This window comes from Ipomoea nil, unplaced genomic scaffold, assembly GCF_001879475.1.
Source record: "Ipomoea nil cultivar Tokyo-kokei standard unplaced genomic scaffold, Asagao_1.1 scaffold1043, whole genome shotgun sequence".
Lineage (NCBI taxonomy): Eukaryota > Viridiplantae > Streptophyta > Magnoliopsida > Solanales > Convolvulaceae > Ipomoea > Ipomoea nil.
The window spans coordinates 6586361-6729134 of record NW_017617471.1 but is presented as its reverse complement, the minus strand read 5'-3'; the positions used below and the strand labels follow the sequence as shown (position 1 = coordinate 6729134).

Below are 142774 nucleotides of genomic sequence, written 5' to 3'. Positions count from 1 at the left end.
TCAAATTGAGTATAAAATCAATATTGAGAGTATCCAAATAGAGAATTTCAAAAATTTATGAAAGAATTGGACAAACGAAAATAATTAGGACCAAATTGAGATTAGCTCAAACTTTGTTCAGTGTTCACATGAAAAAATTAAACACTCCAAATTACATGCATACTACTATGTATTGTAGCAATAACAAACAAAATTCAACGTGGGATTAATTTAATTTCATTTATTTTATCTTCCACCCAAAATCGACTTAACTACTTACTCAGAACTACTCAATTTTTTATAAAAATAATCGTGTTTTAAAAATTTAATATCAAAATTATAATTGGCCGACATACAATAAAGACTAGGCTAGTCAATGGGAGAGTTAATTTGATATATCGGCATAAATGGACCAATAACGAAGACTAGCCTAGTCAATGGTATATCAATAGTTTAGAATGTCTAATATTATGATTTACTATAGTTAGTGGACTAAATTGGGTACACAATTGTTTTAATATAATTAGAGAATATGAGGTTTCAATAATGCTCTTGATTTTAATACTATTGAGATAGAATATCTAACAATGCAAATGACTGAATTAGATATTCAAGCAATAGTTAGTCATTTAAATATGTCTTTTTAAAGCCAAGGATAAAATAAACCAAGACGAATTTGAGATTATCTCAAACTTTGCTGATTGGGAAAAATTAAATACTCATAAAATGCATATTGTTTTTTGTTATAGCAATAACAAACATAATTCTACTTGGAATTCAGCTAATTTCAATTATTCTTTCTATATCAATTTGACTAATTACTCTGATCTAAACCACACAATTTTCTAAAAAATAATCTTTCTTAAATTTAATATGAAATTATAATTAAACCTACTAACAAAGACTAGACTAGTCAATGGTAAAATCTACTCTCTCTCTCTCTCTCTCTCTATATATATATATATATATATATATATATATATATATATATATATATATATATATATATATATATATATATATATATTAAGGATCAAATGAGGACACTCTTCTACATGAGTAATGTGGATTAATCTTGGTCGTTTATTTGGATTGATATGTGGCTATGATATGTTTTTTAAAAGAAAAAAAATTAAATTGCACAGTTGGTAAGATTATAACGAAAATAAAAATTATGTTAATGTAATGATGTGATTTGATAACTTGTATATTTTGATTTTTTTTTTTTGATAACGTATATTTTGATTTATTCATTGTACAATAATAAAACATTTTCAAAGTTACCCCTTTAACTTTTTATTTTTCTATTTATGTATAACTTTCGGTACCAGAATAATTCATTAACTATTGTTATTATTAACTTACTCATTGCAAAATATTTTTTATTTTAATTTAATAATAATAATAATAATAATAATAATAATAATAATAATAAACAACGATGATGATGGACAGTTTCTTTACAACAACGACGACGATGATGGACAATTTTTTTATATTATTATTATAATAAAAATTCAATTAGTGTACACAAAATGAAATTTGTGTCAATTTTTTAATTTAAATTTTGTTGTTCTTTTTTCAACTATTTTTTTTTTGGTAAGAATTAAAATTCGTTTCAATTTTTTAAGAGTTAATACCCAAAATCGTCCTCGACTATAGTGATTTTTCTCAATTAGGTCACCAAGGTCCTCGACTAACTTTGTGGTAAGAATTAAAATATAATACTATTTTACTTAATTTGATTTGTTTTTTTTCAACTACACACTTACTTTGACAAATTATGTTGTGGAACCGTGTCCACCTTGCAACTTGCAAGGTGGACAAGTTCCAAAAGTATCAGAATTGTAAATACAGAGTTCAAAAATTATGAACATAAAGTTCTATAATTATGAACATAGAGTTATGTAATTGTGAATATAAAATTCAATAATTGTGAATATGAAATTTAAAAATTATAAACATAGAGTTTTATAATTGTGAATATAGAGTTCAATTATTGTGAATATTAAGTTCAAAAATTTATGAACATAGAGTTCATTAATTATTAACATAGAACCGTGTCCACCTTTCACGGCATAAGAATTGACTTACTTATATTCAAGTGTTAATGACTTTCTTTTTAATTTGTTCGATATAATGACAACAATTATAATTTTTATTTTAAATTATATTTTATAAATATAATACTATTACGATTACAATTTTCCATGAATCATTATTAATCAAGTAGTAACAAATCATAAATAAATGACACCTCTTAATTAAATGCATAAAAGGTTAAAAGTCTCTTTTAAGACTCAAATATGTAAGGGGAACTCATCATTTTGGTCCTTAAATTATTTCTCAATTATCAATGTAGTTTATAGTTTTCAATTTCAATCAATTTGATAATTGAATTGTTTAAAATTTCGTCAATTAAATCTTTTCAGAGATCAAATTGACGAAATGTTAAAAATGTTAAAATCACAATTTTGGTCCCTAGAATGCTTTCACTGAATAACTGACGAAATTTTAAACAAATCAATGATCAAATTGATTGAAATTGAAAACTAGGAACTATATTGACAGTTGAGAAATAATTAAGGGACCATAATGGTGATTAACTCAATATGTAACTTGGATCTTTTTTTTTTAAATCTAAAATATAACATCATTTATTATTATTATTATTAAAAAAAAAAACCAACAAACCATTTCATTAATGAGCTTGTTGCAAAGCAATTACATTAGAAAGGAAAGCGGGAGGGTCGACAACCCACTCCCTGCAATCAGCTGAGAGCACGGCCTCTTGAGCATGTATATGAGTTGTCGTGTTTGTGGATCGCTTAGCAAATACAAAGCTAATAAGAGTGAACTATTATCTAGTTTCCTAATATCCTCTAGAACTAATTAATCAAACGAGGAGCCATAGTTACAGCCTGTAAGTCCCGTCTTGTATAATGAGAAGAGCGATGGACTCCACAATAACTGAGTCGGCACCCGATGTCTTTAACCACTTGAGGGCATCTCTGATGCCTATTGCTTCCGCAATCTTTAATATGGATAGTAAAGTCCACGTCATTTCTCCTCCCCGGCAACAACGAAAGCCCCTCAGCATCTCTCGAAACATAACTTCATTCATAAACATTCAGATTCAATACAGACTTCAGAAATAAAGACGGAATGACATGGCACTCCAAAAACATCTAACTTAGATATATATTTAAAATTTGAGTTTGTGAATCCCGTGACACGTTTTATTTCTCATTGAGCTAAAGGGATGATAAATAAACCATATAGAATCAATGAAGTGACAGAGATATTTTAGTTATGGGGTAGTATGGTAGCTAGCTTGGTACTATAAAAAGGACTTTCAAGTCTTCCAATGGGAACACCTACTACTTTATCATGATATGGCCATTATTGAGGCTTCAAAAACATGACTTCTAAGTGCTCACAATTAAGACCTTCCTCACATACTCACATGTACTTTGAAACTATAGGATCCACCTTCCCATCATCATATCATCAGTCACATGATTCATATTGCTCAAATGCCCCAAAAACAAATTCTTGGACCGACCTTAAATAATTGTATTTCATCAACCCCAATGTGCATATAATGGCTGTACAACGAACCCCACTTTTTTCCTAAGGTTTAGGTACACATTCCATTCACAATATTATTCACCTTTCCAAACCCATGTAATATATACTATCCATGAAATTGTATCTTAGAGTAGTGTGGGTCTGAACTGTATTGGGATTGGGTTGAACTGTATCCCAACTAGCTAGCTAGTGAGCTGGCCAATAGTTAAAGCACAGTCTCCAAGTGAAATGCACGGAATCTTTGATTTGATAAAAGCCAAAATATGTACATTGTACCTTATTTCCAGGCTCCAGCTAAGAGTTTGGGAGAGTTCCCTTTCTTCACAATGTAGGCATGGGTACCTATAAGAAAAAAGAACATTCTTTTAAAGCCCCGTGCTCGGCCACAGGCTGCCAAGGCAAAGCCCCGTGCTCGGCCACAAGCACCAAGGCCGAGCCTCGCGCTCGGCCTAGGCCTAGTCCTTGGCCCCCGGGCTGCCAAGGTCGAGCCTCGTGCTCGACCACGGCCAGGGCCTCGGCCTAGGTCAAGTAACCCAAACTTGGTCAAGTTTGTTATAACTAATTCCCTCATTTTCATGGGGGCGATTAAGAGACTTATTAGTATAAATAGGTGTATAATTATCATGTTAAGATATCATTTATTCTCTTGTAATATCAATTACACAATTCCTAAAACAACTTTCTTGTCCTTTTTCAATATCATTCTTGTCTTTTATCGACTTATTGAGTTATTGTATCATTTAATTATCGGGTTTGTTAATTTGGGCCACCCGGATTAATTAAATTCATCATTATTAACTGTTGGTATAAAGTAATCGATCTCACTATAAATCAATTACAAGAAATTATATATGTCATTTTGACGAAAAAATTGAGATTGTATGTATCATTACTTGTATAACTTATCTCCAAACTCTCTCCCCATGAAAGAAGGAAGCTGTGGCATTCATGGCCAGATCAGAGTGCAAGTCACGGCTACATTTTTTATTTTTAATTTTATTCTTTTGAAAAATGGCAATTTTTGTCATTGAATTATAGAGAACACAACTTTTATCACTCAATTATTTTAAAGTAATTTCTTTTGATTCTTGAATTTTGTTAAGATTGGGTTTGAAAAGTCACATTATTGTAGACAATTGGGAGACAAAAAAAATTACTTTGCAGAAAATTGAGGAACCAAAAAAAAGTACTTTATAAACAAAAAATGATGACAATATAGTTAAAGACTTTAACTATATTTAAAGATCGAAAATTACTATGTCTCATAATTCAAAAATAGAAAGTCTTTTTTTAGTCTACATATAAAACTTTTTTCCTTAGTTTAAAACTTAATAGATATTTTGATAATAATTGGTGGGGTTATGCATGTGGCCCTTATCACTAAAAATAAAAACGTACTCTTTCTGGTTATATACTAGTATACACAACTAAGAATTCCTTAGATATTTGGAGTGTACAATATGATGGTACAACGGAATAGGAAAATACTAGCTATTTAGATAAAAGAATTTCCATAAATTATTTTACTAAGTGAAATAGCGTGTAACATACGTCATAATTAATTTTTATTTATTTATTATTCATAAATTAGTTAATCTTATTATATTATTAATTAATGGTATAAAATTACGTTAAACAATAAATTTTTTGTGATAAGTCATTATCAAGTAAACTATTACACTTATAAAATAAGAAAAAAGTGGCAAAACTTTATACATTAGTATGGTGAAATAGTGGACCGTGGACCGCAAAAGAGCATATAAAAGTCCCCAATATACAACAACAAAAATTTTACAGCTATTAGTCTATTACCCAGACTCAGTGTATAGTAATGGTTCATCGTATGATATGATGTCATGACAGAGTGTAACAGTGTAAGCGGAATTTGACTGGTGGATTAATTGCACGAGTCGAAAATCAAGGGCAAAGTTTTGTGAATTTAGAATTAGTCCAGCAAAACTAGAATAACCTATATATATATATATATATATATATATATATATATATATATATATATATATATATATATATATATTACAGCAACCCACTCCCCAAGCAAGGACGGAGCTAGGAATTCGGTTGAGCTGAGGGGGCGAAGAAGTGGGGACGGATTCAGAAATTTTTTTCAATAAAAGTGAAACATTAAAACAAAAGAGATAATTTTAAAAAAATAAATAAATTACCTAAGAAATATAGTTGTAAATATTGTTGGATATGAGCGAAAAATAAAACATATCCAAACTTTATAAAAATAGGAGTCAAAAAACTGTAAAACTATATTGACGCCAAAATTAAAGATTTAAACCCTTGACGTTTACTATTACCAAGCATGTACTCTACCAACTAATCTAACTCATTTTTTTGACATTTAATAATTTTTGTATACTAATACTAAAACTTGTACTATATATACATATATACATACAAAGATTATATATGGGTGAGTTGAGGGGCCACGGCCTCCTTTGGCTCCGTCCATGTCCCCAAGTAAATGTGTTACTTATGTTTCTAGGAAATTAAATTGAACTTCACCATGCCGTCTATGCTACTTACTCTTATTTTACCTTTTTAAGTATGATATATTGATAATTGATTTATAGTTATTTTATAAAACAATCATTGTCTTAAATTTTCCTTTTATTTTTTTTTTCACCCACTCAATCAATGGCACTGTTTAGTAACATTAGTTAATTTATCATTTAATTTTGATTTATTTGATCACTATTAGTTGTTTGACTTGGTTAAACCACCAATATGGCCATGTTTAGTAAAATAATTAGTCTATCAGCTAATTTTGACTTATTTGATCACTATTAGCTGTTTAACTTAGTTAAACAATCAATATGAGTGTTTGATTAAAATTCAAAAAGTTGCTCAAAGTAATTTTTTCAATCAGCTTTTTGTGAAAGTTATTTTGTATGTAATCAGCTAACAACTAACAACTAATTTACCAAACACTTTTCTACCATCAGCTAATGTCATAAACTAGTTAAACCTACTAACCCACTCAGTTAACCGTCATTTACCAAACACTCAAAAATGTTTGATTAATTAGTTTTTTGTAACACCTTATTGCTCCAAAACACTAAAATTAAAAAAAAAAAAAATTACTCAAATAACTTTTTTGATTAGCTTTTTGAGAAAGTCATTTTGCATGTAATCAGCTATCAGTTAACAGCTAATTTACCAAACATCTTTCTACAATCAACTAGTCATATTCACTAACTCAATTAACTAACAACTATTTACCAAATATCCCCACAATGTTTTCGGTCATTGCACTTTAGTATCAGCGTTGTAAATTTTTCTAGTATATAGTTATATATACATAGACACATACTTCTGATGAAAGAACAATTAATATTTTCTTAAAAATATGCAGAATGGCCCTTAATGTAGAGAACAGCAAAATGGGGGAATAAATAAAATAAATAAAATTGCAAAAAAGACGAATCTAAATGCAGAGGCGGAGCCACCACCATCCATTACTGAAAATGACAACTTCTAATATCTTTAATCATAAAGAGCAATAATTGGATCCCTCAAGCTTCAACCACCATGGGAAAAAGTACAAAATTTTATTTTATTTTATTAAAACCCCAATTTAAAAGGGAAAGTAAATCAACATAGACCCTTGTTTAGTCTCGTCTTTCCCATTCATCACCTATATTTTATTGTATTTATTTTATATTTAGTATGTCCAAGATCATTACGTAATTGACTGAAAATATTGTATATGTATTTATTTAATGCTTTGTTTGGGTAATCTTAATATTATAATGCCAATTGCCAAGACAAGTAGGCCTGAAAGCAACATTATATTTCTAACTCTTTCACTTGATATCTTCTTATTTACACCCCCTGCTTATGTATACTTTGAATTATGAAATTAAATTAATATGGTTAGATACCTGACACACGCGGTTGAATTAGTCATATTTTGTAAAATACATATAATAATGCAACATGGAAAAAAAGTGAAAAGTTAAACTATGGGTTTAATAGTTTATAAAAGAGTCAATTGCACTTTTGGTTCTCCAATTATAGGAGTATGTTAGATATAGAGCAAATTATACCATAGACGATGCTCTATGTTGTATTGCGGACTCTGATCCAAAATCATCTTTATATTTTATGTCTGTAGTTGATGCAGTTAACAGTTTATGTACATGTAAATAAATTGAAGGCACATAACCTGTTAACTATTACAAACACATAACATGGTAACTACAGACACATAATATATTAACTGTAGACACATAAATATGTTACAATATTATGTGTCTGTAGTTAACATGTTATATGTATTCAATTTATTTACAAGTACATAAACAGTTAACTGCATGTACATAATATGTCAACTACAAACACAAAATTTTTAAATCAGGATCCACAGTGCAAGATGGACCCTGATTCATGGTATATAAGTATATAACAATTGTTGGATGTTGGATTTAGTTCTCCATTTGTATGGGTGTCTAATTTTGGAGTTTATTTTTATCTCCCAATTATTGGTGTAGTGTTGTAGTGGTGTCTCTTCCCCTCCATAAAAAATGAATTATTTCAATCTCATCAAAATCTAATTCTCCGGGATTAAATTTGTAAATACACTTTATTCTTTCGTAAATTATGACATCATAATTTTAGTACGTGTTTGAATTGTGAAATTAAAATATAAATATAATGCTTAAATTACACGGGGATAGATCACCGTCCATTTGGAAGAAGAAGGAAACGTGTGTTAAGTATTAACGCGTATCCCATTATTTTACAATGCAACATATTAACGATTGAATCCAGAAAAAGATTAATTTATTATTACGATTAGAAAAAGAAACTAATTTTTTTATTGTATTTGTATAAATATGGAGTAGCAATATACATTATTGACCCTCTAATTTTTATGATATAGAAGTTTTCTCCATTTCTAACGGAAACGATTAAAATCTTTTCTCAAATAATGCATACTACTGAACCATTGAACTAAACATGTGCGGCCAACGACCAATAAAATCTACAACCATTCCATTGTGTTTGTGTGAATTGTGAAGCAGTCAATATAGATACAAAATTATAAATTGTTGTTCTAGACAATTAGGCTCCGTTTGATTTGCGAAAAACATTTGAGGGGAAATGAAATTGAAATTTCATGGAAAAAGAAATTACCGAGAAAATTAATTACATTGTTTGGTTGGCGGAAAATAAATTACTGAAAATATTGATTCCATTGTTTGGTTGATTTTGAAATTGTAAGTAATGAGTATAAAGACAATTATATCTCTACATAATAATAACAACAATAATAATAATGGTAATTAATAAAAGTTGGTGAGGACATAATTGTCCTATTTGTTTTTCATGAAAAACAAAATATCAAGGGGGGACTATGGAAAATGGTTTCCATGAACCAAACAAAGGAAAATCTAGTTTTTCTCAAATTCAAGAAATTGAAAACACTTTCTTTGAAAAATATTTTCCATGAACCAAACATGCCCTTAAAGTTTTTCATAATTGGTCGGGGACGAAACTCGCCACCTTATAAAAAATGAGACTAAAATCACCATTTTATAAAATATATAAAAAAAAAAATAGAGGGCAAAAAAGATTCATATCAATAATAAAAAAAGATTAAGTTATTATTTCATATAAATATAGGAAAATGTTATTTAAAAAAAAAAAAATATTCGTAGAAAAAAAAAAAATTCTTTATGTATCATTTTCACGTTTCACTATTAGATTTTTTTTCCAAATATTTTGTTACTAGTTGTGTTGGGCCACCCCACCTGCTCAGTTGAATTAAATTATGAAATTAAGATGGTTAAATATGTGGTTTAATAGTTTTTTTTTTCTTTTTTTTGAATATTACTTACTCTTATAATGTAGTATTTGTTCATAGTTACTTTCTCAACCTACTGAATCACAAAGAGTCAATATCGCCTTCACTGAGACTCAAATCAATAACCTTACATTTGAGAGAGTCACTTCATACCACTAGATCACAATGTCAGGTTGCCAAATGACTAAATTAACGAATTTGATCCACATCAAATTTTACTTTAAGCCTCATTAAATAAAAGTTCTACTATTTTGAAATTCCGACACGGTGCAGTGATAACTCGATCGACATTGTAAAAGCTCTTATAATTTTAATACGTGTTTGAAGTTGAAATTAAAATATTTAATTTAGTTATAGGTAAGTCACCGTCCACATTACTAAACAACACATGCATTATTTGAAAATGCTTAAGGTCACGGCCAAAATTTCAATGCAACAAAGAATGATTCAACCCATACCTATATCGTACCTTTGAATAGACTAACTTGACTTATTTTTCACATGGTGGCCAATAAGTTATTTAAATTAATAAAATGTCACAACCAATTTAAAACTTTATATTAAAGAGATGTCAATTATTTTTACCATTAATAACTTCTGATCTCTCTTCTCCTGAAAAAAATTGTACAGATGATCTTAGTGCACTAGACGACATCTCGATTTTATTTAATTTACTTTAATTTTTTAGTTTTTGTCTTCATTATCTATTTTACACATTAAAAAAATATACAAGTAAATGTATTATTATTTTTGTTTCTTTCTAGAAAAATAAAATAATTATTTTCTTACTTATAAACACATTCCTCCATTCCCACTCTTCGAGAACAAAAAGTCTTGAATTAATCCATTAATTCTCAAGGAATTCTCTGGCCGTGAATACACACATCAAACAGCGTGGAGCTTTGACTTAGTTGTATCGTACTATTTAATTTTTATTTTTTAAAATTTATTATTAAATATGTTTGGTCGGTCATAGACCTTGACACCAACTTCAACCTCACGTCAAATGTTTTCACAAGAATTTCACCTAACAATGATCCTATTTGATAAAATAATTATTCAGTCAGTCAATTTTAACTTATTTGATTATTATTAGCTGTTTGACTTGGTTAAAACTAATATGATTGTTTAATTAATACGGAGTAAATTTTTTGTAACAACTTATTGTTCTAAAACACTAAAATTCAAAAAGTTGCTTAAAATAGATTTTTTCAATGAATTTTTTTGAGAAAGTCATTTTGTATGTAATCAGTTATTATTTAACTGTTAATTTACTAAACATCTTTCTACAATCAACTAATTATATCAACTAATCAAACTCACTAACCCACTCGATCAGCTAACAGCTATTTACCAAAATCCAATATTATGAATAATCTATATTTATATTTTATTTTAAAAAAATATGATTACCATTTCAACATTAGGTATTGTAACTAGGATATGATTGGCTGGTGCAAACAACCATACGCACACACCATTATTAAAATTTTAATAATAATAATAATAATTGGTTAAACGAATAAATTTTAGACTTTCCATAGCAAAAATGAATTGCATTTATTGCTACATCTGTAAACTTCTAGTGGAACGACACGTAGTCCGATAAGATTGGGGTTTGATAAAAAAAAAAATTATATTTTTTTTAACGTGGGATTTGTGTTTACTGAATTAATTAATGTAAATGTTAGAATAATAATATATGATGTCCCTTAGCTTGTGGTATCATGTGGTGTAGTTGTGTACTGTTCAAAGTTGTACTTCATACACGGCAAGTACTATGGGAGTAGGTGCCACTAGAAATTACCCAAGCAACACGCAGCATGGTGCCATAAAAAAATATATATAAATTTTCAATTGAAAAAAAGTGAAAAATTAAATTAATTAGTTAAATATATGTTGGTGATTGGATTAATGATTCAATACAACTATTCAAAATATTATATTCTAGTTTTTTTTTTATACATATCCACACTGCTAAATTGTTAATTTGTTACTATTCTTAAGATGATTATATACCGAACTTATTTTTCATTTTAGGGTACTTGTCAATTTTATCTTATAGTGACCTCTCAAGTCTCAATTGACCCACCTCTCAATTGACCCATATATGTTATCCAATAAAAAAAAATTTACTTATTGAGCCATGTCTCATCCTAATCCCAATTAGCTAGTATCATTTAATCCAAACCTATTCATCTTTAACAATATATATTGATCTTTTTAATAATAAATTTGCAGTGGGTATCATAGGTGACTATAAATGATACCAAAAGAGTAACACAATAATCACAATAATAAAGCCTGGAAAGTTAGGAAGATTATATAATCATTCACAACTAGGACGTACTGCCTACATATATAGAAAACAGTCAAAACATGTATGACATAGCTTATAATTTTTTTAATTAATTAATATATACTTAATTATTTATTCTGGAAGGGCCAATATTAGTGGAAACAGATAAAATAACAAGTGGAGTTGGTTCCAGATTTTAGGATCTAATCATGGTTTATGAGTTGCCCATGCACCCATGATGCAGTTTTGGAAGGATGTGACCAATAATGCACTTCCAAACATTTCTTTAATTCCAAAATCTCATTAAAAAAGTTGGATTAATTTGATGATTTTTTGCCATGACAGTGTTAGCTGACAACAGGACTATAGTATTATATTGTATATGTCCATATCTGTTAGAATCTTGTAATTGAATATAACATTAGTTTAACTATAGATTTCCCTATCCTTAGTTAGCTAAGATGTTGCTTGCACGCATTTAGCTCAATGATTTAGTATGTAGGCAGTATTTGGGAGAAGAAATCAATGTTCAAACTTCGACAGTGGTAGTGTGAGGATTATGCCCAAAGTGGACAGATCTCTTATGCGCACCGGTATTTGATCATGTCTGCTGAGTCATTGATTTACTATGATTTACATCCTCCCAAGTATTCTGTCGGGCTGGGAGTGGGGATTCAACCTTTTGAGAGAAGTTAGCTATGATGTTGCTGGCTTGCTACAATTTTCATGTTATTCAAAATGTAATTGTATGTCCATTTTCTTTAATTTGTTTCATATCTGATACTGCTAATTCTACGTAAGCAATATAAATAACACAAGACCAAGTAAAGCAAGTAATTCTTTATTGATCAAGGCAGAGTTCCTAAGTACAATCTACTTGGTTGCACTGAGTACCGACTGACTGCGGTCGGGAGTCTCTAGTTACAACCTATCAATCGTCCAAAAATCCCCTACACTGTAGCTACTGTGGGTACTTATAGCCGCTGTGCCGGAGACAAGATCCCAGCCGCTCGGCATGTCTTCCACGTAGCCACCACGTGCCATCCTCCTGGGTGCCCTGCCTGTCGATGTGGAGAGCCGCCACGTGTCTTTAATCAGCTCCCTCGCCGAAGGACTACCGCTCGGGTTGACACCATCGCTCGGGTAACTCCCGGTCGGAACCCGACCGGGTTCTTCTCACGGAGCCCGACCTGTTACCTGCAAAGATAGAGAGAAAAGGACAAAAGTGCACTTGGTCGTGGTGAAGCTATGTCGGTCGGGATATTCCCTACCAAGAGCCCCCCAGCCCGGGCCTTTTTGATCAATCGGAAAAAAATGGGACGGGGTGAAGAAGCCCAACCGTCAGCCACCAAACCGACCTGCCAGCTGTCATTCCCTCCTACGCCACGTGTCGGCCTCTGCCGGCCTCGGCGATCCCATCCGTCGCCTCGGATTCAGCGCGGGTCGTGTCAGGCAAGTTGGCCCTTTTCCCGCCTAAATTCCCTCCTATAAATAGGCCCTTGAGGCCCTCATTTGAACTTTCCTCACTCTTTCGCATCAGTCGGTACCCTCAGAGAGTCCCGAGCAGAGCAGCTTAGCAAGGCAGTCGAGCAAGCAAACTTCAACTTTCAAGCTTCAAACTTCAATCTTCCTTCAATCGGTAAACTCTCAACCCTCCTCTTTGCTTTAAGCTCTCATTTATAGGTAGAACTGCTAGGTCAACTAACTGTCCCGGACGCCTCAAGTCCCTACTAACTCCGACCGACCTTTAGGTAGATCGATATGACGGACTCAGACAGTCAAAACGCCTCGATTGCTGATTACGACGAGGAGGTCGAGCACATCAGCGACGAGGAAGTGGACATTATGTCCTACACCCCGGACGCTAGTCCCCGAGCGACGTCAGCCCCCGAGCAAGCCGCCGAGCGAGACAACGCATCAAGCTCCTCCGGATCGTCAAGCTCAAGCTCGAGCGGATCGGGGAGTACCAGCGAGGAAGAAGAGGAGAGAGCCACGTCAAGCGGGCGGGGTTCTCCAACCGAGGGCGTTAGGGAAACGCCTACTCGGGTGGTTGGGGACCACACGGAAGCTGCTCCCCGAGGGGGTGATCGAGAAAATACCCCCGAGCAGACCGAAGAGGACCCGGCCGGGCCGGCTACACCAGCTGTCGAGCTCGAATTCCTGAATAGCGAGAGTGTCGAGCAAGAGATGAGCCTGCTGACCAAAGGCAAAGCGGCTCGGATTGCTGGAACACTCCGGGGTCGGGCAGAATTCGACACGAGCCGGCAGCTGGGGAACGTGATCGACAGGCATCGGGGCAAGTGGATCGGGATGCATTACGACTCCCTGATGGCTCCGATCGCCATTCCCTTCACCCCCCTCCTGAACGCCTTCCTGGCCTATTACCGCGTCGTCCCGGCCCAGATCTGCCCGAACGCTCACCGGATCTTGGCCTGCTTCCCACAGATATGCGCTCGGCACGGGGCCGAGTGCACGATGGAGTTGTTTAACTTCATCTACCAGATCAAGGTTCTCCCGGGCCGCTACGGGGGTGGGTTCCTGATGCTGCAATCCCGGGCCGACATGTGTGCGATCAAGGGGCTGCCCGGGAACAACAAGGGGTGGAAAAACAGGATTTTCTCCCTTAAGTACGAGCCCTGGGTCTTCCCGGTCGATCGCGCTTGGAGCAGCCATTTCAGAAAGCAAGTGGTGCCGGCCGCGACTCAGGCGCTCAAGGACACGGTCACTCGGATCTCGAGTGAAATACACGAGTACTCCATCTTCTGGACGGCCGAGAGTCTCACAGCCGCCAAGCTCCCGCCCCCCACGTACGAACTAAGCGAGAAGTACCTGCCCGTACCGATGGGCGTGACGGTCGCCAAGCCTTCGAAACGAAAGAAGAAAGGTTTAGCTCGAGCTGCTCTTCCCGACCTAGCTATATTCCTTGACCAAACTAACTCCGCTCTTGTTTTGCAGCTATGGCCGAGTTCGGTGACGAAGACACCGCCCTTCCCCCACCCGTCAAGATCTCGCTCGGCGGGAAGAAGAAGGCCAAGACCAAGGCGGCCGGGGAGAAGGAGATCCCATCTGCCCGACCTCTGAGCGCCTCGACCGTGACGACGGGCGAGGGCTTCATCGTGGAGCAGCCGGACGTCCTGGTCACTCGGGTGGAGGTCGCCCGGGGAAAGGAAAAGGTCGCCGACCAGGGCGCGACCGAGGCGGGCAGCCTGAAGCGCCGCCGCGAGCAGCACAGCCCGACCCCTTCGGCCGGGCGGGAGAGGGATCCCACATCCGTGCTGGCACGGATCGGCAATGCCGCGCCAGCCCGAGCGGATCTGGGAAAGATGACCCCGACCCAGGTGGCTGAACGGATTGGCCACGATCTGGCCGAGGTGAGTCCCAACTTTTAATCTTTCTTTGCCCAAATATCGTTGATCGGGCTAATCTCGACTATCTTCTTTGTATTGCAGATCTCCCGGGCGACCCAACTTCTTCAGGGTCAAGCTTTGCTGGCCGAGGAGGCCGATCACCACAAGAAGACGGCTGCTCGTCGTCTAAAGGAGATCAAGGAACTCCAGGCTGAGCTGGAGAAAACGCAGAAGGCCCTGAAGAAGGGTGACGAGGAGCGGGTGCTGGCCGAGAAGGTCGCCAGCCGGGCGATTGGGGAGGCCCGGGAGCTGAAGGCTCAGCTCGAGAACCCGAGCGAGCTGGTGCGGGCGGCCTTCAAGGACAAGGAGGTGGGCACGGCCTTCCTAACAGCAGCCCGAGGAGACGAGGTCGGGAACGAGTTGATCGTCTCGTTCGGGAAGTGGGCCTTTACGGCCGGGAAGCAGAAAATGCTTGAACGCATCCGCAAGCGGTTGGAGGAGGCCCTCGACGCTGATGATCTCCAACTGGTCTTGTCGGCCTTACCCTCGGACGTGGCAGATCCCGGTCCCTCCCCCTTTACCCCGACCCCGAAAGCCAAGGTACCCGAGTCTGGGGCTTCGTCGGCGGCTGCCCCGAGCGGGAAAGAGGCGACCGCCGGCGCTCAGGAGGCGAAGAAGTAGATTTAGGCTTCTTTCCTTCTTTTTGTAAGAGACCTTAGTCGGGAGCCCGGTCCCGATTTGTACCGGGCACCTTTTTGGTCGTTAATGAAATTTATTTTTTGGTTCCATCTTGCGTCGCTCGTTCTTTCTTTTCGCACTTTTGTCTTTAACCGCGCAAGCGTTGACCCTTAACTCTCGACCTCGCGGCCTTGCGGCCCGACCTCGCACATACTGACCTCAATCACTCGACCACTTGGCCTTTAGGCCCGGTCTCGCGATACTCGATCCACTCAACGCCCGACCTTACGACCTTGTGGCCCGATCGTGCGTTCGATATTTCGACTTCAAAACTGGCCAGCCGATCAGGTTTACCCGATCTCCAGGCCTTTGCCGAAAAAATTTTCAAGCCTCTACGGTCGGAATGTAACCGAGCGACGGGCCTTCTATACTTCCTTATCCCAGCCCCCACACTATTGCGCGCACAGGGCACGAGTGGGTGCGATAGTGGACAGAAGTTGGATGGATCGGGGAATAATGCTGAGAGCTCCTGGCTTCCCCGATCGGTGGCGTGACTCGAGTGTCCGCCTATGTGTCCGCCCGATCGATTGAACGTTGAACTGATCTGCTGATGACAAGGTTGAAAGAAAATAACCGATCGTGTCGCCGCATACAAACGGTCGAGCAATCATTGATCGTATATACATTAAACTTTCCCGCTCGCAGGCGGTTGAATTAATTTTACAACCATAAAATTTACATAGAAATGACGACCGGGACTAACTCGCAGGTCCAGCCCCCACTTCGTCTAAAAATACAAAAAATAGGCTAATGCCTAAAAAGAACGAGGTGCTCGGAATTCCAAGTCCCCTCTATTAACTGACCCGTCGTTGTCTCTAGTCGGTATGTCCCCGGCCGGATGACAGCGTTGATGATGTACGGCCCTTCCCAATTCTGAGCTAGCTTTCCCCCTTCTAAAGGTTGACTGGCCTCCCTTCGTCGTAAGACGTAATCTCCGACTTGAAAATAACGAGGGTTGACCCGGACGTCCTTCGAGCTCTTGATGCGCTTCTGGTACTCGGCCATACGCCGAGCGGCTAGCTCCCTTTTTTCTTCGACCGCATCGAGGTCCACAGCCATGGCATGTTCATTGTCCTCCGCGTTGTAGGTTCTCTCTCGATCGGTCGGGATCCAAGCCTCGATCGGGAGCCGGGCTTCAGCTCCGTAAACCAGGGCGAAAGGGGTCTCCGAAGTAGCTTCCCTCGGGGTCGTCCGATAAGTCCATAAGACATATGGCAACTCATCGGCCCAACTACGACCGGCCGAGTGTAACTTCTTTTTCAGCCCTTCCAAAATCGTCCGGTTAGCATTTTCCACTTGCCCATTTCCCTGCGGGTAAGCGACAGACGACCGGACATGAGTCGTCCCGATCGTGGCCAAGAAATTCTGAAAATATTGGCTCACAAATTGGCGACCGTTATCGCTGATGAGATGTACGGGCACGCCAAAACGGGAAACGACATTTCTCCAAAGGAATCGAGCGCATTGCTGAGAGATGATCGTGGCTAAAGGCCCGGCCTCTATCCACTTGGAGAAGTAATCTATTGCAACGATCACAAATTTTCTCCGACCGGAAAGCTGAGGGAAAGGGCCTAAGATGTCCACCCCCCACCTAGCGAAAGGAATTGCGGTCGTGACTGGCTGGTAGAACGTTGCCGGGCGTCCAGGCATCCGGGCGTACAGTTGGCACGTCTCACATTCCCGAGCTAACTTTTCACAGTCTAGCTGGAGGGACGGCCAATAGTACCCGATCACCATGATACGACGAGCCAGGGATCTACCTCCCTGATGTGAGGAGCAGATTCCCGAGTGAAGCTCCTTCATCACTAAATCCGCCTCAAACGCGGTCAGGCATCGCATGAGAGGACCTCCATACGATCGTCGATATAGACGACCGTTCGAGACCTGGAACCTCGGGGCTCTCAGCTTGGCCTTTCGAGCACGCTGCGGGTCGTCTGGGAGGCGACCGTGCTCGAGGTATTCCTTCAGATCGGTGATCCAGCTATCTTCCACCGGTTGGATTGGGTTGACCGGCAGGCGATGGATACTGTGCTTGGGGATCACCAAGATCCGAGCTATCTTCGACATGTGTTCCGGGGCGTCTTGAGCCAATTTAGACAAGATATCCGCATCGGCGTTATCCAATCGGGGTATGTGTCGGACGGTGTACCCCCGGAACTGTGCAAGCTTCTCCATGGCGAGGTCTCGGTATAATTGTAGACGTTCTCCGTTAACCTCATAATCTCCGAGAACTTGCCCGACCACGAGCGCAGAATCTGTTTGGGCTCGGATGTATTCAGCCCCCAAGTCCCGAGCGCATTGCAAGCCATTTACGAATGCCTCATACTCGGCTTCGTTGTTGGTCGGGTGGAACTGGTACATGAGAGCAAAATAGACTTTGAATCCTTCTGGGCTCGTGACTACTACTCCTCCTCCTGCTCCTTTTTTGCTACTTGACCCGTCTGTAGCTAGCGACCACCACTCGGCCTCGGGATCCTCAACCTCGGGGGGTCGGGTATCCCGGGCGGTGCACTCGACCAAGAAATCTGCCAGAGCCTGACCTTTGATTGCTGGTCTCGGTCGGTATTCGATCGCGTACTGGGTCAGCATTAACGCCCACTTAACTAGGCGTCCTGATGATGAAGCGGTTCGGAGGACTGGTCCGATCGGCTGATCGGTCAAAACGCGGATTGCTCGACCCTGGAAGTAGGGAGCCAACTTCTTCGCGGCGGTATAGAGGGCGTAGACGACCTTCTCTAACCGGGAGTACCGAAGCTCGGGACCATGTAGCGCGTGGCTTACATAGTACACCGGTCGCTGGACTCCTTCCGGATCAGTTCGGCACAATACTGCACTTACTGCACGATCGGAGACGGCGAGGTACACGTCTAGCTCTTCTCCGAGCTCGGGCTTTGAGAGCACAATAGGTGACATGAGGTACTCCTTCAGCTCATCGAAAGCTGCTCGGCACTCTTCGTCCCAGACGAACCCATTAACTTTTCGCAATACCTTGAAGAAAGGTAAAGCGCGCTCGGCTAACTTGGAGAGGAACCGGCTGAGGGCTGCCAACCGACCGGTCAATTGCTGGACCTCCCGAACGGTGGAGGGGGGTTGCATGTCTAGAATCGCTTTTACTTTGGCCGGGTTGGGCTCAATTCCTCTCTTGGTCATCATGTAGCCAAGGAACTTGCCGGTCTGAACCGCGAATGTGCACTTGGTCGGGTTCAGCCGCAACTGGTACTTCCTCATGATCTGGAAGCACTCCCGGAGGTCTCGAGTGTGGTCGGATCGGTCCCGACTCTTGACCAGCATATCATCAATATAAGCCTCCATCGTTCGGCCTAATAGATCGGCGAAGAGCATATTGACCATCCTCTGATAGGTCGCTCCTGCATTCCGGAGGCCGAACGGCATCACTCGGTAACAATACAGCCCGTCCGGGGTCACGAAGGCTGTCTTGCTTTCGTCTTCATGGTGCATCATAATCTGGTGATACCCCTTAAAGGCATCCATGAAGCTCATCAACTCGGCCCCGGCCGTCTCGTCGACCATTTGATGAATGCTTGGTAGCGGGTACGGGTCGAGCGGACAGGCCTTGTTAAGGTCCGTGAAGTCTATGCACATCCTCCAAGCTGGGGGCTTTGGAACTAGAACAATGTTTGCCACCCACTCGGGATAAATAACCGGGCGGATGTGCTCGATCGCCGCCATTTTCTTGACCTCCTTTCTGACAAACTCGCGGCGATCGGAAGATAGGTGTCGTGTCTTCTGCACGACCGGCCTCGCTGCGGGATCGACGGCTAGCTTATGGCAAATGACCGATCGATCGATCCCGGGCATGTCTTCAGGTCCCCACGCAAAAATATCAGCATACTCCCTGAGTATGCTCAGAACCTCCGCTCGGAGCTCGGGGGTGAGGGCTCGGCCAATCTTAATCTTCCTATCCGGGCGGTCCTCGGACAGGGGAACTTCTTCTATCTCCTCGGAAGGTTCGGGTTGTTCCTTCCGTTCTTTAGCCTCCTCCTTGGCTATAGTGTTCACTCGGGAAGACGGACCGGAATCGCGTCTGTTGACCGCTCGGGTGTAGCACTTCCGGGCGGACTGGACATCGCCACGGACTACACCGACCCCATTTGGGGTGGGGAATTTCATGCAGAGATGGGGCATGGAAATTATCCCACCGATCTTCATGATGGCGGGTCGGCCTAGGATGATGTTGTGGACGCAACGGAGGTTGACCACAACGAACTCAAGCTCTGTCTTGATCGACTTCGGGGGGTGCCGACCTCGACCGGGAGAGTGATTTTGCCTTCGGGGTAAATGAGGGCCCCGGTAAATCCCGACAGTGGTACACCGACCGGAGTCAGCTCCTTCCTGTCAAGGCCAAGCTTCTCGAACACGTCCAAGTATAGGACATTCACACTGCTACCCGTGTCCACCATAACCCTCTGGACGTCCGTTCCCTTGACGTCGATTGTGACCACGAGCGCTTCCATGCCGTGGTCACTGCTACTAGGTTGGTCCTCTAAGGTGAAGGTTATGGGCTCCATTTTTTGTCTTTTCCCAGTCTCTCGGGAATCCACAATCGCAACCGGGCAATTCGCCCTCGGCTGGGAAGCGTCTTCTAGGCCACCAAATATGACATGGATGGTGGGCTTGCCGGCCGGACGGCTACCGGACGGAGGGTCAGGGTCCCGTCGGTCATCGTGACGATCGTCCCTTCGATCGTCTCTTCGGTCCTGACCCGACCGATCGGAGCGGTGATGAGATCGCCTGTGATAACTCTGATCGGTACTCCTCTTGCTTTCTTCTCTCTTCCCCACGCACTTGTCCAATTTTCCCAAATTGAGCAAATCTTCCAACAATTGGCGCAGGTGGGTACACTCCTCGGTATCATGCCCGGCGCATCGGTGGTAAGCACAGTGCTTACTCTTATCAGGGCCGTCTCGATCGGGATGGGGGAGTTTGATGAGGTTGCAAGATTGAGCATACTGCATGGCCTCCGCTGCAGATCGGTTTAAGGCCGTAAACTCACCAGGCCTGGTGCGGGATCGGGGACGATCGTCTCCCGATCGATGTTCCGCCCGGCCGGCCGATTTACGGGACGAAGAACCGACCTCTTGCGAACGTTTCACGGCATTCGCCTCACCAGCATTGGCGTAATCCGTGACCCTTCGGAGGGCCTCCTCATACGTGGTCGGGGGGTGGAGGATAAAATCCTGGTACAGATACCCCGCCCGAAGGGAGATATGGAGCATGTGGGTGGCGGTCGCATCATCCATGGGTTCGACCTCTCCGACCGCCGCTTTCCACTTGATAAGGAAGTCGGTCAAGCTTTCCCCTTCCAACTGCTTGGCCTTCTCGAGGTACATGTAAGACTTCCTCACCACTTTGGAAGTAATGAACTTCCGTACAAACTTGATCGCCAGGGTCTCAAATTTGTCGATCGACCCCGGGGGCAAGGTGCGGAACCACTCTGCTGCCCGACCGGTGAGGGTTGAGTAGAAGGCCCTGCACATCACGGCGTCTGAAACGCCCTTCAGCATCATATTGCTGAAAAAATCATTCACGTGAGCCTCAGGATCTGTCCGACCGTCGTAACTCTTTTCTCCCGAGACCTTTAAGTCGAGCGGGTAAGGCTGAGCCATTACCGCGGCCGTGAAAGGCGTCTGGTGGAGGGTCGATCGGTCGGCCGGGGGTGCTGCAGGATATGCATTCCTTAGCTGCGCAACTTCCGCCTGGAGGTTGTAGAGCAACCCTCGGGTTTCGTTGAGCTCGGCGTTCTGGGCGGCTTGGGCTGTATCTCGAGCGCGTCGCCGTCGATGTGATCTCGACCCGCTGTACCCGGATGAGGCCTCGTGGCTAGCTTCCTGCATTTGTAGATCCTCTTGCCTGGGATTCGGGTCCTGGGGTCCCAGACGCTGGCGCATCTCTGGCCGGAGACGATCGAAAGCTACCGCCCGGGCAACCTCCTCAGGGTCCTCCGCTCGAACGGCCTGAACTGGTGCCTCCATCGCATCAGCACCCCCCGACCCCAACCGCGAATGAGCCGAGCGTCGAGCCCGGGAAGTGGACTGACGCTGCGGTTCTACTTGTGCGGTCGGCTGTACTGGAGGGGCGGCGGCTGGAGCTGTATAGGCAGGCGTATATGGTGGATAGCCAACCGGGGAAGGGTAGCACATCGGTTGGCCTGGCCAAAACTCGTATGGTGGAGGTGGGACCGGATACGGGTACTGGGCGGGATACATCATCGGCTGCTGTTGGTACGGCAGACCGGGTGGTGGGTATCCCGGTTGTATGTAATTTACCGGCTGTTGGGCGGCCGGGTATGTATTTGACGGATGCGGTGGTGAGAGATTGAGGTTGAGGTCCATCGTCTGACCCTGCAGTTGGGTAGCATAGTGGTCGGAGGAGCTCGCCGCATCCGCCTGGTCGTCGGCGAAGTTGTTGTGTGCCCACGGATACATGTTGGAAAAGAGACCGGGTGCTCGTCAAGACGTTGGCTCGTTGCACGGGTCCCCACAGACGGCGCCAAAATGATACTGCTAATTCTACGTAAGCAATATAAATAACACAAGACCAAGTAAAGCAAGTAATTCTTTATTGATCAAGGCAGAGTTCCTAAGTACAATCTACTTGGTTGCACTGAGTACCGACTGACTGCGGTCGGGAGTCTCTAGTTACAACCTATCGATCGTCCAAAAATCCCCTACACTGTAGCTACTGTGGGTACTTATAGCCGCTGTGCCGGAGACAAGATCCCAGCCGCTCGGCATGTCTTCCACGTAGCCACCACGTGCCATCCTCCTGGGTGCCCTGCCTGTCGATGTGGAGAGCCGCCACGTGTCTTTAATCAGCTCCCTCGCCGAAGGACTACCGCTCGGGGTTGACACCATCGCTCGGGCAACTCCCGGTCGGAACCCGACCGGGTTCTTCTCACGGAGCCCGACCTGTTACCTGCAAAGATAGAGAGAAAAGGACAAAAGTGCACTTGGTCGTGGTGAAGCTATGTCGGTCGAGATATTCCCTACCAATATCTATTGTATATGTCTGTTTATTGGACTTTTTATTTTGAGCCAGTTAATTATGGGACCTAAGCTGATTTATTTTATTGTGGTCTTTTATAAGTTAGGGTCATAAGGCTGAATTCATCCATTACGCATTTTTAGGTAGCTATTGTGCATTGTTTTTAGTAAATATAATCAAAGCTTTAAATTAAAAGAATCATATTGATCATAAGGTATTGTATATGAAGAAAGCTAGGATATTATTAATGTTAACACATTCTTATATTTAGTTGAGTTGTCATTAAATGTATAAAATAAAATACGATTATGTCATGTACTTTGAACCATCTTATTTTAACAATCTTTGTATGATTGATGTTAGTGTTTGTTAATTCAAAATATAGTTTTTAATTAATTAATTATACATGCCAATGATCTTTAAAATACTAGTTAAGATCAGATTAACAAAAAATTACTGCAAATTTTATCGATCAGTCAATTAAGACTACATACATGAAACTAATCATATTCATATCAAGTAGGATCTTAAGGATGACAAAGTTTAAGTTACACTACCTCCAAATATTTTAATTACACTCCAATCTTTAGTTCTTATTTGTTTCAAGGCATTGTTAAAAGTGCTTAATTATACGTTGGCTCTAAATTTTTTTAAAAAAATAAGAAAGTCATAGTTATTCTCGCTGTTTATCGTGCTTGGTTGAATTTTTTCACTTTAACATTCAGAGCACTGGGCAAAAATCACATTGCGTTAGCATCCGCAGGGACCATCGCAATGCTTTGTTTAATTAAATAGTCAGATTATAGTTACCTCAAATTTTCCTAAACAATTCTCACAAATTTCATTTGATATTCAACTAAAGTAAATCAAAATTGTGATGATTATTTAACTTAAATAATTATGAAGCTAAGTGGATATAGAAGAAGATTGTACTGAATTCATCAACATGCATGTAAGGAATCATATCATATCACATATTGTAATCACAAGTCTTAGATGTAATTTGATAAATCCAAACGTTTGATTGGTGGAATAAAGAGAATGATGTTTGGATAAGATCCTCCCCCTCACATAATTATTGTATCCTACAGGCTACGTACAGCTAGCTATATAATTGAACCACCAATTATTGCACAAAGTTCCACCTCAAAACATAATTTTTCTGCAGTACTATGTATATTATTACGATTGTACTTTTTTTTTTTTTTTTAGAGAGAGAGAAAGGAGATGATATATTAAAGATCAATCAAAGACGAGATACACGTGGGTGGTGTAGAAAACCACAAATCAAGGGCAGACATAGAATCAGAAGCTCGCGTTAGACATAAAATTACGATTGTACTTTATATTTGATAAAATTGTGATCGAGTTGTATGTGAGACCGCTGTATCACTGATTCTTATTTGTGAAGTTGGTTGGGTACGGATTAAAATGTAATATTTAAACTGAAAAATGTAATATTAATTTAAAATAAATTGTTTGATCGAATTGTCATTTTTTTTGAATGCGTTTGAATTGTCATTTAATTATAAAGAAAAATGTAATACTTTTAATTATTTGAGGAAAATTGTAATACTTTTAAATCAAAATGTAATGTTTAGGGATTGAATAGTTACTTATGAGATAAAATGTAATACTAATTATGGATAAATTGATTGATTGTTACTCATAAATCATAATTAAGAAAAAAGTAATATTTTTAAATCAAAATGCAATATTATGAGCAGAAAAGTTACTTATGAGAAAAATCGCAATACATATGTGAAAAAGTGTAATATATATGAAAAACTCTTTAAAACACTAAAAAAATTCAAACCCCTTTAAACCCCTATTATACCGTTAAAATTCTTAAACCCCTCAAAATCCCACCTGTCTCAATAATGAGAATCCGTAAGACGATCTCATATGAAATTTTTCTTAAATAAATTTATATATACTTTTTTATTACACCGGTGTTGGGCGGCAACTTAAAAGACTGAGTCTATCATCTTATCATCAAAACATGGCATTGACTACATCACAAATATATGAAATCAAAATTACATATTTACTATTAGCTATAACTTTTGGTTTAGTGGTAAGCGTTTGATCTTGACAACTGGTACCAATTCAAAGCCATCGAAAGCATGTGTATGTGCAATTGAAGCTGGCAAATACGTGCTGACAGAAGTGAACTGAGTTTTACTTACTATATACTGTCAGATAGTGATTATGATTGTAGGTGTTGAAGAAGGATATAAACTTGGGTTCGATTCCTATTAAGAGAAAACATAAATTTAGTTTCATTGTGAACGTGGACCTGTCACGTTAAGATTTAGACACATCAAACGATTAACCTTTTTCGTCAAATTTTGGGATATGACGTTAACCTAGGTAGAGCTAGTAGTTAAGTGGTCTCACGGCATGTGGTATAGACAGCTGCATGCTCACCTGCGCAACAAAACATAAACTACGCTTCTTCAAAGGCGTGTTCGTACTGTCCATTCCATGTAGGTAGATGTGTGAACATCCAATATGTTATGATTTTTTTTGTTTTGTTTTGTGTTTTTGGCTTCACATGATAATTGGTAAAAGATCCAATGTAATTTCGAATTCTTAATAGATATAATTTTAAAAAATTTTAATTTCAATTTTAATAGTTTAACCGTTCGCATATATATATATATATATATATATATATATATATATATATATATATATATATATATATATATATATGATGTGTAACCCATGTAATCTTGGACATCTAATAATTAAAAATAATAGTTGCAACTTACTATGGTTTTTATTTGGGCTATAAAGTGCAACACTTTATGCTTTATGGTATTCTACACTTCTCCCTCACTTGTTAGGCCAATTTGTAAGCTTTTTTCCATTATTTATTCAAGAATGTAAAAAGTGCTTCCAACATTGACATTTATAAACATAGTACACATGATGATAGATAGAGACAGTGTAACGCAATAGGGTAGATAAATAAATGGCCAAATGACATTATTTTATTATATAAAAAATTGTTGGGATTATTGTTTTAATTGCAATTATTCAATATTTAGGAGTTCTTATAAGTTATAATTATAATTGGAATTTACGTTATTTATTGTTCATCTAGTAATTGAATATATTCATTGGGTTGTGTTATTAGTTTTTTTTTTTTTTTTTGGAATGACGAGAAAATCTATAATCACTATTAAGAGGTGTGTATTGGGTAAATAGCTATAACTAATCGGTTTGAACCAAGATGACCGGTAAGCTACTCTCACTAGGAGTCAAACTTGGAACATAGTAGTTAGTTAGTTACCAAGTCAACAATTTAGTCAACTTAGTTGGGATTGTACCCTAGTTTCATTCTTTTTAGTTCTAGATATAGTCGTTTAATTATAAGGTAAACATATTTAATCCATTACTAATTATCTCCTCAGTTGTAGATATGGTTATTTCACTTAATTACAATGCAAATAAATCTCGATTTAAATTAGAGGGAAAAAAATTGTGTTGCTCTAGGGTAAACATGTTTCTTTTAACCTTATAATTAAGGAACCACATTTCAACATTTAAATAAAATAATTATAAGACAAAAAAGTGTTTCTTCAAGATATAGACACTCAACTAAATCATGTAATTCAAAGTTATAGTACACATACTGACATACTTTTATTTTTTTTACTCCATTTTATACTCTTCACACACTTTAATACATTTCAATTTAAAAGAAAAAAAGTCACAATTTTTATTCATTTTTTCTTCTTTCTATAATAAAATAGAGTTAATTGTCAAGAATTTATTCCCATCTTTCTCATAATTCATGTGTGGTCATAGTTAACCCATTATTTGGCCACCAAGGAAATGGCAAATTAAGAACAGAAGTGTGAAGTATTGGGATTGCTACTTTTTGTCAGCACCACACCTTCAAAAAAAAAATTAAAATAATAATAATAATAATAATTATTATTATTATTATTATTATTATTATTATTATTATAATAATAATGTGCCTGCCAGGAGGCCTGATTAGATGATCCAATTGCTTTAATAGGAAGGAAAGGCTGTATCATCTCCATTGAATGCAATTTATTTGATAATAAAAATAACCAAAAAAAAAAAAAAAAAAAACCCCTTCAATGATTGGGAATGAATTATTTGTACTTGTTGGGTACTGTATCATCCCCAGCCCTTTGCTTTCTTAGTTATGGAGGCCATTTCAGATTTTTTTTTTTTTTTTAATCCAAGTTTTCTAATTCAATTTGACTATATTTTAGACAACATGAACTTGATTCTTAAGTCTATGAAGAGGTAAATTGAATCAATCTAGCATAAAGACTGAACACCAATCTAAACATACACTTAATTATGCAGCACTTCTGTCCTTGTCAGTATAAATAAATTTTAAGTGAGGTTTCTCATCCAATAGACTCAATACCTAGGGCAATGCGATTTTTATTTGTTTTCATGGTTGGTTGTTGTCTGATCTTGCTCAAACCCAATAGTGATTGGCCCAATATCAAATCAAGATAAGGTAATGGAATTGAAGCATTTGTTATTTTTGGATACCAAAACTTTAAGATAAGCAAAAGTTAACCCAATCTTTAAAAAAAAAAAACACAAACCTAAAAAAGAACATACATTGAACTTATAAATTGCACATCTGAACAAAATAATTGACTCTTCCAACTCATATAATTTATTCCACTTCATTTATTTATTTTTAAAACAAGCAAGAAAGAAAAATCATAGAAGTAATCGTCTAATATCCACACAAACTTCTCTAGGTCTAGGTCAAGAAACATGCACTCATGAAGTCATCGAGAATGATATGTTGAACACTCAACCGTGACCGATAAAAACCTTCAAACCAAGATCGCATTGCAGGGACGCTTTAACAAGCGTAGCTGGTCTCCAACCCTATTTTGCTATCTTATCTTTGAATTGAAATATTTAACAGATAATATGATAAGTGATCGAAGTCCTATTGATCTTTTTTTTTGAAGACATCGAAGTCCTATATCATTTACTTTCACTACACTACAAGAGCATAGCTAGCCCCACCAGTATCACTACCACCACAACCACAAAAATTACAAGAAAAATGGAATCGAAGAAAGATTCAAACCCAAAACTTACAAACTATCACTAGGTTACAGCCATACATATCTATGGCCTCATCCATCAGCCATCATCCATGAAGACCTCCTATCATATCTACTTATAATCCATCCGTGCAATGCTTTCAGCTGAAGGTACAATATATCACTTTACCACGTGCACTGATAGTAACACCAAACAACACATTTCAACTTTTTTTGGAACCACCAAATTAAATGTTATTGTGATAAATATATTTTAATAATTAATGTGAGGTTATAGATTTTGGAGGGTTTGCATGAATCTAATAATATCTGTACAAAATTACAAGTGAAACAATTAATTGTGACAAATATATATTGATAACTCTCCCCCAACCAACAGACCCATCTAATCTTTAATGCATATATGCAAGCTCAGCAGTCTAATCCAGTTCCAGTTTCTCAGCTTTTACTGGCCACTAGATTAGAACATACGTGTTGTGGCATTAGCTGCACCAGGTTTTAAGGTTGTGGTGCTGAAATTTGGGCTTCCAAATGATATTCTTGGGTGAAGGTTGGTGAATGGGCAACTCTATCACCAGGTACTTATTATTGTATGGTCTATATAGTTGTGTAGATTATATTATCAAATAATGTATATTCAGTGCATAAATAATGTACTTTTAGTATATTAAAAATGTATTTTGTATTCAAGAAAAATACATTATTTTGTATAATGTACATTCATTACACAAATAATATACTTTTAGTATATTAAAAATGTACTTTTGTTATGGTCCACACAGCACTATGCGGACAATAGTTCACACAATAATTTGTCATCACTAGGGGGTTGTTGGGCGGAGGTATGAAAGGGACAAATATAACACCATATATGCCTCTTAGAAGTGTAGCAATTTTAGATAATAAAGTTATGCATTATTCAATTTGCTACTAAGTATAACTTTTGGCGTAGTAGTAAATGGTGATACTGATACGGATAAATCTCCCTCAACAATACAAAACATTCATATCCAATGATTTTTTTTTACAAGTGGTTTGTTCTTTATTGACTTTAGTGGTTTGTTCTTTTTTCTTTCTTAATTTTTTCCTCATAAGTGGTCTATACACTTTTCTTTTACTTGTCGACCAATCAAATCAGGATTGGTTGATAAGAGCATCCACACCAGTGAATTTTTCTTTATTTTTTGTGGAACCCACGATGACTTAGATATAGAGAAGGAGGTGAGAGAAGCTATTTTTAACTTCTACAAGGAAATAGTTTTTTGTAGATATTAAGGAGAGAAAAAAAAAATGAAAGTACCTATTGTGCGCGTTTCTCGCATAACAAACGCCCACGCGCCCGTTGGTGCGTTAAGGGGCCATATTCTTTTCTTTCTTTTTTTTTTTTAAACCTGCAGATTTTTTTTTTTTTTCTTCTATCCTCTCTCCCATATGTGTATCATAAAAAAAGCATGTAAAATTTTAACTAGTGTGGATGCTCTAAAGATGTACTTTAATATGGGTGAGCATAAGGTCTGCTAGTTTCCTAGTTTTTAAGTGTATAGGGTTGATCATTTAAAGATGGTTGTAATTGATCTTAATTAATTGTATAAAAATATCACACATGTAAGGAAATTGCCACTCCTTAACCACCGCATTGAATGTGCACCCAAGTAAAATCAACCTAGATTGTTTTTGATCGATTTTAATCAAAAAAGTCAATATGTAACTCTCAGACAATTAGGTTAATTGTCTGACAAATTTGGTTATGGTTGCCCTCTAACATGTACTATTGCTTCTAACACAAGAATAAGATCTGCCTTTTGGTTTGATCAAATTATTGGAAATGGATTAAGGTGGATGTGTGAAGAAGCACATTCCTACCAAAAGGTTACATGAAGTCTGATCTGTTGAGGAAAATTGGTGGTTACTGATTGGGCCTTACCTTTTAGAAAACAAATCAGCGTTAGTAGCGTACACAACTCTTCGTGATCTTCTCTTCAATTGAAACTATCCAAATAGAAAAAGACCAATGCCAAGCAACATGAAACTATCCCCAGTCTATTTTGTTCTAAATCCACAGGCCACAGCATTGGCAAGCAATGAAGTTTCATGCTAAGAAACATTTTAGAAATCTAGAACTGGAATAGATGAGATTACAAAGTCTATCATTCTATTTTTTCGAAAAGCTTTTTTTGAATGAAAAATGACATGCTATTTCTTATAACTTGTGTGTCTAAGCTTTAAAGAACCCAACCATTAATTTAGGAATACACAGATGTACAATTATAGTAAACCAAAAGTGTAAACAAAATATAAGAAACAAGTAAATCTTTGAGCCAAAATTAATTTTGAAAGAGAAAATATAATAATGAAACCGTGTGCACTTTTATTTAACAAAAAGGGGGAGAAAATGTTGAACCAACTATCTAATTCATAGAAGAACTGAAGAAGTGACCTTTCAAACAATGGGACAATTGAGACTGAAGTCCAGTAGGCAGTGCAAGAAAGTCAACATAATGTAAATTTCTTCATGATGGACAACTTTTTGCACTGATAATAAGAAGGGTAGCACAAGACTGCGTGGCTAGCCATCCATCCATCTGTTGCATGGTGAGATCACGTGCCAAGTGCCAACCACTGTGGGCAAAAAGGAACCTCAACTTCATTTATACTCTGGCTCTGCCTAAATAAATACATAGTTCTATCCAAATGAACACATTAAAGAGGAAAAATAAACTCTTGTTTAAAAATACTGCCAATGTAAAGATGTTTCTAGAAAATCAAAAATAAAATTTAGTATGAAATGCTAGCCCCCTTAAATTAAAAAAATAAAGTACCTACTTCTATATGTTGGCTAAAGAGTAAAAATAATAGAACAATCTATGAACTGCACATTGAATTTAGTTAAACCAATACTGGAGAGTATTATAAACTATATACAATTACCTAAACTAAATAGTCATAAGATTATGAGATATATATCAAACAAAGCCAACTACAGATCAATGTTCCACTTCAAACTAATGACAAATCCCGTCCAAAGAAAGATTGGACCAAAATTGAGACAGAACCAAGCTAAATATACATAGTTCCTAAATGCAAAGGATTGAAAAGGGGGCAAACAGCTATTAAGCTGGCATGATAATGATAAAGTAAATTCTGAAACATAAATGCTGTGAGGCAAATAGATTTGTTTTTTCATTTTTATTTGTTACGAGTAATAGTATAATACCATGCAAAAACTCCAAACTTGCTTGTCATTGATAGCTGGATTGATAGTTTATATAACTTCAGTGAGTGCAGAGTAGGCAAATATCAAAGATACCTCAATGATCTCACTTACAAGTCACAATAGACTATACAGGAACAACCTCTGGCTGGAGAGGTGACGAGTCATCATCCTTTGTACTCTTATTCTCAGCTGTATCTTTAGCTTCAGTTTCTTTGTCTTCTACAAATCCATCCTTGAACCTATCGTAATTTGTGGGCTCACTACTCTTGAATGGGCGTTCGCCGAGTACCCGAACCAAATCCTCTTGATGCAAGACCTCCTTCTCAAGTAACAATTCAGCAATCTGAGCTACATGCTCCTTGTGCTCCTCTATGAGCTGGACTGTGCATTCATAAGCCTTTGCAATCCATTCTCTAACTTCATTGTCAATGATGGCAGCAGTTTTGTTGCTGTAAGGCTTGCTCATCTCAAATGCATTTTCATTTGGAGGGAAGGAAAGCAGACCAACCTTGTCACTGAAACCATACACTGCCACTTGGGCATATGTCATCTTGGTGACTTTCTCCAAATCATTCTGTGCTCCTGTAGATATCTTCCCCAGCATAACCTAGACCAGAAAGAAACCATGTCAGAACATTGTAGCTAGTGTGAGTCCCTACTTATTAGCAGTTATTTGCTTCAAAAACCACCAAGAGGGTAGCCAACCACTCATAATACATTAGAAAGCATTTCCTAGTGATATCACTTTGCCTAAGCTATATGTGAGAACAAAACAATCAAGACATGTTAAATTGTTAATCATGTTCCTCAGGAAATGAAAACTAGAATATTCAACGGTGTTATTTGTAGTATCAGACACATAAGTCGATGCATCAGAGATGTTTTGTTCATAACTTTTACACCCCATTATTGGATTTATTCCTCTTGTTTATTTGCTTACTTTGGCTACTCCACTATCAAATTCAAACCTATTGAAATGATAAATGTCATGACTCTCCTCCCTCTTTTGGACTTTGGAATAAAAAATATGGATGAAATATAAAATAAAAATAAAAACTGTCTTCCACGCATTGTTGCAGAACTGTGTGTTATTTACATTTATACTTATTTATTTATATTTTTATTTATTAATTTTGATTCCAATTCCAATGTTTAAGGCAAAAATAATTTTAAAAAGTATACCCAACTAAATACCCCATAACTAGCTTCTTTCAGGAGAGAAATTAAATAGATAAGAGAGTTGATTTTACCTGCTCAGATGCTCGACCACCAAGTGTCATGCATGTCATATCAAAGAGTTGTTCTTTTGTCATCAAAAGATTTTCATTAGGAACATATTGAGCAAACCCAAGGGCTGCAGTACCACGTGGAACAATTGTCACTTTGAGCAATGGTTCTGCATGTTCCAAGAACCAACCAGCAACTGCATGGCCAGATTCATGGTAAGCAACTGTTCTCCTTTCCAGCTTGCTTATGACCTATGCAAGAAAATGGGTACCATGATATGCTAATGATCAACAAGCTCTTATTGAGTTAAGTAATGTTGGCAAATGCTTTCTGAGAGCCATTTTAGACATCCATAGAAATGGCATGCCACTTACAATGTAAAGGAGAGAAATTCTAAGTTAAGACAATAAATAGCAGAAGGCCTAATCAAGCAAGACAAAAGTAATCACGTCTCTCATGCTAGATATTTTGCTGTTCCAGCAGCAACAGACCAAAAAATCCAACAATGTAACATTGTTCCTTCTTTGGAAAACCTTACTATCTTAGTTAGCATACAGTGACTTTCCTTTAGCTCACATACTCTGTAGTGTGCAGAAAGCATGTTTTTAAGTTACTATAAAGACAAATAAACAAAAGCAGATTAGGGAAAGTGCTCTTTACGGAAGGAAACACCATTGACCATGGAAAAATGGCATTCTGAGCTTTGGTTATTGATAAGGAACATACAGCAACAAGTAACTTCCAAAGAGTCTAATAGAGATCCCAACATGTAACAAAAAAAGAACCAACAAGTATCCATATAACATTGAGCAAGAGCTTCAAAGAAGAATTTCAGACCCCAGGATGAAATAATAGACACAAGTAGGTTAAGTATAAGAAAACCAAGCTCATCATTCATTGGAAATTTTTTCAAAAGGCCCAAAAAGTCATATCAATGAAAACCCATTAGAAAACAAATATTTTACCCAAGTTCATAAGCCTTGTTGGATAGTAAGAACAATTGCTATCATATTAACTGAAAGAAGCAGCTTGATTTCAGCAATTTCGTAATAGACTTCCCAAGACATCAAATCATAATAATACTAGAAACAGGATAAGAGCTACTAGGTCAGAAAACAACGAAGCAAGTATAGAGGGAACAGGGGCAATCAGATACCTTGTTCTTCTTCTCAAGACCACCAATTACCCTATCTATTGCTGACTCAAAATGGTCCATAGTTATCAGGGTACTCTCATTCCTTGCGGCAATTAAAGCAGCTTCATTGCAAACATTTGCAATGTCTGCCCCAGCAAATCCTGGTGTCAGAGCAGCAAGCCGTTGTGAATAATATGATGCATCTTGGTCAAGTTTCAACTTGTTCAGATATATTCGGAATATTTGCTCACGGCCTTTAATGTCAGGTTTATCTATTGAAATTTGACGATCAAAACGACCTGGCCTCAACAGGGCTCTGTCAAGAATATCAGGCCTATTTGTCCCAGCAAGCACAACCACACCTGATGTGGTCTGAAATCCATCCATCTCCACCAAAAGCTGATTTAATGTGCTCTCACGTTCATCATGCCCACCTGAAAAACCACCACGTCCCCTTGCTCTGCCAATCGCATCAATCTCATCAATGAAAATTATACTAGGTGCACACTGTCTTGCCTCTTGAAATAAGCTCCTAACCCTAGCAGGCCCAACTCCAACAAACATCTCCATAAAATCTGACCCAGAGATGGAGAGAAAAGGCACACCAGATTCTCCTGCCGTGGCTTTAGCTAGAAGTGTCTTTCCAGTACCAGGAGGACCCACAAGAAGAGCACCCTTGGGAATTTTGGCTCCTAATTCTTCATATTTTTTGGGGTTCTTTAGAAAGTGCACAAATTCCATGATTTCTTGCTTTGCCTCATCACATCCAGCCACATCTTTGAAAAAAACCTGGAACGCCAAATAAAATAATGACTTTGCTAAAAACTGATTATCAAAGATATACTGAATCATTATTTAGTTGACTGAAAAACAAACAAACAAAACAAAACAGAAACAAAAAAACAAAAAAAAACAAAAAAACAAAAAAACAAAAACAAAAAAGGTAATTCTGACCTTATTTTTTGAATTTTTGTCCATCTTAGTGAAATGGGCTTTACCAATATTAAATATACCACGGCCACCTTTTCCACCAGGACCTCCAACACTGATCCCACCCTGCATTCTCCGTCCCATAAAGATAAGGGTTGCTAGAAGCAATACTGTAGGACCATACCTCATTATTTCTTGGAACCAATTCAATTCGTTGACATATGTCACAGGAATAAAATTATGAGGATCAATTCCTAATGCCTCTTGTGCTTCCTCAATCTTCTCTTCAAATGATTCAACACTTCCAATATTAAAATAATATCTGTACTGGCTGACATTTCTTCTACCATTGGTATCTGTTGTTGGACCAAGAACAGTATCACTACCACTTTGATTAGTTGTGGGTGCAGATGTCTTCACATAAACTTTTGCCACTGATTTGTTTGAAACAACAATGTGATCGACAAGACCAGGCTCAAGCAGCTTATTTTTGAACTCTTGGAAGCTAATCTAAAATTTACATTATGAAATTTATCAGGGAAAAAAATTTATCAAGTCACCAACTGAATCAAGTATAAATATCTAACAACAAAGCTGTTTATAAAAGAGTTATGAATAATAAATAGAAAAGGCTGACACAACACCTCCTAACCATAGACTATATATTTAGCAGCATACCCATAATGCGACGGGTAGGTAACAGAAATTACCTTTAACTGGATCTTAAGCTCCTAAAATACTAAACTAGAATTTCAAATTTCCTGAGATGTTGCATTTGAACCAAATTAGATGCTCTATTTTAAACAGTCATAATCTACAGTGCTAATGAATATATCAATATATAGAAGTTAGGACCTAAACTAAACCGGCAATTTGTAGTAGAATAGAAATCTTCATTTGGTAAATCCCTCACCTTTCCTTGGAGCATTGATTTCGAACAACTAGCAAATACAGATTCAATGATTTCCACATTCTTGAATTTTATTCCCTCAAAAGGCCTGTGGGGGTGGGGGTGGGGTTGAAGGGGAACAGAAAGGCTGATACTGCTCTCAGTGCTCTGTGGGTTAACACAAAAGTTGAGAGATAAATTTTCAGTAAGAAACTAACCTCATTCTGGGTACGTGGACTCAAAACCATTGAGGATAAAACAAATCCAATGAAGAGCAAAGATGTGATTAAGTTTTGATATTGCTTCAAAAAGTTGTCCTGAGGGCTTCCTTGCTGACCTGAACTTGAATCCTCTGCTAATTGTGAGAGAGAAAAGTGATGGCTTTGTTAAAGCTTGAAACTAAAACTAGAAATAAACTGACCAAATTTTAAAAATTTCTAGCTTACTAAACTTGTAACTGTAATTTTCATTATTTTAACACACGTCAATTTTATATTTAAGTAAACAGGAAAAAAAAAATATTAAGCAGTCATTTCATTAAGCATGATATCCAGGCACATAACATAGAAGACTAAACAGTGGACTTAGTACTTGCAACACCATTGGCACTATCCATAAATGTGCGTATATAGCAGCCACTCAGGCAAGCAAACACAAATTCAAATAGCATACAATAATGGTGCAGAAGGTAAGAGAAGTTATTGATTATGCCAGAACTCCAGAAGCATCACATTCACGATGTGCTTCCTTGTTAGTGTGTAAAACATTTTAAGTTTAGCATGCTCCCAGTTGCAATTTCATATAGAAATAAATTTTTTTATTATTTTTTTTATTTTTAAAAAGGTGGCACTGATCATCGTCTCTCTAATCAAACAAACCATCACAAACTCCATAACCACAAACCTATTGACACTAGTTGAAATTGAGGACAGTAATCAGATGAACTGAAAGATGACCAGGTCAGAAGAACTGAAGAAGTTCCCGAGGATTGGGGAACAAAGTTTGATTTGGTCATTATACTAGTCCACACAAGCATTTGTTCTTGATTATAGCAATATAGCATAAATCAAGAATGAAGATTTTGATCTGGTGAAATTACAAAATTTTCTAGAACACAGTTGCATGTACACTATTTAGTTGTTGTTGCACACTACCTAACTTATGCATGCTTGGGCTCTGTGATTTGCAAATTTAGTTTATAGGATATGCATGCTTGGGTTATAGGTTGTGCACATTTATATCCATATGCAAACTGAGGTTCTTAGACTATGCAAGTTTCCATATGCATGCTATATTAATTGATTTGCACACTTACTCCATATAATTTGCAGTAGAATAGAAATCTTCATTTGGTAAACGCCCCAGAAAAATGAGCGAAAAATTAGGAAGAGAAGAACTATTTGCAGAAGTGGAAAGGAAATCAAATACGATGTACAAAATAACTAAGGAAATTGGCCCCTTACTAAAAAGTAGGAAGAGAAAAAATAACCAATAACACACGAGGAGCCAGAGTCTTAAATGGTGCTCCAGGCTTGACCAATAATTGATGAATAGAAATAGAAATTCATATATGCTCTGCAGTTATAGTGCACACTTATAATACTGAGAAATTGAAAACCAACCAGTGCAGAGGAAGTAAACTCCATACCTCTTCCAGACTCTGATTTTTGGTTGTTTGTTTTTGGAATTTCTTTCTTGTTCTTCGGATAATAGTTTTCATAGTCTAGAAGCATCACACAATCAAAAAAACATAGTTAATGTAAACAAAATAAATTTCTAAACAACATATAAAGCCAGAACATGATCAAATGCTTGTTTCCCTCACTTTTCTTTTTAGGAGCTTGACTGCAAAAAAGCCTACGAAGTCTCGGGTTCGTGAAAATGGAATCAACATCTGATAAATAAGCTCTGTTAATAATCCCCTTTCCAGCTCCAACAGACGTCAAATAGCTTCTCACAAACCCTATTCCGCCTTCAACGCGTGCAATGCACGTACTTTGAGCCGCCAATTCATCCAAAACCTTCGTCCTTACCCCATAACCACCAGAAATTAATCCCTACATACCCCACAATACAAAATCAAACAGAAATTCATTTCTAATTAACAAATACTCATTTAACAAAGGAAGCTAAATTTAAAATGAAAATGAATTATATCATCTGGACTCACTCGATTAACCGTCGAGGGAGATGACTTAGATACGGAGCGTGCGATTCGCGAAAGCATCATTGTTCCAATGAGCCGAACATGAAGATTCCAAACCCTAACAGATGAACTGGTCCTAACAGAATATAATCAAGATGAAACCTAACACAGACACAATCAGACTTGCAGTTATGAATATGGATTAAGATAAAGATATAAGGGGGCGTTTGGTTCAGGTTATATAACATAACCAAGGGAATGTGACATTCCAAAGCTCACATTCCTGTGTTTGGTTCACATTATCTCAGGGAATCTAACATTCCCTAGGAATGTCACATTCCCTCCACATAGGATTTTGAAGGGAATGTGATTCCCTTCCATTTCTAAGGTTATGTAAGATAACCTTGGTTATGTTAGTTTATCACACACACACACATATAATTATTTTTGTAATTATATATTTTTTTATTTTTATTATGCTAGGTTAGCATATAAAATAATTTTGTTTCTCAAGTTCAATATTTTAGTTAATATTTTAAAATCATGTAATTATATATGATACCGTTATCTTATTTACTTATTTTAATTTTAAAATTTATTAAAATATATGAAAATATGTTAAGGATATTGTAGTGTGTGAATAAAAGATAACCCTAAACCAAACATGATTATATTACATACCCCAATTTTAACCAAACACAGGAGTCTAACATTCCCAGTAATCTAACATTCCCAGCAATCTAACATTCCCTAAGGTAATCTGACATTCCGTGAACCAAACGACCCTTAAAAGATACAGACAGCTATAAGGAGATTGATTTTCCGGAAGTAAATATTCAGAGAAGTTGCATGAAAAAAAAATACAACTCAGAAGGGGCGATCCGAATATTTGGACCGACTTGGCAACGTGTCTAATTACGTTTCCGCTCTTATAAAATGGATCAATAGCTCTTATGAGAGTGCATTTGTGGTCAGATTATAGGCCACAACTTCGGACGGAGACCCTGAAAAAGAACTGGGTTAATTTCATATGGGCTTTATTTAGTGGGCCCATATTTCGGATCCAAAATTAGTTGGTTACTTGAAAAAAGTCTACATGAGAGGTTTTCAGTTGTTATACGGAAAATTATGGCAATTTATATCCTGCACCACGGCGCACATCTCAGATGTAAAACGATGTCGTTTCAATTTTATTTTTTTTTAGAATTTCGCTACCTAGTGTTTGGCAGTTAATTTTTCTTAAAAAAAATCTCATGTTTAAAAATGTACATAATGTTATACTAGAATACACATAATTGTATACATGAATGAACATAATTATATAACAAAATACACATACTCCTTTTTAAAAGATAATACACATAATCTAACATAATACATAATAAACATAAACTTTTAACATAATACACATCAACTCTTAACATAATACATAAAAATTTCCTGTTTCGGATGTACATAATTGTATTAAAAAAAATGTACATAATTGTATAAAAAATGTACATAATAAAAAATATACATAATTGTATAAACAAATATACATAATCATGTCAACTTTCAATCGCGCCTCCCAAAACGACGTCGTTTTGGGAGGCGCGGGGCGCACAGTGGTGCAGGGTATAACGATTGGCAAATTATTGCATGGACCATGATCCACACAATTATGTGGACCATGAATATCAGGTACATTTTTAATGTACTAAGAGTACATTATTTTTGTATTGAAGGTACATTATATAAAATAATGTACGCTTAGTATATTAAAAATGTACTTTAAAAAATATACTTTATGTACATAAATAATATACTTTTAGTATATTAAAAATGTACTTTTTATTTATGGTCCACACAATTGTGTGGACCATGGTCCATGCAATAATGATTGGTTGTTATACCATGGACAAGGATCCACCTTGCAATGTGAATTATGATCCTAAACAACGTATAAATTGTGTACTTTTAGTATTGAAATTGTAAGCTTCTATAATATAAATTGTATTTTTAAGTTAAAACACATAACATTTGTGAAGGGAATTTGTGAGTACAATACAGAGTTATCAAATCATAATCTGTTAATATTATGTGATTACAGTATTTGAAAGGAACTTGTGAATACAAAACAAAGTAATCAATGTTAATATTGTGTGTTCGTAGTATACAAATCGTAAATTTTTAAAATATAAATTATGAACATTTAGTATGTAAATTGTGAACATTTGGATCCCGATCCACCTGTGGACCAGATCCATAAAAATAATTTACAGAGGTTTTAAATATGACATGTGAAATTGGAAATCTAATGCAACTTAGTCCTCATAGTCGATAGACTAAATTGGTAAAATCCTAATAGTCAAGGGACCAAATTGGTAATAAACTTCATTTAGTATTAACATTTTGCATATTTAGTATTAAAAGATTGCACTTGTAAAATTGTGAAAGTTCATTGCACTTAGCGTTTCGATTTTAGAGTTTATGATTAAGTTTTTGATTTTATTTGGTTTAGTTGTTCACTTTTTATTGCTTAAGATCTAGCATTTACAGTATAGAATTTAGAATTTAACTTTTTTCCTTTATTTTATAAAATTACCGGATTTGCATATTTTGTTGTTAAAGATTCTGCATAGTAAAGTTGATGATAGTTACAAAAATGCCACAACATTTTTTTTTAAAATATAATCAAATCCGTTGAATTTTTATAGATGTAAGGCTGATATTGATTTTTATTTCTCTCATATAATATTATTCTCACAAAATCTTTAGCCTATATATATTAGTGACCATATAAGAATGAACCACCCTCCTAATGGGTACACGAAAATCAATATGGTGCATTAAAAAAGTAAATCCATTGATGAAATTAGTTGGGAGAATTCAACATTCGCGTGTGCATATGGAGCATGTGTTGTGTGTAATCATATATTTGCACACAACACATGCTTAATATGCATACATGACTAATTATACACACAAAATATGTTCCATATGCACACGCGAATGTTGAATTATCTCAATAGTCTCATCCATAGATTTATTTTTTTAATACACCATATTGGTTCTCATGGGAATGGTGGTTCTTATAGGATCATCACCATATATATATGCATATATGAGGGTTTATGTGAGAACAGTTTTCCATAAAAAAAATTAAAAAAAAAAAAAAAAAACGAAGAACTGATATGATTCATCCATCTAAATAGATCAACGACTGAGGTTTGTTGAAAAATAATAAAAAACTGGTTGGATCAATTTGATAAATATTACAAATTCATTACTAATGCATGATTGCATGAAGCACAGAAGCACACACCAACCTCAGTCCAACATACTCACACAGTCACACACTCTCGTTTCATACTCTATCTTCCACCTCACAAGTGCAATGGGCATAATAATGGGATTTAGGTAAGGAAATTGACAATGGTCAACCTGTCAATGCATAAAATAGGTAGCAAGTTTCTGTTTCTTCATGGGCAGATATAAATCCTTGTCGTCAACTTAGGTCTAAGGTTGCTTACAACATATGACACTACATATTGTCGTTGTTAGTTTTTTTTTTTTTTTTTTTGAAGACTCGTTGTTAGTTAGTATAGTGCGTGTATATTTTTTAATTTTATAATATATCTTTCTTAATTAATTAAAAAATAATAAATTATATATTCACTATTTTAATTTTAAAAATTCTAGATTTTAAGTGAACAAATGTGATCCTCAGTTTTTTTATTAAGTTTTTAATTTTGTCTAACAAAATTGATTATTGAAAGATTACATTTGTCCATTTGAAAGTTAATGAATTATATTTTAAAATGATAACTAATTTTAAGGAAAAAAAATACAAATTTTCCTAAATAAACGGTATATAGAATAACACGTAGGCATGAAGCATTAGCAATTGTTCTACCATGTAGTAGAATCCACTTTGCATTGTAAACCTTGATCTCAAAATTGCGTTTGTAATTCACATATTATCTGCCTTCAGTTAATAATTAAATTATGTACTTGTAAATAAGTCGAAATGTACATAATTATTAACTACAAGCATACAATATGATAATTACATATTATGTGCCTATAGTTAATATTTTATGTGCCTTCTGTTAACTATAGGCATACCACACTATCCACACGACCACACATAATGACCCTGTTTGGTAACATAGTTAGCTTTTCATTCAATTTTGACTTATTTGATCACTATTAGTTGTTTGACTTGGTTAAACAGTCAATCTAATTGTTTCACTATGCTATATATGTTTGGCAAACCTAACTGAAAAGGTAGCTGAAAGCTGAAAAACTACAAGCTATAAGCTAAAAAATGGCGTGAAAACTGAGGATCGAGGCTGTTAATCTAACTGATTATGCTTAAAAGTGTTTGGTAAAATTAATTTTTTTGATAAGCTGGTAAATGTAAAAAGACTAAAAAGGGCATCTTCATAAAATTTAAATAGTTCTAAAATTAAATAAGTTTATTTACATATTAAAATTTAACATTTTGAAATGAAACTATTAGCATAATCATGATCTAGCATCACATAATAAAGTTGCAATAGCGTATCTCATTCATCTCAATAGATGTCTTCACTTAAATTTTCGTTGGAGATATTACTACTTGAGCCATATAAAATAATAAGGATGTCATTTAATTGGGATGTGTAAATGATGTCATTTATTTAAGAGCAAATTACACTTTTGGTCCTGTGACTATTAGGGGTGGGTTAATTTGGGTACGTGACTTTTAAAACTAACAATTTAGTCCTTTAACTATCATTTTTTTAGCAGATTTGGTCCCCCTGGCCAAATTGCCGGTGGAATTTGGCCGGAAAGACATTCGAATTTTTAAATCAAATATTAGTGGGGGTAATTCGATCTTTTTAATTGTAAAAAAAATAGCGTTTTATTTAAAAATTCGAACGTCTTTCCGGCCAAATTCCACCGGCAATTTGGCCTGGAGGACCAAATCTGCTAAAAAAATGATAGTTAAAGGACTAAATTGTTAGTTTTAAAAGTCACGTACTCAAATTAACACACCCCCAATAGTCACAGGACCAAAAGTGTAATTTGCTCTTTATTTAAAATAATAAGGATAAAGATGGAAAAAAAATTAGAAAGATACTAGCTTATTGTCAGAACATTACCAAAAGAGCAGCTACTCATAGCAACTCGATCAGCTTTTTGAAAAAGTCATTTTGCATGTAATTAGATATCGGTTAATTTACCAAACTTCTTTTTACAATCAACTAATGTTATCAACTAGTCGAATTTATTAATTCAATCAACTAATATTTATTTATCCACTACATGATAGTTGGTACATCCCAATATATTAATTGTAAACATATTTAAATGTCATTTTAGATTAGTCTTTAATGCAAGATCAACCATGGTCTATTGTATAATTTGCCCAACATTAGAGTGTTGGATTAGGATGGGAAAGAATTACAAAGTTAAGAAATGTTGAGTAAAAGAAGAATATAATATTGGTTACTTATTTGCAAAGAAATAACAGTTGGAGAGTGGGCCGACAGAGTTACAGAGACCCCATTGGAGTGAGGCACAGGATTATAAACTAAGGCAAACATTTGCGTTTGAAAGCTGCCACGATGCAACGTTGTCGTGTTCTTTGATTTGTTAAACATGGGATGAGATCCAACTGTTTGCCGATTTATAAAGCTGCAAGCCCGCAACGTGTTCGACGAATTGACTAAGTTATTCTTATTTACTCAGCATATGATTATTCACAAACTTACTCCATTTCATTGGCAGCAGCAAATTATACTATGGACCATGGTCTTTGACTCTTTGTATTGTAGATCCTTATTAAAAAAATACTCATGTACTGTAGTTGACACATTTTGTACTTATAATTAATCATTTATGCATTTGTAAACAAATTGAAAACATATCACATGGTAACTATAGTTAGACACATAAACTATTAATTGCAGGTACATAAATATGTACTGTACGTAGATACATAATATGTTAACTGCAGACACATAACCAGCTAACATATGTTATGTGTCTGCAGTTAACATATTTTGTACATTCAGTTAACAACTTATGTGTTGACAGTTATCATGTTTTGTGTCTGTAATTACCATGTTACGTATTTTCTAGCAGGATTCACAATGCAATATGGACCATGGTCCATTATGATATAACAATTGTTCATTATTCTTTCTAATACAATTTACATCTCGTTTGTGACTATTATACAGGAGTGGAGTTACCATGCACACAATAAGGCCATTTTTCCTACTTCTGAGGAGATGTCTTTGTAGGAGACTGCTTTAGGTGATGCTTGGTCAAGTAGAGATAAAGATATTACATTACCTAAAACCAGTTTAGACTTTAGAGCACCAAAGCTTTAATTTATTGTATTTCATATAATAGCACGTGGGGTTGAGTCTCAATGAATGCAATATTGGCTCTTTGTGCTTCAATAGTTTGATAAAGTAGTTATGAACAGATACTGTATTGTAAGAGTCAGTGAAGAGAAAGTAAATTTGTTGTATATGATTACCTATACTAGAACCAACTAACAGCAATTAAGTGAATGTTTAGGAATAGGATAAACCAACATTTTCAGGCGATTACTGACAGTCAATCCTCTTCTCATCAAGAATTAACACTTCAACAATACAACATTGCTGTTCAAGGAAAAATGCAAACCTTAATAACCAATCTTAACGCAAGACTTGAAAAGAAAAACACTTGCTAATCAGGGTTTAATATAATTTAGAGACACAAAAGTACACAGAAATTTCTTACTTTATCAGCACTCTAAAACTCAGCTCGACCAAGAGCTCATCAGCGACAATGAAATCCCCCATGAAAATTTATTTCACTTTAATTTTTCTTGCCCTATTTTCCTAGTATTATTACCTAATCCCATTACTATATAAAGCCCTTCATAGAATACAGCAGTAATATAATCCCACTCTCCTTCCCATTCCCATTCCCAGTTCTCTTTTCTGATTCTAAGCAAAAAAAGATGGCATTTAGCCATCCATGCAGCTCACCATCAATGGTGGCTTTGCTCTTTGTTTTTTTCCTTCTTTCATTGTTTCCTCGGTTCGGGTTCTGTGCGACAAGGCATTATACTTTTAATGTAGGGAAACTCCGAAACAAATAAACTATTTTTTTTTTTTTTTTTTTTTTGTGTTGAGACTTAAATTTGTAATGTGTTTTTCTTTGATTGTCTGTATGTGGTGGTGATAACAGATTGTGCAGAAGAATGTGACGCGTCTGTGCAGCACGAAGAGCATTCTTAGCGTCAATGGGCGCTTCCCGGGGCCTCGCGTGGTGGCAAGAGAAGGCGACAGAGTGGTGGTTAAGGTTGTGAACCTTGTCTCCAACAACATCAGCATTCATTGGTAAGACAAACAAACAATTCAACCTTTTCTTTTTCTAGTGATGACCAGATAAACCTGCCGCCACTACCTCTAGTTTATGTTGCTCATAGTTGATTGGCACAAATCAATAAGGTCAATAGACGTTGAAGTTACCCAGTTTTGGTTGGGGTTGCCCAACAAAAAAAAACAACCTTTGTTTCATAAACTAATGGAGTAATTAAGAAGGACATTAAGCTAGATACATGTTTTGTTTGTTTGGGATGCAGGCATGGGATTCGGCAGCTTCGAAGTGGATGGGCAGATGGACCAGCATACGTAACGCAATGTCCCATACAGACAAACCAAACGTACACGTACAACTTCACCATCACGGGGCAAAGAGGCACACTGTTTTGGCATGCTCACATTTCTTGGCTAAGAGCAACACTTCATGGACCAATAATCATTCTTCCAAGGCGCAATGAATCCTACCCCTTTCAGAAGCCCTATAAAGAAGTCCCCATCATATTTGGTAAAAGTTCATCACCTTTTCTCCTTGCTTCTCTTTTCTTTAACTTTCCCCTAATAATTATACTCTGTAAGCGAAAAAAGTGAGCCACTGTTTTTATTCATTTTTTTTTCTCAAGTATGTTTTACTCTCTGAGAATACATTTTCCCAAACTTTTTGTGACACTGCACAATCCTTATTATAGGGGAGTGGTGGAAGGCAGACCCTGAGGCTGTTATTAGCCAGGCACTTCAAACAGGAGGTGGTCCTAATGTTTCAGATGCATACACCATTAATGGGCTTCCAGGGCCCTTGTATAACTGTTCCTCTAAAGGTATATATTATTATTACTTGTTATCATCACACTAGCTCACAAGCATTATGAATTGAAGAACAGTTTTCCCAGTCCAAATTATAAAGGTCTAAAAAACGTGCAGTGAGACTACTTTTGGCTTTAATCATCATGTTCATTCCCATGCGCCTCTAATGTCAACTGTCACGGCTGAAAATTATGAAATTTCCGACCACCTGAAAGTGATCTTGTCAAAATTCTTGTTCTCACCACTTTTGATATCTCGAAAAACTTTTGTTGTTATCTCCGACCACTTTTTGCTTTTGACTACTTTCAGGTGGTCGGAAATTCCATAATTTCCAGTAGTGTGCACATGGAAAATCACAATTTTGATCCTTAATTGTTTCATGTTATACAATTTACTTATCTGATTGCAGATACATACAAGCTGAAGGTGAAGCCGGGGAAGACATATATGCTCAGACTGATAAATGCCGCCATGAACGACGAACTGTTCTTCAGCATTGCAAACCATACTGTCACCATAGTCGAAGCCGATGCTACTTACATAAAACCATTTGAAACGGACGTTGTGGTCATAACCCCAGGCCAAACCACCAATGTTCTCCTAAAAACCAAGCCTTTTCACCCCAACGCCGCCTTCTTAATGGAAGCCCGCCCTTATTTCACCGGCCAAGGCACCTTTGATAACTCCACAGTCGCCGGAATCCTCCAATACCAAAACCCTCCGACCAATAATAATAATAAGAAGAAATTAATGGTGTTTAAACCCACCCTGCCGCCTTTGACCGCCACCAATTTTGTGGCTAACTTTACCCGCAAGTTTCGGAGTTTGGGCAGTCCCCAGTTTCCGGCGAATGTTCCGCAGGTTGTGAATAAGCGTTTCTTGTTCACCGTGGGGTTAGGCTCGGTTCCCTGCGCTAAGAACGTGACTTGCCAGGGGCCTAACAATAGCAGCAGGTTTGCGGCGTCGGTGAACAACGTGTCCTTTGCTCTTCCGTCCACGGCGCTCCTGCAGGCCTACTACTTCTCCGGCCAATCTAATAATAACGGCGTTTACACCACGGATTTCCCCGTCAACCCGCCCAACCCCTTCAACTACACCGGCGCGGCGCCCAACAACACCGCCGTCAGCAACGCCACTCGCCTGGTGGCTCTGCCGTTCAACGCCAGCGTTGAGGTGGTGTTGCAGGACACCAGCATTCTTGGCGCGGAGAACCACCCCCTCCACCTCCACGGCTTCAATTTCTTCGTGGTTGGTGAAGGGTTTGGGAACTTTGACCCCAATAAACACCCCGCCGGGTTTAATCTGAAAGACCCTGTCGAGAGGAACACCGTTGGAGTTCCCGCCGGTGGCTGGGTTGCCCTTCGTTTCTTTGCAGACAATCCTGGTGAGCATGCACTATATACATTTTATAATATAAGTATTGCATTTTTATTTTGATTAGACTCATTTTATAGATAAAGATTTATAAGATAGTCACTCTTACAAAGTTATGTTTAAATGTGTACTTAAATCCTTTAACTTTATTAATAATTGGCTCCAACACAAACCAAACATGCTAATGAAACTTATTGGTTTTGTTTATTTTCATAGTTATCTTCTTTCTTTTTTTTTTTTAAATAGTTATGATTTTTTACAAGGTAGTATCTGTTCTATATTTTCTTAATTATTTATGTATATAAATTATTTAAAAACATTATAAATTGTATATATACATCGTATTATGTTTACAAATATTAAATACTATACTAAATATTTGAAAAACTTTAAAATGATGGTATTAAATTGTATAACACTTGCCAAGCATTTTATGCTCGGTTGGCACTTCTATGACTCTTCTTATAGTGGGGTACTGTCATTAAATTTTTATTTTTTTTAATATAGTGATTTATAATTCATTTTTGAATATTTATTTTTTATGTACTAACTGCTTATTATTTGATATATTACTTAAAAATAAACTTTTCACGGTATAATTTGTCGGGTCACCTCTATCTAAACTTAATTTTACTCTAATATTTTCATGGTTTATTATATGAAATAGGGGTGTGGTTTATGCACTGTCATTTTGATGTGCATACAAGCTGGGGATTGCGGATGGCTTGGATCGTGCTAGACGGATCGCTACCCACTCAGAAGTTGATGCCACCACCTTCAGATCTTCCCAAGTGCTAACCAAAACCGTCTGATCAGATCACCTCATCCATCCACTTCACAAAAGAATTTTGGAGTGTTTTCTCAAGCAATTTTTCCTATGTTTATTTATTTTCATTCTTTTGTTGTGTCTCATGCAAGGAAAAGAAAACAAGGTTTCTTTCATTGCTCTTCTTCTTCTAAAGGGTTGAATCCCAACTCTAAAACCCCGCCACCCCAGATTGACAGATTGACAGAGCGTTGATTGAGCTCCTTTTCTTGTTTTGCTCCCTCATTGTTTCCCTCAAAAGAAATAGGGCACTCCTTCAATGAAATTCAACCATATGATTGCTTTGAATTATTGGTTAGATCAAATAATTATTATTCCGTCAAAAGTTATAATTAGTAATAAATTAACAAACTCAACTAATGTCACTATATATCTATGACAGAATATTCAACTTGATCTCAAACTTCCACCAAACACTAATAAGTGAAAATATTCATCCACTTTCTAAAAAATAGAACAAAAATTCCAGCAATAGAAAAAAAAACAAAATCATTTGCACGCCCTTCATTAGCCATGGATGAAAAAAAATTATGCGGTTATATTCAATTTGCATTTAACCAGCACAACAATCTAATCTAACCACATTTCACAATTGTTTCAAGTCAGGACAATCATTACTACCAGAATAGTAAATAGATACAAGGATAATTAGAAGAGCTGATAGAATAGCTGACATGAAAGTAATAGCCGATACAATTCCTGCATGTTCTTTGTCTCCACAAGGTATTTCCCACACAACCTCATCAGCTTTAGATTCGCCATTGCGGTAGCTTAATGGAAACAAACATTTCTCCATGGTTTTTCTTTCAAGGCTACACTGCATGAATACATCGGGCGGGCAAAATTCAACCCTTGAAAAGCCGTGTCCTAGTGGCTGGAAGCAAAAACAACAATATCATGGGCTCAGTATCTTAAAAGTCGATCAATGGTTCAGTAGGCAGTATTTGGGAGAACAGTATCTTAGAATTACATTTTCACGTACTTCTGTCTCATTAATTTTGGCTCATTTTCTATTTGGGGTTTTGATACACACCACTCTAGGAGGTAGAACAATGCAAAGAAGGAAAGCATATGGTAATGGAAGGAAATAATTAAGCTACATGATTTATTAGCATGAGATCTAATTAGTCATATACTCATATATATAGATATCCTTGATTACATATGAATCTTTTCAGATGAAGTACCTGATAACGTGCGTGTAGTGGAAGCTCAATTTTAAATTCTACTTCATCTTTGTGCCTTGACAATAATTTAGAGCCCATATCCAAGTGAACCTCAATCAATGATCGATTTGACCGAAATGAAGGCAATTCTAAATTTGTGTCTCCAAATACACCAGCTTCAGTGAATACTGCAGAATAAAAGACAAAATAGTTAAATCCTGAGATTCGACATTTGCTAATAATACAGATTAAAAATAGAATTGTGATTTACCACCACGCTGCACCAAATGTTGCAGCTCAAATAAATCTGCAAAGACTCCAGAAGGTAGTCTTTCAATGATTATAGCCTCACAAAATTCTTGAGATCCAGATTTGGACTCAAGCAAACTCTCCAACCTGATTGATAATGATAGATGACGATGTGAGCCTTCACCAATCAGTTTTTGATGCAAGGATATAATCTTCGTCCCAACTTTGAGTTCTTCCAACAACTCACATGATCCATAAGCAATTTCTTGGGCAATATAATCTTCAAATTTTGAATCTGTCAAGCTATTGTGTTCCTTAAAGTACGAATCTGCAATATATTTTTTATGAGAAGGAGCCACCTGGAATGGAGACAAATAAATATTTCAGTTTGTAGATAATGGAAAACCATTAAAATGAAGGATGCACTGATAGAGTTTGGCACCCAGGTGATCAAGAGGTGATTTAATCTTGACATCAAATTATAAGTGATTTCAAGAATCAAGATTTATTATAATCTGGCCTTTTTTTACATGATTTTGGTAGAAAAATGACATATCTATGTAATTAAACAAAACAAAATAGGATGACTAACCTTGTGGAGACATGAAACTGTGTTGGAAATTAGCACCAATGTGATGTATATAATAAAGCATTGCCTGAGAAGATCTTGAATTCTCATTGCATATCTAAATGAATAAACAAAAATCAGCATAAAATTTTCTAAACTAATCTACTACAATGCTTCATCAAAAGGAAGGGCAAGGAGAATTAGTTTAGTGTTACTATTCAAGATTGAAAATTTCACACAATTTTGAGCAGCTTATATATTTCTTTCTTTCTTTATTTTATTTTATTTTTTAAAAAAAACACATGACCAAGAATAACCATAAGTTCTCATGAATTGCACCTTAATGTTTCAATGAATTTCACATCTTGCATCTTATTCTATCTCCACTCAAACTCAATTTTATGAGAGGAAGGGGGGAATATTAATTGAGACAATAAGATTGGGGAAAACATTATCCATAAGCACCTTTTCATGCTACCAAATTTAAAGAGCAATAATTTAATCTTATGGATCTTGCAAATCAATGGCTACAGGTGATTCTGAGGAAATTCTATGTCCTCAAGTAGATTACTGATTACACCAATGAAAGTAATTCAAAAATCACAGGCACAATGTGTATTTGACAGGTAGGATCCAGAAAATTTGAGGAAAACCCCAAAGCCTGGTTTCCATAGAGTGCATAATATCCATTTAATAAGTCAAAGAAAGATTTATTTTCCAGTAAAATAAGACTATCATGCAAACTCATATTGAATTCAAAATTCTAGTGAAGATAGGATATTGAAATGGCACACTGATACTACAATGGAATGTTGAAGTTGAATGTTTAGTGCCTAAAGTTTGCCACTTGTATTACTGTTCCTAAGAAAGATCATGAATAAATAATTTCTATAGAAAGAGTATAACCTAGCCGCTCGTACTGCCTGCTTGTATTTATAAGCCTAAAATCAAAGGAGTTTGCATAAAAAGCAAAAAGAGGTTTAGGATAAAAATTAAAAAGGAAGAGTCAAGGAGAACATAAAACAGAAGATATTAACTAAGATTAAAATGCAACTCAGTTGTTTCGTCTCGAAGGAGTTTGCTGCCCAAATACAGAGTAATTACAAGCAACATTCTTGTAGAAGTATAAACTGCTCATCCTACCATTGCATTTTTCTCAAGTGTCCAGCAAAGTGTTACTTTGGAAAGGAACACATATAAAGATAAAGAACAAAGGAATGAGTGTGGGAGAGAGTTCTTACACTGAGTTCAACGCGATGATCTGTTTCACTTGCTTTAGTTTGACAGATTTATCTTTCACCGAACTTAAGCCCTAACAAAATTGGGGATTGAATTACAATGCAAATCATCCAAAAGAAATCCACAATGTTAAAATAAGCCAAATCAAACCAGAAGATTCAATACCAACGTCGTCGTCAGAGCGAAAAAACAAAAAATAAAAATAAAAAATCAAACAAATAAAACAAAAATTGAGTTGAATTGTGATAGCAATCACAATTTTGGTTTGGATGTTGGCTATGGTCAGTTTCAAGGCCGGATCTTGGAGGACCAGGGCCTGATATCTGAGGGTATTTGCGACGGGTTTGACGGTAGGTGTTGTGCAGAACAACTCTTCCGGGAACCTTGTCGGAGCGCATAGACAATGCCAAGCAGAGCTGTAAATCTGTAATGGTGACGGCTCTTATTCACTGAGGTGAATTTTAGTCTGAACTTTGCTTGGATAACATGATCAAAAATTGAAAATCAATGGGAAAAAAAAATGAGATGTTATTTTTATAATTTTTTTGTAATTAGGATTATACATTTAAAAATGTTTAATAATGCATTTAGAAATATTTGGCAATACTTAATTTCCATCATGTTCTTTTCTCATGTCATTATGATTATGTATTTAGAAATAGTTAATTCCAGCAATAGTTCGAATAGTCCTCGACTATTGTGCTTTTCCAAATTTAGTTCGTCGTTTAATTTGAACGAAATAAACCCTTAGACTATCAAAATTATTCCGCCATTGGTCCTTCAGTTAATCAAAAGTTGAATAGACGTTAAGGGGTAAAAGAGTCATTCCCTCGGTTTCTTCTGAAACCCCCCATAGATCCACCATTTCCTCCCCGGCTTCTTCCTTTGATCTGCTACTCCGATTCACTTTCGGATCGGCCGCCCTATCGGACCCATTTATATATTGCTTTAATTTATTCTATCCCTTGTCATGGCCACCCAGTCTTAACAAAAAACTCTACTGCCCTTTCTCTAACCCCCGGCCGGCCGGCCACCCCATTTGCAGAGTGCTACAGTGCCGCACCTCAATAACAAATTAACAATCCAAAATTCGAAATTCATACTCACTGCTACAGTGCCCTCACACGGCTTTAGATGGAACAAATTGAAGCCTTCACAATCCAAAATTCTAAATACAGTAGATTTTAGTCGAAGAATTAAGAATGGGAGCCTTCACGATGTAGAATCAGTGAGTAAACTCAATGAAGAAGACATACCCAGATTTGCATTCGCATGGGAGGACTGGAGGAGGAGGCGGCAGGAAGCGGCGGCATATGCTGTTGTCTTCTTCGCAGATTCGCAGGGGAGAACGGCGTCGGCATCGGCTGGAGGCGGCGGCGTCGGCTGTCGTCTTCTTCGCAGATTCGCAGGGGAGGGCGTCGTCGTCGTCTGCTGGAGGCGGCGGCGGCGGCTGTCGTCTTCTTCGAAGATTCGCAGGGGAGGCGGCGGCGGCGTCGCCGACGCTTCGTCGTCGACCGTCAAATTTGGCCGAGTTTGAGGAGCAACAGATCACAGATACACAGATTTAAGAATTTAGATGTTAAAGGGTTCTGTATTCCTAGATTTGAGCTCTGAATTTGGGTCCTCTTGGTTAAAGGGCAGACTCGTCGAACAGGAAGGGGAAGAAAGATTTAATTATGGAAATGAATTTTTTACCCCTTACTTAACATCTATATCTAAAATCTAACATAAAAGATCAATGGTGGAACAATTTTGATACTCAAACGTTTATTTTGTCTAAATTAAAAAATTATGACCAAATTTGAAAAGTTACAATAATAGAAGGACTATTGATGGAATTAACTCTATTTTAAAAATATTTGACAATGCATTTGAAATGCTTTAAGTGCACGGAAGTCACTCTCATCACCTTCCTCCCTGTGTCGTCACAAGAATTTTTAAATGTCTGCACGGGGTTTTAAAATACTCGCATAATTTAGATAATGGGGTAGGTATGGGGAAATTTTGTATACACTCGCGGGTATGGAGGCGGAGGCGGGTGCGGGAGGAGGTATCCCCGCCCCGCACTCGCAATTATATATATTGTTTTTAGTATTCATTTTTTATATAAGTTTATGTATATTTTATAATTAAAAATGTATAATGAATTAAACTTCTTAGTTGTCTGTTAATAAAAATTGAGTATGAACAACAAAAATAACATAATGAGTAAACACTTAATACAAGTTATACTACTAACACAATGTTAGTTCCAATTAAGGATTAACTTCATTGACTCTTATGGGGAAATTTGTTATTAGATTTAGAGTAAAACCCAAAATGGTCCATCAACTATAGCTAAATTCACAAATTGGTCCTCGACTTTCAATTTCAACCAATTAAGTCCTTAACTTTGTAATTTTGACACGATTTGATCCTCCATCTATTTGACCGGTTGTTGACCGTGATCGACGATCTCCAGAAGAACCTTCAGCTCTCGTCGGAGCACGTGGAGGCCTCCAGAATGACGTTGCACTTGTTTGGAAACACGTCGTCTTCTTCGCTCTGGTACGAACTCAACTACATTGAATTCAAAGAGAGGATGAAGAAAGGCGACCGGATTTGGTAGATTGCTTTCGGCAGTGGATTCAAATGTAACAGTGCGGTCTGGAAATGCAACTAGAACCTTAAAAAACCGACGATGGACCATGAAATTACATATATATCCTCAAAAATCACAGTCAACAAACGGTCAAATAGACAGAGGACCATATTGTGTTAAAATTACAAAGTTAAAGACTTAATTGGTTGAAATTAAAAGTCGAGGACTAATTTGTAAATTTAGCTATAGTCGAGGGACCATTTTGAGTATTTACTCTTAGATTTAAGTGTAATATTAATAATTAGAGTTCCGGGTTTGGTATTACCCGCACCCGCAAAATCCTCGCAGGAACGGGTATAGAGTATGAATTTCATTACCTGCGCGGGTGTGGGGAGTGGGTTGGGAATGCGAGTGCGGGAGCGGGAGATATATCTCCCGCACCCACCTCGCCCCATTGCCAATTTTAACTCATCACTATCTTTTTTTCTTCATAAAATCCCATAAATTAAAATCCCAAGGAGGGACATGAGATTTTTTTTTTGAAAGCAGGGACATGAGATTTTAATTCCATGAAAATGGGGGAATTACAATTCCATGGAATTGCAGTTCTTTTAAACCAAACAAGAAAATGTTGTGGCCTTTGGAATTAGGTGGGAATTAAGTGGGAAGGAAATTTAAATTCCCTTCAACCAACCGACATATTTGAGATAAGTTTCTAAATGGCCCATTAAACATAAATACGGCAAAGTATATCGTGCATCAGGGCGCACAATATCCAAAACGATGTCGTTTTGCAATATTTTTTTTTTAAAAATTTCGTTTTCCATTTATGTCGTTAACTTAAAAAAAAAAAAAAAAAAAACTTCTATTTCGTATGTACAGAATTGTATAGTAGAAAACACAAACTTCTAACATAATACACAAAAACTCTTAATAGAATACACAAAAGATTCACAATGCATTATGCGCCCTGGTGCACGATATAACGAGTGCATAAATGTGGACCGTGTACTGCTAAACAGGTTTGAAGCAGGGTGGGATCAATTGTTATATCGTGCATCAGGGCGCACAATGCATTGTGAATCTTTTGTTTCGTATGTACATAATTGTAGAGTAGAATACACATAAACTTCTAACATAATACACATAATGTTAACATAATACATAATAATATAAACTCTAAAACTCTGATCATAATACACATAAACTGACAAATTATGCTGTGAACACGAGCCCACCTTACAATTATGAACCCATAGTATAGAAATTATAATTTTATAATATAGAAATTATGGATATGGAACCGTGGAAACTTGCTCACGGCCTAATTTGCCGGGTGGGATTTGGAACGCAAATTATGCCATGGAATCGTGTTCACCGAGAATGGTGAATACAAGGCAAAACGACGTCGTTTTTAGGCCAAAAAAAAAAAAATTCGCGGATGTGGAGTTAACGGCGCGCGTTTGATCAAATTATGAATTTTCTGTTATGAGATTATGAATTTTATGAAAATTCATAATCTCATAACAGAAAATTCATAATCGCATAACAGAAAATTCATAATCTCACAACTGAAAATTCATAATCTCATAACAGAAAATTAATAATCTTATAACAGAAAATTCATAATCTCATAGTTCCAAAGTGAATGTGTAGGCATGGTTCCAAAGTGAATGTGCAGGCATGGATTCATAATTTATGAATGTCCATGATTTCGGACGGGAATATATAGGCATGGTTCCAAAGTGAATGTGCAGGCATGAATTCATAATTTATGAATGTCCGGAATTATGAATGTAATGAAAATTCATAATCGCATAACAGAAAATTCATAATCGCATAACAGAAAATTCATAATCTCATAACTGAAAATTCATAATCTCATAACAGAAAATTCATAATCTTATAACAGAAAATTCATAATCTCATGGTTCCAAAGTGAATGTGTAGGCATGGTTCCAAAGTGAATGTGCAGGCATGGATTCATAATTTATGAATGTCCGTGATTTCAGACGGGAATGTGTAGGCATGGTTCCAAAGTGAATGTGCAGGCATGAATTCATAATTTATGAATGTCCGAAATCTTTGTTCACCTCAAATTAAAGTGAAACCGCAAAATGTGAAAATAAAAAAAAAAAAGTCACGCAATTAATTAAAAAAAAAATAAAAAAAATAACGGTGTACTAACACCGTTAGAACCGTGTTCACCATTCACCATTCATGGTGAACACGGTTCCATGGCATAACGTCTGGATTTGGAAATGCTTTGCCATGCTAAACAGGCTTGAACTCCTTGAAGTTTTAATACGGGAAATTGGGTTTACAGATTTAGGCCCATCCCAATCTTTTACGAGCTTCTGCAGAGTTCACGCTGTACAGCATGTACGTGTTTCCTCAATTCATCGCCCAGTCGTCCGTCGCCCGAAAACACTGGATTATTCTTAAAGCTCCAGAAACTTCTCGATCCAAAAGCACTTGAGCGCGATCTGTGTCTATATAACTATAATCTTCATTCCTACAATTCTATTTTCTTTTTGCTCCCATTGAATTCTCAAACACTTCATTAGGGTTTTTGATACTACAGCTGAATATAAATGGCGAAAGAGGGACCTAACTGGGAGGGTTTGCTTAAATGGAGTCTCTCCCATGCTGATGGTACTCACTCTTCTCGTAACCTGAGGTAACTATGGTTATTTTGTTGCAATCGTTGTGACGTCATGAAAATTCTGTTTTCGATTGGATATTGATTGTGTGTGCTGCGTGGTTGAAATTTGTCCTGAAAAGATTTGAAGTATATGATATTGTGTTGTGTATGTATGTGAATTTCTACTGCTTATGGTAGTGATTATGCAAAATATTCAATTTCATACTGTATGCTATTGGGAATCTGCAATTTTAACAGCTTAAAATGTAGTAATGAATGCAAAAAGGAAACATTTCATCTTCACAGTATAGTCTATGGAATCTCTACAGCTTAAATGCTACTCTCCCTGTTCCATTGGTGCCTTCTATAGTTCTCTGTGTCTGTTTCGGCGGTTAAGGAATCAGGAGGCTTGAACCAAAACATCTAAAAATTTATTTATTTTTTCTAATATTTAGTTTAGTATTAGTGAATAAAATTTATATATTTTAAAGTTAAAAGTCTTATAAAAAAACAAGAAAGAAGAGTTGTTTTGACAAATAAACAATGAAGAAAATAAGTAAAATGGGTCAGAAGTAGTAATTAATCAACCAGACTATGGCTTTAAAGTTACTTTCTTGTTGGGGAAGATTTTGTAATACTGGGAAGATAATGGGTAATTGATGTTCTTGATTAGTGAGGAGGATCGGAAATGGTTTATGGAGGCTATGCAAGCTCAAACTGTTGATGTCTTGAAGCGAATGAAGGAGATTTCTCTTGTAATGCAAACTCCAGAGCAGGTGCTTGAGTCACAAGGGATTACTCCCCAGGATATTGAAGGTATGGGGCTATTGGAATTCCTGTCTTTGATCTCTAGCGTTTTACTTTCTTTAAATAAAGAGTCTGTTGCATGTTTTATTCTACAAAGTATGTTCAATGGGCTTCATAAATTTTTGCAGATATGTTGGATGAACTGCAAGAGCATGTCGAGTCCATTGACATGGCCAATGGTGAGTTTCAATCAATGTAAAATATATGGTTAGCATTGTTCTGTGTGCTAGATCTGTTTGCAGTTTGCCTTATACCTTTCTCTGACTCTTTTTTTGTAAGATCTTCATTCAATTGGTGGGTTGGTGCCTCTCCTTGGTTACTTGAGGAACTCCCATGCTAATATCAGAGCTAAGGCTGCAGAAGTTGTAAGTACAATTGTTCAGAACAATCCCAGGAGCCAGCAACTGGTGATGGAAGCTAATGGCCTAGAGCCCCTTCTCTCAAATTTTACTTCAGATGCTGATGTTACTGTTCGCACAAAGGCTCTGAGTGCCATCTCATGTAGGTCTCTTCTCTGGTTTTAATTTTATCTTACATGTCAGTATTTCAAATGACTACCTGCAATCTTTATGGAATATGGTTGTTTAAAAGTTTCATTGTTGCGTATAATTTTTACTAAGTTTGATTCTGACATTATTTTTCACATTTCTCTTGCCTTCTGGGTTATCTTGCAGCTCTTATCAGGCACAATAAACCTGGGATTGCTGCATTCCGCCTTGCAAATGGTTATGCAGCATTGAGAGATGCTTTAGGTTCTGAGAGCGCGAGGTTTCAAAGGTACTCTTTTGATACATGGTGAACTGTGGTCTTTTTTCCTGTTTGTTTTCAACTTTGTACAAAAGAAGGAAAATGATAATTAAAGAGTTATGGTGGCTTCTTTGAAAGTTACTTATGTATCATTTTGAAATGCATTCTTTTGTAGGAAAGCCCTGAACTTGTTTCATTACTTGCTGCGTGAGAATCATTCAGATTGCAATGTTGTCACTGAGCTAGGATTCCCCCGCATTCTGATGCATCTTGCCTCCAGTGAGGATGGGGAGGTAAGAGAGGGTGCACTTCAAGGCCTTCTTGAGCTGACACGGGTCAACACAGGACAAACAGATGGTTCTTTAAGAGTGGACGATGAGAAACTCAAACAATTACTACAACAACGAATTGATGGGATCAGCTTGATGTCCCCTGAAGATCTCGGTGCTGCGAGAGAGGAAAGGCAACTGGTGGATTCCCTTTGGAGTGCCTGCTATAATGAGCCATCTTCCCTTCGTGAGAAGGGACTCCTTGTTCTCCCAGGGGAAGATGAACCACCACCAGACGTTGCCAGTAAGCATTTTGAACCGCCTCTTAGGGCTTGGGCAGCAAATAGGAATACAGATACAAAGGCTAGTACTGAAAAGGAGACCCCGCTATTGCTAGGACTGGGTCCCTCCAGTAGATGATGCTTCAGCACAAAGTAGCTCCAATGGATCCATGGTCAGAGATGAAGATACAAATCCTTCCACATGAAGTTCCTAGTTTGTACTATTCGACTATGATGTCTGAGACCATGTAAAATATTGCATCTATTCATGGAATATAACCTTTTCTTGTCTGGCCCAGTTGTATTACCAGCTTTGTTTTATGAAATATTTCAGTGCATTGAATGTTTTGGTCACACAATGTCATAATGTTTCTGTTTAATCCAGTTGCTGCTTTGGCATGGGACTCTTTGGTACTTCTTTCACAGGTCATGATGAAGAAGAATGACATCTGTCTACACATCTAGTAAGAAACTACTCTGTAACTTTTTATCAAAAACCAGTACAACATTATCAGCATGAATGATGTCTGAGAATTACATAAAATGCTCAACACTTTCATGTCTTGCCAGGCTGCCAGCCTTCATGTTGGAGGGCAGAAGATGATCACATATCTAGAAGCCCTGCATTTGTTCAGACTAGAGGAATCATCAAAGGCATAGCTATAAGCTTTGGGGCAAATGGCCTTGAACAGATTTGCGAAAAGCGTGGGCTTGCAGGTTTTGGGGTTCGAGTACTGGCCAGTGCAGCAGTACTTGGCAGACTGCATTGCCAAGCAGGCGCTCTTGCACCCCACCACCTTCCCACCCACCCTCACTTCCAGTGCAGAAGGGCAGCATATGTTGAGATCAACCTCGCAGGACGCCACGCCACACCCTATCCCCCCGCCAACCGGCTTCATCGAAACGGGCAAGTTGAAGCCATCTACTAAGCTGACATCATAGAAATGCAGGGGGGAGGTGGATGTTCCCAGTGTCATCTCCACCACCGTGGCTGGTGGCTCCCCGCCCCTCCCCTGGCAGTGTAACTGGCCCTCGCAGTCCCCTGTGTCGCATGAGCCTTTCCCATTCTCGTCAAAGCAGCAGTTCTGGCGCGCCCATATCCTCCCTGACCACTTCTCAGGTACGTCCAGGACTACTTCCTCCCCACTGCTCAGATGAAAGCCTCCATCTTTCGGAGTCGGCTGCCCTGCTCCCCCAAGAATTCCTGGCCAAATGCTTTCATTGCAGTTGTTAACTACTATGATCTGGTTCCCATCTGCTCCAAAAAAAAAAAAAAAACTAAAATAATTCAGTTTCTTCATTGAATAGCAATGCAAAAGATTATGAACTGAACTGGAATTTACTTGTGTCAACAAGAAGGAAGAATATGCAGAACAAAATGGACAAAAAATAGGACGATATTATCATTTTCTTTTTTCAATTCAATGTGAAGCTATTGTAGATGGAGATGAGATAAACTGAAGAGACTTGACATCCTTTGGTGGTCCTGGGAGGTCTTATATATGGTGTTAAAGCAGAAAGCATTGTGGAGAGAACAATATTCTCTTTTTTGCAGAAGATTTTGTTTATCCATTTCCCCTCTTTTTCTTGGCTTTTGCTTTTGATAAGAAAGGGTATATGTGCATTACTTGCTTCAGGGGATATGTGCCACTACTATTTGATAGATTTATATGTCAAAAGATAAAGCCAGGAAACAAAAGAAATCAGTTTTACTAGCCTATATGCAAAAGAGTATGATATCACTTAGTACTTTTGAGTTTTGAGAGTGGGAGTGATAATACTTCAAGATAGAATTGGAACAGTTTTTGAGACAATATGTAAATTTCTTGGTGATTTGCATTAAAACCCCAATTTGAGAGACTCTTTCATTTCATTTCTATTAAGATCTACAATCCAAAACACTATCAACTTGCTTATTACTCAATGGTGAAAATAATTAAAACAGGGTCCATATTAATTAATTCAAGTTAAAGAAATGGACGAAATAACGCGAACAAAGGAGTGTCTGTTTCTGACTGTTAAAATTGCCTCCAATTATGTTGCCCACAAGACTAGACCTCGAGTCAGCCTGGTTGTCATGGACTTGCTCCCGTGGATCCCACTTCTTAAACTTGTATTTTATCACTCTATTATATCGATTCATTGAATATAAAATATTTTATATGAGATATGTAAATACAATTCTTTTTTTTTTTTAATAATAATTTTTAAAAAAGAAGGAAAACAAAAGCAGAATAAATAAAAGTATATTTGGACCAAAAAAATAAAAGTATATACAAATAATGTACGAGGCGTGATGCTGCTATGCTGGCTTATGAATCATTGTTTAATATTATATAAGCAATCTTTATTATTATTATGCAAAGCAAAAGTATTTTGGATTGGGGGCTTTAGGGCAATTTCCTCCTCAGCTAGCCATGAATCATATTAAAGTTTATTCTGCAAGCACATGAGAAAGTAAATTAACTTGTATACAAAGTTAATTACCTTCAAATTAAACCAATATATTATAGCAACCATAATAGTTTAATTTCGTTACGATTTTTGTAAGTGTGATTAGGAAAGAGAAAATCAAGTGAGTGAAAAAAAAAAAAAAATCTGACATTTAAAAAAACAGTAAAAGTTACTGAAGTCGCTAGCTGGCGGCCACTCTGACGCGCCCGCTGTGGGCGCAAGGTGTGCGTCAGTCTTCTTCCTTTAATCTGACATGAACCTCCAAATCTTCTCTAATGTAGATGCTCTTACTCAATTAGATTCCGAGTGCATATATGTATTTATATTCGTATTTAACATAATGAAAAATATATATAAACCAATAACCTATTAAGTTGACTAAATGTATATATAAATTTTATTTTAAACTTTAGTATATGTGAAATTTATATCCAGACCAAACTTATATTACAATATAACATAACTAAAAATATCTGAATAATCTATTGAGTTCAATCAAAATTTAAAACTTGATGTAGAGTTCATGTTCTAATTGTGATATTGTGAATAATGTCTAACTTTGATCGTAATCAAATAAGTTATGCTTATATAAATAAATGCGAGTAGAAAAGATAAAAGATTATGATAAGTAAAAGAAGATGATAAATTAATAATAAATAAAAATGTGAGTAAATAATGGTGAAAATATGGTTGTACTAATATATAACCAAATAAATGATATATATTCTATTTTTCATTTAGAAAATACTTTTTAAAAATTCTCAATTTTTTTGAAAAAAGAAAAAAATATTTTTAATTTTCAAAATAAAAACTGTGCTAATAAACCTGTTTACTTGTGCCATATTTTTTGGGTAAAAAAAACAAGGGAAGCAATTACCAATTCTAAGGTAAATATTTGCCAAATAAGGGAAGCAATTACCAATTCTAAGGTAAATATTTGCCATCAAGTACAAAATTAAGTTTATCACAAATAATTTGCTAGGATTTCCAAGCTATAAGTACCTTATTTTAATGGGAAAAGATTTTGTTTTTTGTTTTTTGTTTTTTCTTCATTTGAGTTGCAGTATCTTTACAGATGAGAATAGAATAGAACATGTAGGAAAAATAGGTGGAAATTTTGATAAACCCTTTGATTGCAATTTAGGGTTTTTGTTTTCCCTGCAGTGATCAGCAGAGGGGGAAGACGGAGAAATAACCACCACCAGCTCCATGATTAGAATCGGAGATAAGCTCTGCAGAGCCAGAAGGCTTGGCTCTGCATTCGCTCTTCTCCGGCCACCAGCAGTAGCGGCGCCACCGCCGCGTAGAGTTTTCTCGGATAAAACCGACCTAGACAGATCTTTCAAGGTTAACCCTGTTGCTCTTGAGATGACAAATTACGCTCTCTCTCTCGCCCGTTCTAAAAAATCAGGTATTTTCTTCCATCATCCTTTTTTTTTTTTTTAATCATATTTTTAAAGATTGTTAAAAAAAAATCTATACAAATATAGATGATGCGTATGCTCAAGCTCAGTTGGTGTTGGAGCAGTGCTACTCTACTAACTCCGATGAGAATGCTAGAGGGATGGTTTTACTCGCGATGTCTACATTATTATATAATAGGTTTCTTCTTCTTCTTCTTAAACAAACATTTTTCTGATAGTCAATTTTCATTAGTATATATATTTTTTATTAATTGAATTTGTATTAATTTCATCATTTCTTGCCCTGTTGTTCTTCTTTCCTAATGGGTGTTCAGTGGGAATTATGAAGAAGCAATTGAGAAACTTCAGAAAATTCAACAATTAAGCTCGTCTTCAACAATTGTTAGAGGTAATCGTTATTATTGTATAGTTAAGTTAATAAACCGGTTTTAGTTATTTACTGGCCAACAACTTTGCTAATTGCTATTGATAGCTTATGGCCGTTGTTGTAGTTGCTGCCTCGGAGGCACTTGTTGGACTTCATTTAGAACTGGGTCAAGTAAACCTCTATGAAACTGTTGATCATAATCAAGTAAAAGTTTGCATTTTTTTTTTTTTTGTATTTTTATGAATGGTATTTCGTTTTTTCTTTCCCTGTGTAGGATGATGCTTCGTCAGTAATTGTGAATGTATGCTTGCGACTCTTGGAAACCATTAGGCTAGAGCTTGGCAGTGCAGGATTTGAGGCTTTGGAAGATCATTCAAGGGCATTAAAAGGTCTTGTTGAATTGGTCCGGGGTGATACTAAATCAGGTAAGAAATGACAGATTGTCTAGCCTGTTCATTTTCTTGAGTGTGTTTCTCATTTCTCTATGGTATTATTAACATGGATTTCTTTCCAGCGGCATCTTTCTTTCCAGAAGTTCGGGATGGTGACTGTTCCTCTAATGTATTGGATCAATTTATTGGCAATGCTGCACTATCTTATGGCGAATTCCTTCACCGTATGGGGGATTTTGAAATGGCGAAGCAATTGTACACAAGAGTGATTCATGAGGAATCTTTGGGCAAAAGTTCTAGTTATCTACATCAGTTATCAGCTTGTAATATGAATTTCGAGGATGTTATATTAGGAGCTACTTGTGCTTTAGGACAGCTTGAGGCTCATTTGGGGTAAGCTTGTAATATATGCAGCCAGCTTGTAAGTGATATCATTATGATCCTTATGCTTGAACTTTAGGAACTTTGACAAAGCAGAGAAGATGCTAACTGAAGCACTGGTGAAAGCGGAAGAAACTTTTGGTTTGACCACCCCCCTTTTTCAATTTTTTCGTTTTCTGAGAGAAGAATAATAGCGTGTTATTTAGCTATTCTGTTTTACTTTATCTGGCATAGGTGATCGTCATCCCAAAGTTGGTGTTATTTTAACCTGCGTAGTTCATATGTATCGAAATAAATCAACAGTTGAGGAATCGAGCTCTCTTTTAATTCAAGAGGTTAGAAACTACGTAAATGATTTCCGTAAGGATTTCCCTGTTTCAATTTCATGTTCATACTGCTGCTATTTTAGATCAATTGAAAATAATCCGTTTAAATGAAGTGACTTGAATTCATATTCTTTAATTTTACAATTTGATGCTATGGCTAATTTTTGTTAGTTGAATGCGTTTCTGTTATTTGATATGTTATCCAGGGACTTTACAGAAGGGCAATTGAATTGCTTAAAGCTCCTCCACTGGAGACTGAAGGTATGAACACACAGTACGGATATGTCTTACCTTCTAATATGCCGTCTCTCAAAACCTATCCTATGACTAATTCTAGATGTCCTTTTAAAGTTTCATCAATGGTTTTTATGGGTTCATTTCCTACAATATCCTTCTTAAGTTGTACTCCATAATTAAAGTTCAATTAAACGGTAAACTTATGAAGGGGAAATATGAAAAATTGCAAATAACCAATGATATTAAATGGTTTGTGGAGTATTAAATACAATTTCCTATATATGTGTTTTCCTTCTCATGACAGTTGTTTGGGACAGAGGGTATAAAAGATGCATTAGAACTGAAATCTTGAATTGTGCGATCTGTGCTTACAGGTGCTGAAGAGAAGGCTTGCAGAAGAGATATAATTGCCCTTGCGAGAGGTACTCCACTTATTAATTGCATTCAGTTATAAGGCGCTAAGCCGTGTTTAACAAAAAAGACATAATATGGAGTCTATATTTTGAACCTATCCCGAAATCAGTTAATACAGCGATTTGTATTAAAAAACTACCCTGCCCATAATTAGTTAAGGCAATTTATTTGTTTTAATAATGTGCACATTACAACTTAAACCGAGATAAGCAGATTGCATACATTCATATAGTAAATGTTTCTGGATTCACCATACTGCAAAAACTATTAGCAGATTTCATGCATTCGATTAGTAAACCTGCAAGAAATTTTCGGTTTGAGCTAGTTCCAAGGACTGAAAAGATATTAAGATATCCAAGCTCTTGAAATAGGTAATTTGTACATTTGTTTTCGAGATACACAGTGACAGTGTTTTTCAATCTGTTCTAGTTATTCTATGTTCATAAGCCCCTAAACGTGAGGGCCCCTCACCCCCTGCCTTGGGATTGTGAGAGAAGGTAAATTGCGGGATGTGCCTCAGTGAGGCAGGGTCTGAGTGCTTGCTTTTTGCCCCAAGGCTGAGATCCTCCCCCATTGAGGATTCAAACCCGGGTATTTGCTGGGTCACTACACCCACACTCAACTTTTCGTCCATAGAGCTACGATCATAACTTGACAAGCCATTTGATGATATTTTCGCTGTTAGATCGCTTAATGGACTTCGTTGATTTGTTTGTATAGGTGGTTATGCAGAAACATTGTGTCTGCAACAGAATAGAAAAGCCGAAGGGGAGAGAATAAAGCTTTGGGCAGAATCTGCCTGGAAAAATCCCAGATTATCCTTAGCTGAAGCACTGGAACCACCTTCTGAGTCTTCTTCCAAAGTGGCTGTTATAGATACCAGAATATGCAGGGTCATTTAGATCATTTTTTTGTTTGTTTTCTTTTTTCTATCGAAAAATAATGGAAATACAGAAAACATGTTCATCAGTATTTATTACAAGTCAGAAAATACAAAGTTATTTGAAATCTTTGAAGTATAATAATATTAACTTGTTTTCAGAATTACATATGTGATGGCATGAATGAAATACAGTGGTGTTACAAGGCAAAAACACCCCAATACTCATAGGGGAAGATCAAGGCCTTTCCCAACATCCACTCCAATAAGCTGAAGAATTCCCCTATTCAAGATCTGAAAACACAGACAGAGAATGCAGAGACTAATTATCCAGGAAAAATAAGCAGTACACAAAAAGGAAAGAAAATCATTTAAAGATTGATAGAAGAGACTGACCAGTTCAACAATGAAGGTTCCAATGAGACCAATCATGCAAGCTCTGGAATTCCATATTTCAGCAGTTCTGGTGAAACCCAGAAATGGGGGCTCAAGTTTTGGCTGCTCCTTGGGCAATTCCACCTTCAAGGAATCGAGTAATTCATTAGTTAGAAAGAAAAAAAAAAAACCGAAAAAAGTGTATTTGTTAGAGAGAGAGAGAGAGATACTCCGGCAGGAAGCTTTGCAGCTTGAAGTTTGAAGGAGGAGATTGGTTTGTGGGAAATTGTGGAGGTATGAATGCGATTAGTGAAGAAGAAGAGTTGATTGTGTTGGGGTGTATGTGTTGTTGAGAGTGAGAGGAAAGACGATGAGAGTGGTGATGCCATTTCTGTGGACTGCTTCTTCACAAATTGAAGCTCAGCAGCTCCTATGAAATTCTGGGTTCAACTTTGAGGATTGCGTTCGATATGTGATGGACCCCACTTTTTGGGGTGACGTGCTTCATCTCCATCCTCATATTTCTTTAGAGTTAATTACCAAAATGGTCCCCTGACTATAGCGAATTACCGATTTGGTCCTTAAACTATTTTTGTTACCCAATTAAGTCCTCCAATTATGAAAATGTTAACTAATTTGGTCTTTTAACTGGGTAGCCGTTTAACATACGTTAAAGGAATAAGGGTCAAATAGGTCACTGAATTGCATACCACAATTGGATCCCTGAACTACATAAAATCATACAATTATGTCCAAAATGACCTGTTACCTGAAATGCAGGTTACCAATTTTAAAAATAATTTGTAAATATATTTTAAAATAAAATAATTAATTAAAATTATATAATTAAAAAAAAAAAAAAAAACTAAACTGCCGGAGACGAATCGTCTCCGGCAGTCTTCGTCTCCATGGCCAGGAGACGAAGCTTCGTCTCCCTGGCCATGGAGACGAAGGCTTTGGCTTCGTCTCCATGGCCGGAGACCATCCCTTCGTCTCCGGCAGTTCTAGTTTTTTTTTTTTTTTTAATTAATTAATTAATTATTTTGTTTAAAATTATATTTAAAATTTATTTTTCAAATTGGTAACCGTCACTTCAGCACAATTTAAGGTCAACATGTCATTTTAGACCTAATTGCATGATTTTGTGTAGTTTAGAGACCCAATTGCATTGTTTTTGAGTTTGATGGCCTAAATACACTTTGATATGCAGTTCGATGGCCTATTTGACCCTTATTCTTACGTTAAATGTAGGGGTAGTGTGGGAATTTCACTACCACTTTCTCCACCTTCTTCATGTCAACTGGCGGTGAGCAGATTCCTAATTTCCTATCCCATTTCACCCAACCGCACATGCCCAAAGCAACCTCTGAGATCTAACGGCGACCAGCAGCAGCGATGGGCGGCATCCTTTCGGCGAGCTTGGTGAGCAGCGAGACTAGGCAGCATCTGTCCTCAATCCTTTTTCCCCTTTGGTCGACGACGGGAGTCGGCAGCAGTAGGTGGCGAGCTGACGGAGATCTCCCCGGCGACTGCGTGTTTTCTGGAGAGAGGCAGCGACGGCGATCCCCTCTGTCTCCGGCGTGGACAGCTTCGGCGAGGGCAGAGCAGAGCATTCTGAAGTAGTGGGTGACTGGATATCTTCTCCGATCTTCATCTTTTTTCCAGCGGCGTGAAGATTTGCAGCAGCAGAGCTTGGAGTTCGTTGGTTTCATATGAGTGGTTAGAAGGTGGGATTGAAGGCTTAGTAGTGGGTGCCGGATATGCAGGTGGCCCAGTAGGTCCTCCGCCTACTTTCAAATGGCGTTGGGTGATCAACCTCAACGTTTTCATAAAAAGTTCAGGGCAACTAAACACTTTTTAATTTGCCGATACAGTGGTTGCTCCAGTTTGGTCCTTGATTAACATTTTCAAAGTTAGAGTGGTTGCTCTAACTATGAAAATGTTAACCAAGGACCAAATCGATAATTCTCGCTATAGTCAAGGGCCATTTTCATGGTATTATGATCAATAAATATCAATTTGTTTATTTTTTAATGGTTTTTTTTAAGGTTACAATTTGTTTTTTTAAGGTTACAATTTTAGACCTATGATAAGGTAAATGAAGTTAGTCTAATTTTTGTGCAAAAAGAGCACAGCTAGAACACAGACACCTAATAATATGTTCGTGACAAGAATTAAACTTTATGCTGCGGTGAAAGCAAATTTTAAGTGGGCCATTTTACCAATTTCAATAGCATGGTAAAACAACTTCGTATCCAATAGAAAATAACTAAAATGTAAAAATAATTCTAAAATGAATAAAGTGGACTATTGAAAATAAAACAAATGAAAAATATGTTTTTATTACAAATGTAAGAAGAATATATGTTTTCTATGGTGCCATAATAATGTTGGCCTGGGTATATATATATATATATACCCAATAGTATCACAGTACTGTATATAATAGTTTTACAACAACATGAACAAATTAAACACATCAAATATTATCCTTAACATTTCAGAAAATATAATATGAAAAGCAGTAGCAGTAGCATCATCTCTTCCTCTTTCATCTCTTCCTCTTTCTGGTTGATCCATCATCAATAATGTTCAAGTCTTCAAGTTTCAAGGTTGGACAATCACCACTGCAACAATAATACTGCTCATCTTCTTCCTTCTTCTCCCATGTCTCCGCTTCTTCTTCTTCTTCTTCTCCCTTCTCCATCATCTCATGGATCTTCTTCATTATATCATCCTGCCAAACAACACGTAATTAATTAAGATTTCAATCTTTAAACACTTACTGCTCAGCATTTAATATAATTTCCAGAAAGATAATTATATTAAAGACCTTTTCAACTTGAGGAATGAGAGCGCTGAAATACTGCTTGTCCTTCTCCTGGGGATCCAGGGTGAACCGGACTACGGATTCTGCCACCAAACTAGGCCGGAACTCTACAAATTTTGGATCTGCCATCAAGAATACTACTTTTATTATAGTTTCTAAATATATAAATTTTGTATATTAATAATTTCAGTATAAAATGAGACTAATCAAGTGAGTATCAAATAGACCACTGAATTAATTGCTTTTATGCAATTGAGTCATTGAACTTAAAAAGTATGCAATCGACCCATTAAAGTATTTGCATTTGAAGCATTTTTTGGATTTTAAAAAAATGCAATTTGACTTAATATGGCATAGGAATGAGAAAAAGAGTACCTAAAAGTGTTTGAAGGAGCATGTGGGTAGCGCGTGTGTTGAACTCATCTTGTAGGGTTTCCATGGTGAGTTGCAGGTAAGAGTAAGTAGTTGTGGACAACAGTTTCCATTCCAGAGCTTGCAGAAGCTTCATCTCCATCTGAACGATCATGTTAGATCCAAATGGGGGATGCCCTACACCCTCCATCTATCATATTTCAATTTTATTCAATTCCAATAATCATCATTATATTGCACTTTCATAGAAACAAATTAAAAATGCATGCAAACCCAGGCCCTGCCCCTATCAAATTTTTCTAGTGCGATCTATGATTCACTACTGGAAATTATGGAATTTCCGACCACCTGAAAGTAATCTTAAATCAAGTCGAGAGTAAAAAGGGGTCGAAAATAGCAACAAAGGTTTTTCCAGATACCAAAAGTGCTTGATTTAAGATCATTTTCATGTGGTCGAAAATTCCATAATTCCCAGTAGTGATTTATGTAAAAGAAGCTGAATTATATTTACCCAAAACACATTTTCAAGCCCTTATTATTACGACCTAAAAAATGAACTGAATGACCTGTAATGCAGGCAGAGAAGGAGGGTTTGTTTCATTGAACTTTGAAGCCACGTACAAGCATGCAAGTGAGAGCAAGTCAAACGTACAACAACTCCATCCCTGTATATATATATACATACCACCCAATTTGTAAAGTTAGAAAAATTACAATTAAAAACATTTAAAAAAAAAAAAAAAAAAAAGAAAAAAAGAAGCTAGACATAATACCGCATACTTGGCATTTGTCCAATGAGATGAAGCGATCAAGGTAATTCGCAGCATAAAATACACTTTCCAGGGATACATTATTCAACCTCTTTTGAGCCTAAAAAAATTAAAATTTTAAAATTGAACCCATCAAAATGACATGAAAAGTCAAAAGGCGTACCTGAATGATCCACCTAATAGCTTTATACCTAGCATGGTAAATCAAAGTGTTGGATTGAAGGTGGTTCACATAACCCGGTTTGGGCATGTAACGCATCTCCTTCTCCACAAGGAACCCAACGGCCTCTTCAAAGTCATTTCTGGCGGCGGCCGCCGTAGAGCAGACGAACCTAGGCCGTTGCTCCGCCGCTGCTGGCGGCGGCGAGGCGGCAGCGCTCAGGGCACTGAAATCCAAAACTTCGTCGCACAGCAAACTGTCGTCCATGCATGCATGGGGAAGTACGTGGAGTAGGGAAAACAGTAAAATATATAGTTGGATCGGAGTAGTTCATTGCGGTAAAGTACATTGTACAACAGAGAAGACACGACCTTTGTGAAGAGGTAAATATATGCCTTAAAATTATCAGTTTATTTATTTCTTTAATAATAATCTGAGCGAGCGTGTTCTTTAGTCCCTTTAGTTAAGAGCTTTAATTTTTATTAATCAACGCAATCTCCATTTGTACAGAGTAAACCTAATTAAAATGCTAGTTAGATTGATATTTTCATACGAGAGGGAGTTCGATAGACCATCATTCATCTTTCAATACAAGCAATAGTTAAAAAATAAAAAATAGAAAGGAAAAAGGGTTAAAAACACACTTGAATTTTACACGAAAATGCAAAATTATACGGAGTATCTCGAAACTTTTGAATGTGCAATTAAACACGTTAACATATCATTTTAGTGCATCAAAACCTAATTAATGGCCTAGTGTTTCGACAATAACGGTCAATGGCAATTAACGGCGGTCAACAATGACGGGTTACCTATAAATTCAACTTATTTGACTAATTTAAATAAATTGAACTAGTTAATTGCGGAAAGTTCGAGAATGTATTTTACTCTTTTCCAAAATTAGAAATAAATCTTAAACTATCCGTATCAGTCTAAAGAAGAAAAAATTGAGCCTCCATAACAAACATTACTATGAGGTACGCACAATATCTATTTATATAAGTCGCAGATTCCACATGGTTTACACATTAAAACACACAATAATTGTTATTATGTGAAAAAGAATCGGTAATACAAAGACACAGATTGATTCAGAAATAGAGACTGAGTTTAAACTAGCCAAAATTGCCTGAACAATAAGCTATTACTGTATCTAATTAAGTGCAAGAATATACTTAGTGACTAGGGATAGTCTCATATAGTCCATCGGTATCACAATCAAATACTCTTCCTGTGGAATGAAACATCAGATCAGTTCCTGGTGGTATTTCATCTTGCCTCGGGCGCTTAAGACCAAAAGCTCAATTCATAAAAAGCATACCCGAAGAACCGGGATAGATATGTATTGTTGATCTAAAATGACCTGTGCTAGTATTCATTGGTGCCAATCATTTGACAAACTGTAGTGGTGATGGATTCATTGCAACTCATATGATGAGAAACTGAACCCTGATCTTCCGTCGTTTGTGGATTTTAGTTCCAACTTCTGAAAAGGGCTGCAAGAGAGATTTAATTATACTGTTGTGAGAACACGATATAATCTGTGATTTCAAAGCATAGAAAGTCCATAGTCCGGGACAACCCCAGCCAAGTTGGTCAAACTGTTAACTTGGTAACTACAAGGTTACAAGTTCGACTCCCAACGGGAGTGGTCTATTGGTCTTCTTGGTTTGAGCCGGTCAACTATGGGCAACCTAGGCTGGTTTGCTTTCTTGTGGTCTTTTGCCGACTAGTGTCACGAGGCGAGATTACCCAGTGCACACTCTCGAGTAGTGGCTGCGGGTTTCCCTCGTCACCCAAAAAAAAAAAAAAGTTCATAATCCATATGCTCTGTCCAATGTCCATGGACAATTTATAATTAAGTGTTTAAACCATGAATGAGAATTGCAGATTGTGAGAACATGGATACCTGCTATTGGGATCATAATAGAAGCCATTAATGGAGCCATCATTACAGGAGAAGCAAACATAGTAAAAACCAGCTATTGTCAACCCGCAGTCGGTTCCAACATTCACAAAGTATTGTTCTTTCCATCTCTGCACGGCCAAATCAGAACTTTATAACAAATCATGGGTAAAGAGTGAAGCTCTTGCACTAACAAACAAAAGCCAAGTAAAGCAGATTACCATGAATATGTGTGGGTAACTACTCAGGTCCAGCGATTTACCACCGTCAATTTCCACCAGGCTCTGAATAGAGGAAACAGATTATTTTGTTATTTTTTGTTTAAAAAGAATCCTCTTTAATTCCCTATCCACAAGAGCTTAGAATGCTTACCAGAAGGGGTGAAAAAGATGGAAACTTGGTCCAGTGCTTTATATCATCTTCTGTTCTGTTCATAATAGACAACCATCAAAAGTATGAATATTTTCCATTTTGAATCAATAAATTACTCAAGCCACCAGTAACCAACAATAGATACTTGCAAAAATAAAAAAGAAAGGATAAGAGCATACGTTGCCCCCCATTTGTCAGTGAAGAAAGTATAATTCTTAGTATCAACAATTTCCCCTTCCCAGAAGGTTACCACCTGAGTGAAATGAGAAAGTAAGTTATGTTAGACTAGATATGGAGATTTTGGTCCTAGAAATTCATTTAAATAAATACTACCTTACAAGAGATAAATTTTGCTTTTATGCAGTCATAGACAAGAGAGTATATAAAGTCATCCATATATATTATAGTTACAATAACATCCTATGAAGATAAGTACAAAAGATGCATCCAATCAATCAACTTGCAGCTAAAGACTATTTCTGAATGCAAACTGCTAAGGACTATTCTTTGTTAAATACGGAGTATTCAGTTATTCATTGAACAGTCATGTATCAATTAATTCTATGTAATTTTGTACAACTTCCCAGAAGAAATTAGAAGTCCTTCCATGAAGCATTCTTAGTTTGAGACAATACAGAAAAATTAAAAAATAATTCAAAAATCAGGAAAACACTATTTCTGAGCTAAGGTGTTGACTCTAAGTGGTAGATTATACTACTGAAAAACTATAGGTCTTTGTTATATACAGTGAGAAGAAGAAGCATCTGATTGTTGTCGGGTGAACATATTCATCTACACATTATAATACAGAAAAGAAAAGAAGAAGTCCATTCTTCAGATTTAAAGCAAAGAGATACGGTTAATCCTAGTGAAACTGCTCACCGGTGTGTCTGCCATAGGAACATTCAGGGCCTCCATGGTGCCACATAGATATCCATGGTCAAGGTCACAACCTTGAATTCGAACATTCACTCTCCATGCTTCATCCTTTTGGAGACTTGAGACATTCTGCGTCCCAGAGAATGCCTGTAAGCAGAAATGCTGTGAGGAAAAAGAAAAGGCAAAAGAGAAAAACGAAAAACAACAGCAACCTGATGACGCCATCTAACCATGCAATTACACATCGAATTACGGAGTTGAATGAGGAGAAAAAAAAATTCATTTAGCTCTAAAGTTGAAAGTGCTTTTTAGTAGCCATCCCTGAGACACAGAAGGTATTATTGGCAGCACTTATCAATCTCTTAGCGTCTGAGACACACTTGGACGTGCACATAAAAAGAGGGAGGATATAAGTGAACCTCTTTAACGTTTTCATTCAATAGGTGACTGATGAGTAAGAGCAAGATTTTGATAAAGGAGGCCAGTTTTCCCACAGAAACAAGGCTCACAATCCTCACATCACTCCCCACCCTTCAGCCCCAAATCATTTACAAAAATGAAAACATCAAGGGCCAACTTCACTTAATCACTTCCTATTGGGCAACATCCAAAGTAGAGTGATCATCATGTTTATACCACTTCATAGTAGCAGTGATGAAGCTAATTTTAAGATGTATCATCAGATGACATAGAAAACAAAAGAGATGCATTTATTATCAGTGTCATTCAAACATAAACACAAACACTTGTAGCAATTGCAAGTGATACAAGCAAGCAAGAAAGCAGATGAGGAAAGAATGGAGGAGCTCACCTGTCCAACACTTAGAAGAGTGCAAGGTTGAGGCAAAGTGTTACCTTGAGTCCCACCTTTACAGTTGAAACAAAAAACATGAGTACTAAAACCACAGGTTCACAAATTTAACCGCAATCAAAATAAATAAATAAATAAATAAATACAGATCATAATGAAATCACAGTCCAGTTCGCATACTAAAAGAAATTAAAAATCATGCTATAAAATTGAAAATTAGCTTTATTTATGAATTCATTGAAAACTGATTTAAAAAGCACAAGAACCCAGCAGATATGCAAAATAAAAATAAAAATAAAAATAAAAATTAAACCCAGCCCCAGCAGCGAGAAAACCTAAAAATTGGATACCTGAATATGGGGAAGGTGTTGATGAAGACGATGAAGTCTCCACAACTCTCACTGGCATTTTCAGCTCGCGATATCTAATTCCCGGAAACCCCGAATCGCGTTCCAACTTCGAATCGAAGGAGAAAGAAGAGAAAGTAATGGTCCGTTTAGCGGTCTAACGCGAACCGGTCATTATTTAACATCCTTCCCATTTTTGAGTTTGATTAAATAAATATAGTTACATATGTAAAAACATAAATATTTTCCACTCATTTTAAGAAAATAGGCTTCTGTTTTAAAATTTGAAATTGTTTTTTAGACGAATTAAATAATAATAATAAGTCAAGACATTGTGGTCTAATGACCCATCGTTATGCCCCGGACCCGTGTCCAGCATGCATGCTGGACACGGGTAACAGTGCCCCTATTTTTTTTTTTTATTTCAGATTTGTTATAGGAGTATATGTTCATAATTTTATTACTATATGCTCATAATTGTAAGTTCATAATGTCATAGCTCTTTGTTCATAATTCAATAACTGTACATTCATACTTTCACAATTGTACATTCATAATTCCGTAACTGTACATTCCTAATTCAATAACTATAACTTCATAATTTTTGAAGTTCTATGTTCACAATTTTAGAGCTCTATATTCATAATTTTATCACTATATGTTCATATTGTAAGTTCATAATGTCAGAGCTCTGTGTTCATAATTCCATAACTGTATATTCATAATTGCATAACTGTACATTCATAATTCCGTAACTGTACATTCATAATTCAATAACTGTAAAATCATAATTTTCGAAGCTCCATGTTCACAATTTTAGAGCTTTATGTTCATAATTTTATCACTATTTGTTCATAATTGTAAGTTAATAATGTCAGAATTCTGTATTTATAATTTTATAACTTACATTCATAATGTCATAATTGTACATTCATAATGCCATAACTGTACATTCATAATCACATAACTGTACATTAATAATGGCACAAACGAATAACGCCGTTAACGACGAGACAAAATCAATTTTTTTTTTTTTTTTTATAACTGAAATGACGCATTTTTCTTAAAAACGACGTCGTTTTGGACTCGTGTCCACAATTTCACAATGAATTGTGGACACGGGTCCAGGGCATAATTTGCCGTCTAATGACACTCGAATTGGACTCTTATATGGGAGGTTGTGAGTTTGAGCCTTAGTAAATGCGTTATTGGCCCGAAAGTAGTTAGGAAGATAGCTGGTAATTTAATTTAGGTCTAAAATACTTGAATATAACTAAATTAAAATATAATAATGATTTAGACTCAAATAATAGTAATATTTAATAAATAATATGTTTGTACATTAATTATCTTCAAAATAAACTTACCAGCTCAACCACCTTTAACTGACAGTCTGAGCAGAATACGAAATGATGTAAACATAATATAAAAGGGAGCGTTATGTTGTGCAATCGTGTGCACAATGTAAAGTGCACACAAAATTAGATTCAAAATTTCTATACTATAAATCCATAATTTTTTATACTATAGATTCATAATTTCTATATTATAGATTGTAAGATATATTAAATAATAATATATCTATATAAGATAAATATATTATATATAATATATCTATATACGTATATATATGTATATATACTTGAGAGGAAGAAAGGGATAGGAATAGAATACAATGTTTTTTTGCTTGACGACTTTAGCATACATTTGCCAACTATTTATAGGGAATGAAAGAAACTAAATCCTAAAATTAAGCCTATGTAATACATCATGACTCCATTTACTGCTTCATGCTATGCCCATGAAATACTCCATGTCTTCATAAAGTGCTTCACACTCTACGAAGTGCAAAGCCATGCTGCCCACTTATTAATTATTTTCTAACAAACTAATTAAGCCTTGGTTTAACAATTATAATAATAATATTATTATAACATAGATTCATAATTTCTAAACTGTATAGTTATCAAATTATGAACATATAGTTCAGTGATTTGTAAATACAGAGTTCAACAATTGGGAACATGAACATTGAAAATTATGAACATAGAGTTTTGTAATTGTGAATATAGAGTTCAATAATTATGAATCTATAGTATAAAAATTATGGATCCATGGTGCACACAGTTGTATATCATAATTTGTCATATAAAAGACTAGCATAAACTAGAGTACAGATATGATCCTCCCATACTAATATTTTGGAATGTTATATTTTCTTATACTAAATAAATAGATGTTAAAATCACAAGTAAATCAATATAATAGACAAGACAACTCAAATTTCTCTATTTGTCCAAGTTGTGGTTGTCATGGAATTGAAGATGAGTGATATGTAACAAGCAGTGTTTACTTCATCACTATCTTCTTTTTGGAGCTTTCGACTCTAGTACATACCTTATGTGTTATGCAACTAAATGATGGGAGGTACGTAACCCAAATTTTCAAATATATACATAGTTCAGTGATAAATCACATAAAAATACAATTTTATATACAAAAAAAAAAAAAAAAGTTGATTATTAACCTCCCAAGACACAATTATCAACTGATTTATCCTTAGGTGGGAACCAGAATTAACAAGCCAAACCTACCTAAATTTGAACTAAATCGAAATTAAATTCAAAAAATCAAAATATTTAGTTTTAATATTTGTTAAGTTCCAATTTGATTTTGATCAATGGTAGTAGTTGAAGAAAGGGAGATAGGGACGATGGTTAGGTCATCCCAAAGTCGTTCTTCCAAAAAGTTGAATCCCAACCCTAAGGGCCCTCTACACCCCGGCTCCACAAATCATGGTGACTCAACTGAACATGAACCACAGAAGCTAGACCGGTGTTCACTGCGCACAAGGAGTCCCCTCACTTTGAGCTGGTGAGACTCAATCCTGGTCATTCTTCCATAGTTTCACCTCTATGACTAGTTGAGCTACCCATGCGAGCGTATCGCAAAGCCAGTTAAGGTGCTATGCCAACAATGACAAATTAAAGTAAAGTTTCCTAACTAAAGAAGTTACTAAGAGATTGTGAGCATTAGTATTTGGTCCTGTGAGTCACCGTGATTGACATCTTCCTAAATATTCTGTCCGTTAGAGTGTGGCCTTGTGAGAACCTCTTGAAATTAGTGATTCAACTTTTTGGAGGAAGAAGTTACTCAGAGAAGTAAAAGAGAAATAATTTAATCCAATTTAATGGTGGGTAGTTGGGCTGTCAGTAACAACATTTGCAGTGCATTGAATTGAATACTCCCAGATGCGACTTTGGCCGGCAATGCCACACTTTGTTTGCCCAATAAAACCCCTAGGAAAACATCCTAGGGATTCCTTGCACTAACGTATATGCCCCATTCATCATCTCTATATTACAACACCCAACAGATCAGAAAATTAAACTACCCAGTACCCATCCAGTTCTAGAAATCACTGCCACTTTTCTTGAAAACTCGATCAACCCACCCACCATGTCTGAGCAGGAGGAGATCAGTCAACCCAAGAAGCTCGAAGATGAAGCAACTAACCAGTCTGGTAAGAGTTCAGTTCCACCTCGTCTCTTAGCTTCTTGTTCGACATTATATTTTTGATGAAACTAACGGAAATCATGTTTGTTTGTTTTTGAAGGAATTGATGGGAGTTTAGGCGAGAAAACATCATGGCCGGAGTTGGTGGGGCGGACACCAGAAGAAGCGGAGAAGAAGATTAAGGAACAGAGTCCGATGATTAGCGTCCAGGTGGTTCCTCCAAACTCCTTTGTTACCATGGATCATCGTCTAGATCGAGTGAGGATCTTCGTAGATACATCCGGCAAAGTTGCCCGTTCCCCTAAACTTGGTTAATATAATATATTAATGCTCAACTATATATATATATATATATATATATATATATATATATGTATCCTCAGCTCTTCCATGTTTGTTACTCAGAATGAAATTATCTCAGTAAATTGCTTCTTTAGCAGCTAGTATTGTGATATATGGTTTCTCAGTAAATTCATCCAAATTTTATTTGAAAGAAGGGTAAACTTGAAACAGATGCAAAAAACATTACGCTCTTGTATTCACTGAATATGGAATACAAAATTGACGACAGCCTATACAAAAGCAACATAAAATGCACTTAAAACTTAAGGATCGGAGCAGCTCATCATCAGCTCCAATAATATGATTCCATCATCATCATCATCATCATCGATCAGATCAGAAGGTTCCAGTGTTAATGGCATCTGCGTTTGCGTCACCAAGGGCAGCCTCTTTGAGGTACTTGTCGGCAAGCTGGACTCTCTTCACATTCTCCTGTTCTTGAACAAGCATGTTTCCATACTCCAACAGCTTCTCAATGGTCATCTTTGGCTGGGCAAACACCGGCGCCCCTTCCCTCGAGTTCAGAAGCCTCTCGTTCACCTTCTCAACTCCCAGCCCCACCACAAACTTCCTCACTTCATCGTCGTACACTCTCGCCCTCAGTGCCCCGAAGAAATCTGCACTCAAATCAAGAACGTCAATAGGTTACTCTAGCTGAACGTTGAACTTATAACTTTGTAGTTACCAAATTAACAGTTTCATAGTGCAATCCAACTATCACATGCTTCAATTTGGTATCAGCCTGATCATGTGCAAATCCAACTATCACATGCTTCAATTAGGTGATGACTCAAACTGAAAAGGTGTTTTAATGATTTACTTACCAATAGATTGGCCGGGGAAAGTGTCAACAAGCTTGACAATGTGCTCATCAGGGACGCCGTCGGTTCTGAAAATACCCTTGCAGACGCCGACGCGGTCGTCCCTGGTGGGTGCCCAGTAGAACTTCTCCATACGGCCGTCACGGATGAGAGGGGCGTAGAGGGTGGAGAAGTCGTTACCGGTGACGATGATGGGGACTCTGGCGTTCTCCTGCTTGTTGTACATGCCGGGGAGCTGGACGTTGGTGGGGTTGTCGGCGATGTTCATCAGTGTGGCGTTCACCATCTGGTTGTTGACGGTGTACTGTGTAGTCCCGCCCATTCTTCCGGCTCCGGCGTCGAGATCGTTGATGAACAGACAGCACATGTTGCCCTTCCTGATGATTTCCGCGGCTTCACGGTACCTTTGTCTGATCAACTTTGCTGGCTCTCCCGCGTTCCCACTTTCCAATTCTCCCGCACTCATCATAATTGGGCTGCACATACATTTTCAACCATGTATGTATGTAAGTATGGGCTTTGATCCTAACAATTCTTCTTATTATTTTTTTAAAAAGAATATTACTCACTTGATTCCCATCTTTCTAAAGACAAGCTCACACTGGAAGGATTTTCCTTGACCTTTGCCTCCCCAGACACCCAAGATGAGAGGGACCTGCAACAAATTAAAAAGCAGTCAATACTTTGCACAGAAATCACTGCCGGAAATTATGGAATTTCTGACCACCTGAAAGTGATCTTAAATCAAGTCGAAAGCCTTGTTCCAACCACTTTTGATATCCGGAAAAACCTTTGTTGCTATTTCCGACCACTTTATTTAAGATCGCTTTCAGGTGGTCGGAAATTTCACAATTTCCAGCGGTGAATATCTTGCAATGAAGGTCTGATCTATAGCACATACACACATACCTTGATGTTGGGGAGCTTCAAGAAGTTCTTGGTGATGTGAACAACAAGCTTGTCCATGAAGGCAGGGGCAATGTAAAGTCCATCCAGTTTGTTGTCAAGACTATATCTGAAACCAAGAATTAACCAAACCCACAAATTAATTCCTATTCAAAATGCAAATCCAGCAGATTTCAAGACTGGAGGGGTGGGGAGGGAACTTACGTTTTCTGCCCCTGACTGATATACTCATAGGAGCTAAGGACAGCATGGTGAGTCCCAGTACCCATAGGAGCCTGGAAAAGGCTGTCCACCAGTCCCTTTCCTCTGGTGATATCCTGTTGGTCGTCGGAGATGTCTTCCACCAGGCCCTTCCATCTGTCCTGGTTGGTCTGGGTCTGCTCGTCGATCTCGGGCTGAGCAGGAGTAGGCTCAGCTGCTGCCCTGATCTGCCAGTTCAAGTTCTTGGGACTGCCATTTCTGAAGCTCACTTTCTTCAAGCTCTTGCCGTAGAAAGCTGAGGGTGAGGCTAATGAGGCTCCCACTGGGGCCTTGTTCACTGCTCCAATGGTGGACACTGAGGTAGCCATGATGAGTGGAAGTGAATTGAATTGGCACTAACAATAACTAAGTGTTAATGCAATTCAAAAGTTGGTTTGGGAGGAGTTATGGGAGGGGAGAAGGGGGTCTTATAGTAGTTCCCTTTTTGGTGATAATATAATTGGAATAAGAAAGGAAATCCAATCCTGTGGATTAGCTAAAGAGTGGCTAAGGGCCACACAAAAGGGGATTGAGTCTCATAGGTGGAATTGAGCTGAAGAGGAATTCAAGTTTTGGCCCAGTGTTGTTTGGGTAAGGGATTGAGGGAACAGACAAAAGAAGGATTTGGGAGGAGACTGGTGTTTGAGGACTGGGTTTAAGCTGCTATTTCCTCCAGAAATATTCTATTGTTTTTTGTCTTTTTTTTTTTCTGCTTGTGGATAACACAGATTGAACCAGTAACTTTGAGCTGAGCAGAAATTTCTGGCTGGAAACCAATGGGATAATGGCTGGAAAGCAATTGGCTAGAATTATTGGACTTCATTTTCGATCTGATGTAAAACTTGCTGAAACTTAACAACCACTAGCCTTCAGTTTCTTAATTTCACACTTTCATTTCTTCTCATTTTTTTGGGAGAGCAATGAGATTATAGTGGTTAGAGCATTGGCAGTCAAGTAATTAGTAATGAATCATATTGCAAATTAAATTACGCAAAACTTTAACTTATGTACTTATGTAATTGTGTGAGCGGAGAGACAAATTTTTATATTTATAAGAAACTTTTAATCTGATGTCAAAAAGGATAAATACGTAATAGAATAAATTTGTTAGATTCTTAGCCACCCGGAAAAAAGAATCCTACCTCCCTGATTTACTTTCATTGATATCATGAAATGTAATCTCCATTGACCTGAACTTTCTTAAGTTGCACCAAACGTGCTAATAATTTTCTCACCTTTTAAATTCTCACGAAAGTTCAAACTTTTCTGGCTACCAAACGTCCTTTAAATGAAAGATATATAAAAATATAAAAAAGTGAAACATTATAAAACTAATGATCAATTAACACATTAGAAAGTAAAGAGGAAAATGATAATACATGTACTATTACTTTTAATTAATTGTGTTGTGAATGATATAATTAGATATTTTGCAGCAATAGATCCTATATCGGACTTATCTTGGTCTAATTTAAGAATAATTCAAATGAGTTTATTCTATTTTCTAATATCTTCATTAAAGTAGCATATTTACTTATGTGCTCAACTTCATTTACTTTCACTTTTAGTACTTGACAAAATTAAAGTTTTAACTTGATCTTTCATCTTTAATTTTTAGTTCAAACATGTCTCTTAATTAATTAGTGAAAACTTCTTTAAATTAAACTTTGTCTTATTGCATCTGAGGAGAATTTAGATGTTTTGTACTAATAAAATGTCCCTAAAATGTCTTAAGAAGTTGAGCAAAATTCATAAACCAAACATAGAAATGTTTTTTTTTTTTTTTTTTTTTGGTTAATGAATCAGTACAATGTTTAGCTATAAAAAGAAGAGCAATCATTAACTCACTCCAATACTATATTTGGTTAAGGAATCAGTACTATGTTTGTTTTTGTTTTAATTTTTTTAAAAAACAACTCTAATATCAAACATTAAGAATTCTAAATTAAACAAATAATAATAATAATAATAATAATAATTAATAATAATAATAATAATAATAATTAATAATAATAATAATAATAATAATAATAATAATAATAATAATATTTTAGGACTTTATTGCACCTAATTTAAACTTTATTTCAATAAATCATAGCCAACACTTATGATTCCTAGCTTCTGTTTCTATTTATCTTGAAACACATGATTCTAGGAGAATGAGAGCCATATGTAAGTAGAGTTGAACTTTCATGAACAATAATGTTGTAATAACCAATAAAAATTGAGTACGTGGCGTTACATACATCTTCAGCACTTCAGAATCATATTGTACAGAGAACCGAGTTGATTCACAGACACAGACTTACTTGACTAAAGGCTAATGCAGTAATTGGATTGGTGGAGTTGAGGCGTTTGGTTCTGGTTCTGGAAATAGAATTGTAATTTTATGAGAGAAGAATATTGAAAAATAAAGTAAAAATTTAAATTCTGTTATTAGTTTTGAAATGAGTAATTGGATAGGTAAAGTATAATTATTGTATTTTTACTAATGTCTTTTTGGTTAAATCCGTCACATAGAGTGTTCTTAGTTCTATTGACCTCTCCTATGTAATTTGCATGTTACTTCGTATTACGTAAGAGTGAGGTTTATTCAGTGTACATCATCGGATAGTGACGGCATGTTTCTCATAACACTCAATAAAAAAAATATAATTGTTAAGAATTTCAATTATAGTGTTTGATTTATATGAGAATTTTAAAGAAACGAGTAGTATAAAAACCAAAATACTCATAATAATAATAATAATAATAATAATAATAATAATAATAATAATAATAATAAAATTAAAATGAAACAACTTTTGTAATAATAATAATTGATGGGCCAGGAGCCCATTTTTCTTGGTAAAGTTTTAACTCAAGAAGAGTAGAGGAGGTCTTATTGGGCTCAAGGGGGGGGGGGGGGTGGGGTGTAGGAGGCTTGTTGGTCCAAGTCAAGGGGTGAAGTAAGACATGTTGGCCCAAGTCAAGGGGTGGGCGAATTATTGTGTGGACCATAATAAAAAGTATATTTTTAATATATTAAATGTACATTATTTTTGTACTGAATGTATATTATTTTACGGTAGACAAAATATGATCCACACAATAATGATTGAAGGGGGTGGGGGAGGAACAACCCAAGATGGGAGGGGGGGGGGGTGGGGTGCTACCTCTGCCCAATGGGGAGGCGGAACCACAATCATTATGTTGTGCAACCGTGTGCACCATGCATGGTGCACACGGTTGTGAACGACGCCGTTTCATTATGGTGGAGTAACAGTGTCGTTAGTGGCACCGTTTAACTCCACCAATCATTTATTAAAAAAAAAAACTCCAATCGACGGGATTTTCACCATTTTCGGCATGTATATATAGTTCAGTAATTCTGGATATATAGTTCATTAATTCTGGATACATAATTCATTAATTCTGGATATATAATTCATTAATTCTGAATATACTTCACTAATTCTGAATTTATAGTTCATTAATTCTGAATATATAGTTCATTCATTCTGAATACACAGACGCAACGAATTGTCATAAGCCAAAACAGAGTACTAGTAACCTATGTGGATATATAGTTCACTAATTTTAGATATATAGTTCATTAATTCTGGATATATAACACAGCTTAACGCCGTTAACAACAATCAAAAATAATTTTTTTTTTTAAGTGGAATGCGTTGTTTTTAATCAAAACGACGCTATTTTTTGCAACCGTATGCACCATGCATGGTACACACGGTTGCACGGCATAATTTGCAGCGGAACCAGCCTTGGGCCTCGTTGCGGTCCTGTGATCTGCGGAAGTGCGGAAGAACTGAAGAATGCGATTAGAATTGAGGAAATATGATTTTAATTTAATTTTATTATATATATATTAAAATAAACCTCAATGATGAGTGACCATGCCTAACTACCTTATGTAAAAGAATCATGCTAAACCTTTTACTTTTCATCGTATTTCTTGTGAGTGGTGGTTAGGAGAGTTCAATCTAACATCCTGCTATTGAAACATAAACAAGTATAAAGAAATAAAATTGAACATTCATTACAAACTAAACTATAATATTTTAGAGTAGTTTACTTTACACGAATGAAAAAAATGCAGAGAAATAAGTATTTTCGTATATAAAATTAGCCAACTTGCGGTTGACTCTGAGCTGTATGTGATGGAAGCATGGTGGTTATATATATATAAATATAAATCCTAATTCCTAACGTTCATTGATCACATTGTGTTGATCGGAGACAAGAAAGTAAATGGAAAACTACAATTGTAATTGTCAACCGCCGGCTTACGTTGGAGGCTTCATTGGCTCAATGTCCTGGCCGCAGGTGGTCGGTCTGCCCGGAGAAGTGGCTGCTTCTCTAATTGCAGCTGAGAAACCAGATCTGAAAATCGAAATGGTCAACGGTCCGCCATGGGCGTTGACTCAAGATCTCTGTGACAATCGAGTTCGAATCCTCGTTAATGTTTTCACCAACAAAGTCGTTGCAACGCCTACAACTGGTTGAGCCACCACTGCAGCTCCTCGATTCAGCCGTTACGTACAGTATTGGACGGTGGAGATGTGTTGCGATCCACCGATCCGTGATGTGGATATTGAGTCTTTTGTGTTTCAGTGAGTTCTACTTTGTGTTTAATGTGAAATGTGAAATTGGCATTACTTTCTCGAAGTAATGTGGGAATAAGAAAGTGTAAACTTAATTTGTGTGTTTAATTAAATTTGTGAAACTATAATATGTATATGTTTCAACGTACATAAATATTATTAAGACTATGTGGTCTAATGGTATTTGAATTGGATTTTCATTTGGAAGGTTGTGAGTTTTAACTTTGGTGGAGGCATTATTGGGTAGCATTTAAAAAAAAAATGTACATAAATACTTTTAATTTTGTTTTCTTTGTGAAATTAATTTACATTTTGTTTTATGTAATTGTTTCTCTCATATAAACTTCCAAACATATGTTAACATGTATTTTTTTTTTTCTAAAACAATGTTGTTTTACTAACAAAGTTCTTTTCCTCCTAATTGAATGCAATGAAAGTTCTACATATTTATAAAAATAATAATTTATTTTTCATTTAAGTATATATCACATTTTTTTTTGAATACTATTGACTTTATTACAAGATAGTATCTGTTCTATATTTTTTTTTTGACTCTATTACAAGGTAGTATCTGTTCTATATATATTTTTTAATTACGAAGCCCAAAGAGTCATTACATATTTATTTATTTAGAGGTGTGACATATGTACTTATTTATGCAATGTAGTTTTTCATGTATTGCTTTTAAGAAAACTTGCATCATTTAAGGGGAAAAATATGTATCCCTCTGTCCAATTTTATGTAACTGGTTCGGTTAATCAAGTTTAATTAAAGTTATTTTTACTTCAATTTTAAATTTAGTATTAGCACATCAAATTTGTAAATTTATTAAGAAACTATATTAAAAGTACTATTAAAAAAATTAAATTTAAAAATAATTAAAAATACTAAAGAAAATAAATAAAGAAGAAGGAACTTGTTTGACCAATGAATAGTAAACATGACATTTAAAAGGGGACAAATGAAGTGTTATTTTAGGTTAAATACTAGACTTGATAATTTATGTAAATGGGTTTGTTATGGGTTAACGCAATAATGAATAATGACACAGTCACACAAACATGATAATCTTACATAAAGACACAAAGTGTTAAAGTTAAGAGAAACTTGCATTTTTCGTATCTAAGTTATACGGTAAATTGGTAATTGTAGAAATTTACCTTTAATTATTGGTTTTGCTCACTTTTCGCCCTTAAACTATCGTTGGTGTTATATTTTTCGTCCTTTTATTAACTTCTCGTGCTCACTTTTCGTCACTAAACTAACTTCTCATGCTCACTTTTCATCACTATTGTTTTGTTAGCAATGAGATTAGGTGTTTTGGTGTGCCTAACCATGAACTAAGGTTGAAGGTAGGTACTCCGGTTATGTTATTGAGAAATATTGACCACTCAATTGGTTTGTGTAAGGCACAATGATGGTCATTATTGAACTTGGAAATCATATTTTAAAAGCAAAGGTATTATTTAATTTGGAAGTAGTGCAAGTCATAAAGTTTTTTTTTTTTTTTTTTTTTTTTTTGAAATACAAGTCATAAAGTCTTGATTCCAAGAATATCATTACCTTTGCCAGACTTGAGACTGCCTTTTAAATTTCAAAGAAGACAATTCAGTTTATTTGTCTCTTATGCAATGATGATTAACAAGAGACAATTGTATGTTGTTTTTTCAAGAGTCACCAACCCAAATGGTTTGGATATTTTGATTTGTGATAAGAACACCCAAAGGTAATTCCACACCAAACATTGTATATAAGGATGTTTATTTTCCAAAATTTGTAAACCTTAGCTTTAATAATATACTATTTAATCATAATGTTAGACTTAAATATATATCACATGCATATAATATGTGATACATGATCGACTAACCGCTCGCCATAGTTCTTGAGACGATTGAATGATCCGGACTGCAGAGATAACACAAGTATTTTGTCTCTCACTTTACTCAACTCTCTCTAGATGGTGTATGAGGTATGTAATGTGAACAGTGAGAGGACTAGTGACCTTATATAACCACTGGTCATCATTGTGGTTGTATGTCTTTAGGTCTCCTAAGCCCTAACTAGACTCCTAATCATTATGGTAGTCTAGCTATTAGGTTACTAGTGTTGCACCACATATAAAATACTGAATATTATCATAACTTATCGTAATGTTATAATAATAGTAACGGATAGAACGTTACACATAATTGTTTTATGCTTTTCTACAATTATTTTTTATTTTTCTAATTTCTTCCTTAATTCACCATATCATGATTGTTTCTGTGCATTGCATGGGTAAATTTATGGAATATTTTCTTATCTAATTTGAGTTGATTACCATTGCAACAAGCTAGAGAGTTGTCTATGCTATAACTCTGCTTTCCGACCTACTTTGGCTTCTATAACGTTGAAAACTTGAAATTAAGATTGTGGTATTCATAAAATTTGTTAATTATTCTTTTATTTCGCTTTTCAATGCTTTTAGAATCACATTAATTAGACATTTTTACATTAAGATATGACCAAAACATTGAGCAGTATTCATCTTGGCCATGAATTGTGACTTCACATTCTTTTGTTTCGCTTTTGCTTGCATTGATTTGCCTGTATGATGAAAATCATTCGAAGCACCAATGTTAGATTTATCAAGGAGTGTTGTACCCATTTCTTCAACTCTAAAAGTCTTCCCAATGTGCCACCTTAATCAACAAAAACATTAAAAAAAAAAAAAATGCATCAGCTACTTCAAACGAAAATCATATGATACAAAATCAACACAAATCACTTCAAAGTCTAAAGTAGGAAAGTAATTAAAATAGACTTAAAAGGCCAATGCAAATTAAAGTGTATTAAATATGCATTTTTTTGTTTAATTAAAGGGATAATATAAATAACTAAAACATAAAATTATAAAAAAAAAAAAACAGGATTAATTGTAAAATCTAAAAGAATTTGTTAGTGTAGAAGAAATCAATCATAACATACAAAATCAATACAAATCACTTCCAAGAGTTTAATTGAGGAAATTTTAAACAATTCAAGGATCAAGTTAATTGAAATTGAAAAATAACACTAAATTGACAGTTGAAAAACAAATAAGGGGCCAAAATAATGATTTCCTTTTCTTAAATATATATTTCAATTAAAAAAATTAAACCTAATCCTTTCGAAACAAAATTAAATGAATTCAATCAATCAAATAATATCAAATAATAGTAACAATGAGCTGTGTGTTTTAATTGAAATATTCCTAACTAACTGCTATTCAAGCAAGTATTTGTGTTCCCGCGCTATTAGCATTTCTCGTACCTACAAATGTAACTCAACCCAACCAAAACCTCTGCAATGGCGGCTTCGGTTTTTTCCTTGTCCGAAAAATGCAGTGTCTGCCACGACAAAATTGTCGGTTTCGTGTCGAATTTAATCTTCTCGAATTTCCTCTCCATCTGCCACGTAATGGTGTTGTGCGCCATCGGCGCCAGCCACCCCATGATGTGGCATAGCGCCTCCCTCCACCACATCGCCAGCGACGAGTCATCGTCGCGGCACCTCATGCTCTTTCTTAGCTTCGATTTCACCGAGGATTTCAGATTCTCCGGCAACATTTGGTAGAGCGATGCGCGGAAATCTTCGTCCATTGATATTGTCGGGTCTAAGTACTTTTCTACGGATAGGATCACGTTTGCGTACCGTAATGCTAAGCCCGACCCGCCCACAGTTGTTGGCCCAGCGGCGTGGAGAATTTTGTCTTTCTTAGACGACTCTCCGAACGGGTTTTCTCCCCGAAAGACAAAGACCGATTTTTGGCTGTAGAATCGGACGGAAATGGGTTCCGCCTTGGACGAGAGCGGGCCGGAATGCGAAGTGATTTTTCCGTTTTTAGGTTCAATAAAGCAATAATCGGGCTGGACAAGCAGAATATCCCTGTCCGGAGGGGGAGTTTTGCGCAAGGGGAAGGAGGGCAAAATGGGAAAGAACGGCCCGAAGACTGAACATATCCGGGCGTAGAGGATGCATACGAGTCGGGCCATGAGCCCGACGCAGTTATCAAACGTTTTTGTCCACAACGAAGTATCTTTATAATGATTAACAAGCTTGCGTTGGTACTTAACCCGTTGGGCGAACATTTCCAAATTTGCCCTTCCCTTCCATTGCTTCGTTTTCCTCTCGCAAATCTCAATCTCCGACTGAACTTCCAGCGCGACGTATAACTCCGCCGTCGCGGAAACCAATTTCTCCATCTTCTCCACCTTCTTCTGGGTGTCCTTGGACCCGTATTCTAACCGACCAAAATCAACGATCCCGAGTTTAAGGTCGGTGTAAACGAGGTCGAAGCGGTTGAGCTCATAATCCTTGCAGCGGTGGCTGAGCCGCGCCACGGCGGCGGTGGTCTTGTCGAGATCCTCCAGGCGCTCGGCGCAGGCGAGGCTGAAAAGCAAATTATCGTCGTCGGAGTTCAAGAACGCCACCCCCTGGGACTTCATTTCCTTCCTGAGCACGACGAGGTGGTGGTCGGAGAGGGATTTGTAGAGGGAGAGTAAACGCGACATGGTTTTGGCGGCTTCGAAGGCGAGAATCCCCAACTGGTCGTCATTCTTGGCATCGCCGCGGGGCTTGCGGTGATCATGGTGACCAACTCGCGAAGCAATCTCCGGGAGACAACCCATGGGTCGGATTAATAATTAAACACAAACCATATATTCGATCGATTGCGTCGCCGGCCAATGTAGATTGGTTTTTTTGCGGGCTTAGGTACAACGTTGGCGATCGAAATGCGGTGTTGTTCGGTTCGGGTTGAGAATGTTTTCTGATCTGGTCTGGGCCGAGAGACAGAGGAGAGATGGGGAGTATTTGAGGGAGGAGAAATGGAGCTTCGGAGGACATTCATGGGGTGGGTCCCCACACGAGAGATTAGAGGGGGTACGGTGGATTATAATGTTAAGACTCAAGAGACGCGTTTGGACTTCTTTTTTTCTTTCTTTCTTTTTATATAAATAATGGAGTTAATACCCAAAATCGTCCTCGACTATAGTGGTTTTTCTCAATTTCGTCCTAAACGACTTTGGTGACCTAATATTATCCCAGACTTTTGTGTTTCGTTCAATTTAGTCCTCCATTTGTTATTCCGTCAAATTGGTGTTAAATAAAGGGACAATTCAATAATGTCAATATTGATCTCTCTTTACTTTCAACTTGTGAAGTGCGAAATTCCTCTTTCTTGTACGAATTACACCCAGAATTACTCCCGGACCTGCAAATCAAATTTTATATTCGCAGTTTTAGGAGTAATTCGTAAAAAAAAAAAGGATTTCGCAGTTCACATGTCTATGAGTAAAGAGATGCCAATATTAAAATTACTGAATTGTCTATTTATTTAACACCAAATGGACAGAATAACAAATGAGAGACTAAATTGAGCAAAAACACAAAAGTCTGGGACTAAATTGAGCGAAACACAAAAGTCTGGGACGATATTAGGTCACCAAAGTCGTTTAGGACGAAATTGAGAAAAACCACTATAGTCGAGGACGATTTTGGGTATTAACTCATAAATAATGTGAATTAATTAAGAATAAGGTTTGAAATAATTGGAGATGGAGGAAATCACGACTAAGTTGGTCGAACTGTTAGCTTAGTAATTTGTAATTACGAAATTTCAAGTTCGACTCTCAATAAACTTTGTTAGTTTGAGTCAGTCTTGTGTCAATCGATTAAGAGCAGTAGAGTTTACTCGTACACACCTTTAAATAGTGGTTGCCGATAAAAATGGGGAGGAAAAATTCACTTAAATATTTCCACGTCAAGAGGCATAACAACAATGGTACCAAGTGTGTTGGATTCTGTCACTGTCGAAAATGTAAATAGTTTCGTGTGAATATATACTTGAGATCGGAGTTCATAAACTACGATAATTTTGACCATTTCTTCGCCCCGAAAAAGTTTTCCATGAAATATATTGTACGTACATTTTATCAATTGGTGTGGCATATAAATATATAATGTGTCACAATTACTCCATATTTACTAATTATTCATGAATTTATCAATCATGTTACGAATTAATTATGTTAAACTATGTTAGATGGTAAAAGATTTGATACGTATACAAACTCTGTCCATGTAATATTGCCCAATTCAATATTCTTTTGCAATTAATTGCGGAGTATATTGTATTATTTTTCTTTTACCAATTCTTATTAACATACATCACAGTATAATCTATGTTATGATTAAATTTTATATGCACATTATTAACATTCATATTATGGATATATGTCACTCGGTAATGAACAATTAATTTGAGCTTGGGTCAAGTAGGACAAAATGCCTTAGAAGCCATGAAATGCACTTCAGAAGGTTGGCATGCCAAAACCAACGACACTTGGGACGCCCACCCTATGCAATTATTAGCATTTTAGCCGTAATTACAAGAAAATTCATATTTGTACATCCATCTTTAATCCATTAGCTTTCTTGTACGTAATGGCTAATTTTTTATTTTTTATTTTGAAAGCCAAAAAATGTGGAATATATTAATGCAGCAAATCATGCAAAAAAAGAGGGAGGAACAATGCAACATCCCTCCAGATAGTCCGTGCAAAACTCGCACTTACATCTTTAGCTAAAGCATGAACAGCCTGATTGGCATTCCTGCTGACATACTGAACATGACAAGACGGAAATAAACAAAATAACTGACGACAGAAAAGTAAAACTGAACCAACGTAAGAACGAAACAAATGTGCCTTAAGAAGACTAGAGCAAAGAACCAAGCAATCGAAAAACACCCTAATTAATGTTTGAATAGCCATTCTCCCGTAACCATGAAAGAGCCTCACGAACCGCCAATGGCTAAATAAACATTTAATTTTTATAAAAATAATAATTAAGGTATTAAATATTTGCATTCAAAAAAAAAAAAGTATTAAATATTTAAAAAGTTTGGTATAGACACGCATTTAAATTTGAAGTCCGGAAAATAGTTGAATAAATTATTAACCGGTAAACGTAATTTCAGTTAGGCAGATTTAGTAAAATAAAGAACGGTGATTAATTTAGCTTCATTGACCAAACTATTGCGTACCATACATGGCCGTCAAACATGCAACATCCTCGTACTTTCCTTCATTGTCGTTTCCATGTGCATTTAATTATTTGGTCAATTGTTGTTGATTCATTCTGTGCTGTAATACTACTATATATCTATCTGATTAGTAACTGAAATTTTTATGTTGATGGTCAAATCTTGACTCCGTGTCAGCCGGTTCATTTTCAGAGTATGAAAGTGAGACCAAATAATATGCGAATGATTGGCCGAATTGAGGCAGCAGCTTTAAGTCGGTCCAATGTTAGTTGCACATTAGATTCCAGATTTTTTCTTTGCTATGTACTGTGTACATTCCCTGGCCTGGCGGCCAGCTGACTTGGTCATCGTTAATTAATTTCCGACGTGGAAGTGAAATTACTTGTATAGGGCTAGGATAATGATTACTCTATGAACACGCAGAACAAAGACCTCGGACCTCCCAAAAACACTTTAATTTATTTAGAATTATAATTTTGTTACATAAGTTTCTCTTTAGTTTTTCTTAAATTTTACTCATATGACTTATTGAACTATTCATGCAGGCATAAATTTTTCTTTAGTAATCTTATGAATAAGTTTTTAATTGTTCAATATTATTTATATAATGGGGATTTACATTTACATTATGTAGAGTATAGATCGATTGAGTTTCTTGTAGGGTGTTAAAAATGTTTCTTTGTCACTATTTTCTGAAATTTTTTTTGGCAATCATCACTAATTGCTTTTCTTATTATATATATATATATATATATATATATATATATATATATATATATATATATTTTATATTCCAACCATCGGTGGTTGTGATCGGAACATTAGGAGTTCGTGCATGTGCCTTGTATGAATTATGACCTTTCGAAAAATGGTCAAAAAATTTGAATACTTTGTTCGGTAGTTGAAATTCGCAAGGAATTTTATGGATGTCAAAAGTGGTTGAATCGCCTGCTTTTAACAGAAAATCATCTATATTTGACGACTCAAAAGTGGTTAGTTAGACCGGTTATTTCCAATAGTGAGAGAGTTGAGTTTATTGTTATTGCAAGTACAAAGCAAGAAGGCTGGAGGACAAGTGAGATCAAGAGGTCGAGAATGAGATCAATGTTGGACAACTCATGTCAGGTGGATACAATAATGTTAGTAAAAAAGTGATTATGATTCCTCATCTTCCTCGGTTATTATATTGGAGCATGAACAAATCATTAACGTACCACAACTTTGGCAAAGTTAGCCTGGCCTAGTATAATTATTATTTTTTGGGTAAGGAAACTCGCGGTTATTATCTGAGTATATGTATTGGATTAAACCTCACATTGTAATCTTAGCCGACAAAATATCACTAGAAGGTAAAACAATCTAGATTATCCATAACTAACCGCTTCAAACCAAGAAGGTCAATGACTTATAGGCTACTCTAGCTTCTGTTGGGAGTCGAAATTGTAACATTGTGATTATCAAGTCAATAATCTGACTAACTTGGTTGGAGTTGTCCCTGCACCTAGTAAACGAGAAAAAGTAAATTAATCCCATTCACTACCAAGGCTTCTCATGGTAGTGATGTAACACATATTCCCCTAATCTATAAATAGTTCAACCCTGGCTAAAAAAATTTGGAATTTTTATCTATCAAAAAAGTGATCAGAAATGTAAATTTGTTATAACAGGGCGTTTGGTTGGAGGGATTTTAAATTCCCTTCCCACTTAATTCCCACCTAATTCCAAAGGCCATTAAATTCCGTAGTTTGGTTGGAGGGAATTGCAATTCCCCCATTTTCATGGAATTAAAATCGCATGCCCCCCCTGGGATTTTAATTCCTGGGAAAAAAGATAGTGATGAGTCAAAATTACCCCTTCCTTTTTTAACCTAAAATTAATGTCTAACAACAATAATGGACAATTTGACTTTATACTACTTATTCCCTTTCAATTCCCATGCATACCAAACATTGGAATTGAAATTCCCAGTAATTCTATTCCTGTCAACCAAACACTGGAATTTAAATTCTCACTTTATTCTCAGTAATTCAACTCCCATGAAATTACAATTCCTTTCCCATATAATTCCCCCCCCCCCCCCCCCCTCCAACCAAACGCCCTGTAAAAGTTAAATTTCGAAACAAATTTTTGACAATTTTAGTTTTCAAAAAAATACTTGTTACGATTTCTGGCTACTTGTAAAAAAATAAAAAAAAAATTCTTAATTTACGATAAATAGAAAAGGAAACGGAATTCACTGATTAATTAATATTAATAATAATCAGTAAAAATCAGCAGTAAAATATGAAAAAAAAAATCCTTACTTCACTAAAAATGAAAAAATAAATGAAATTCATTGATTAATACTAATAATAATAATCAGTAAAATTGAAAATAAAAAAAGGATTCTTAATTCGTTGAAAATGAAAAAAAAAATGAAAGATGGTTAAAAAAAAAGGGGTAATAATAAGAATAACAGTAAATTAAAAAAAAATCCTACCAAAAAATTTGAAAAAAAAAAAAGATCCATAATTTACGAAAGAGTAAAAGACATTTTTGGTCCTAGACTTATAGTGACACGGACAATTTTAGTCCTCTATAAAAAAAATCAGACAATTTGTGGACACTCTTATTGTGACGAGGACAATTTTAGTCCTCCGTCTGAATTCCTGTTAGATGGCCGTTTAAAATGAGGGTATTTGCGTCATTTCATGTTATTTGCTTCCTGCAGCCTTCTAGAGTGTCGTAAAAAACGACACCGTTTAAGACAAGCTCCATGAAAGCTGATTGCAGGTGCACTGCAGTTGGACTTCGATGAAGAAATAGTTGCATAGTTAAACTTTGGATGCCATACAGAGATACGGAAACAGCATGAAGTGCAAGCAGTCTCACAGAATTGGCTGTTCATCTGTCCCTCGACACACCCTCTTTAAGCAGACTATACTTTTTACACAAGATTTGACAGAGGAGGAGATACTCATGTTGGCATATCTCCACTAATCTGCAATACTTTATTTTGAATCATCCAGCACCGTCATAGTAGAACTCACAATGATTGATTGGCTTTTAGTACAACTGCAAAGTATTATATAACCTGCAAACACACATTAGAAATTACACCAAATTCAGAAAATTATGCATCTCAAAAGCCATTCCTCTTACAATTAATATAATTTGCTTGAACCCTGCCAAGAGTAAAAATCATCTTTCTTCACCCATCCCCCCACCCCACCCCGCCATTATACATCTTTACCTAATTTTTAAATGCATCATATATACATCTTTACCCAAAAAGATACAGAACAAGAAGACATACCGGGGAGAAAAGAAATGAATGTAGAGCAGTAATAGAATGTCGAAAACACATGCCAATTTGCAGACATAACCGTGGCTGAAAAACTCCGCGGATTTCTCCTGGGTTTTCTTCGCCGGCGACAGCGCCGACGCCACTATTGTACACAACATGATGGTGAGAGCTGCCGGCGGCGAAGCCTGCGGGGGTGATACTGCTGCATCCATTTTTCGGGAATCACGAGAAGAACAGATTCTGGGAATACAAACACGATCGGTCCGGAGGATCCATTGTTTAATCCCGCAAGCTCGTTTCTTTCATCAATCAACTTTAATCTTCACTATTTTGAGGAGGAGGTATGATGAAAAGACACAACTACCCCCTCTCAAACTGGGCATTTAACGGGAAAAGTGACGGAGGACTAAAAGTGACGGGAAATTGTCCTCGTCACAATAAGAGTGTTCACAAATCGTTTGATTTTTTTATAAAGGACCAATATTGTCCGTGCCACTATAAGTCTAGGACCAAAAATGTCTTTTACTCTTTACGAAAAATAGAAAAGGAAATGAAATTCACTGAACAATTAATACTAATAATAATCAGTAAAATTAAAAGTTCGCATTAAAATAGAAAAATATAAAAGGATCATTAATTCATAAGAAAATAATATATTTTCTTAACCTAATGAAACACCCAAAGTCAACAAAGCATTCACTGATGCTTGATCTCATGACTTCCCACATAAGAGAAATCACTACATGCTATCGGAGCACAAAGTGCTTGGCAACAAACATTAGGTTAATTGAAAAAGAAAATGAATATTAATAATTGTTTGAATATAAAAACGATTCATAATTGACTAAAATAGAAAAAAAATGGTCAGATCATTACATTTTAATTTTTCACAATAATATTAAAAATAATATTACACAGTATAATAAATCAAATCACAAGTATGTCATAAATCTTTCACAATTTTAAATAATAGAATGGAAACATTTCAATAATAATATTCTACACCATCAAGTAAAGGTAAATTAAAATGAAAAAGAAATACTTCAATAATAATATTCTACATCATCAATAGTAAAAACATATTTTAAATAATAGTAAAGGTAAATTAAAAATGTAACTAAAATTAAAAATGAAATGGAAATATTTCAATAATAATATTTTAAATCATCAATTAAAAATGAAACGAAAATTGGGTAAAAATATCATTGCATTTGATATTTTAGTTCGCTAATTTATTAATTGACTAAAAATAAAAAAAAAATAATTGGCTGAAAATGAATATGATATTACTAATGGACTAAAAATATAAAAGGAAATGAATATTAATAATTGACTGCAAATAAAAAATTATCTATAATTGACTAATATGAAAAAAAATAAATGGTTATATCATTGCATTTTAATTAAAAATCAAAGGGAAACTAAAATTGAACGTCAATATTTCAATAATAATATTCTACATCATAAATATTAAATGCATATTTTAAACAATAGTAAAGGTAAATTACAAATGGACCAGAAATATTTCGATAATAATATTATACATCATCAATTAAAAATGTAACAGAAATTAGGTAAAAATATCATTGCATATGATATTCTAATTGACTAAAAATAAAAAAGAATAATTGACTGAAAATGAATCTGATATGATTAATTCATTTAAAATATAAAAGGATCGCTAATTGACTAATATTATACCATTATATATTTTCACCGAGTCACTCATCCAGATCGATTGAAGGTGTTAGCTCTAGCCGATGATGAACAAGATTGTGTTGCTACTACCAATGCCGTCTACAGAGAGGTTTCATTAATGTGTAAATAAAATTGTTGATATTATATTTTTAAAATGACAAAATTGCTATATATATAGACAAAAAAAAAAAATATCCTCCATACAAATGAATTAAGATAACAATTCATTCATATAACTGAGTTGCTAGAGAATGAACACATTTGTCTAATTTATAAAAAAAATACTAAACAATGATAAATAAAATCTCCAAAGTTACAACACTGCATGCATACATCTACACATTAACTATTAATTTGAGCAATTATTTGCTTAAATTCAAACAATGATAATATAAAAACACATAAATGATCCAACCCGTATATTCAATTGCACTATATAATATTTGATATTCTAATTTAAATAATTATATATCGATCCAAATATTTTTAATATATTATAACAAAAATTTTTAGTGCATCGCACGGGCGCAAATACTAGTTCAATTAATAGTTCAACCCTGGCTAAAAAAATTGGAATTTTTATCTATCAAAAAAGTGATCAGAAATGTAAATTTGTTATAAAAGTTAAATTTCGAAACAAATTTTCGACAATTTTAGTTTTCAAAAAAATACTTGTTACAATTTCTGGCTACTTGTGAAAAAAAAAAAAAAAATCCTTCTTGTTTACTTTACTTTTTCTTTATAGGTATTTTGAATGATTAGAAAAGTAATTAAAAAATTAAATGTGAACGCACCTAATTGATGAGCCCATTAGGCTCCTAATGGGGTTCATCATGATCGAGACTAGCCATTTGAGGTGCTAGAGCTCAAGATAAACTTATTATTGTAGTGTCAAACCAATAAGTAGAGGCCTTTATAAGCTTCGAAAGGGATTTGAGCCCAATAAACCTCAACTTATGATATGTTAAATCTTAAAGGCTTGTTCGATCTCCATACAATAGTTATACTGTGTAAATGTGTTCACCATGCGCATGGTGAACACAGGGGTAGATCCATAATTTATATATTGTACATTCATAATTTTTTTTTTTTGAAAACGTAGATTCATAATTTTGTTTTTCATTTGTTGTTAACGGGATAGATCCATAATTTATAAGCTGTAGATTCATAATTTCTATACTGTAGATTCATAACATCTATACTGTAGATTCATAATTTCTGTACTGTAGATTCATAATTTCTATACTGTAGATTCATAATTTCTATACTATAGATTCATAATATCTTTAACAACAAATGAAAAACAAAATTATGAATCTACGTTTAAAAAAAAATAAAAATAAATTATGAATCTACAGTGTAGAAATTATGGATCTACCCATGTGTTCACTATGCGCATGGTGAACACGTTTCCACAGCATAATTTGCGATCTCCATAGGTATGGCCAAGGTTGAATCCATCAGCAAATTATTCCCCGTGCTTCGTGTCAACACGTTGACCGGTCCCTTGAGTACAAGTTACGCTAAGCCTAAACCGGTCAAGTCCAGGTTATTTAGGGGACTTTTCAGGTCAACTGAGATCACCGAGCTCCCGCAAGGGACGTATCGTCCTTGGCGGAGCATCGCCCCCTCTCGGTCCCTTTAGGTCGTTACCAACTCGTAGCAGAAGATTGATTGATCTTAATTACACTTCTCAGGAATCTACCACCACGTGGTCCCTTTCCATCGGACCGTGCAATGGCCCGGTGCATGGCCGCCACGCAGCCAGCATGCCGAAGGGCCGGAGGTTGTCTCCCGAATTCCTATAAATACCGCATTTAATGCAGTCAGAGGGGACTTTTGGTTGTTTACCTAAATGACAGTCTTGGAGCTCGAAAACCTCTGGCCCACTATCACGTCTACCGAGCTTCATTGTAAAGGCGTATGTATGTAGCTATGGTGACCTACCCGGTTAACCGACTCATGTAACTTGCCTTTATACGTATGATCAATAATACAACCGTATTTTCTACTATCAATTTACATATTAAATGTTCGCAATTTTCTTTTTAAAAATTCACAATTCATATGCTACGAACACACAATGTTAACATATTTGTAATTGATTACAGTGTTTTGTATTACAAGTTCTTTCAAATAATGCAATTACACAATATTAACGTATTAGGATTTGATGATCTTATATTATATTCACAAATTCTCTTTTACAGTTATTATGTACACAATTTATATTCTAGAAGTTCAGAATTTCAATACCAAAAATACATAATTTATATGTCGCTTAGGACCAGGTCCACCTTGCATGGTATAACAACTCGACTCCATCTATTTTAGAATTAAGCAACCTACAAACAATGTACATTTTTAATATACAAAACGTACATTATTTGTGTATTAAATGTACATTATATAAAATAATATATACTTTCATTACTCAAATAATGTATTTGTCATGAATACAATATACAATTTTAATATATTAAAAGTACATTATTTGATAGTATATAAAATAATGTATTTTCAGTACTCAAATATTGTATTTTATGTATATAAATAATGAACTTTTTATTTGTGGCCCACGCAATAATGATTGGAACATGGATTCGTTTGTTCATATGATGTTTCCCCAATATTATCTACTACAACTTGACCTATTGTATAACAAAGATTATCTACTACCACTTTACTACATACACATCTTGTCATTTTATCGTAAAGTCTAATTAAGTAACATTACAAAATGGGACCTGTATAACAAGTAAATTTATAATATTTTAATTTATTCTAGTCTATAATATTTTAACAATTAACATTTTTATATTTTGTATTAAAATTCATATTACTTATTAGTTTATTAAAAAAATATTAACATTTATAAAATTTTATTTACGTATTGCAAATGTTAATTTATTTTATTTAAATAAATTAAGTCACATGTATTTTAATATAGAAATTAAAATTTTTAATTGCTAAAAAATTTAAAAATTTGAATAAATTAAAATATTAAAATTTAATCTTCATTATTAATTTTTTTTTAACATAAATTACATTATTTTTATATCAATATATTCGTTTTCTTGTGAAAGTTCTTACAAATAAAATTTTCTAGAAATTCCATTTTAGAACGGTATTTAATCATACTTTAGTTGAGTAAGCAGTTTAGTGATAATAGGTAATTATAGTTTAGTGACAAGTGTTTAAATATGAATATAAGCATGTAATTATTTCTTTTAGACGTATTAATGTAATATATTGATTGTAAAAAATTATTATATTAATATACAAGTTTGAATATAAATATTATGATTGTGATAATGATGATATTAAGACCTCAATATTAGTCACATAACTCAAACTCTTTCTTTAAAAATATTAATTGTTTCGATCATTTACATACAGGTGACCGGTCAGCTCCAATACATTTTGTTTATTAGTTCACCTAAGTAACTAGGGAGGTGTCACTGATTCCCCTTCATTACACCCTCTAATTCTGACTTGTACCACGCCGTCCTCCCCATCTCCGCCGTTGATCACCTCACAACACTGCCGACGTGGCGCCTGCAAATCAAACACGTTATTGATCAAACACACAAACATGGCCACTACGTGCCGCTCACTACGTAGTACATAACCCACAAATTAAGCCACGAATTCCATTCAACAACCCATGTAGAAAACCAGTTTTATTTATTTATTTATGTATTTATTTTTAAAGCAAAGAAAATCCCAAATGCTTCGTGACACGTAGCATTTTATGTACATTATCCTGTGCGAGAAACGAGTCATTTACGCAGCTGATAGATGAAGATGATGTTTGGTCTTGTTTTGGTCCTAATTGTCACGTTATTCAACCTAACACTAACAACACTTTTATTTGTTTTACATGTGTCGCATTAATGTCCTAGGTCAAGGGGGCAAAATCAAAAGCAACATTGTAAAGTTAAGAAAAGAAAGGGAACAGGAAACCTGTAATCACTTTGGAATAAATCCTAACACAAACCACATAAAAATAATTAGTCTGATAGCTGACCAACTCAAACAAAAAAGATCAGTATACTCTGTGAAAGAAATTAAACTAAGCCCAGCTTAACTAGAGTCGTTCAATGCGCAGATATTTTAACTTCATATGTTATTCCACCTTGTAATTATTTTACCTAAATTTTTTGACTCTAACTATTCTATTCTAATTGTCTCAAATGCAATGTAGAAAAAAGGAGGAATAAAGTAAAAGACAAATAATGATTAGGATAGATTTACCTTTTTCCATATCTCCGAACGTAGAAGCTGGGCGGAGACATTGAAGGATTTAACAAACGACGCCGAAACATATTCCTTTTTATCGCACCGTTTCTTATAATCGATCGGCTTTTTATAGGTGCTCACCGTGAACCCTTTTCCGGCGTCGCGAACCCGGTCCACGTAGTAAACGATGGGCCGCTCGCACCACTCCATTTTCAGGGTGCGTGTGTTGAAGGTGAAGGGCTCTTCGCTCCACGACTTCCACGTCAGAAACGTCTGCAATGGCGTCTCCAGTTCCTTCGCCCCCACCACCAACGGGTAGAGCTGAATTGTGTATCCCCATGAAATCGAAACCGACCATTTTCTCTTCAGGTCGTAGCAGAAACTGTGCTGTAATATTCGGTTCGGGTCGGAGTTGTAGGCCTCCACTAGCTTCTTCACCGAGTGCTCCCGGCTGGTGTGCGGGAAGAGAGGGTGCAGGTAGTCCAGGTGGTGCAGCGACACTAGCGGCGCCACCGGGTGCGCCGCCAGTAAACCGTATGCATTCCCTCGTATATCCAGCTTCAGAGCAAAGAACAAGAAACTTACAAAAAGAATGAAATATTTACCTAACTGAAAATTATGAAATTTTCGATCACATGAAAAAAGTCAAGTTTAAGCTGATAGTTAGATTGCACATTTTATATGCTCAACACGCCCCCTCACATCTCAACTAATAGTTGAATTGTAGATTAATGGTCATATGTTCAACATACCTGATGGAAGCCAGGTTCTTTGGTGAGTTGAACGCCGATCTCAGTCATACAGCCGCCGATTTTCTGATCGGAGCCGTACGCCGACGCGTACCGGTCAATGCAGCCGTCCAAAATCCTGACGAGTTCCGCCGCGAGCGCGTAGCTGATGGCGAAACCGGCGCCGCCGTACGCCATCGTGTACGAGTGCACCTCGTCCTGCTCGACGCTCTCCGACACGCTTCCGACGTAGTACAGCTCGTTGTGGTCGTATTTTGACAACACCGTGACCAAATTCTCCGGGAAGAACACCGTGTCGTCGTCGCCCATCACGAACCACCGCACGTTCTCCACTCCCAGCTCGAAGCTCTCCTTCACGATCCGCGCGATCCGGACCGCCGCCCGGGAGCCGTACCAGCAAGTGTACTTGAACTTGGACGTGTCACCGGAGACACGGTACGGCGGCGATGTTTCCGGCCACCTGCCGCCTTCCGGCGGTTCGTCCAGCCAGATAAACCCACGCATCTCCTCAGGCTTCCACCACGCTTCACAGTAGTGCCGGCGGTCCTCCCACGTCTTGAGCGAGCCGCTGATACCGAAAAGAACGTGCGAAATGTTGGTGGTTTCGTTGTCACTGTAACCTAGTCCGACGTTAGAAGCGTAACCGGCGATCGGATGTAGGATGGTTTGTTGGCAGTCGTTACAGCCGAACCATTTGAAGAATCCGGCGAGGGACAAGAGAGAGATTGAAGCGAGAAGACAAATTGCTACGAAACGACCTTTCATTACATTGGTGAATAGATGGGTGGCTTTAAGGGATGTGAATAAGGGTGTTTGTTTCCAGAGCTTCATGGGATCTTGAGCGCAGTAATGGTGTGGCTGAGACATTCTCGTTTTTCTTGCTTCTTTGTTGGGAAAATGGAGGTTTTTGCGGGAAGAGAGACCTTGAGGGATAGGGAAGTGTTTTCAGTTTTTTGAATTTAGATTGTATATGGCAGATCAGAGTTCTAAAACAAGGTCAACAAGTGTTTGGGCTTGTACTGTTCTGCTTAATTTATCACGGCGTGACGGTTGGCTATTTAGTATATTCATTTAATATCATTTTGATGTTGAAATATGACATTTTCAAACTTAGTTACATGATTATCAGTTCTTCAAAATATTATGGTTATAACATTTCACCAAATTTCACCTAAGTGATTGAAATGCACATCAACGTTTGATGCATTGAGAATTATTAGACTAGTCCGTATGGACAACTTAGTTGGTCACATGAGTGAAGTTTAAAAATAGTGACTTGGTATCGAGTCTCACCAGCGGCAATGTGTGAGCAATTAATTCTCAAGGTGAGGAGCTTCTTATGCATAATAAGCAAATGTTTAATCTTTGTGTTCAGCTGAGTTATCATGATTTACATCCTCCGGATACTTTGTGGGGCCAAAGCATGGGAAGCCTTAGAAGTGGCAAATTATATATGTTCAAGGTGGACGCAGAACTATTCATAATTATGAATATATAGTTCACAAATTATGAATATATATATATATATATATATATATATATATATAGTTATGTAATTATGAATATAGAGATCCAATAATTGTGAATATGGAGTTCAAAAATTATGAATATATACATTTATAATTATGAAATATAGTTCAGTAATTATGAACATAGAGTTCTGTAATTGTGAATATAGAGTTCAATAATTATGAATATGAAGTTCAAAAATTATGAATATATATTTTTATAATTATGAATATATAGTAAGTAATTATGACATAACGATTGCCTAGAAGTTGGGGATTAAACGTTTTGGAGCAAAGAATTATTAGACTAAGCGAGAAACTTTCTTGATTGATGCACTGAACAAGTGCTTGTTGTTTGGTAATAAATTAACTTTTCCATGTTAGCTAATTCAAAATTAATTATATATGCCCCTCCAATTGCGAGTAGTTATGTTTTGCATCTGTATGCACCATCATACAGATGCAAAAATGACGTCGTTTTATTAAAAATGTGCGTCTTCCCTTAAAAAAAAATTCAGGTTCGATTCCCAGCAACAACATTATGTTGTTCATTCATTCTGAAATTTTAGTTAATAGATTATGGAATTTTAGTTCATTGATTCTGGAATTATAGTTCATCGATTCTGGAATTGTAGTTCATCAATTCTAAAATTTTAGTTCATAGATTCTGAAATTTTAGTTCATTCATTCTGAAATTTTTAGTTCATAGATTAGATTCTGGAATTTTAGTTCATAGATTCTGGAATTATAGTTCATAGATTCTGGAATTATAGTTCATCGATTCTGGAATTTTAGTTCATATGTTGTTGCTGGGAATCGAACCTGAATTTTTTTTAAAGGGGAGACACGCGTTTTTAATAAAACGACGTCGTTTTTGCATCCGTATGCACCACTCCAATTGCCATCGTATACAACTCGGCAAATTATGCTGTGCATCCGTATGCACCATGCATGGTGCATACGGATGCAAAAACGACGTCGTTTTAATAAAACGCGCGTCTCCCCTTAAAAAAAAAAAATCAGGTTCGACTCCCAGCAACAACATATAAACTAAAATTCCATAATCGATGAACTATAATTCCATAATCGATGAACTATAATTCCGTAATCTAATCTATGAACTAAAAATTCCAGAATGAATGAACTAAAATTCCATAATCTATAAACTAAAATTTCAGAATCGATGAACTACAATTCCATAATCGATGAACTATAATTCCATAATCAGTGAACTATAATTCCATAATCTATGAACTAAAATTCCAGAATAAATGAACAATATAATGTTGTTGCTGTGAATCGAACCTGAATTTTTTTTAAAGGGGAGACGCGCATTTTTTAATAAAACGACGTCATTTTGGCATCCGTATGCACATTCATGGTGCATACGGATGCACAGCATAACGATTGATACAACTCTTCTTTCTTTAATATTTTAAACTTTAGCAGCCCATTTTCTCTTCATCCTCAATCATTTTGTTGAAGCACAATTGAAGCCTATGCCTGGTAAGACAAGATAATGGCCCAAAGAAACATGCAATAAGCCCATAACCTGTACGCTAATTATACATACATGTGCGTGCTAGTGTGCTACATACCATTAATTCCAGCGTTTACAAATTACATGGTGGACCAGGATTCTTCGACATGCACATTATACATCATGGTTCAAATTATACATCTACTTTTAGGTAATAAATTATATACTTGCTGAAGGGTATATACTATGTCAGTTGTTATATTATAGACCGCGGTGCATAATCGATTATGCACCGCGGCCCATATACGGCGCCGTTTCTTTAAGTAAAGAAACGGCCCGCCGTTAGAGTTAACGGAGTCCGTTTGTTTGGTGTATTAAACACCAACTGACACTACAGTATATCCAAACCGACACTGCAGTTATATCAAAATGATACTGTAGTTATAGTGAAATGAAACTGCAGTGTATATAAACTGAAACTGAATAACATTTCACATATTTGAGTGTATATTGTACAATGAAGCTGTAATTATATCAAAATGATCATGTAGTTGTGTTTTAATAAAACTATAGTGTATATAAAATAAAATTAAATAACATTTTCACATATTTGAGTCTATAAATATCGAATGAAACTATAGTTATATCGAAATGAAACTGTAGTTGTGTTCAACTGAAACTGCAGTGTATACAAAATGACACTGAATAACAGAGTTACTTTTTGCAAAAGGGTGCGGAACGGCGAAAATAAACACTGTTAATTTTCATTTAAAAAAAAGACGTGCGGTGCATAATCGATTATGCACCACGGTGCATAATATAATTTGCCATACTATGTTAATTGTAAACATTTAATATGTTAATTGTAGGTAGGTATGTTAACTATATGCACATAATCTGAACCAAGGTCGTCCACAATGCGTAATTGTTATATTATGGACCAGGGTCCACCTTGCATTGTGGACTTTGGTCCAAAAATTGTGTATCTGCCATTGACATATTACGTATATGTTGTTAACCTATTATGTGTCTTTCAATTTATTTATAGATATATAACCTGTTAACTATAGACATATAATATATTAACAGCAGACACATAACATAAATATCATTTTTAACCAAAATCCTCAACGCAAGATGGACCTAAATACATAGTATAATTTGTCAATAATGCTCATAGTGAGTTCTAATCCACGATATAACAATTGCCTTGACGTTGACCACAACTTCTAATTTACGCTATATATATCACCTGTAATATAGGTGATGGAATTAATATTCCATTATATTATCAAGAATGAGATGAGATAGTCTAGGAAGTAACTCTCCATATTTGAGGTTATGAGATCGAGTTTCAGTGGAGGCGGTGTTGAATCTTTGTGTTTTAAGAGGGTGAGAAAGTATAGATGATCAGATACTACAATATTAGTCTAGGCAGTGGGAGTCAAGACAATAAAATAGGATAATATGTGACCCTGAGGCTAGGGGAGTTACAAGTTACAACCACAAGAAAATAACACAATATAAAGGCTTAGAGATCAGACAAAAAGGGTGGCTCATAGTTCCATATAATATTTCTTTTACGTACTACATTTTCTCTCTTCTTTTTACTACCTGACCATGGTAGCTCTTGTACATGTACTATACATTATATATAGTGAATTTTGGTGCTTGTAACTTTTACCTTAATAGTTTCCCCGTTACATTATTTTTGTGCATGCCATACTTATTATTTATTCATTCCATAAAAATACTTTATATTATTCATTTTTTATCTATGTCTAATGTTAAGTGTTAAGTCCCGCAGTCAAATAATTAAATGAGTGTGTTGGGATTACAAAATTCTGTAAAGTGAAAAACACAGCTCATTCTCTTGGCCAAATTCTACATACAATATATTATTGTAAACTTGGATTAGCAAACAAAAACATCTGATCTCCCATGTGCCTTTCCTGTCTCTCCAGCCCTAAACTTATGCTTGCATGCATCAGATCCATCCAACTCAATAACCCTAATCAGGACAAAACCCTAAATAATATCCCATCTTACATGCAGCTTGTGGAACTCTGTTAATTCAATTCTAACCAATTTTAATTTGCCAGCCCAATAAATGTTTAAAAATGGAATGCTCTCTCTAATATAACCCAGAATGTATACAGTACTGTCCCTTCCTGATGATCAACATAATATAATATTAATTAATTAATGTTTCAGATTTTTTTTTTTTTTTTTTTTTTTTTTTTATAGTTGAGTTGTAACTCTTGAAACAAGTAATGTTTAATGCATAATCTATGGGTTCATATCTTAATAATTTGTTGGTGAGTAATATCCTTTCAAATAGTAGAGTTGAAACCAACTTTCATCACCCATCCCCTATAATGTGTTTCTATACTTATCAGATCAAACACTTATCATTACGTCAAAAGCTATACCTATTAGTAAAAATACAATTTTATTCCTATTGGACGGTAACTTGGAGAGTTGGAGTGTTGAGTCCAACATCTTCCCATTGAAATGTGACACTAATTGCTATGCAAAATAAATATAAGGAAATAAAGGTGCGCCTTTATTACAAGTTATAACTCTTTTGACATACTGATATATATAATAGATTCTACGAATTAGTATTAGAGCAGGTCATGTTTTCTCTTCAAGCTTCCGCCCAGCAATACACCCACATACTTCAAAAAAGCAAAATTCAATCAATTTTACAACTAGAATATTATTCATTTCTAGCAATATAGCTCATGGTTATAATAGGAGAATATTATATTTCAACCAAGGCCCCTCGGATAAGGGGCCATATATTCATAATAATGACCAATTGGCATGAGAATAATGTATGGAAGAAAGAAAAATAAACTAAAACTATGAATAAGTAATAACTTCTCTTTCTTGAATTGTAGAATTTAGGGCAAAGTAGCCAGGAATGATAGACTTCCAACAGTGTGAACAAGAACCTAAAACTTTTAGGGTAGGTTAGGGTTTTAATGCATGTCACAATGCAATAACCTTATTTATTTATACTCCATCATTATTCCTCATCAATTCTCAATTCTTCCTATCTCATAGAGTAGTTGGGAGCCAGAAGAATATAAAAAAGGAAGCAAAAATTCATTAATGGTGATATACACATCAACCGAGGAACAAACAAAAAGGGCTATCAGTGTTTGATGTGATAATATTCTTTTTGTTAATAGAAAATTGGGCCACTGTGCAATACTTAAATGGATTGATTCCTTGTAGTTGGTGGCACAGTTTTGTAAGGATTGAGAAAAGGGAGGGAGGGAAAAGTGGAAGAAGAGAACACAAGTGCATGGCATATATATATATATATATATATATATATATATATATATATATATATATATATATATATATATATATATATATATATATATATATATATATGAGTTTGTATATTATATATATATAGTCTGCAAGGGATCGATTATGATTATAATGATAACAAAAGTACAAAGGAAAAGGGAATCTGTGTTGTGTTGTATCTGACTTATACTGGGATTAGTTTACACATTTTTCTACTGAGAGAATGTCAGTGAGGTACTGATGAATGGGAAAATGAGATTCAATTCATCTCATCATCCCATGCAGATTGGAGTTAATACTTCCGATTCACCATGATGGATTTAATTAACTCGGGGTAGACCCGAATTACTAAACCCGATAAATAAGGAATTGGAAGAGATGTTGAATACGTGTGTCACGGAGACACCTTTGTATTGATAATGCTTGTAGAAGAGTTACAAGATAAATATGATAATAATAATGAATAGTAGATGTCCTAACAAGACAAGGATACACCCTTTTATACTAAATAGTTCTCCCAACCGACCCCAAAAGAATAGGGCGGGCGGTTGGATCTTAGTTGACCGAGTCCCGCGGGGAGGTCCCGGTGGGGTCCCCAACCGAGATCCTCGCAGTAGTCCCTGCCCGACGTCCCCGCAGTAGTCCTTTCCGAGGTCCACGTAGTAGTCCTTGCCCGAGGTCCACGTAGCAGTCCTCGCCCGAGGTCCACGCCAGGGTCCACGCTGGGGACCCGTTGGGGTCCCCAAGGCCTCTCGTGTCACGCCGCCACCCCGGGTCGGATTGTGCCCCGCATCCATTATACTAATATATCCATCACACCAAAACCCACATATACTATATATGATTTAACACATCAATTGAGTCTAATCTAATCGAGTTTATTGGGTCGAGCACAGTTCAAGATAGCTCTTCTAAAAACGGGTGCTACTATATACACATGAGTCCAAATTTTGATTTACTATAAAATTCGCTGTCATTATTACTGGAATGTGTGTCTATGTGAAACTTGTTTTGTGACCGTAATCAATACAGAACATAAGAAAATAAACCAACCTTGATTGTTTATAGTTGACTAACCTAGAAAATAAACCAACCTAGAAAATACATGAGTTCAAATTCTTGACAACATCTTTAAGTGACTCGATCAAGTCCATTCCACTATAATGACTACACAATTATTTGCCTTTTATTTTTTGTTTGGCTACATGTTCCCTCAATCAGGGTACACTAGCTAGAACTTCACATACAAAGATTAATTATGTTCGTGTTGAGTAGATTTTAGAGTAATTAAATTGAAAAAGACTTGTGACATCTCATCTACATTTTATGGGTATTATTATTTGAAAACTACTATTTCTACTCCCAAATTCTACTCCTAACTTTTACTCCTCTCACAAAATTTTGATGTTGACATTTTCATTGAAACCCACAAGATAAAGATAACTAATCATCAATTCTCACACAGGGGAGTAAAAATGAGGGAGTAGAAATAGGGATTAGAATACATGTAATAGAACTCTTATTATTTACCTTTGTCACTTGTGTTTTTAAGAATCATGAAGTTCTTAGCATAAATTTTTATATTTTTACTGCGAGTTTTTATAGTATGTTATTTCCATGCATGAAAGCAAACTTTCAAAATAGAAAGTGAAAGATACAATTCCAAGTAAAAGTAGTTATTCTTGCAGAATATGGTACAGTACATATTTGGCACTGTAACATTAAATTTGGTATCTTTTTATAATTTAATTTCACTTCACCCCCCCACTGATCGAGTTGGGCTGATCTGATCCATAACTAGCATCAGGTTAAAGTCTTGAAGTTCGAAAAGATCCTCCGGAATAAAATATATAAATAAATCAAGAACTACATGCACTTATTACAATATTCACCTATCTTTCTTTCTTTCTTTTTTTTTTTTTTTTTTTTTTTTTTTTTCTTTTTTTTTTTTGAAAAACAATATTCACCTATCTAGTTCATGAAACAATAACTTTAAATAAATGAGCAAACAAACAAACAAAAATTCAAATTTACTTCTTCTCCCAAATATTGTCTATTGAATCAGTGAGCTAAGTCCGTGCCAGCAAAATTTAAGTTTACTGTTCCGGTTGTTGGATGTTTTGAGATTGGGGTTATAGTGAGATTTTCTTCTAAAGTTTGATGTTCAAACAACTTTTTTTTTTTTTAATCTGTTTTTGTTACCATACATTCTTACATCCCAAAAGCACTCATGCAATCCATCGATCATAACAAGTAAAAGTATCCATATATGATTCATAAATTAATCGAATAATTTGCAGTATACTATCAAGAAACGGACAAGTTATTTTTGTATGGAGACATGGATAAAATCGATTATATTGTCTTTTAACGTGTCATGAACAGTAACAATCGATGAATTCAAAGCCATTGTTTATAGTACTGATATATATACTTTATAAAATGTTATTAGCTGAAATATAATGCTAGAGATGGTGCACAATTTTTCTGGGGAGATTTTTCAAGATTTCTTACGGTTCTTGAATTCTTACACTCTGCAAATTCCCAAGCCTACAAGCTTTTCAGGCTTCTGATCAACAAAGCAGAAACAAAAAGACGGAGAAAAGTAGAAAACATACTGATGATGAGGTGAGTAATGAGACAGGAAATTAAACCATCCATTTTGGTTCCTTATTTCACCTTTGGAGGGTCACTACCCAGCCTTAGCTCCAGATCCAATTCTTCTATGGGATTGGCGAGGATTCCGGAACCCGGTTTTGGGAACAAACCAAACGTAGGATTATTCGCCGCATCTATTTTCCTTCTTTTGCAGCTTGAAACATCCTCGTCTGTCGGCCTTCTTGTCGTCAACAACATCGTCCTCGTTTCATGATCCCTACAACTAGACGAGGAATCCAGGATTTTCAGGTTGTTTTCTGCTTCATCATCAATGGCGGCGCTCTTCCTTAAATTTATCAACACTTTTAACTCCTTCTTCTCCCCATTCTTCACGTCCGGAGTTAAACAAAAACGCCTACTAGCCACCGACAGGTTTGACCATTCTGGGGCACTATTGGAAACCCTAATCCAGTGATCTGAATCGGAGCTGTGGCTGTAGAGAAGGGTACCACCCTCGCCGCCGCCGCCGCAGGCGGCGGCGGCGGGAGGAGTGTACTTAGGTAATACGGTGGAATTATTAGCGCTGGGAACACCTCCGTCGGGGGCGTCGATGGACGGTGAGGATTGCTTCAACCTAGCCCTATCTCTCCTGTGCACGTTCATGTGACCTCCGAGGGCTTGCGCGGACCGGAACTCTCGCCCGCAGAAGCTGCACGTGTAAGATCGCGGCGGCCAGACGCAGCCCCCCAGCGCCCCCGCCGCGTCCTCCGCAAAAGCCTGCTCCTCCCACGAATCACCGTTCGAAGACGACGGGTTTGCCGTGTAGGCAAGGAGGCGATGATGATGATGATGATGATGAGGGGCCGCCGTCAAATCCAGCTTTCGCTTCGGCCACACCCAACACCTCGCTTGCTCCATCCCACAACAACCTTAAGTTCGAGATCTTCAGAGGAAATTAAAAACAAAAAACAGTGAAAACTCAAGTAATATAGAAGAAAAATTGCGAGGATGACTAGTAGTTGGGTTGTGTTCCCATTTTGGGTATTGAGATCATGGAAAAATAATTGTTAGTTGAAGAAAGGAACAATTCAAAAGAGTTGTGTTCTAGGGTAGAGGGAGGAAGGTGAAATGGTGGGTATAGTTGTATAGACTGTTTCAGGCTTTTGATTTTTAGTTGGCCTCCGGATCGGAAGACCAGACACTATTGTAGTAGAAGACCCCTACGTTGGCTTACTATATAACACTAATATAAGAGAATATGTTGACCAAGGTTGGAGTCATACTATGGAATTGATAATCAAAAGTTACAAGTTTAACTTAACTCTCAGTGAAAGTCGCATATTGTTTTTCTACTCACATAGCTAGCTCAGTTGGTCACATGGCTGAAATTTGGAAATAATAACTCGAGCATATTGTTTTTCTTCTTTTGTGATTCTTTGTCTGTTAAGATCAAAATTCTATGCATACCATTAGATAGTGATTGCGAGTTTTCTTGAACATTAAAAAAATGGATTTGCAATTTCTAGGTAAACTAAGGTGGAAACACGAGAAATTTTGTTACAGTTGAGTAGTAACATTCGTGTTGTTGAAATTGAAATCCAATAAAATGACTGGAGTGGGTCCCGTAAGACCATCTGGTGCATGGGTGAAACTGACTGCTTTCACACAAACGTGACTGCGATCATCTCATCCTACTGAGATTGATTGACTTCAGTATATATATCACATATATTTGTTGGACACTTAATGTTGGATAAGTTAGTATCACATAATCAAACGCTTATCACTACACTAAAAATTACTCTCTATAATGTTACTTTAAAATTAATTGTCAAATCATATTTTTACGATTATACCAAAAGGTATATAAATAAATGGGTAACTTTATTTATTTATATTTACGTAATAATTAATGTTACCTTAGAATGATAAGTAGTACCACACTAAATCTTCTAAACCTCCATCCATATGGATCATGCATGATCCAACATATGTAAAGTGAGGGGACTCCTTGTGCACAGTAAGCAAAGGTCTAGCCTCTGTAGTTCAATTCATATTCAATTGAGTTACCATGATTTACATTCTCCCAAATGTTCTGTTAGATCGGGGTGTGGGGGGCCTATGGGGTTCAACCTTTTAGAAGAATGATCCAACATATGCACAAAAAAAAAAAAAAAAAAAAAAAAAAAAAACCATTTTTTCTTAAAAAACGAGGATATATATATATATAAAAAAGATTTATTACCCGATAAAAGAGTGTTTTTAAATTTAAAAAACGCAAGTGAAGAGTACAGTTCATCTGTATTTTTCATTCCAATAATTGGAAGTTGGAACAGAACATTATTACTCGATCATAATAGGGAAAGTGAGCAATTTACGAATATAAATATTTATTAGTAACCAAAAGAAAATATTAGTAGTATATCATATGTGAAATATAATATCACATGGCGCACAAGGTTGGCATGCTAGAAGCTAAGGGCTAGTATCACATGAACTAATGTTTTTAAGTTTTAATAATGCTTTTATGTATTTCTTTTTTATAAAATTTAATTTTTTTTCTATTGATGAACCGGGGAGCCAAACCTTATAAGTCTTCCAAAAGTAGTTTAATTAAATTGTTTATTTATTTAATTTTACTCTAAAAAGAGCCTATACATTGCGGTTCGTTTTATTACCCAATCTATTTTAATTATTCGGTGTTACCAAATTATCCTGATTACTCAATTTTACGATGGATCTTGTCCAATAAAAAATCATCTATTAATTATTTTATTTCCATATATAGTAATGTATAATGTATTACAAGTAATTAACAAATACAATAACCCTAAATAAGTCAAGAATGACTGAATGAATAAACTATATATTAAATGACTATGATATTCGCCTCAAATCGATCTAACCAATTTGACAATGAAAATTGAAGAATGGAACACTGCGTATTTAAAAATATTGTATAGAAATGACAAATTCAACAGTTTGTTAAAAACTTGAGTTATTTAAAGACTGGTTCGTTTGTCGTTTCCAAACTTTATATAATTCGGTAAAAGAAAATATGTTTAAAAAACAGGATGATCCAGTTTAGCATTCCATTTAATTTGTTAACTAGAAAATTATTTTAGCATTAAATGATATAGTATTGTTGCATGGGTACTAGTACAAATAGATCCCAACTTCAGCTAGAAATGATTCACAGTTTTCACACACGTGTAGAGATTTGTAGTGAACAATTTACTTCAGTAATATATTCACCTGGCCCGACATTCAAACCCGACAAGATAGTGGAAGTGTAAATCACGCGACTTCAATTATTATATCGTAGACCACGGTCTACAGTGCACAATGCACTATATGTGTCTTGTATTATGTGTTTCTGTGTATCATGTTATGTAATTTTGTACCTTAAGCGTATGAATTAATAAAGTAAATATAATATGTGTTTTTGTGTCTTGTGCTGTGCATTTTGTGTCTTGCGTTATGTGTTATTGTATCTTATGTTATGCAATTTTGTACCTTAAGAATATTGATTATGTATCTGAAATAAAATAATTAAATATACCGTTATACACTTTCTGTGTCTCATGTTATGTACTTCTGTACCTAAGCGTATGGATTCTGTGCATGAAATATATTAGTAGTTGTGTAACAAACAATATATTGTGTCTTATTTTACGAATTTATGTCTTGTATTATGAAATTCTGTGACAATAGGACATAAATTATCTACATAAATCAGATTTGAGAATAAGTAAATATATAACATGTGTATGTGTCTTGTATTGTGAGTTTTTGTGTATCGTGTTATGAAATTATGTACCTAAAGAGTATTGATTCTGTACCTAGAATAAATTAAAATTTGTGTCGAAACATGAGAAACGGAAAACTACAGAATTATTTAAAGCTCAAATATCAAAACGCGTCGTTTTGATCCAGGGTCCATAATACTATGTGAACCCTGGTCCACATATAAATTGCCGCGTGACTCACTGGCTCATTAGGTGGAAGGACTAGTGTCTAGTGCCTACAAGATCAAAACCAATCACTCAGTGAAACTCTCACATTGCGATTGTCAGAACTTCGTCATGTGTCCTTGACTCCTTGCCAACATTTTATAAATAATGTATTATTTACCTATAAATTAATACATTATGTATTTGACTATTTGCTATAACTTGTTGCTTTATTAGTTATTATTGTGTTTAACAAATTACTTGCTTTATTTGACGCATGTGGCAACACCTCCACTTGTACATTTGTCTCTTATCATTGTCAAAGGTACCCCTCATGAGCCATTATTCGGTTGTGTTTTTAATCATTTTTCTACCCCATCGGTGATAGATATACAAACCAAGTTAAACATCAAAGATTACAAATAAAGAAAACTTGAAAATCATTTTCTAGCATTTTTTTAAAAAATAAATCTAAGTTAAGTTTTTTTTTTTTTTTTTCCTTTTGTTTTTCTTATAATTATTTAGAACAAGACTCAATATTTTAATTATGTTTTTGCATTATTGGAAACAATTAGGTCATTATAGTATTAATATTTTTTGTCTCATTTCTATAATGCTACAATTGTACATTACTTTACAAATATTATTCTATTATTCTTTTATCAGACAAAATTGTTCTCACATCATTAAGGTTATATATATATATATATATATATATATATATATATATATATAATTGTTCGCATGTTCCAGTCACCCTCATCCGCTATACCTATACAGGTGTAACGGAAACACTTGTACATGTGTAGTTGATGTGCTTCTTTGTACTAGTGCCAACTACAATAAATATTTATTAGATAATTGTTTTTAGAAAATTGCAAATTAAGTATTAATTTTAATGCAAACTATAATGAACTTCTCCTATATAATCTTGCATTGATATACTTTAAATTATTTATTTAAATACAGATATTAAACATTAAATCATTTATGCAATGTGTCTGTAAACTAGTATGATTAATAAGGAACAAAGTGTACTATACAAGTATACAACGATGAAAAATATTATGCATTTTAAAAACATCTAAATATTACTAAATAAACTTTTAAGGGAAAATGACACTTTTTCCCTCTGAGTTATATACTTATAGCACTTTTTCTCCCTCAATTATTTAGGTAAGCACATTAGCCCCTTCAATTATTCTAAAAGTGGTTGTTTTTTCCCCTAATATATTAAATTGACATTTATACCCTTAAAATAAACATTTTATTTATTTTACTTCTCCAACAAATTATTGCGTATACGTAGGGATGACTATGATTCGGTTCGAACTGAATCGGACACTATAGCAATCGAATTAAAAGTTTCCGGTTATGATTCAGATCTAGAACCCAATATTTGGATTTCAATTTATTAAAATTATGAATCAAAAAAATTGGATCCTGAACCGTGAACTGGCGGTTCCGGACCCGATTCGCGATTTTGAACCGTTTTTATTTTAAATTTATTTTAAAAATAGTCTAAATTCAACAATAAATGTATTTTATTTTTTCAATTCGGAACATGAACCGTCCGTTCCGGAATTTTAATAAACTCTAAATATCGAGTTTCGATTCTAAATTGTAATTGGAATATTTCGGTTTGGTTGCTATAGTGTTTATTTGGTTTGAACCAAATTATGGTCATAATTTGTTTAAGGGTAAATATGTCCATTTAACATTTTAGGGAAAAAAAACAGCCACTTGAATAATTGAGGGGGAAAAAGTGCTATAAATATATAACTCAGAGGGAAAACGTGCCATTTTCCCAACTTTTAAATACCAAAGAAATGCCTCGTTCTAAGTTCTATCTGCTGCCACAAGTAAGGTCACGAGGGAATAATTGTGTGTAAGCACCAAAATACATTCTGCAGTCTCCCTAATTCCTGCATGTATTCATATATGAATTCTTTGGGCCTTAAATGAAGGAAACTTGCTGGCAGCATGACAAGCATTATTCTTACAAGCTAAAATAAAATGTATGGCCGCCTCTATAATCTTGTCAGGTCGGGATGTGTGAGTCCTGGAATGTATGAATTTCGTATTTTATAGACAAAATAAAATGTGCGGAGGATTCATACTACAAGCAAGCCGGAGTATGTTGTGATGGATCCCAAGAACGCTCAACCATGAAGTTTTTTTTTGTTATATGATTGACGATTGTCATATCATTTTTAAAATCAATTGGTGATATGTATACAGAGATTAACCATTTAACAACATCTTTTCATGGTAAGCCACAACGTCACGTATTAAATCGAGTAGGGGCTAAACTCAGCTCGGCCGATGCCCAACACGCACTGCTGGAAATTATGAAATTTCCGACCACCTGAAAATGATCTTAAATCGAGTCGAAAGTCTTGTTCCGACCACTTTTGGTATCCGGAAAAACCTTTGTTGCTATTTTCGACCACTTTTTGCTTTTGACTTGATTTAAGATCACTTTCTGGTGGTCGAAAATTCCATAATTTCCAGTAGTGACGTTACACCATTGTATAATTAGCTTTGGAATATTAAAAATGATGTCTGTTTTTAAGGTTGTGTGCCTGCAAAGTTATACAGGAAATTACACCCTCCCCGAATCCCAGTCTGTCTTTAACCTAAAAACCAAAAATTTTTGCATTGCTTCCACACAATATAATGTTCTCCATCTAATTTCCTGGTTTTGAAAATATAATTGAAGCCAGCAAGTCCACTACTGGTTAGTGTTAAGGGGAAGAAGACGAGAAACGTACAAAATGGGACGACAGTCAAATTTTGAACGGATTGGCTTGACCAGAAATAATGTGCATATATACCATGGTGGTCCATATACATTATTTCATTGCACAAATTAATTAAATTGTTATTTATTAATTAGTATTATTATCATTATCATTTGAAATCTCTGATTAGTTGTATTATATATATTGGTCCGTGTAACGTGTATGAAATTTGTCATTTTTTGGGGAAATTGCTTTGAAAATTTTATTTCAGGATATGTTATTGAGAAACATCTTCCAAGTATGATAATGAGTATCACATTACAGCATTATATTATATTATATTATATTATATATATTTATTAAAATATATTAAAGACTGCTTATTTTATCAGCCCAAGCTAATGCATGCAAATTATTGAGAGGGGTAGTATACTTAAATAGTCTATTGCAAATAATATTTCCAAACACCCTTCTCTAATAAAAATGTGTTATATATATATATATATATATATATATATATATATATATATATATATATATATCTGTGTGTGTGTGTATATATTATGTAGTGAAAATACAAACTATTATAAATGAAAAAGATAAAAGCAATAACATTTTTGTAAATATTTTTACTATTTTAAAAAATGTGACATTTATTTCTTTTTTTATAGTAGTTGACATTATTAATAACCAATATTGTGAAACTTTCAAATTAAGATATTTAATTTAGCTGCATACATTTAGTGTTGAGCTCTAAGAGGTAGGTATAATTAATAACCTTGTTATAAGAGTATAAGGTATAATTAACTCATTATTTCATAATTTTTGTTTGTCATGAGAAAGTTAGAAATCTAGAAATGATAAATAGACTTTTAAAAATCTTTTTTAGAAAAATAAAGCACAAAAGTACTATCGTTATATCATGGACCAGTGTTCACCACGAGTATCGTGGACCATGATCATATTATATACATACAGTTAATAGATTATGTACATTAAATTATAATTGAATGTATATAATTTGGATCAAAATCCACAATGCGCATGGTAAACCTTAGTTGACCATATAATTTACAACCAAAGTATATACGTGCAGCAAATTAAAAATCGTTTGCTTAACTTGTTTTAATTTGAGTTTTAAAAAGAAAAAGGTCAAATATTGGGTACAATTATTTTGGCTTTTTTTGCAAACAATTATGGTTGGGACTTGGGACTTTGGGACTTTGGACATGTTTTGAACCACAAAAATAGTTAAGTGGGTGACCGTCTAACGACCAATTCTCTGTGGTCTGTGGAATATAACGCATTAACGTATAATAAATACAAATATAGTAATTGGTTAAGGAGAAGAATAAAGAGAAGAAGTATTAATTGTCCAAATAAATACTACAAACAAAAAACACCTTTTTAAAAAAAAAAAATAAAAAAAAATCAGCCTCCTGTATTTCAAGTCAAATGGATGATGAACCTCAACTAGAACTCCATACTACTGCATACCAATCAGCAGATAGTTTTACTTTGCACCTTAGATAATGTCTACGTACTAATCACCAATTAGTTTTAAGTAGGATATGGTAATCAGATAGTCAAAGAACTCTATGATTAATCGTGTTTGAGAAGTAAGTATAATGCAGCACTGAAATTCAACATAAACAATAGTCAATTATTATGGCATGTTAACGAATAAAATTATTAAGAATGAAAGTATGAAACTATAGTAAAGCTAAGTAATTTGTTTATAGACAACAATTTCTCACCATTTATACAATAATAAATTGAGCTTCGTCTTAAATCGCGACTCATATTTGTCTCTACATTAAACTCTATTTGTTTTTACATACAGAAATTCACAGAAGTTAAAACAAAAGAGAATGGTATCATTTTTAAACGATAACCCATAAGAGATAAAAACTATTATACAACAAGAAGGAGAAGGAAATTTGTAATGAAGTTCAGTTCAATCACGAAAGATGACATGCACAAATCAATCAAAATATACAACTTGTTCTAAAATTATTATTATTATTATTATTATATTTATATTATATATATATATATATATATATATATATATATATATATATATATATATATATATATATATATATTTTTTTTTTTTTTTTTTTAAAAACCCCACTTCAGTTTGATCAGTTTGAGATTTAGTTCAATTGGATCATCCAAAAGAGAGTCAGTGTTACACATGTTTGGACACATTGCATCTTCCTACAGTACAGTGGAGATTAAATTAAAATTTTCATATATATATATATATATATATATATATATATATATATATATATATATATATATATATAACATCATCATTCAATAATTCCAGCATACCAGACAAGGGAGAGGACAGTCACCTTTCCCTAACACCACATTAAAAAACACCAAAAAGATTAACAGTACGTACAACACCTTAACATTATAAAAGTAGTTACCAGATTGTCTTATTAACTCGATCATCAATAATGTCTTCTTTTCCAACTTAATTTTGGTCCTTAATTGTTTCGCAGTCACGAGAAGGACAGAAATTTTAGTTTTGTTTATTTAGGGTGAGGGAGACAGGCAGATAATGATAATTAAGGTTAGAAAATGAAAGTGGGGAAGAAGTTTCGAAGGTAGGAGGTTAGGAATTGAACGACGCTTTTATTAATTTATTCGTGTGAGGTGACACTTGATCGTTGATTGAATTGAAGTATTATCACATTCACACAGCCTTCAAGTGGGAAAAATGTGTCTTTTCACATTTAATTAAGATTTAATTATGCATAAGTGTAATCTTATTTAACCGTTCAACATGCATAATTGGATGGTTTATTACTTAATTTGTTAAAACTTTCCATGAACTGCCGCTAGGCGACTTTGTGATTAAAACAAACATTGTTGATTTATGGTTATGGGCTGTAATTCAATTCAACTGTTATTTATTTGTCACCTTGTTCTACCATTCAATTCTACAAGTAGTTAGACTTTATTTTTTCAATTTTAATCTTTTGACTATTGTAAGTTTTTTACTTTAATTTTTTGTTTTTTGACAAACATTTAGCACGCTAGGGTTGCACACAAGTACTCCAAGCTTTAGGTCATTTTGAGATTTAAATTGTATGTGACCCTTAATGTGCACCACGGAGAGTTTCTATGCCAGACAATTTAAAATGAGATGATAGTCTTTTAATACACACACCCACACCCACACTTCAGTTAACCGTTTGGTTAATTTGATTAACTGACACTTTCGAATCAAATTAATTGATAACCGAAATTATTTTATAATTCCTAACCATTAATTGAACCGAATTATATCGATTAAAAAATGGTTAAACGAACTTCTTCGATTTGGTCGTTGGTTAACCGATTTTCTATCGAAGTTCTTATACCCCAACACATTTGGTTGGCGGGAATCAAAATTTATTTGACTTAAAAGTATTGCATTTTTTTTCATTTTATTACTAGATAGTCTTTTCTTTAGCTTCCCTAAATTATTTTGAAAATATTTAACTATATGATTATTTTTGTTCATTAAAGAGTATTTAAATGTAAAACAAAGTTACTGCATATATGTTGCTTTTGACTTAAAAATCTATTTTAACTTAACAGCTATATGAGGTGAGGGATTAAAACAGTCACCAAATAACCAATTTAATTATGCACTAAATGGGTGCTTAGTTGGCTATTCTAGTATAATTAAGGGACTATAATTGTTATTTTTTCATTTAAAATTCTTAAAAAGTTCAATTGTATTTATATTGTGTAAATCTACATGCTTTTTCTAAGTGGGACAAATGCTACTTAAAAACTAAGCCTTCTCAAATTCTCATTTTTCAACTTTAGTGGTACAGTGTAAAAATCAATTTCTCATTCAACAATAATTATCCATTTTGAGCGTGTGAATAACATATCAAATCAAATCTCTTTACCTATTATGAAAATTTGAATCTACTTTGACCTAACCCAAATCAAAAGTAGACTCCATTCAAATTAATAACTCGAAATGATGATCATTTAAAATGTTAAATTTTATTAATTTTTTCAACAATTTTAAGTGAGCTTTCTCTTTTAAAGAAAGAGTATCCACATATGGAGATCAATATGAAAGTGTTGCAAGCATTGCTCCATGAATGGCATGATAAAGTTCTTCTATGTTTGTTGACCAAGCTTCAAGAAGTCAACACAAAATTAAAGAAGCAATTTGAGACTCGGAAGAAGTTGAAAGAAACACTCATTTGAAAACATTGGTCCAACTAAAGAGATTGACCCTGCATGCTTCATGGCCAAAGACAACGAGGATAAAAAGGTAACTTTGACTCAAAAAGAAGATGTAGAAAATCAAAGTTGCGAGATGACCACGTTATGGTTAGGTATTAAATGTAAGAGCAAATTACATTTTTGGTCCTATGACTATAAAGGGCATCTTAATTTCGGTCTGTGATTTTTAAAATTAATAATTTAGTCATTTGACTATGTTTTTTTAGCAGATTTGGTCCTTCCGGTCAAATCACCGGTGGAAATATTAGGGGGGGCAAAATGGTCTTTCATCCTCATTTCTTCTTCTTCCTTGCTGCGCCTGCAATGAACTGGCATAACCCTTGGTGAGAGCAAGATTCATTATTTTAGCTGGAAGGACCAAATCTGCTAAAAAAAACATAGTCAAATGACTAAATTGTTAGTTTTAAAAGTCACGGACCGAAATTAACATGCCCCTTATAGTCATAGGACCAAAAGTGTAATTTGCTCTTAAATGTAACTATGCCCTTACCAAATATATATATAACTATGCCCTTAACTATGCCCTTACCAAATGTAACTATGCCCTTACCAAATGTAACTATGCCCTTAAGTGTAATTTGGTAAGTAAAATTCATCATTCTTCCCAAACTAGGCATTTGAGACTCAATCCCTAATCATTCTTCCCAAACTTCACCCCTATGACTAGTTGAGCTACCCATGCGGACAAATAAAATTCAATAATCTTAATAGGTATGGTTCACATTTTGGTTCAACAGGTTGATGGAAATGTAAATTATGACAATTTTGTGACTTCTTACTCACGATAACTGAATGAGTCACTAAACATGTTTGTACAAATGTTGGTGTACATAAAGAATTTGCTAACTTAGACCGTGTATGAATGGATTAACATATGGAGACAGAGCATCCATTCACTTCCCCGACATAACTAAGTACAAAAAAGTTCTTGTTTGATTCTGAGCACTTACATTTGTTACTAAAAACAGAATCTAATCAAATATATATTAGGTTAAACATCTCTCTCAAGGTTGGAGAAAATAATGAATTAACATTTGAAAGAGAAAGATGGTCCTAAAGATGGTCCTCTTTAGTCTCTGAGATTACTCATTTCAACTGAAACTTTACTGGGTATTTGGTTTAAATATTGGATTATTGGAATAAGAATATTGATAACTGAAATCACTATGCACTTTGGACCTGATCCATATATAATATAATTTGCCAAGATATTTGTGGAGCATTATGCTGTGCAATCGTGTGCACCATGCATGGTGCACACGGTTACAAAAACGACATCGTCGTTAACGACGTTATGTTGTGCATAATTTGAACTATATAGTTCATTCATTCTGGATATATAGTTCAAATTATGCATAACATAACGCCATTAACAACAATCAAAACTGATTTTTTAAAAAATTAGACGCGTCATTTTTAATCAAAACGATACCGTTTTTGTAACCGTGTGCACCATGTAGCAGGGCATAATTTGCGGATATTTGGTCTCTAAACCTTCAAAGAGATGGATGCTGAATCGTCAACTACTTGGGTTATCTTGATTAAAAATGGGCTGATCCATTATGAAGTTTGATTGCACTATTGCAATGACCCATAATAAGCCCACCATCTCTCAATATTATTTTTCAATTGGGCTTCATTTAAATGGCAGCCTTTAAAAAACCAAAAACAAAAAAAAAAAAAAACCAAAAAAAAAAAAAACAAACAAACAAAAAAAAAAACAAAAAAAACAAAAAACAAAAAAAAAAAAAAAACAAAAACAAAAAACAAAAAAAAAAACAAAAAACAAAAAAAAACAAAAACAAAAACAAAAAAGGGCTGATCAAATATCACTACTCTACAAGTTGTTATACTATGGACCAGGATTCATCTTGCAAGTGGACCCTGGTACTAAATTGTGTATATTTAGTATTGAAATTGTGAACATTTAAAATATAAATTATGATTTTGAGACTCTGTCCCTCCTGGCTCTATTGCTATGTTTATCCATTAATATATGCATTGTTTTGCTTTCAAAAAAAAAAATATAAATTGTGTTTATAAGTTTTGAGAATTTATAAATATAAATATACAATACATAATCATTATAAATTGTAAATTTTTAAAAAGTAAATTGCAAACATATAATATGTAAATTGTGTATTTTTGGATCCAGATTTACCTTAGAAGGTTGATCCGGGCCTACAAAATAATTTGCCACCAACTATGAAGTTTGTTACCCCTTTGCCTTTGTTACCCCTTTGCCATTCTCTATTTTCAATTCAAAGAAATGTCGTACAAGTAAATATTAGGGGTCAGCACGGATTGGATTGGAACAGATTTGGCATGAATTCGTATCCAATTCATTAGGGGTGGAATTAAAAAATTTCATATGTCAGGGGTATGAATCTAATCCAATTCGATCTGTTATTAGCATATTTGACAAATCAGATGCGGATTTCAAGTTTAAAAAATAAAATAAATTATAATACATTATTTCAAGACTTCAGAAATTAAAATCATAATTAAAAAAAAAAAAAACCTAAATATCCAATTTTAAGGTATAAATAATTAATGAGTTAATACCCAAAATCGTCCTCGACTATAGTGGTTTTTTTCAATTTCGTCCTAAACGACTTTGGTGACCTAATATCATCCCAGACTTTTGTGTTTCGCTCAATTTAGTCCTCCATTTGTTATTCCGTCAAATTTGTGTTAAATAAAGGGACAATTCAGTAATGTCAATATTGATCTCTCTTTACCTTCAACTTGTGAAGTGTGAAATTCCTCTTTCTTGTACGAATTACACCCAGATTTACTCCCGAACCTGCAAATCAAATTTTATATTCGCAATTCTAGGAGTAATTCTAGAGTAATTCGTAAAAAAAAAAAATGGATTTCGCAGTTCACATGTCTATGAGTAAAGAGATGCCAATATTAAAATTATTGAATTGTCTATTTATTTAACACCAAATGGATAGAATAACAAATGAAGGACTAAATTGAGCAAAAACACAAAAATCTGGGACTAAATTGAGCGAAACACAAAAATCTGGGACGATATTAGGTCACCAAAGTCGTTTAGGACGAAATTGAGAAAATTCACTATAGTCGAGGACGATTTTGGGTATTAACTCAATAATTAATTTAAAATTCAAACATATTCAAAATTACAAATCTGACTTGAAAATTGAAGCTAAGATGGCAAAAAGTTAAAAATGACAATAAGCAAGAGAGACCTAAAACTCCATAATAAGTATATACATGTTAAAAATTAAAATTAAACTATAATTTTATATTTGGGCTACATCGTCTTAAGACACACAATAGTGATATATATATATATATATATATATATATATATATATATATATATATATATATATATATATATATATATGGAAGGGATCATGTGCATTTGAGAATTCTCGTGCGGTTGTACGGGTGGACGCACGTTAAACATCAATCTGACGCACTTAAAGTACACAACACACGTACATTAAGCACACAAACAAAACACCTCTAGAACACAACCTCACGCATGTTAAGTACAAGTCTCACGACAAAATAACACACGCACCTTAAATTTTAAAAACAACTCACATTTTAAGTACACACTCACGCACATTAAGTACAAAACTCACGCACCTTAAGCATAAAACTCATACACTTTAAAGTTTCAACAACAACTCACATTAAGTACACACTCACGCACATTAAGCACAAAACTCATGCATATTGCGCACAAGACTCACGCATATTAAGTACAAAACTCGCGCACATTAAACATTACACACTCACGCACATTAAGCACAAGACTCACGCACATTAAGTACAAAAATCGCGCACATTAATCACCCACACAACCGCACGAGAGACACTTAAATGCACCTGAACCTGAACATATATATATATATATATATATATATATATATATATATATATATATGGAATTGGATATAATAGATTTTGAGTAGTTACATTCACATTCAATTTGCTACTAGTGGATTTTTATTAAATGGATCTGCATCCTATTCACTTTAAGTAGATTCGGATCAGATAGGAGTGAACTTGATGAATTGGAGCAGATCCTTACTCACCAGTCACCCCTAATAAATATATTTTTTTTTCATTTTTTTCAATTTTTAATTTGTCTTCTAACAAACAAACAAATTGTATTCTTGTATTTGCAGCGATTCCCTCCGGCATATGCGCCAAACATTGACCTAAGACGCATCACAAAAGCTACGGGAATCGAATAATAGAACCTGTATGTCTTGTTCACTTGAATCAGTTCTAGGAACTGCCGTTTCGTGGACTGCAAGCAATTCATTTCATTTCATTAGTGATATACAGCCGCCCATGTAATAATATTCATTTCATTATTTTAATTGGGGAGATCTGATCGAGGCCAATTCATAATATAAAGGGGCTGTAAGTAAGTAAAGTAGCAGTCAGCCAAAGTATATATAACAGTATCTTGCCTGGCCACCATTAAAAGACCAGTGAGATCTTCAACTATTTCAAAAGTTTTTGTAGACATACATGGCATCTGAGCAGTGTGGCATGAACCAAAGATGGTCCCTCAAGGGGATGACAGCTTTGGTGTCTGGCGGAACCAGAGGCATTGGGTTAGTCATAATTCCATCATTATATATATATATATATATATATATATATATATATATATATATATATATATATATATATATATACTAACTGAAAAAGAATCATTATATGCATACATGGTTTTAGGGCTGCCATAGTGGAGGAGCTGGCTGGGTTCGGGGCGGAGGTTCATACCTGTTCTCGGAACCAGAAAGAGCTCGAGCAGAAGGTGCAGGAATGGCAGGCCAAAGGCTTCAAAGTTTCAGGTTCAGTCTGCGACTTGGCCTCTAGAGAACAGAGACAACAGCTCATTCATACTGTAACTTCTGTTTTCAATGGCAAGCTCAACATCCTTGTAAGTCTACAGAATTTAGTCTGTGCATACCCTCAGATAGTAACTGCGTGACTAAATTCTGTCTTGTGAGTTGTGACCTTAACTGGTAAACGGCCACGAGAACGTAAATTAGCCTAGCTAGGTTATATTGTCTATAACTGACCAGCTTAAATAAAGAAGCTAGGTCAATACTCAATAAGTTTTGAATATGTTGGTGATCCAGGTGAACAACGCTGCAATTAGCAAGCTTAGGAAAGCAAAGGATTATGAGGCAGAGGAGTTGTCACGAATAATTCAAACAAATTTGGAGTCACCCTACCACCTGGCACAACTCACATACCCACTCCTCAAAGCCACTGGAAACGCCAGCATCGTCTTTATTTCCTCTCTCGCAGGCCACATTGCACTGCCTGCAATCTCTGTTTATGCATCCTCCAAAGGTAATTTAAGCATCCTCCAAAGATAACATTACTGTAAATCAATGTTGAAAAAATAGCTAGACTCCCTCTAGGCGCCTGGGGTCGCCTAGACAGGCGCCTAGGAGGCCGACCACCTAGCGCCTAAGCACGATTTTTGCAACACTGCTGTAAATAATTTGTTGTGTTGTGATGAATGTTTGCATGCAATGCAGCTGCTATTAATCAGCTTACAAAGAATTTGGCATGCGAATGGGGAAAAGATGGCATCAGAGTCAATACTGTTTCTCCATCCGGTGTACGGACAACAATCATGAAACCTGTAAGAGCATCTCTATCAATTATGCTTAACATATTGTTTTTTATATGACGAGAGAAACTCACAGTCACTATCTAAAAGTGTGTATTGAGTAAATCCTGCCGCCTTGTCGCCCTAGCCAACAACGTAACCTTAACATATTGTTTTGATTCAGGAGGAAATTGATCCATCTATAGCGAAAATGTATGGTGAAATTATGATGAGAACTCCATTGAAGCCAATAGCAGAAGCTAATGAGATATCTCCATTGGTAGCATTCCTTTGTCTTCCTGCAGCTGCTTCACACATCACTGGCCAGGTTATCCTCATTGATGGAGGCTACACAGCTGGTGCCTTCCACTTCTAAATTTCTTTTTAGCACTCATCACACAATCACTTATTTCACTATATGTACTCATCCGGTTCGATGGCACAGTGAAAGATATAATAGTCCTGCTCTTGAATTTTAAAAATAATAATAATAATAATTTCTACAGATGCTTTGGGTTAGATTTTAATTTGGAATATCTATTAAATAGGCTATCGAACTACATACACAATAATATTTCGATCATCTAATTCGGAAAAAAATGTTATTGGAATCCTGAACAATGTAAGGCATATCATACAATTGAACCTAAAATGACCTATTGACCCGGTATTTGATGATGCAATGCTTATTAGGTGGACCATGCATACTATATATTATTTCTATACATATGATACATTATTTTTATACATAATGTTCATTATTTGAATGTTTTGTACAAAATAGTATGAAAACAACTTGAAGTTTTATTATTTATATGCACAAGATTCACTATTTGTGCGCATATGGTCAATTATTTGAGCATATGCAAACTAATTGATTGTTAATTATTTAGGCATGTATATTCTAAACTCATTTTTGCAGGTTCATTATTTGTAGAGTATAATTAGACTTATTCGCCACATCCCACCCCTTTTTACTTAGAAATTTAATATTCAGTAAAGTTATGTTTGTTATTTATATGCATAAGATTCACTATTTATATACATGTACTAAACGAATCGAATCCAACTAACTAGCTATCTAACTAATTAATTAATTAATTAACTTCAATGATAACAATCTAGGTGGTACGAATTGCTCTCATGCCAAATGCTCAAGCATGATCACCTGAAAATAATAAAAAAGTAGAACACAAGAAAAACACATATAATTAACATAACGCTAGGAATGATTTATAATTCATATATTTATCTTCCCGGTTATATTATTTCACCTATACTTGAATTCTCAGTCACATTTATCCCACCCGAAATAATTTACACCATCAATATCTTTTGGCATGATCGGTCAGCGCATCTAACTACCAGTACAAATTTATTTTATAATGAGGACAGATTTGTTAAGAATGAATTTTATATTTTTCTGACAACAACGTATAGCTGAGCAACAACTTTCATTTACTTTTTTTTGGAAGTAATTTAGTTTGCAGTTCTATTTTTAGAAAAAGGTTATATTACCCCAAAAGGCACCTAATGTGTGTAAACATATAAATGTGTGTACGGTTGTGAAAATGATGAGCCATATGCCCAGGGATGGAACCAGAAATTGAATTGAGGGGGCGAAGAAGTAGGACGAATTCAGAAATTTTTTTCAGTAAAAGTGAAACATTAAAACAAAAGAGATAATTTAAAATAAATAAATTACCTAAGAATTTTTTTTTTATAACCATTACTTAAGAAATATAGTTTTAGATATTGTTGAATATGTGCGAAAAATAAAACACATCAAAATTGTGACTGTGTTGAAGCCATAGGAGAAGGACTCAAAAATATGTAAAACTATATAATGAAAGGATTTGAACCCACAACATCTCTCATCTCTCATTAACAAACACAAGCCTTACCAACTAATCTAACTCCTTTGTTAACAATCACTAGTTTTTTTTTTATACTAGTACTAAAACCTATACTATATATACATATATACATACAAAGGTTATATATGGGGTGGGGGTGGGGTGAAGGGGACAACTGCCCCCCCCCCCCCCCCCCCTTTGGCTCCGTCCCTGGCCACGCCTAATGAAGTGGGATGTAGAAGGCAAGAACTGGATATGGACAGACATGAAATCTCAAAAAACTTATCAAAAAAGCTACTTTGAGCAGCTTTTTGATTAGCATTTTAGAATAATAAGTTGTTGCAAAAAACTAATTAATTAAACACTCATATTGATTGTTTAATCAAGTCAAACACCTAATAATAGTCAAATAAGTCAAAATTAACTAATATAGGCTAACTATTTTACCAAATTAAACAGGATTAATTTTTTCTCCAATGAGCAAAAGTCCCTTTTTAAACAAGTAAAACCTTTTGCATTATTATAAATAAATATAATAATATTCCGTACAATCATTAGCTTTATCAACTATGATTATATTAGGGGGTCTTTGGTTCATGGAATCTTGGATTAAGGTAATCGGATTACCTCAGGTAATAGGATTATCTCCAGTAATGTGAGATTTTGGGAATGTAAGATTATTTTATGTGTTTGGTTTGGATGGTGGAATATAATATTACATTGTTTGGTTAAAGATTATAATTTAGGTTATATGAATCAAATTACAATAACGTCCTCAATAATATATATGTGTGTGTATGTATTTTTTTTATTATTTATATGTATGAATGTATATCAATACTTAAATACTAAAAAAATTAAAGAGTTAATACCCAAAATCGTCCTCGACTATAGCGGTTTTTCTCAATTTCGTCCTAAACGACTTTGGTGACATAATATCGTCCCAGACTTTTGTGTTTCGCTCAATTTAGTCCCAGATTTTTGTATTTTTGCTCAATTTAGTCCCTCATTTGTTATTCTGTCCATTTGGTGTTAAATAAATAGACAATTCAGTAATTTTAATATTGGCATCTCTTTACTTATAGACATGTGAACTGCGAAATCCCTTTTTGTTTTACGAATTACTCCAGAATTACTCCTAAAACTGCGAATATAAAATTTGATTTGCAGGTCTGAGAGTAAATATGGGTGTAATTCGTACAAGAAAGAGGAATTTCGCACTTCACAAGTTGAAAGTAAAGAGAGATCAATATTGACATTACTGAATTGTCCCTTAATTTAACACCAATTTGACGGAATAACAAATGGAGGACTAAATTGAGCGAAACACAAAAGTCTGGGACGATATTAGGTCACCAAAGTCGTTTAGGACGAAATTGAGAAAAACCACTATAGTCGAGGACGATTTTGGGTATTAACTCAAAAATTAAATATATAAATATGCACACATGTATATTTGATTGTATAAACATATATTATATAAGGATTAGTTAACAAGGGCAATGTTGGAATAAATCATGATAATCTAAAATTACTTAAGAAAATAGGAGTAATCACGTTACCTTAAAACATTATCGCCACATCAACTTTCAGGTAATATAACCTAGTAATCTTATAACTTGAACCAAACAAGGTAATATAACATTACCAAATTCATATTACCTAGGTAATTTAAGATGTCCTGAAGCAATCGCCCCCTAAAGTGTCATGAATTTCGTTGGATTATATTTAGTGATATACAGCCGTACGTCCTTATTTGTGATATTGAAGATTTCATTATTCAAATTGGGTGATATAATTGATGCCTGCCAATCTTTCACAGTATAAATCAAAGGGGCCGCTGTAAGTATATATCAGCCATAATAGCAGACCATATATCCAGTACGTGCAGTGGGATCAAATTAAAAGTATTTAATTTGCAGGTAAACATGGCAAGTGATGAGCAGTGTGGCATGAAGCAGAGATGGTCCCTCAAGGGGATGACAGCTTTGGTGTCTGGAGGCACCAGAGGCATTGGGTAATTACTCATAATTCCATCATTATATATACTAACTGAAACTAACATACAGAATCCTATCATTATATTTTGAGGAGAAGATCAGACTAAACTAACGACAATAATTGCATATATACATGGTTTTAGGGCTGCCATAGTGGAGGAGCTGGCTGGGTTTGGGGCGGAGGTTCATACCTGTTCTCGGAACCAGAAAGAGCTCGATCACAAGGTGCAGCAATGGCAGGCTAAAGGCTTCAAAGTTTCCGGTTCAGTCTGCGACTTGGCCTCTAGAGAACAGAGAAAACACCTCATTCATACTGTATCTTCCGTCTTCAATGGCAAGCTCAACATCCTTGTAAGTCCTGACTTTTGGTTTAAAAACTCTTAATTGGTCATTATACAGCAACTATCTGAAAATGTGCACAGAATAAACCTATAGTCCTAGTCGAGAAAGCTAAGTTTATATTGCTAGTTAATACCATCGGAAGTCCTCTAAGTATAGTGGTTTTGCCACGTAGTCTTAAACTTTCAAATTGACCATCTGTGGTCCTTCGATTTTCAAATTTAACCATTTGTGATCCAAGATAACCACCCATGGTCCTTCAAGTTTCAAAATTTAACCAGTCGTGGTCCTCTTGAAAGGATTATGGTTGGTTAAAATTTAATAGTTGAATGACCATAAGTGGTTAACTAGGACCACGAATGGTTAAATTTGAAAGTCGAAGGACTCAATTTGAAAGTTTAGGACTAAATGTGGCAAAACCACTATATTCGGATGATGTCATATGGTATTAACTCTTTATATTGCTCATAACTTAGCAGTACATTCAAACTAAGAAAATCAATAGACTATTGTCCAATTAGTTACGGAGTAGTATTGTTTTGAACATTATATATGTTGGTCAGGTGAACAATGCTGCAATTAGTAAGATGGAGAAAGCAACCGACTATGACGCAGAAGAGTTTTCACGAATGATTGAAACAAATGTGGAGTCACCCTACCACCTGACGCAACTCGCATACCCTCTCCTGAAAGCCACCGAAAACGCCAGTGTGGTCTTCATTTCCTCTCTTGCAGGCCACGTTGCATTGCCTGCATTCTCTGTTTATGGATCCTCCAAAGGTTCGTAATTATTTATAAGAGTTAATACCCAAAATTGTCTTCGACTATAGTGGTTTTTCTCAATTTTGTCCTAAATGACTTTGGTGACTTAATGTAGTCCCAGAGTTTTGTGTTTTTACTCAATTATGTCCCAGATTTTTGTGTTTTTGCTCAATTTAGTCCCTCATTTGTTATTCTGTCCATTTGTTGTTAAATAAATAGACAATTCAGTAATTTTAATATTGACATCTCTTTATTCATAGACATGTGAAGTGCGAAATCCCTCTTTTTTTTTTTTACGAATTACTCCCAGAATCACTTCTAAAGCTGCGAATATAAAATTTGATTCGTAGGTCTGAGAGTAACTCTGGGTGTAATTCCTGTAAGAAAGAGAGATTTCTCACTTCGCAGGTTGAAAGTAAAGAGAGGTCAATATTGATATTATTGAATTGTCTCTTTATTTAACACCAATTTGACGAAATAACAAACGGATGACTAAATTGAGCGAAACACAAAAGTCTGGGACTATATTAGGTCACCAAAGTCATTTAGGACGAAATTGAGAAAAATCACTATAGTCGAGGACAATTTTGGATATTAACTCTTATTTATAATAAATTACATAAACTAAGTACTTACAATTATATCACTGTACATATGTTGTATATATATGCAGCTGCTATTAATCAGCTTACGAAGAATTTGGCATGCGAATGGGGAAATGATGGCATCAGAGTCAATGCTGTTTCCCCATCTGGCGTACGGACTGCACCCATAAAACGCGTAAGATTCCTACCTAGTTTTAACCATCATTATTTACTCTAATTAATTACTCAGTAACTAATTATATATTGAGTTTATTGCACTTTTGGTTCCACGACTATAGTGGCCTGACATTATCATGATTGATCCACGACTTTCAAACCTTGCAATCTCAGTTTACAAATATTGTTTTTTTTTTTTTTTTTTTTTTTTTTGCAAAATTGGTCATTCCGACCCATTTTTGTTGGAAATGATTCTTACTCGGGTGAGAATTGAAATTGTCAGAAAATGGGCCGGAAGGAACATTTTTGCAAAAAAATAATAATCATGGACCGAGATTGCAAGATTTGAAAGTTGTAGATCAATCATGATAGTGCCACTATAATTGTGGGACCAAAAGTGCGATAAACTCTTTATTATTAAAGTCTTTCGCGTTTGCACTAAATGCGCACAGTGTATGTAAAACTCATATACTAAATTGAAATATGTGTTTCATCTCAACCAAAACATTAAATTGATTAGAGAAACCATCAACCACTATTTAGAAAGTGGACATTGGATAAATCTCACCTTAGCCAAGGGTCTTAACATATTGTTTTGATTCAGGAGGAAATTGATCCATCAATATTGAAAGTGTATGGTGGAATTATGATGAGAACTGCACTGAAGCCAATAGCAGAAGCTAATGAGATATCTCCATTGGTAGCATTCCTTTGTCTTCCTGCAGCTGCTTCACACATCACTGGCCAAGTTATCCTCATCGATGGAGGCTACACAGCTGGAGGCTTCCACTTCTAATTTTTTTTTTTTTTTTTTTTAATTTTTAGCACTATATGTAATCATCCAGTCCAATGCCACAATTCGGACCATAAAAGATCAGATATAGTCGTGCTCAATAATAATAATAATAATAATAATAATAATAATAATAATAATAATAATAATACCTGGTAGGTACTCAATTATCGGGACCCATTATACGGTTCTTATACTGAAATATGTGATCCATTATTAGTTGCGATATAATAAAAGTTCTCTTATGAGCAAAAGTCCATTTTTATACAAATAAACCTTATGCATGCATTATTATAAATAATAGTACTATACGTCCGTATAGTACAACCATTAGATTTATCAACTAACTGTGATTATATTATATTCAAGTGTCATGAATTTCGTTGGATTATATTTAGTTATATACAGCCGTACGTCCAAGCAATATTGAACATTTCATTATTGTAATTGGGTGATATAATTGATGCCAATTAGATCATAGTATAAATTAATGGGCCTGTAAGTATCAGCCAATAGCCATAATAGCAGACCATCCAGTGCAGTGGGATCAAACGTATAGTATTTAATTTGCAGACATGGCAAGTGAGCAGTGTGGCATGAAGCAGAGATGGCCCCTCTCATGGGGATGACAGCTTTGGTATCTGGCGGTACCAGAGGCATTGGGTTAGTCATATTCTGGCGGTACCAGAGACATGTGTCGCGGAAAGGCTACATCATTTGTTCGAGGATATTCTTAATTGGAAAAACTCGTACCTTCAATTTGTGTGCATTGCGATAGTTAAGTCAAAATTGGTTAAGTACAGAGTTAGATGCGGAATACTCGAAAAAGAATCACCTATGTGAGAGAGAAGTAAGGGTCGCTTCAAATGAGAATTGAATAGGACTCAATTCTTCACAAACTCTAGCAAAACCAGGAACGGTGACCCACGACCAAAATGGGCACAGTCATGAGAACAGAGCACGGTTGGGACGTTCCTGTGTGAGATATGTCATCATCTACAACGGCAGTCGGCTCAAAGACATCGTGTTCTACTGTACAGCCAGTAGATCAGAGTAAACATATCTTCACAAAGGAAGGTTCAAAGGGTGCGGTAACCCCTACCAATCCTATGAGGGATTGACCGTACCGTTGAACACAGTTGTTTCTGATTTCAAAAATACCCTGAAAATCAATTTTTCATTCATGTGGGGATTGTTGGAAACAATAGCATTAAAATGACATTTTAAGTGGTTATTTTGTGGTACAATTATCAGTAGGGTCCACTTCCGATTTGGGTCGGGTCAAAGTGGATTCGGGTTTTCGTAGTGAGACGAAGAGATTGGTATATTGTACGCTCAAAACGGATAATGGGTGAATGAGATATTGATTCTCAAAGTAGATCCATTGAGTTGGAAAAATGAAGGAAAAAAGAATGAGTTTTTGTCTCACATTGGTTTGGGAAATGGATTTGCACCACTATTTATACAAGAGTCTTTTATAGGCTTATTGAATTGTAGAGCATAGATGCTTTCTCTGGCGCGCAGGGGGGGGGGGGGGGGGGTTCAAATCAAATCCCAAATTGAGCCAGAAAATGCTTGATTCAGGCTTGGCTCGTGTATGCCGGCGGAAAACTGGCCCGCGGGCTTATGCCAGATTTCAGTATCTTTTTTCAACGAGATGCTGAGTTCGGCCAAGGCTTCGGCCTCATGCTCATTTCGGCCAAGCCTTGGCCGAACTGAGACAACATCTTTCGGCCTCATGCTCAGTTCGGCCAAGCCTTGGCCGAATTGAGACGGCATGGTTTCGGTCTGGGCTTCGGCCTCATGCTCATTTCGGCCAAGCCTTGGCCGAACTGAGACAACATCTTTCGGCCTCATGCTCAGTTCGGCCAAGCCTTGGCCGAATTGAGACAGCATGGTTTCGGCCTTGGGGCCGAACCATGGCAGTAGGCCAACAGGCCTTGGGGTCGAACCATGGCAGTAGGCCAACAGACTAGTGTGAGATTAAATTCAACAGTTACGGATTTAATTTTTTATTAATTTTAATTTTAAAATTCGAATTTAAGTCTCACATAATGGTCTTGTTGTTTCATATGTTACAAGGCTAGGTTTAATGTCTAGGTCTCACATATTCGTGTGGATATATATAAATATTATTTTGTGATTAAATCGACTTGATTCATATTTCCCTAAAATATGTTGATCAGTTTTAATTTTTCACTTAGTTTAATTTTGATGCAGATTGCTGAATGAAAACAAGTTGTATTGGCTATTTGTCGGATTTGATTAACACTATGCTTACTTGAAATATTCATGTCTCTTAAAGGAAACTACGCACCCGAAGAAAAAAAAAATATGAACTTGAAGAAGGAACAATATGTACTCAATTTGGGAAATAATGCACCAAATACAAAAACATGCAAACTTACTTACAATAAATTACTATAATGCCACTACATTTGTTTTAATTCTTTTTTCATTCTGAACCGTTGATTTGGATTAGATCAATGATTGAAATTTAATCCCAATTTTTACCAAAACAAGTTTTCACATATATGTGTGCGCGTCCGCACGCCTGTGAGATATTGTAGGAATATCTAATAATCCTTCCTCATCACAAAGATGTATGCAAATGTTATAATAACTGTGAAACACAATAGTGAAAATTTTCATATCTAAACCAACAAATTAAAGCTTTGATCATTTATATTGGAATTCTTTTTTCTTTTGGGTATACTCAGAAGTTTCCACCGTCAAACACAATGACTAATTCCCTCTCTTGAATTGTAGGCACCTCTTTTTGGAATTCTTTAGTTCTCCGTTTGCCACTCTTTATTTTTCACTTCAAACAAATAACAAGCTAAGTAAACATATTCTCTTTTTCCCCGTCTTCAATTTTCTATTTCTCCAATGGTATACAAACTCTAATTTTTTCTCTTATGAGCAAAAGTCCATTTTTAAACAAATAAAACCTTATGCATGCATTATTATACGTCCGTATAGTACAACCATTAGATTTATATTATCATCAACTAACTGTGATTATATTCAAGTGTCGTGAATTGCGTTGGATTATATTTAGTTATATACAGCCGTACGTCCATGCAATATTATTGAACATTTCATTATTGTAATTGGGTGATATAATTGATGCCAATTCGATCATAGTATAAATTGGATCGGATCTGATTTTATCTTTTCATGCATACATGGTTTTAGGGCTTTCATAGTGGAGGAGCTGGCTGGGTTCGGGGCGGAGGTTCATACCTGCGTGCTCTCGGAATCAGAAAGAGCTCGACCACAAGGTGCATTAATGGCAAGCTAAAGGCTTCAAAGTTTCCAGTTCAGTCTGCGACTTGCAGGGCCGTATTTTAAGTTTTGGTGGCCCTGTTCTAGTAAATAAATGTGGCCCTACCAAAATCATAATTTTTAAAACTAATACATGCAAGTTTCGAACCTTTGACCTCCAAGTTAAAATACAATAAATACACATTCTTACCATCTCTTCATGAAACCTTTAAAGTTTAATTGAAAACTTTTTAATTTTTATTTTTAAACTAGCTAGGTAAAAATTAAATATTGAACCTCTAAAATTTGGGGCCCCTCTAAAATTGGGGGCCCTGTGCGGTAGCCCAGCTTGCACAGCCTAAAATCCGGCCCTGGCGACTTGGCCTCTAGAGAACAGAGAAAACACCTCATTCATACTGTATCTTCCGTCTTCAATGGCAAGCTCGACATCCTTGTAAGCCTTGGCTTTAGGTTTAATCACTCTTTTTGTTTTTTTATTGACGACGGAGAAAAACCTACAATTACTACTTGAAAGTATATATGTACAATGTAAATTTCACCTTGTGATTCTAGCTGATAAAGGACACAATTTAGCTGTGGTTGTCCCAATTGATTATTATTCTTTTGAAAATTATATTGGCCAGGTGAACAACGCTGCAATTAGTAGGATGGGGAAGTGATATAGTATATAATAGAATGCGGTTATATAAAAACCGCCGTCTATTATGTGTCGTAGTATAACAACATATATTAGAAGGTGGTTATTTAAAAAACCGTCTTCTATTAATTAGTGACGTATACGTATATCATTTCTGTAGTAGTAGGATTATGACGCAGAAGAGTTTTCACGAATGATTGAAACAAATGTGGAGTCACCCTACCACCTGACGCAACACGCATACCCTCTCCTGAAAGCCACTGGAAACGCCAGTGTCGTCTTCATTTCCTCTCTTGCATGCAACGTTGCATTGCCTGCATTCTCTGTTTATGGATGAAGGATCCACAAACAGAGAATGCAGGCAATGCAACATGGCCTGCAAGAGAGAAAATGAAGACGACGCTGGCATTTCCAGTGGCTTTCAGGAGAGGGTATGCGAGTTGTGTCAGGTGGTAGGGTGATGACTCCACATTTGTTTCAATTATTTGTGAAAACTCATATGCCTCATAATTCGTTGATTTTCCCATCTTACTAATTGCAGCGTTGTTCACCTGACCAACACAATATTCAAAAGAATAGTAATCCATAATTAATTGGAGACAACCACAATTAAGTTAGTCAAGTTGTTCAACCAAAGATCAAGTGTTTCATCTTCACAAATAGGGGATGCCTTATTAGCCACTTTAGTAATATACCCTCATCACAAAGTTACTGGGAAGCCATTTATTGTGTAGATTAGAACATCATGACTCGTAAGGTGAAGTTGGTTTGACTATGAGCATCAAACACCGTCACACCTTATTAATTCATTCCACATGCAACATCTTTAAATCTTCATCAATAAGTGGTGTCAAGTACACATCTATGTCTTTCCTGGTTGTTTAGGCCAGATATTAGCAACGACAACATGATGTAATTGCGCTTCATACATAACCAAAGGAGGAAAATTGTAAACTACTGAAAGAACTGGTCAAATGATATGGCGACTGCTCATGTTACCATGAGGATTCATTGCATCCGTGCAAAGTCCAAGCCAAAGATTTCGATTTTCAAAACCAAATTCTGGAAACTTCCTATTAATGTTCCTCTATTGAGGAGAATCGGCGGGATGTCTCAACTTTCCATCTTTTTTATTTCTCAATAGCATGTCATTGCAATTCTTCGCATCCTTTGCATATCCAACGGACACAACAATTTCTTTGCCTCATTATAAGTTGAACAAGGAAGTTCATTATCATCAGAAAGCATGTCCTTTAAAAGTTCTAATGACCCCGTGAAACTCCTATCACTCAACCCATTTTTTGCTTTTAGGGTCCGTTTGGAAAGCAGGAAAATGACTTCTGGAAAATGTTTTCTGGAAAATGAGTCATTTTTGGGAAAACATTTTCCTTCCCAGTGTTTGGTTGCATTATGGAAAACTGTTTTTCTGTGTTTGGTTCATTTTCTGGAAAATGAGTAGAATTGTATAATTAAACATTTTAATTATTTTATTTAGAATATTACAACATGTATAATAATATAATAATATAATATTAATTTTAAATATAATAAAAAATAGCTAAGTTTTTCAAAAAAAAAATAATAATATATCAAAAATATTATGGTGGTGGTGGTGGTGGTGTAGTGGTAGTGGTGTTATTCGTTATATAATAATAATAATAATAATAATAATAATAATAATAATAATAATAATAATAATAATAATAATAATAATAATAATAATAATAATAATAATAATTGGTGGTGGTATGACGGTGGTGGTGTGGTGGCGGTGGTATGGTGGTGGTAGCGACGGTGGTGGTTGCGGTGGTATGGTCGTGGAGGTGGCGGCGGCGGCGGTGTGATGGTGGTGGCGGTGGTTGCGATGGTATGGTGGTGGCAGCGGCAACGGTGGTTGCGGTAGTATGCTGGTGGTGGCGGCGACGGCGGTAGTGGTGTTTGTGTGATGGTGGTGGTAGTATGACGGTGGTGGCAGTGGTCGTGTGGTTGCGGTGGTGGTGGCGGCGACGGTGGTTGCGGTGGTATGGTGGTGGTGGTGGCGGCGGTGGTTGCGGTGGTATGGTGGTGGTGGTGGCGGCGGCGGCGGTGGCGGTGTGATGGCGGTGGTGTGGTGGTGGTGGTATGGTGGTGATGGCGGTGGCGGTGGTATGGTGGTAGTGGTGGCGGCGATGGTGGTTGTGGTGGTATGGTGGTGGTGGCGGTGGTAGCGGCGACAGTGGTTGTAGTGGTATGGTGGTGGTGGTGGTGGTGGCGGCGGCGGTGGTTGCGGTGGTATGGTGGTAGTGGTGGCGGCGACGGTGGTTGCGGTGGTATGGTGGTGGTGGCGGCGGCGGCGGTGGTGTGAAGGTGGTGGTGTGGTGGTGGTGTGGTGGTGGTGGCGGTGGTATGGTGGTGGTGGTGGTGGTGGTAGTGGTTGCGGTGTTGGTGGTGGTTGTGGTGGTGGTGTGATGGTGGCGGGGGTATAGTGGTGGTGGCGGCGACAATAGTGGTGGTGATGGTGGTATGGTGTTGATGATGTTGGTGGTGGTGTGATGTTGGTGTAAAAGTTGGAAAATGACTTCCCCCCAAAAAAAGGGGAAGTCATTTTCTTCCAAAACAAGCCTATTTTCCAAAGTCAACGGAAAATGATTTCCGTTGACTTGATTTTCCAGGCACATCCAAACACTGGAAACTTGGAAAATGATTTCCAGAACTCATTTTCCAGGTTTCCAAACACACCCTTAAGTTATACAATTTAAGCACTAACTTTATAAATTTACTACATCCAAAAAACAAAGGTTTTTCTGAATACTCAAACAAACTTTCAAACTTATGAGGCACTCACATTGCATATCACGCATCAATTCATCTAGTTGGTCATTGTCTCCATCATTTTCAACATTATCCCCATTATATTACTTTGATCTTCCTCTGATCTACATCTAATCCAATATCATAAGTCACTTTCATTTTTAATAATTAAAAAAATTCTCAATCACTATCCAAAAGTGTAAATAAAGTAAATCCCGTCATGTCACCAAAGAACTTAACATATTGTTTTGATTCAGAGGAAATTGATCCATCAATAGCACAAATAATGTATGGTGAAATTTGTAAGATTTTCCTTAATAATATATATTATATATTTTATATTAGGGTCTTAATTAAGTGGTGTAAGTTGACTAGGCTTATTAAGTGGTCTGGTTGGACTTAATAACTAGTAGTTGTTAGTCAATCAAACTTTGTGCCTAATATAAACCTGGATTGATGGGATACAGGTTTAGATAGCACATTCAGTTACCGTACTCAGAATGCTCAGTGGGAACTTGAAGTCCGAAAGAGCTGGGCTTTCACCGACTCGGGGATGGGGCTTTCCTCAGTCTCAGGCAAAGCCGCAACTATTAATTTCCTCTTAAAACCCGAAGTTCAATAAAATTATGATAACTATAAATATGCTAACTAGAAATCAATTTTTTCTTTTTGCACCCACAATGCAATTTCTTGCTTCAATTCGCTAGTAATAAGCGAAGCAAAAAAAACACTTTAAAAGATAAAAGAAAAGTAATTCTCTATCATTATCATTTTTGAGTAATATTTCTTATGTTTATCTCTCTTTTTTTTTTCTATGAACCAATAGCCAATAGCAAAAGCTAATAAGATATCTCCATTGGTAGCATTCCTTTGTCTTCCTACAGCTGCTTCACACATCACTGGTCAGGTAATCCTCATCGATGGAGGCCACACAGCTGGTGCCTTCCACTTCTAAATTTTTTAATGAGTTAATTATCGAAATGGTTTATTGACTATAGCGAAATTATCAATTTGATCGCTGACTATTTTTTTTTTACCAATTAAGTCTCTTAACTTTAAAAATCTTAACTAATTTGGTCCTCCGTTTGTTTTGTCATTAGACATCCGTTAACTTAGGACCAAATTGGTAATTTCGTTATAGTCGATGGACCATTTTAGTAATTAACTTTAGGGTGGGCAATTCAGTACGATTTTTCCAAAATGAATCGTACGGACCGCGTACTGTTCGGTTCGGTAATATACCGAACAACCAAACAGTAATGGATTCCGGCGATGGATTCCGGTCACCGGCGACAATTTCCGACCATCCGATCGTTTTCCACCGGAGACCCCTTGGATTAGATTTTAATTTTAAAAGGCAATTGAATTGCTGAAAAATAAATCTTGGTTATAATAGAAGAATTTTAGTTAGGTGCTTTTTGAGCTATCTTCTACATCTACCTAACGCCCAAATTTAGTTATGTTTTTTTTTTTTTCTTTTTAATGCTTTATGTTGAGGTCTTGAGGACATAGGATCAGAGTTGGAAGGTTTGATTACTACTTTGAAGCTAATTAAACCTTTTTTATATGGGAGTAGATAATGACTTACAGTTATATTTTCCGTTATAAATTAATTGATGATGCAATTGATGACTTCACCTATAAAGATTCAAACAAATTGCTACCAATTCAATGTGTGTGTGTATATAATAAAGAAATTTATATTTACACTCAAGTATATGTAATGCTCAGCTTCCCCCTTTCTATTTTTTTTTTTTTTTTTTAAAAAGTATACATGGATATATATATATATATATATATATATATATATATATATATATATATATATATATATATATATATACACACACCTATTAGGGTTCATCAATGCAATTAAGGATTTAAAAAAAAAATACGGAGTCAATCTTATAATTATTACAAATTTAAAATTTTATAATATTTATAAAACTAATTTCACCATTTTTCTCCTTATTCTTCAACAACCCTCTTTCGTTGAATATTTATAAAAGTATAGATTACTGTTAATCTATATATCTATATATATATAAAAGTAAAATCCTCCTAACAAATTTTCCCCCCAAAACTTTTGTAGTAAAACTTATTTGGTAAGTAAATGTCAAATGGAAAATAAATAAATAAATAATAATAATAATAATAATAATAATAATAATAATGTTATTACCTTAAATAAATAAATTATTATACTTTCCCTTAAATAAATAAATTATTATACTTTCCTTTTGAATTAGTATTTTCTACCTATAAATACAATGGCTTCTTCAATCAAAGAATCCCAGACTCATCCCTCTGCTTTCTTTTTGTATGAATTTTCTACATTTTTCTAACTATATTCTCATGTACTTCAATATGTTTTGCAGTTTATATCATCTGGTATGAGTTTGAAGATACTTAAGGAGGCTCTGCTTCAACAAAAGGAAATTGAGGAGGAAGAGCATTTGTAACAGAACTCTATTGGTTTAGTTTTTATGAAAGATTGTAGAGATGCGATCGAGGATGATAAAGACGGTAATTTTGAT

At 35.6% G+C, this 142774-nt stretch overlaps 15 protein-coding genes and 1 long non-coding RNA gene across 19 annotated transcripts; 7 read left to right on the top strand and 9 right to left on the bottom strand.

The window, feature by feature from the left end:
- The first annotated feature begins 13550 nt into the window (after positions 1–13550).
- Positions 13551–15733, top strand: LOC109181208 (translation initiation factor IF-2-like). Its single transcript, XM_019330958.1, has 2 exons — positions 13551–13982; positions 15206–15733. The coding sequence occupies exons 1-2, from the start codon at positions 13551–13553 to the stop codon at positions 15731–15733; spliced, it is 960 nt and encodes a 319-aa protein (XP_019186503.1).
- Positions 15734–31040: 15307 nt separating this feature from the next.
- Positions 31041–37638, bottom strand: LOC109182114 (ATP-dependent zinc metalloprotease FTSH 10, mitochondrial-like). Its single transcript, XM_019332172.1, has 8 exons — positions 37448–37638; positions 37103–37334; positions 36926–37000; positions 35496–35629; positions 34413–34898; positions 33480–34247; positions 32347–32574; positions 31041–31703 (listed from the first exon to the last, which is right to left on the bottom strand). Exons 1-8 carry the CDS (start codon positions 37505–37507, stop codon positions 31221–31223), a joined length of 2466 nt encoding a protein of 821 aa, XP_019187717.1. The 5' UTR covers positions 37508–37638; the 3' UTR covers positions 31041–31220.
- Positions 37639–44371: 6733 nt separating this feature from the next.
- Positions 44372–48070, top strand: LOC109181040 (laccase-17-like). Its single transcript, XM_019330793.1, has 6 exons — positions 44372–44528; positions 44642–44793; positions 45039–45283; positions 45465–45593; positions 45989–46963; positions 47621–48070. The coding sequence occupies exons 1-6, from the start codon at positions 44412–44414 to the stop codon at positions 47749–47751; spliced, it is 1749 nt and encodes a 582-aa protein (XP_019186338.1). The 5' UTR covers positions 44372–44411; the 3' UTR covers positions 47752–48070.
- A 187-nt stretch (positions 48071–48257) lies between these two features.
- Positions 48258–52580, bottom strand: LOC109180907 (phosphatidylinositol-glycan biosynthesis class X protein). The gene is made up of 6 exons (XM_019330621.1): positions 52258–52580; positions 51004–51074; positions 49787–49880; positions 49217–49553; positions 48967–49133; positions 48258–48653 (listed from the first exon to the last, which is right to left on the bottom strand). The coding sequence occupies exons 1-6, from the start codon at positions 52360–52362 to the stop codon at positions 48366–48368; spliced, it is 1062 nt and encodes a 353-aa protein (XP_019186166.1). The 5' UTR covers positions 52363–52580; the 3' UTR covers positions 48258–48365.
- Positions 52581–55796: 3216 nt separating this feature from the next.
- On the top strand, positions 55797–58673 carry LOC109181872. Its single transcript, XM_019331824.1, has 6 exons — positions 55797–56262; positions 56900–57042; positions 57162–57212; positions 57313–57534; positions 57708–57810; positions 57956–58673. The coding sequence occupies exons 1-6, from the start codon at positions 56177–56179 to the stop codon at positions 58467–58469; spliced, it is 1119 nt and encodes a 372-aa protein (XP_019187369.1). The 5' UTR covers positions 55797–56176; the 3' UTR covers positions 58470–58673.
- Positions 58674–58790: 117 nt separating this feature from the next.
- On the bottom strand, positions 58791–60124 carry LOC109181873 (thaumatin-like protein). 2 transcript variants are annotated; one of them, XM_019331825.1, is made up of 2 exons: positions 59674–60124; positions 58791–59588 (listed from the first exon to the last, which is right to left on the bottom strand). In XM_019331825.1, exons 1-2 carry the CDS (start codon positions 59735–59737, stop codon positions 58912–58914), a joined length of 741 nt encoding a protein of 246 aa, XP_019187370.1. In that variant the 5' UTR covers positions 59738–60124; the 3' UTR covers positions 58791–58911. The 2 variants fall into 2 exon arrangements, with proteins under 2 accessions (XP_019187370.1, XP_019187371.1); XM_019331826.1 differs by having other exon boundaries at positions 58791–59585.
- A 1745-nt stretch (positions 60125–61869) lies between these two features.
- LOC109181871 lies at positions 61870–65341 on the top strand. Of its 2 annotated transcripts, none has more exons than XM_019331823.1 (11): positions 61870–62195; positions 62275–62386; positions 62523–62596; positions 62700–62746; positions 62850–63000; positions 63090–63360; positions 63428–63489; positions 63625–63683; positions 63881–63935; positions 64286–64333; positions 65046–65341. In XM_019331823.1, exons 1-11 carry the CDS (start codon positions 61994–61996, stop codon positions 65225–65227), a joined length of 1263 nt encoding a protein of 420 aa, XP_019187368.1. In that variant the 5' UTR covers positions 61870–61993; the 3' UTR covers positions 65228–65341. The 2 variants fall into 2 exon arrangements, with proteins under 2 accessions (XP_019187368.1, XP_019187367.1); XM_019331822.1 differs by having other exon boundaries at positions 61872–62195; positions 63583–63683; positions 65046–65335.
- Positions 65307–66007, bottom strand: LOC109181876 (light-harvesting complex-like protein OHP1, chloroplastic). The gene is made up of 3 exons (XM_019331828.1): positions 65811–66007; positions 65602–65724; positions 65307–65499 (listed from the first exon to the last, which is right to left on the bottom strand). Exons 1-3 carry the CDS (start codon positions 65967–65969, stop codon positions 65431–65433), a joined length of 351 nt encoding a protein of 116 aa, XP_019187373.1. The 5' UTR covers positions 65970–66007; the 3' UTR covers positions 65307–65430.
- A 2124-nt stretch (positions 66008–68131) lies between these two features.
- LOC109181207 (cyclin-D4-2-like) lies at positions 68132–69979 on the bottom strand. The gene is made up of 6 exons (XM_019330957.1): positions 69716–69979; positions 69563–69652; positions 69349–69447; positions 68786–68972; positions 68414–68532; positions 68132–68317 (listed from the first exon to the last, which is right to left on the bottom strand). The coding sequence occupies exons 1-6, from the start codon at positions 69977–69979 to the stop codon at positions 68132–68134; spliced, it is 945 nt and encodes a 314-aa protein (XP_019186502.1).
- Positions 69980–70690: 711 nt separating this feature from the next.
- Positions 70691–74213, bottom strand: LOC109181874 (glucose-induced degradation protein 4 homolog). Its single transcript, XM_019331827.1, has 8 exons — positions 74031–74213; positions 73681–73736; positions 72873–73016; positions 72170–72243; positions 71991–72045; positions 71840–71902; positions 71622–71749; positions 70691–71208 (listed from the first exon to the last, which is right to left on the bottom strand). The coding sequence occupies exons 1-8, from the start codon at positions 74086–74088 to the stop codon at positions 71130–71132; spliced, it is 657 nt and encodes a 218-aa protein (XP_019187372.1). The 5' UTR covers positions 74089–74213; the 3' UTR covers positions 70691–71129.
- A 3789-nt stretch (positions 74214–78002) lies between these two features.
- Positions 78003–80301, bottom strand: LOC109182099 (ribulose bisphosphate carboxylase/oxygenase activase 1, chloroplastic-like). The gene is made up of 5 exons (XM_019332151.1): positions 79817–80301; positions 79616–79721; positions 79276–79361; positions 78710–79182; positions 78003–78502 (listed from the first exon to the last, which is right to left on the bottom strand). Exons 1-5 carry the CDS (start codon positions 80179–80181, stop codon positions 78222–78224), a joined length of 1311 nt encoding a protein of 436 aa, XP_019187696.1. The 5' UTR covers positions 80182–80301; the 3' UTR covers positions 78003–78221.
- Positions 80302–87734: 7433 nt separating this feature from the next.
- LOC109181206 lies at positions 87735–89108 on the bottom strand. Its single transcript, XM_019330956.1, has one exon. The coding sequence runs from the start codon at positions 89106–89108 to the stop codon at positions 87735–87737; it is 1374 nt and encodes a 457-aa protein (XP_019186501.1).
- Positions 89109–99901: 10793 nt separating this feature from the next.
- On the bottom strand, positions 99902–102531 carry LOC109181322. Its single transcript, XM_019331074.1, has 3 exons — positions 101504–102531; positions 100767–101309; positions 99902–100067 (listed from the first exon to the last, which is right to left on the bottom strand). Exons 1-3 carry the CDS (start codon positions 102365–102367, stop codon positions 99957–99959), a joined length of 1518 nt encoding a protein of 505 aa, XP_019186619.1. The 5' UTR covers positions 102368–102531; the 3' UTR covers positions 99902–99956.
- Positions 102532–105057: 2526 nt separating this feature from the next.
- On the top strand, positions 105058–127516 carry LOC109180938 (tropinone reductase homolog). Its single transcript, XM_019330659.1, has 7 exons — positions 105058–105062; positions 113635–113638; positions 125904–125995; positions 126120–126327; positions 126530–126746; positions 126938–127044; positions 127196–127516. Exons 3-7 carry the CDS (start codon positions 125910–125912, stop codon positions 127385–127387), a joined length of 810 nt encoding a protein of 269 aa, XP_019186204.1. The 5' UTR covers positions 105058–105062; positions 113635–113638; positions 125904–125909; the 3' UTR covers positions 127388–127516.
- A 3222-nt stretch (positions 127517–130738) lies between these two features.
- Positions 130739–133730, top strand: LOC109180937 (tropinone reductase homolog). Of its 2 annotated transcripts, XM_019330658.1 has the most exons (6): positions 130739–130884; positions 131011–131218; positions 131770–131986; positions 132642–132748; positions 133334–133529; positions 133575–133730. In XM_019330658.1, exons 1-5 carry the CDS (start codon positions 130796–130798, stop codon positions 133523–133525), a joined length of 813 nt encoding a protein of 270 aa, XP_019186203.1. In that variant the 5' UTR covers positions 130739–130795; the 3' UTR covers positions 133526–133529; positions 133575–133730. The 2 variants fall into 2 exon arrangements, with proteins under 2 accessions (XP_019186203.1, XP_019186202.1); XM_019330657.1 differs by having other exon boundaries at positions 133334–133730.
- A 3433-nt stretch (positions 133731–137163) lies between these two features.
- Positions 137164–138095, top strand: LOC109180939. The gene is made up of 3 exons (XR_002054138.1): positions 137164–137243; positions 137434–137465; positions 138085–138095. It is a non-coding gene; the product is annotated as an uncharacterized LOC109180939 (long non-coding RNA).
- Positions 138096–142774: the final 4679 nt, after the last annotated feature.

What these genes read in the sequence shown, in the direction of transcription:
- LOC109181208 (XM_019330958.1), top strand. Translation starts at nt 13,551, where the DNA reads ATGTCCTACACCCCGGACGCTAGTCCCCGAGCGACGTCAGCCCCCGAG. An exon ending in CGAGCCGGCAGCTGGGGAAC is followed by an intron (nt 13,983 to 15,205) that starts GTGATCGACAGG and finishes CTGGCCGAGGAG; the next exon opens with GCCGATCACCACAAGAAGAC.
- LOC109182114 (XM_019332172.1), bottom strand. Translation starts at nt 37,507, where the DNA reads ATGATGCTTTCGCGAATCGCACGCTCCGTATCTAAGTCATCTCCCTCG. An exon ending in GTCCACGTACCCAGAATGAG is followed by an intron (nt 34,899 to 35,495) that starts GTTAGTTTCTTA and finishes TGTAAATTTTAG; the next exon opens with ATTAGCTTCCAAGAGTTCAA. An exon ending in ACAAAAATTCAAAAAATAAG is followed by an intron (nt 34,248 to 34,412) that starts GTCAGAATTACC and finishes TTGGCGTTCCAG; the next exon opens with GTTTTTTTCAAAGATGTGGC.
- LOC109181040 (XM_019330793.1), top strand. Translation starts at nt 44,412, where the DNA reads ATGGCATTTAGCCATCCATGCAGCTCACCATCAATGGTGGCTTTGCTC. An exon ending in AACAACATCAGCATTCATTG is followed by an intron (nt 44,794 to 45,038) that starts GTAAGACAAACA and finishes TTTGGGATGCAG; the next exon opens with GCATGGGATTCGGCAGCTTC. An exon ending in AGAAGTCCCCATCATATTTG is followed by an intron (nt 45,284 to 45,464) that starts GTAAAAGTTCAT and finishes TCCTTATTATAG; the next exon opens with GGGAGTGGTGGAAGGCAGAC.
- LOC109180907 (XM_019330621.1), bottom strand. Translation starts at nt 52,362, where the DNA reads ATGCCGACGCCGTTCTCCCCTGCGAATCTGCGAAGAAGACAACAGCAT. An exon ending in ACATTTGGTGCAGCGTGGTG is followed by an intron (nt 49,134 to 49,216) that starts GTAAATCACAAT and finishes TTTATTCTGCAG; the next exon opens with TATTCACTGAAGCTGGTGTA. An exon ending in CACTACACGCACGTTATCAG is followed by an intron (nt 48,654 to 48,966) that starts GTACTTCATCTG and finishes TTTTGCTTCCAG; the next exon opens with CCACTAGGACACGGCTTTTC.
- LOC109181872 (XM_019331824.1), top strand. Translation starts at nt 56,177, where the DNA reads ATGGCGAAAGAGGGACCTAACTGGGAGGGTTTGCTTAAATGGAGTCTC. An exon ending in CACTCTTCTCGTAACCTGAG is followed by an intron (nt 56,263 to 56,899) that starts GTAACTATGGTT and finishes GTTCTTGATTAG; the next exon opens with TGAGGAGGATCGGAAATGGT. An exon ending in TACTCCCCAGGATATTGAAG is followed by an intron (nt 57,043 to 57,161) that starts GTATGGGGCTAT and finishes AAATTTTTGCAG; the next exon opens with ATATGTTGGATGAACTGCAA.
- LOC109181873 (XM_019331825.1), bottom strand. Translation starts at nt 59,737, where the DNA reads ATGATAATATCGTCCTATTTTTTGTCCATTTTGTTCTGCATATTCTTC. An exon ending in CTTCCTTCTTGTTGACACAA is followed by an intron (nt 59,589 to 59,673) that starts GTAAATTCCAGT and finishes TTTTTTTTGGAG; the next exon opens with CAGATGGGAACCAGATCATA.
- LOC109181871 (XM_019331822.1), top strand. Translation starts at nt 61,994, where the DNA reads ATGATTAGAATCGGAGATAAGCTCTGCAGAGCCAGAAGGCTTGGCTCT. An exon ending in TTCATTTAGAACTGGGTCAA is followed by an intron (nt 62,747 to 62,849) that starts GTAAACCTCTAT and finishes TTCCCTGTGTAG; the next exon opens with GATGATGCTTCGTCAGTAAT. An exon ending in TCCTCCACTGGAGACTGAAG is followed by an intron (nt 63,936 to 64,285) that starts GTATGAACACAC and finishes CTGTGCTTACAG; the next exon opens with GTGCTGAAGAGAAGGCTTGC.
- LOC109181876 (XM_019331828.1), bottom strand. Translation starts at nt 65,969, where the DNA reads ATGGCATCACCACTCTCATCGTCTTTCCTCTCACTCTCAACAACACAT. An exon ending in CTGCAAAGCTTCCTGCCGGA is followed by an intron (nt 65,725 to 65,810) that starts GTATCTCTCTCT and finishes GATTCCTTGAAG; the next exon opens with GTGGAATTGCCCAAGGAGCA. An exon ending in GAACCTTCATTGTTGAACTG is followed by an intron (nt 65,500 to 65,601) that starts GTCAGTCTCTTC and finishes CTGTGTTTTCAG; the next exon opens with ATCTTGAATAGGGGAATTCT.
- LOC109181207 (XM_019330957.1), bottom strand. Translation starts at nt 69,979, where the DNA reads ATGGACGACAGTTTGCTGTGCGACGAAGTTTTGGATTTCAGTGCCCTG. An exon ending in CTATTAGGTGGATCATTCAG is followed by an intron (nt 69,653 to 69,715) that starts GTACGCCTTTTG and finishes TAATTTTTTTAG; the next exon opens with GCTCAAAAGAGGTTGAATAA. An exon ending in TCATTCCTCAAGTTGAAAAG is followed by an intron (nt 68,318 to 68,413) that starts GTCTTTAATATA and finishes GTTGTTTGGCAG; the next exon opens with GATGATATAATGAAGAAGAT.
- LOC109181874 (XM_019331827.1), bottom strand. Translation starts at nt 74,088, where the DNA reads ATGCCAGTGAGAGTTGTGGAGACTTCATCGTCTTCATCAACACCTTCC. An exon ending in CATCTTTTTCACCCCTTCTG is followed by an intron (nt 71,903 to 71,990) that starts GTAAGCATTCTA and finishes TCCTCTATTCAG; the next exon opens with AGCCTGGTGGAAATTGACGG. An exon ending in GTTACCCACACATATTCATG is followed by an intron (nt 71,750 to 71,839) that starts GTAATCTGCTTT and finishes TTGGCCGTGCAG; the next exon opens with AGATGGAAAGAACAATACTT.
- LOC109182099 (XM_019332151.1), bottom strand. Translation starts at nt 80,181, where the DNA reads ATGGCTACCTCAGTGTCCACCATTGGAGCAGTGAACAAGGCCCCAGTG. An exon ending in ATCAGTCAGGGGCAGAAAAC is followed by an intron (nt 79,722 to 79,816) that starts GTAAGTTCCCTC and finishes TCTTGGTTTCAG; the next exon opens with ATATAGTCTTGACAACAAAC. An exon ending in TTTAGAAAGATGGGAATCAA is followed by an intron (nt 79,183 to 79,275) that starts GTGAGTAATATT and finishes ATGTATGTGCAG; the next exon opens with CCCAATTATGATGAGTGCGG.
- LOC109181206 (XM_019330956.1), bottom strand. Translation starts at nt 89,108, where the DNA reads ATGGGTTGTCTCCCGGAGATTGCTTCGCGAGTTGGTCACCATGATCAC.
- LOC109181322 (XM_019331074.1), bottom strand. Translation starts at nt 102,367, where the DNA reads ATGTCTCAGCCACACCATTACTGCGCTCAAGATCCCATGAAGCTCTGG. An exon ending in AAGAACCTGGCTTCCATCAG is followed by an intron (nt 101,310 to 101,503) that starts GTATGTTGAACA and finishes TTTGCTCTGAAG; the next exon opens with CTGGATATACGAGGGAATGC. An exon ending in GTTCGGAGATATGGAAAAAG is followed by an intron (nt 100,068 to 100,766) that starts GTAAATCTATCC and finishes TTTGATTTGCAG; the next exon opens with GCGCCACGTCGGCAGTGTTG.
- LOC109180938 (XM_019330659.1), top strand. Translation starts at nt 125,910, where the DNA reads ATGGCATCTGAGCAGTGTGGCATGAACCAAAGATGGTCCCTCAAGGGG. An exon ending in TGTTTATGCATCCTCCAAAG is followed by an intron (nt 126,747 to 126,937) that starts GTAATTTAAGCA and finishes CATGCAATGCAG; the next exon opens with CTGCTATTAATCAGCTTACA. An exon ending in GGACAACAATCATGAAACCT is followed by an intron (nt 127,045 to 127,195) that starts GTAAGAGCATCT and finishes GTTTTGATTCAG; the next exon opens with GAGGAAATTGATCCATCTAT.
- LOC109180937 (XM_019330658.1), top strand. Translation starts at nt 130,796, where the DNA reads ATGGCAAGTGATGAGCAGTGTGGCATGAAGCAGAGATGGTCCCTCAAG. An exon ending in ATGGCAAGCTCAACATCCTT is followed by an intron (nt 131,219 to 131,769) that starts GTAAGTCCTGAC and finishes TATGTTGGTCAG; the next exon opens with GTGAACAATGCTGCAATTAG. An exon ending in TGTTTATGGATCCTCCAAAG is followed by an intron (nt 131,987 to 132,641) that starts GTTCGTAATTAT and finishes ATATATATGCAG; the next exon opens with CTGCTATTAATCAGCTTACG.